General features: G+C 44.1%; 1 protein-coding gene, 1 long non-coding RNA gene and 1 other non-coding gene across 5 annotated transcripts; 1 reads left to right on the forward strand and 2 right to left on the reverse strand.

Annotated features, from left to right (window-relative positions):
- Window positions 1-1,973: 1,973 nt before the first annotated feature.
- Window positions 1,974-61,668, reverse strand: LOC106022237. 2 transcript variants are annotated; one of them, XR_005879075.1, is made up of 3 exons: window positions 61,417-61,668; window positions 2,396-2,515; window positions 1,974-2,248 (listed from the first exon to the last, which is right to left on the reverse strand). It is a non-coding gene; the product is annotated as an uncharacterized LOC106022237 (long non-coding RNA). The 2 variants fall into 2 exon arrangements; XR_001197266.3 differs by lacking the exon at window positions 61,417-61,668 and adding an exon at window positions 3,236-5,475.
- Window positions 61,669-61,911: 243 nt separating this feature from the next.
- Window positions 61,912-93,414, forward strand: Uspl1 (ubiquitin specific peptidase like 1). 2 transcript variants are annotated; one of them, XM_040751397.1, is made up of 10 exons: window positions 61,912-62,147; window positions 65,375-65,540; window positions 66,066-66,194; window positions 68,973-69,597; window positions 73,229-73,342; window positions 76,334-76,463; window positions 79,771-79,896; window positions 86,588-86,745; window positions 90,346-90,516; window positions 90,945-91,116. In XM_040751397.1, exons 2-10 carry the CDS (start codon window positions 65,445-65,447, stop codon window positions 90,965-90,967), a joined length of 1,572 nt encoding a protein of 523 aa, XP_040607331.1. In that variant the 5' UTR covers window positions 61,912-62,147; window positions 65,375-65,444; the 3' UTR covers window positions 90,968-91,116. The 2 variants fall into 2 exon arrangements, with proteins under 2 accessions (XP_040607331.1, XP_040607330.1); XM_040751396.1 differs by having other exon boundaries at window positions 61,917-62,147; window positions 90,346-93,414.
- Window positions 93,415-99,818: 6,404 nt separating this feature from the next.
- Trnan-guu lies at window positions 99,819-99,892 on the reverse strand. Its single transcript has one exon. It is a non-coding gene; the product is annotated as a tRNA-Asn (tRNA).
- Between the last annotated feature and the right edge of the window lie 29,455 nt (window positions 99,893-129,347).

Below are 129,347 nucleotides of genomic sequence, written 5' to 3' on the forward strand. Positions count from 1 at the left end.
GGCTTCCAAGCCTTTTCTCCTTTGTACTAGGAGGAAAGAACCCTGCTTCATGGGAGAGAGAAAAACAACAGCAACAACAACAAAAGCAGCAGCAACAAGAGCCCTTCACATCACTGAGCATCTCCTGGCATTCATGGGGTTTGTTCACTAGTTGTCCAACTTCATGAGTTAGTTGTTTTTCTTTTGTGGTACTAAAAATTGAGCTTGGTGCTTTGACCAAGCTAGGCTGGGGTTCTACCACCAAAATACATTTCCAACCTGAGACAGCATTTAAAAAATGTATTACTTTTAGGTCTCCTTTATGTATATGCATGTTTGCCTGCATGTGAACATGTACACCATGAGCTGCCACATCCTCAGGGGCTGGAAGAGTGCTAGATCTGCATGAACTGGAGTTACAGATGGTTGTGCGCTGCCTGTGGGTGCTGAGAACTAAAACCAGGTCCTCTGCAAAAGCAGCTGGTGCTCTTACCACCGAGCCATCTCTCCAGCCCCATTGTTATTATTATTATTACTTTAAGCCTCATTTTGTAGAAGAGCAATGAAGGCTGAGAGACACATTAGAGAAATGAGATGTGGGTTCCCTGTAGCTGCGTCATTGAACTGGTTCAGGTTCTTCATCTATAAAACAAGAATAATAACCGACCTGCTTTATGGGGCCACTGCGAGACAGTATCTGAAAAGAATGGGGCATTGTTTGGCTCATATCAAGACCCAAATACAGGAGAATCACAGGGGCTGTCACTATTCTCCTTGTTCAGAGACAACCCAGAGGCTCCTGACCTCTCCGACCCCAAGCCCACGGCCCATCACTGCACCTTGTCTTCCTCATTACCGTTATTTCCCTTGCTATTTTCAGGAATACTTGGAAAGATCTAGAAGTACCCGACACTGCTTTGTGTCAGCATCTCAGATCACAATCAGCTGAAGTCTCTGTCACCATCAGCTGCCCGTTTCTGGCCATAGTGTTTGCAATATGACCTGCCTGTGTTCTTTGATTGGGACAGAGCGCTGACCTTTCTAACCTGCAGTCTTCACTGCTGTGGCTGGATGCTCAAGGGTCCTCACTGCTTGCAGGGACCAGTGTGGATCAGCCACCTTCTTCCAGGGAGGTAGGGGAGGAAGTTGGGAAGTGAGCCAAGAAAGGAAGCCAGCCTTTGGCGAGCTAGCTGCTGGACCCAGGACTTGGATCTCTTGGTTTCCATTTTCTAGAAATGAGGCTCCATTCTAAGAGGATTATTTGTTCCTAGAGAGAGGAAGGCATGACCAGATTGGTGAGGCCATGGCCAGAGCCCGTAACCTCTCATCTTGTCTTTTAGCCAGCAAGGAAGGAATCCTTCTGTTTCCTCTAGTGGAAGGCTCTGTGTCATCCCCCCTCCCCGCACAGTGTAGCCAAAGACTCAGGGACCTGCTGGCTGCAGGGCATGGGATGAGAGTGAGCATGACTGTTTACGTACCTGACCCCTCCCCAGAATAGTGTCACCTAGCCATCTGGGCCAATCTGAACCGCAGATGGAATAAACGGCTCCGATACACTGTGACATACAAATGATGGGAGAGGAGCCAGGCTGCTAGCTTTAATTCAGCTGGGACCCTGTGCCTCACAGGGCTCTGCTTCCTTCTCCTCCCCTCCCCCACTTGAAAGCTTTGATCCTCCAGTTTGGTTGGAACTGGCTGTTAAATCCAAGTTAGTCTCAAACTTTTATCCTGACCGGGCAGGGTTTTTAGCAACCATTATGTAGATTCACAGCAAGAAAGTATGGTACCCTCTTCCTACTCTGTTAAAGAATTCAGATCCGGGAACCCGCATTCTCGAGGTCATACAGTCAGGTTTACATCAAATGTGGCTAACTTCGAAAGGCTTGACTGAGTTCTTCACCCCAGCAACGGATGCCTTCTGCAGACTCCAAAGCTGCCCACTCCCCCCCGCACCACTACACACGCCGATGACAACTGAAAAGCAAGCCAGGTGCTCATGACTTTTAGATTTTATTTAACGCTGAGAACATTCACTGACCAAGTCATCAGTGGTGGGTTCCCGAGCTCTGATCACCTTACACTGGAACAGGCAACGTTTGGCAGAGGAGCATCCTTATGTGGCCTCAAAACAGGGTTCCACGCTGGCAGCCTAGTGGGCTGCAGTGCAGGGACACGTTCTGACTCACTCCTCCATCACCGGCAATTCACTGAGTGATGGTCTTCCTGCAGATGGTTGTGAGGCGGGCGATGCTGGACCACTGACCGCCAGCTAACCAGTAAAAGCAGAGGGACAGCAGCAAGGAAAGTTCTACCACATAATTAGGAACACAGCAAGGCACTCCCATCCCACGGCTTCCCTTCTTAGGAATGTACAGAAGATAAATATTGAGGTGTGGGAGGGAGAAACCATATTTACCCTCCAAGGGACTAGTCTGTGACGTTGCCTCCTTTTTCACTGCATTGCACTTGTGAGGTTATGCTGGCTGCTGCAATCTGATCAGAACTCATTTGTGAAGTTACACATACAGTCCTCTACCTAAAAAAGGGAAACAGTGGGGCTGGTGAGAAGGCGCAGTAGTAAAAGCTCTTGCTGGGAAAGCCTGACCTAAGTTCAATCCTCAGGACCCATGTAAAGGTGGAAGGAGATAAGTGACTCGGAAAGCTGTCCCTGACCTCCACACACAACATAACACACACACACACACACACACACACACACACACACACACACACACACACACACACACGTTTTTAAAAGATTTTTTTTAAAAGTGGAAACAATGAGCTGTAAAGAATGTGCATTTGCATGACAAATTTCCCATGGGGCAAAGCTAACATGTTTAAAATTTTGTGGTAGAAGGGTGGGGTGGATGGCAAGATGGCTCAGTGGTTAAGAGTGCTGGCTTCTCTTATAGAGGACCTAGTTTCAATTCCTAGCATCACAACTGTCTATAATTCCAGTTCCAGGGGATCTGATACCCTCTTCTGGCCTCTGTGGGCACTGCACATGTGGTTCATAGACCTATGTGCAGGCAGAAACACTCAACGAAATAAAAATAAATCTTTTTAAAAATGTTGTTGATCTTAAGGCATTGTGTATGCAACATTAAATATACTCAGATTTTTGGATATATGTAAGGCCTCTGGATGGCCACAGTGATTGTCTCAAGAAAGCAGTTGTCTTAGAGTTTCTATTGCCATGATAGAAAACAACGACAAAAGCAACTTGGGGAAGAAAGGGTTGATCTTAACTTACAGTTTCACATCACATTGCATCATCAAGGGAAGTCAAGGAGCTCAAAAGGCAGGAACTGAGGCATGGAGGCGTGGAGGAGGCTGCTTGTGGTTTGCTCCCCATGGCTCTCCCCAAGCTTGCTCAGCTGCTGTGGGATATTTGTACACTGTGTGAAGATGTGTTATTGTGCCTGGTTTAATAAAGAGCTTAATGGCCGTTAGCTAGGCAGGAGATATAGGCAGGACTTCTGGGGGACGGGGGGGGGGGGGAAGTAGGAGATAAATAATCTATGCCTCAGAGAGACCCCATGGAGATGCAGAACGAATTGAACACACAGAATGGGACAGAGGTAAAGGCCACATGCTAGAATGTAGATTAATAAAAATATGGGTTAATTTAAGTTATAAGAGTTAGGAGGACAAGCCTAAGCCAAGGCAGAGCTTTAAAAATTAATAATAGGTCTTTGTGTCATTATTTGGGAGCTGGCTGGTGGGACAGAAAAAGAGTCGTTACACTCGGCCTGCTTTTTTTTTATATCACACAGGACCTGCCTAGGGATGACTCTTCCCACAGTGGACTGGACCCTCCCACATCAATTGTCAGTAAAGAAAATGCCCTATAAGCCAACCTGGTGGAGCATTTTCTCAATGAAGTTTCCCTTCCCAAATGACTCCAGCATGTGTTAGTAGACATAAAACTAGACGGCTCATTGAGGATTTTATATGTCCCATAAAAAACCAAAGTGGTTTATACTGAAAATGTATAGCTTTTATGAACTCAGGGAGATCCACTATAGCATTTCCTGCTCTGGCTGTTTTCTTATTAGTAATTATCTTTTTTGGTTTCCACTTGCTTAGGTTTCTACATACTACACATCAGCAGACCCTCTGGGAGAATCGTCACATGGGCACTGGGGCCACTCCCCAAAAGCTCCTGGTGCCCTGCTTCACCAAATACAGACCTCGGAGCCTCTTTCCACCATTTTCTGTTTTCTAGGCTCTCTGAACACCTTTTAGTTTGGTGATATATCTTTGAGAAACTTCCTCAGAAATGGTGGTCAATTTTTTACTGTCTCTTACCAAACACCCTTAATTCTACTGGTCCCTGGTAGGTGAAGTGTAACTCTCCAAGCCCCCAAAAGTTACAGGCATGTATCTCACATCCTTTAATTTCCAATATCATCTTTTCAGGTTCCAAGTCATTCACTCACTCACTCTTTCTTCTTCCCCCTTTCCTCTTTATTCTACCACGATGCTTGTATCCAGCTGCCCTATCCAGCTGCACCTAAAGCTTTTAGAGTCTCCTTTGTAACTGGCTCTAAATTTTACCATCATATGTTGAACTTTAGAAAGTGTAAGGTTTTTATTGAAAAAGCACATGTTTGCAGAAGAGAGCACAGGTTATCAACAGCAGCTTGATGGATTTTTACAAAAACAAGCAATCGGATTCTGTAATAGAATACTACCAGGAGCCCGCAGCAGCCACAACACAGCCTAGTAGTAACCACTGTCAGTCATCTCTAGCATTATGCACTTGCTGGTCTGCTTTTGAATTTTTGTAGACACAGGATCATCAATGTGCTTTTTTGTTCCTGTCTCTCATTTCCCATTAAGCCTGTCAGATTCGCCCAGGGCACAGCAATTCATCCATTCCTGATCCATTACGTGAACATGCTACAATTAATTTGCCCAGTTTTAACGTTGATGGCCTTTTGAGTGCAGTGGGCTTTAGGTGTTACAGACAGGGCTGTACAAATGTGTTTGCACCTGGTCTTTGAATAAATGTATGCACTTCTGCTGCGTGTGGGAGTTCTTTTTCTCCTCCATATTTCGGTGGAGAGTGAGAGAGCCCTTTGGTTATTTTTATATCTCATGTTGGAGATTTGACCCAAAGCCTCAAGGTCGTTAACTGGCTCCCTCACTGAATTACACTTCCAGCCCCTCAGCAGACACTTTTGTCATGACATTCTTCTTCTCTTCCTCTCCCCCTTCCTTTTCTCTCTCCCTGGGACCTTGCACATGCCTAGGGAAGCACTCTCACCAAGTTACATCCCTCAGAAGGCATTTCTAACCTAACATTTACTTTTTAAACTTCTGGAAGTGTTTCTATGATCATTCTCTCTTCTTAAAATTTGTTTAAATTTCTTTCTGGAACTCTGTTACTCTACATTGAGCACATAGTATCTAGCCATTTAAAAGATATTTATCAGGGCTGGAGAGACGGCTCAGCAGTTAAGAGCACTGGCTGTTCTTCTAGAGGACCCAAGTTCAATTTCCACAGCTCATAACTGCCTCTAACTTCTGTTCCAGGGGATACAACACTCTCACACAGACAAAACACCAATGAACATAAAATAAAAATAAATATATAATTTAAAAAATATTTAGCTGGGCAGTGGTGGTGTATGCCTTTAATCCCAGCACTTGGGAGGCAGAGGCAGGTGGATATGAGTTTGAGGCCAGCTTGGTCTACAGAATAAGTTCCAGGATCGCCAGGGCTACACAGAGAAACCCTGTCTCCAAAAACAAAAAAAGATTTATGTGCATGAATATTTTGCCTGTATGTATGCATGCTGTGCGCCATGTGCATACATGTCTGTGGAGGCCAGAAGAGGTATTCAGAACCTCTGCAACTGGAGTTACACGTGGTTGTGGGGTTTGGAACCAAACCCAGGTTCTCTGCAAGAACAGCCAGTCCTCTTGACTACTGAGACATCTCTCTATCCATCCATCATTTTTTTATGTTGTCTTTGAGAACATTTCCACTTCTTGCAATCCTTCTGTTGGCGTTTTTGTTGACCCTATTTATAATTTACAGAGAGTTCAAACACGTCTCACCTTTGACTAGCCCCCTTATATTGTCTCACAGGTGCAACGTTTTCATGCCATAATTTTTAAAGTGAGTTTCCCACGCTCTCTGCAACGCCTTGGTTTCCTTCCCTTCTTTCCTGTTTGTATTGTTCTCTGTTCTGTGTGGGCCCCTGGCCACCACATACAGAGACAGATCCTTGGCTGCCTTGTAATGGTGAGGAGTGAGGCGTTTGTCTTGGTCTGTTTTCTTTTGCTGCAGCTGAGTGTCGTAGCCCAGGTAACTTACTTAGTGTGTAGTTTTGGCACTGTGAGATCCATTATCAGAGTGAGAGCATCTGGTGAGGACCTGGCACCATAGTAAGGGGTGTGGGGGCTCACATCTGTAATCCTAGGAAAACCGAAGCAGGAGGACCACGAGCTCCAAAGAGAGGCCCTGTCTGGAAGAAAACACCAAACGAGGCCAGAGGACATCGCACGATGAGAGCGAGCAAGCACGGTCGCTCAGCCACCAATCTCGGGCTCAGCCACCAATCTCGGGCTCAGCCACTAATCTCGGCAAAGAGCTGCGTCTTCATCAAACCCTGGTCACCTTGGAGAGGCCTCATTTCCAAGTACCTTTTACACGATTTGGGAGTTCTGTTCCCAACACCTGCCTGCCTGGGGAAGTTATGGAAGTGTTCAAAGTGCTGACTGAGCACATTGGGAAATGCCATCTCTGATGGTGAGGCCAAGCACCAGCCACTCTCCTGGGACTAGATGGCTATAATAACACTTTTTCTCCTTGGAGAACCAGTCAGCACCCCCAGAAAGGAATCATCTTACCTGGGCCCTAAATGGGAGGTCATAAAAGATGAAAACTGCACTGGCCTCGTTGGCAGTCTTGAGTCATGAGTGGCCATCTGAATGAAAACTAGAAAGTTAACCCCTCAGTGCCACAGGCCACATTTCAAACGGCAGCTTGGCCACCTGGTGATGGACATTGCAGACAGAAAACATTTCTTCATCTCAAGAGGTTTCAGGGTTTGGGGGGTGGGGGTGTGGGCAGGCAGCAAACAGGAGACCTGGGGCATGGAACTCAGGCTCATGCAAGTTAGGAGGAGGCTCTGTCACCAAGCCACGCCCACAGCCCTGCTCCAGGGTTGTTTTGTTGTTTGGTTTGTGTGTGTGTGTGTGTGTGTGTGTGTGTGTGCGCGCGCGCCAGCATTTGTGTATACTCAAATTCTCACAGGTATATGTGGAGGCCAGCAGTCAATTTCCAATGCTGTTTCCCAGGAACCACCCACAGTATTTTTTGAGACAAGGTCTCTCATTGCCCTGGAACTCCCTGATTAGGCTAGACTGGCTGGCTGGTGAGACCCACAGATCCTTCTGTCCCTGCCTTCCTACTTTGGGATTCGAAGCCCAGGCCACCATGCCTAGTTTTTTTTTTTTAAATATGGATTCAGCAATCAAACTTAGGTTCTGAACCTGTGTGGTGAGCAGTTTACTGACTGAAGCGTCTCTCTAGCCCGGTTTTGAGGACGGTGACATTAACATGTATTGCTCAGCTCTGACGTCCCTTGTGTGTTTTTCTTTATGTCCTAGTAAGCCACAACTATTATATCAGATCCGTAAGCGTCCTTCCCAAAAGATAAATCATAAGCACTGTGTAAAGAAAGTGTATTGCTTCCAGAATAGTTGTTAGAGAAGCCCTTCTTTTTCCCAAATGATTCTTGCTCCCTTCTCTATTGAGTTATGATAAAATGCCAGCGAGAATCTATAGCTTTTGTGGTGAGGGACACATACATCTCTCTTCATGGAAGCAGGTGCCTACAGAGCTTTGCTGTGTATTGAATACTAACTCCTTGGTGTGTGTCCCAAGGTCAAAAAGACCACTGTCTTGAAAATGCTGACCTTAGGTAGCAAAGATCTGGAAGTCCCTGTTAACACTGTCCCAGAGCTGGGGTGTAACACAGTGGTAGAGCACTTGCCTAGCATGTGCAAAGTCATGCCCCATCCCTAGCACCACAGCAGGGAAAATGTCCTCGATCCAATAAAGGGACAGTGCAAACATTCTTCTGGGGTGTAAAATTTAATGAAATATGAAGAATCAAAAGAGAAGTTGCTATTGCTCAGTCTTGAAATGTCCTCCAAATGCCCATGTGTTAAAGCTTTCATTGCTGGCCTTGGCTTATCTGGCTGTGGAGGTTTGGATGAGAATGCCCCCCTAGGCTCCTCTGTTTGAATGTTTGATTACCAGTTGGTGGAACTGTTTAGGAAGGATGAGGAGGTGTGGCCTTGTTGAAGGACGTATACGACTGGGGGCGGGCTTTAAGGTTTCAAAGTCCATGCCAGACTTAGGCTCTCTGTCTGCCTCCCTCTTATGGATCAACTGTGAGCTCTTAATTACTGCTCCAGTGCCATGTGTGCCTACCTCCTGCCATGCTCCCCACCATGATGATCGTGGACTAATAACCCTCTGAAACTATAAGCAAGTCCCCAGTTAAACGTCTTCTTTTATAAGTTGCCTTGGTCATGCTGTCCCTTCACAGCAATAGAAAAGTGACTATGACACCAGCAGATGAAACAACCCTTAGGAGATGGGAATTAGCGGAAAAGGTGGGCTGTTTGGTGTGTTTTCTTATAAGGCATTGAGACCACAGTCCCCTCCTCTGCTTCTTGGCTGCCATGAAGTAAACAGGCCTTCTCTGCCACCACTGTGATGAACCCTGCCATCACAGAACCAAAGCAACAGGGACTGAAACCTCTCCAACTTCGGTAAGATACACATTTCTTCCATTTAAAGTTGGTTATCGCAGGTGTCCTGTCAGTGATGGAATGCTAACACAGGCACGATCACAGTAAAGTGTCATCCTTGTAGCTGGCAGATCCTGAAACATCACCTTAGTAATAAACATAACTTCAAATTCATGTGAGGTTAAATTACTTTGCATGCTAGTATTCATATCCTTGAGACTGAAATGTGTATGTTAGCGTGTGTATCTGCTATCTAAAAATCCTTGAGGGTACCAAGTGCAGTACAGGTTATAGTTCCATGTGATGAAAAACTACTCAGGTTTGGTAGCTCAGGAGGAAAAGGATAACTGACAATTAGCTGCAGATTTCAAAGTAACATGTAGAGTGGACTTTGAATGTTTCTAGCACAAAATGATAAATGTTTGAGGTAATAATTAATCCTAAACACACAATCTGATCGTTATACTTTGCATGAATATACTGAAGTATCATCGCACCCCATAAAAGCAAAGGCTATATGCAAAGTAAAAAGAAAAAATGCCATTTCACTGGGACCCAGGCTCCTAGGAGTTAGCTCTCTCCCTGTTTGGGCTGACTTCCACTAAACTCAACACTTGTCTCTTGCTTTAGTAAGTGTTCATTCACAGTCCTCTTTCTGCACATGTTTAAGATCTACCCCCCAAATTACAAAACTATTTTTAAAAATTCCATGGTTTTGTCAGGCATGGTAGCTTGTCTTTAACCCCAACACTCAGGAGGCAGATATCCGAGTCAGAGGCAGGCAGACCTCCTCAAGTTTGAGCCAGCCTGGTCTACATAACAATTTCCTGGCTAGTCAGGGCTATAGCCTTGCCTTACCCCCACCTCACCGTCTCCCCGCCATTATTTCTTTTAAAAATACTAGGCTGAAACTCTAACACAGAGAACAGGGTAGACACTGCTGTTATGATCCCGGGGTGGAGGTGGGGCTATGATCATTTCAGGAAGCTCCGTAGGTTCATCTGTGTGTATCTGAAAACAAAACAAAACAAAAAAACAAAAACAACAAAGGAGCAAGGGCCTTCTGCACAGCGCCAAATACTAGGAACACAAAGATAGGTGGCAAGGCAGACAGTTCTAAGCTATCCCAATATGATCTGTGCTATGGCCAGGACATGAGCATATCCAGTCTCCCTGGCAGGTCAAAGAAGGGCTTAGACATGGATTCTCTTTCTACAACTGCCTGTGGTTTACCTACCTTTATTTAGTTCATCGTGACCCAGCAGAGGAGATGCTCCCACTTGAGGACCCTCTGATGACACACCAGGCCACCTATCCTTTGCCTGAGTGATGGAGGAGGTCCTTATGCATGCTGTGAATATATTTTTCTTTTATTGGTTGATGAATAAAGCTGTTTCAGCCAATGGACAGGCAGGATGTAGCCAGGCAGGAAGTATAGGTGGGGCTACAGGATTAGGAGAATGTTGGAAAGAGAAATTCGGGAGTTGCTGGAGAGAGTCACCAAAGGAGTAACATGCCTGAACATTATGAGTAAGCCACAGTGCCGTTGCAATACATGGTTTAATAGAAATGGGTTAATTAATAAGGGAGAGCTACCCAATAAGAAGCCTGAGCCATAGGCCACACAGTTTATAATTAAGATAAGCCTTTGTGTGTTTGTGACCAAACAGCTGCAGGAGTAGGCAGGACATGAACGTCCATCTACACCTGAGTGTTTGCAGGGTCTGAGAGAGCCTAGTTTGGTTTCAGTACCACACTTGTTCCCCTGTTCTTGCTCCTGGGCTGGAGACTCGCTCCCAGGGGGGAATTTTTACATTTGGAAATTCATGTTGTATGAAATAGTAATACTTCCTAGTTTTCAAGCTCATTAAATTCACATTGCATGTACTAAATTTACTAAGAGGGAGAAATACTTGCTCTCCCTAAAATGAGATGATAAACTAGAAGGTGGGAGAAATATCTGGTTCTGAATCCTTCCAACAGATTTCTGAAAGCAAAGGAACTCTGAATGGCACTACCCTGGCATGTGTTCAGTTCAGACTGCCGCGTAAACCAGCCCAACAGGTGTGAGCAGACAGATGTTCACCAAGCACTCTGCCTTCAGGGAGGAGACATTAAAAAACACACAGCATGTTTCCCATGAGTATTGGCAATGGAAGAAAAAAAATTCACCATCTATTCTCGTGATTTATAAAACGCAAGTCCCAACTTGTGCTGAAAACCTACTGTAGGGCAAACTGTAAGGGCTGGAGATGAGAGATAAACACACTCTTGACACATCAGCCAGTCTCCTCGTTTATAGGCACAGCCCTTGAGAAGTCTGGTGACTCAAAACCCTGCCCAAGTCTTCCTTTTGGGCTTAAGGGACTTCTATCCCACGAATACACCCATCTTCTGTTTGCAGTGCCAGTTGACTGGTCCTGTTGATTTTTTTTTTTTTTTGGTTTTTCGACACAGGGTTTCTCTGTATTGTTTTGGAGGGTGTCCTGGAACTTGCTCTGTAGACCAGGCTGGTCTTGAACTCACAGAGATCTGCCTGCCTCTGCCTTCCGAGGGCTGGGACTAAAGGTGTGCGCCACCAAGGCCCGGCATGTTGATTCTTTTGCCCTGTGCAATTTCCATGCTGTTTTCTCCACACCCTTTGACGCTGGTTTCCCATAGGGTGACAGAGTTTCTGTCTTTCCCACCCTAACCACGTTTGAACTAATCTTCTTGCAATATTCTACTCTGTCCATCGGTGACTGCTGCTACTCTCTTTTGGAAAAGCTTAAGTAAAAGTTTGTTAAGATTAGTACAGCCAGTCTTCGGTATTCCTGGGTTGTACACCCTCAGATTCAGCCAATCTGAGCTTGAAAATGTTTAGAAAAATAATTGTATTTTATGTTGAACATGTACAGTTTTTTTAATTGTCTTGCTCTGTAAATAACAATTTAGATAGTATTTACATTGTATTTGGCATGGTAAGTTGCCCAAAAATACTTTAAAACAGATTTGTTCTATTGAAATGGCACCATTTTCTGAGGGTTCCACATCCTTGGATCTCAGGACCTGTAAGGAGTCCTGGCACTGATTGTACACCCTTGAATTATGTTGCCCGCTTGCTGACATCATGCCACATCTGTGTCCCCAACTCTTCCCCTCCCAGATGTGGGCACTTAGCTGAATCACTTGAGTGCACTGCAGACAGGGTGACTCTTTCCTCCGAGGTTTTCCAGCACCTAGCTCCTAAAAATAGTACTACTCCTACACAGCTGCAGCACAGTGATGACATTCAGGGAAATTTAACATCAAAATATTAAAATTTAATTGGAGTAGAGTCAATATTCACATTTCTTTCCAACTGGTTTTTATTTACCCTTCAAGACTAATCTCAAGGAAAACCAGGACTTTTCAGCACACACACATTGCACCTTCTATGCATCTATAAAACTGTGTCATTTCAGCATTTATTATATTAGTTTATTTCCTTTTATGGAGTATCCGAAACTTAGTGAGATTCATTTCAATTCCTCTGGCCCTTTCTATAACTCCCTGCAATAGGTGGTGACTGGACAGACAGACGGATGGATGGGTGAATGAATGGTGATGCTCAAGATTCTCATTCTATCACTGGGCGTTAGTGGCACACGCCTTTAGTCCCAGCACTCGGGCGGCAGAGGCATGTGGATCTCTGCGAGTTCGAGACCAGCCTGGTCTACAGAACAAGTTCCAGGACAGCCTCCAAAGCCACAGAGAAACTCTGTCTTGAAAAACAAAACAAAACATGGTTCTCATTCTATCCTCTGGCTCAACTGCTCAATGTTTGTCTCTGACATTCTGGGCACTGCCTCCTGAATTCTCAATATTACCACCTCCGAGTTCCAGGTCCTACATAGGTGCCTCCTCATCTGTGCAGATGTAGCCTGACAGGCACGCTGGAGTCTGTTAGCTCACTGCCAGCCTCAGGACCACTGTCACAGGATTCCCAGGGGAACCACCTGGCACTTGGCCGTGCAAGATCTGAAAGTGAGTTCCCTTGACCACTGATGGACAGGGGTTGATAGGCAGTGACATCTAGTTTTACTCCAGAGTTCCCAATTCTGAGATGTGCTTTCTGAAGTTCCTCAGGTACTCCCGAGGGACCAAGGAACCGACGTCTAATGGTTGCCAACCTAAAGAGGGCCGTTGGCTTGGCATGCTTTCTTTGCAGAGGCCATTCTTTTTTTTTTCTCATGGTCTGTTCCCTGGGATCATACTCCCACACATCTTGTCAGCACTCATGCTTACAGGAGAGCCAGGACTAGGACCAGAGGGAAACGTAAGAAGATGTCAAGCTTGGGAGCCAGATAGCCTGGAGTTGAAATCAAAAAGGGTCATTCACCAGCCATGAGCTTGTAATTCAATTTTTCTCTACTTCACTTTCCTCACAAGGTAAGGAGGGCTGTGCCTACTTTGTAGAATTGTGATGAGGACTTTCCCCAGTTCTATTTCTGTAGATACACACATAGAACATACATGAACTCCTGGAGGAATTGCTGACTGGATTTCTCCTCAGACCAGAAACTATCCTCTAGGAAGTATTTTCCCTAAAATGGGTACTTCTCTCCTAATTTTCCTGGGGGCGAGCTTAGGTGATCCTGCTTAGGCACTGCCAACTGGGCCAGCAGCAGGAATTTCCTCTTGGAAACTCAACTTGAGATCATGAATAGGCTGTTAGCTTCTCCTATGACTGGGGTTTTATGACATATATACTGGGATCAGTCTAGTTCCTGTACTCTGCCAAATGATTTCTCAGTGCAGAAATCTCTACTGAGATCAAAAAGGGGCGTGGTCTTTCACTGTAGCATTTCACTTCACAAAGCAGCGGAGAGCAAGGTCCAGGGATTTCTTGGAGTCCCAGTGGCCCACAGCTCAGGGTTCCTTTCTTTGCTGAGGACAGTGTCACGCTCCTACCTGCATCCCTTTTCTGTTGGGTAGTTTTAGTGAGTGGTTATTATTACATTTCTTTTATTTGGTCTACAGTCTCCATATGTAATTCAGGCTGACCCTGGGTTTAAGGTCCTGCTAGCTCAGTCTCTTGAATGCTGGGGTCATAGGAATGTTCCCCCACCATCAACTTTGGAATTATTTTAAAAGATAATCCTTCTTCACATAACAATGATAAACCCAAGCCGGGCGTTGGTGACACATGCCTTTAATTGGGAGTGCTGGTACTAAAGGCGTGCGCTACCACTGCCCGGCTGAGTTACTGAGTCTTTAAGACACTGAAATTAATTTACTCACATATGAATTAAAAACAAATCATTTTTATGTTAATGTCTCCAGACATGGTGACTTTTATAAAGTATTTTTTATAAAAAGGGGCAACGGTTATATGTTTTTGTACATTAATAAAGTTGTCACTGAGTTCCACATGTTTGTTCTTTTACAATTGATGGCACACGCCTTTAGTCCCAGTGCTCGCGAGGCAGAGGCAGGCGTATCTATATGAGTTCAAGACCAGCCTGGTCTACAAGAGCTAGTTCCAGGACAGTCTCCAAAGCCACAGAGAAACCCTGTCTGAAAAAAAAAAAGTGGGTGAAATTCAGGCCCAAATAGATGGGTACCTGGAATTCTGTAGGATGCCACCTGCTTCTCCTTCAGCTTGATAAAAGAGCTTAGCACTTGCAAATATGTATTAAGCCCAACTCTATTCAAATACTAATTGTGAATGGAGGAGACTGTGTATTAGTAAAAGGCTAAAAATATCTCCACTTAGGAGCTGCAGATTGTAGAAGGGGTTGTAAGTGACAATTATTAAATAGTTAAGAGTATGAGTAAGACGGATATGCATTCATTCACTAAAATCTCATATTGGAAGGTGTCAGGAAGACAGTGCATGTGACAGACATGCGTATGCATGCTTTAGATGTCAGGTGTTCCTTGACATCAAGACTAGGGGCACCTCCCTTAGGCAGGCTCTCATTGCTCGTCAGAGAAGGTAATCATCTATAGTGTTTTCTCCAATGATCTATTTCTCTTCCTGTGCAGCTCGAGGGCACAGTGTGCATCCAGCACGTCACTGTGGCCCCAGGCTTTCCAGAAAAAGGCAGAAGATAGAAGTGGCAGGAAGAAATGGTGTTGAGGACATCCAACAAGGTGTTCCGTGGTGAACACTAGGACATCACAAAGATGCAAAGTAAGAAAATGATAAAACAGAATCTTTTTTGTGTGGGAAAATGCAAACATTAGCAAGAGCCCTCTCTTGGAGGGAGTAGGGCGGATCTGCAGTGGGCAGAATCATCAAACAGGCATTTATTAAGGCACAGGGACATGCTACAGTTTTAAAAAATTAAGATAACAGCAAAATGAAATTTGGATATATTTCTCTCACTTATGAATATAATTCCTAAGAAATAAAAGAATCAGGACAGTCACTGGCAGGTACCCTTTCAAGTGGCTGAAGAATGGTGGGGTCAGTAGCTGGAAGGAAATGCAGGCACAAGATGTCAGCCCACCCAGGAATGTAAGAGAATGACATAAGAGAACGACACTGGATGAAACTGCTTTCGATAAAATGTCAAAATCAACAGAAGTTAAAACAAACATGTTGGGGGGTGGGAGGCAGGGGGAAGGGCTTGGATGAGGTAAAAGCACATTTCTTCTCCTGGACAGGCAATGAGGAAGACAGAAGCCTAGGAGGTAAATTTCTAAGTGTAAGCAGATCTGGGAAAGTAGCACGTTGGCTTCTTTTCCTTTTTCTCCCTGTGAAGGAGGTGACAAAATCAAGGGGCAGGACAGAGGGGAGTGGTAATGGTACTGAACTCTGAAGAGCATTGGACATAGGCAGTACCTAGACCAGCCAGGCTAGAGCTTGCCAAAAGAAAAAAAAAGAAAGAGCTTATACTTTATATTCTTTTGTTTTGTTTGAGACATGGTCTCACTATGTAGCTCTGGCTGTCCTAGAACTCATTATGTAGACCAGGCTGGCCTCAAATTCATAAAGCTTCCTGTCTAAGTACTGTAATTAAAGGTGTGAGCTACCACGCCCAACTCATTTTATTTTTATTTTATTTTTTTTTGGTTTTTCAAGACAGGGTTTCTCTGTATTGTTTTGTAGGCTGTCCTGGAACTCACTCTGTAGACCAAGCTGGCCTCAAACTCACAGAGATCCGCCTGCCTCTGCCTCCTGAGTGCTGGGATTAAAGGCGTGTGCCATCAACACCCAATTTATTTAAAATTTTTAACTTATTTTTTTAATGTTTCATTTTCATTTTTGAGACAAAGTCTCAAGCATGGCCCTCCTGTCTCAGCTTCTCAAGTGCTGGGATTTATACTTATTTGTATAGAAACAAACATATAATCTACCCTAATATACTTTAAGAGTATCACCAACACACAAACTTCTACATTAGAGTAATCTTGTACAGGTGTACATAGTCATAAACATATCCCAAGTAGAAGCACAAATGACCTATTTCTGGAGAGTGAGAAATAGAGACAAAAATCTGTGTCCTTGGGGAGGTAAGGACAGAGCCACCCACATTTAAAGATGGCGAGGTGTTGTGGAATAATATTTTTGTACACTGTGAATACGTGTCACTTTGATTGGTTTAATAAATGGCTGAATGGCCAATAGCTAGGCAGGATTTTTCAGGGCAGAGAGGACTCTGGGAGAAAGAAGGGACCACCAGTCAGAAGCAAAACATTCAGGAGGAGAGGTAAAAGCCACGAGCCATGTGGCACCATGTAGATGAATAGAGATGGGTTAATTTAAATTATAAGGACTAGTTAGAAACAAGCCTAAGCTATCGTCCAAGCTTTCATAATTAATAATGAGTCTCTGTGCCCTTTTTTTGTGAGCTGGCAGCCCTAAAAGAAAAGTCCGTTTACAGGGGGCGGGAGGTGTAGGTCAGAGGCTCAGGGCTGACCTGGCGTGAGTGAGGCTCAGTTTGATCACCAGTACTTGCAAACAGATAAACAAATAAAGCTGAAGTACAATATGATGTTCCAGGATGACGGATAACTTACAAGAGCAGGGCTTGGCCTCAGTCACTACTGCACCAGGGAGGGAGCAGGGTCTCCTGGGGCAGTGCCTAAGCTGGCCTGTTTCTAAAGGGCTAGAGCTTCAGAGGTTCCCAGAGAGCACAATGCTGGCCAAGTACCAGGACTGACCTCCACAGAGTAGAGATGGGCTAGATCATGTGATGAAGACAAGGCTGAACCTGAGATGCTGGTTGTACAGTTCGAGGCTAAAAAGACATCAGCAGCCGGCACCTGCACCAGCAAGGAATCCACTAGCCCAGGACTCCTAGGACAATTATGAGCAAGATTTCACCACAACAAAGACCTGCTTCATGCCCAATTCTTGTATTTATAGAGGTATCTAGAAGTTTTCTGTTTACAGAGTAGCAGAAAATCCCCCCAAATTTAATTTAATACCAATAATTTCTGTCTCATAATACATGAAGCTTTTTTTGGTCGACTATCACATTGCAGGACCTTGAAAGCTAACAGCTATTTTTTCTGTAATTCTGGATCTAGGTCCTAGGCATTATCATGTAGGACCGTCATTTTAGAGCTGCTAACGGTAGTGCTATAACAGTACTGGCTGATCAAAGGGATACTAGGGAGTCCCATGACTGAGACATGGTCTAAGGGTTTTATGAATTCAGAGTGTTTATTAACAACTTGGTTAAGCTTTATTAGCTGTTTTCCCACTTTATAACAATGTCCTTTAATTTGCAAGGTAATAAAAATTAAGAGTAACTGCAAACCTCTCTCATATTTTAAGTCTGGGTATGGTGGCTCGTAACTATAATGCTGGCACTCAGGAGGCTAATGCAGGAGTGCTGTCAGTGTGAAGCCAGCCTGCGACACCACAGTGAGCTGTAGACCAGCCTGCACTACACGGTGGGTGAAACACTATCTCAACCAAACAAAATAAATGAAGCTCCACCTAGTAACCTTCGGTGTACTGTGGCTGGAGGGTTTTAGCTGTGGAGACTGATTACGCTCCTTCTCTCTCTCTATCTCTCTCTCTGTCTCTCTCTCTCTCTTTTCCCCCCCGAGACAGGGTTTCTCTGTGGCTTTTGGAGGCTGTCATGGAACTTGCTCTTGTAGACCAGGCTGGTCTTGAACTCACAGAAATCCACTTGCCTCTGCCTCCTGTGTGCTGGGACGAAAGGCGTGCGCCACCACCGCCCAGCTAGCCAGACATTTTGATCAGGATACTGTCACCAGTGTCATTGATGATGGACTCTCACCAGTGCTGAGAGTTTGTCTAAATTGTCCTTGCATCTCTGCAACGTAGCCTCAAAGGTTATGGCCCTGGAGAGAAGTCTTGGGTTGGCCAGACCTAAATCATGTGATCATACCTCATTAGGCAAAAGGTAAGGGAGTCACGGGCAACAGGATAACATTGAAGATTTTTCAACTGTCCCTCCCACAATGATATAGTTCTCAGGAGACAAGCAGGCAATCTTTGTGAGTTTGAGGCCAGCATGGTCTATTGTGAGTTCTAGCCTGGGCTGCATGGTAAGACAACTGTCCTTTTTTTTAAAGCAGTTTCTCAGGGGTCTTCTCAGATCCACTACATCAGGATCCACAATTTTGACAAGTTCCACAGATGATCTTAGGTGCATTAAAACTGTGAGTTCAAGGCCGGGCTGGACCGACAGCCTCCAAAACAATACAGTGAAACCCTGTCTCGTAAAACCAAAAAAAAAAAAAGAAAAAGAAAAAATGTCTGGCTAGCCGGCCTGGCCCATTAAGCAGGGGAACACGGTGGAGCAACTGCTCATGTGACATGTGTCTGTACAGTGCCCAAGGCTCACAGGAGAAATGCTTAGTGACTATTCGCTACAGTGAGTCCCTACTTTCCTCGTCTACCTGGAGTGTGAGGAGACAAATTCAAGTGTCCTATAAACTGGGGATAAAAAAATCATTTTTTTTTCAAACATTGTTCCCCAACTGGGATCAAAGATGTTTTCTGGCAAGGGCCAAAGGATAAACATCTTAAGTTCTTTGGACCACAAAATGGCATCTGCTGAAACTGCTTAACTCTGCTGTGGTAGGGCAAAAGTGGCCATAGATAACACTCAAGGGAAGGAGCTACAGTCCCAATAAAGCTTTACTTATGAACCCTGAAGTTCATAAACTTCTCATGTGTTATGAAACATTCTTTTGGCTGTTTTCAACCATGTAAAATGTTAACAGCCATGTTTAGCCTGTAGGCCAGAGACTACAGGGGGCAGGCTGGGTGTGGCTCAGAGGACACTGCAGATTCCAGCTCCAGGGCAATGACTTGGTTCAGTTTGGGCCATGCTATACTTTGAATGTGGCATGTCTCTTCCAGGCTCATGTGCTTGAACAGTTAGTCCCTAGCTGGTAGTATTTTGAGAGACTGTACACCTTTTGTATACGAGGCCTCACTTGTTGATGTAGGCCTCTAGGGTAGACCTTTGAGGGTCACTGCCTGATCCTGCTTCCTGACCCCCTTTCTCCTTCCTGATCTTCCAAGAGATGAGCAGGTGGCACTGTGATGTCCCTTCACTGTGGATGGAGTTGTCCCTGTTGCATTCCTTCCTGGCTGTGACCAACTGCTAAGCCTGAAGTCTGCAGCCTGGAAAAACCCTCCTTCAGATTGTTTCTGTCAGGCATTTGTCCCAGCAACTAGTAACAAGGGCAGGGAGACAGAAGACATCTCATCAACCTGTCCCCCAGACATGGGCAAGTGTACACATCCACATCTATACCCTCAACACTCTATTATTTATTTATTTATTGGTTTTTTACGAGACAGGGTTTCTCTGTATTGTTTTGGAGGCTATCGGTCCAGCCTGGCTTCGAACTCACAGGGATCCGCCTGCTTCTGCCTCCCGAGTGCTGGGCGCCACCACCGCCCGGCTCCCTCAACACTCTAAAACAAACAAGTAATGAATTCATGTCCATAATGTTGTTTTCCTTGAATCCATGTAGTTATCTCTCATCTCTCCTAAGGAAACCAGAAATTATTATAACACTCTCCAGGCTTTTGACCATGCCCTGCTTCCTGGAATTTGAAGTAATTTTGCCTCCAATTCCTGGGTGGTTCTGGGTGTGTCTAACTTTGCTAAATGAATTTTTTTATAAATCAATGGCAGCACCTTAAAGGGTAAGAAGTGATAATATAAATACTAAATAACTGGCTGGTAAAACACTCCTTAAGTAGGAGCTGAGGAGAGAGCTCAGCGGTTACGAACACTGGTTGGTGACTCCCAGCATCCACATAATGGTTTACAACCACCATTAACTCCAGTTCCAGGGGATCTAGTGCCCTCTTCTGGTCTCTGAGAGCGCCAGGCATGCATGTGGTACAAGGACATATTGAGATAAACACTCATACATATAAAATAATACTCTTTAAGAACACCCCAAAATAGGTGCTGTTACACAAACCATGGATAAAAAAAAGTATAATTGTAAGGCTATCTTAGCCTAGAGATTTTATGAAAAAAATGAGTTTTGATTTCAAAAATCTCTATTAAGACCCACTATAACCAGGATGGCTTTCTATACAAGTTGGTAAAATTCTTACCAGAGTTGCATCTCTCCATAAAACTGGATTTTCTTTAGTTACCTACTATCCCAAATCATTTTAGGTTTCTAATCAAATCTCCTAGAAGCAAATTCCCTGTCTCAGGCAAAATGCCTTGGTAGGAACAGTTATCCTTTGTATCTAGAATGTCTTCCAAAGGAGTTAACACATGGAAGGTTTGGTCCCCAGATTGTTGTGCTATTAGGAGGTAGTGGTACAGCCTCCAAGAGAAGGGGCCTTGTGCAAGGTCTTGGGTGACTGGCCACATGCACTTTTAAAAAGGGGGTTGTGGGACCTCAGCCCCCCCCTCAGCTTCCTGTTTCATGCCTGCCAGAGGTTAGCAGTCTTATCTGTCATTCTTTGACCATCATGTGTCATGCCACCACAGGCCCAGAGCAACAAGGCCAACTGGTCATGGTCTGAAACCTCCTAATACATGCCTGGAATAAGAACCTTTCATCCTTTACACTGGCATGTCCGAGGCTCTTCTTACAGTAGCAAAAGTCTGAGTAATACAGTATTCCCAGTGTTCTTTCCTGGGCAGTATCAGTACCATCGTGAGGACTAAAACTGATGGTGTCTTTCTTCTTCAACTCTTCTGCTCATTCTAAGTGATCTGTTCAAGGAAATGCCCAGATATCTGGAAGCTCTCCAGTTTGCTCTGTTGACTCAATACACATCTCCAACACAGGACTGCTGACAACTGTGTGGTAGTGCTGAGGTCACTGAAGGCTCTAGGTGATGGCAGTACACTCGTCTGTGTTGGTTCTGTTAGAAGATTCCCTCACGGCACCTGGCCCCAGACCACGTGAAGATATGTGTAGTCTCCCTGTCATTCTTTACCCAAATACACAGTACCAGCAGACCTGGAACTGCACAGTGTCACCACGCTTGAAAAAGGTGGGGGAAAATCCCAGTGGCTCTGTTCCCACAGCTGAAGAAGACCTGCCCTTTGGGCAGAGCTTTGACTGTACCTAAATCATTATTTTCTGTAGTTTCATGACACCATGCCGGCAGCAAAGCTTTATTTCCCATTGCAGAATGTGGGTATCAAATGACCCTTACACAGCAGTTACCTAAGATCATCAGAAAACAGAGGCTTACATTATGATTCATAACAGTAGCAAAGTTACAGTTATGCAGTAGCAATGAAAATGATGTTATGGTTGGGGTCACCAGAACATGAGGGACTGTGTTAGAGTCACAGTACTAGGAAGGGTGAGAAGCACTGGCAGCCACTTCAGGTGGTTGATTCCTTTTCTAGTTTATCCTTTCTCCCTAGACTCTAGTCCTTCTATTTTATAAAGGTTGACGAAAGTTCAATGGTGGCCCTCCAAAAAGATGTCCAGGTCTTACCCCAAGAACCTTGAAAACTGACCGTGTTTGGGAAAACTGTCCAATTGTCATTGCTGATGTATTTAGGGATCTTAAGATAAGGTCTGGATTATAGTGGGTCCTCAATCCAATGACAACGATCCTTATAAAAGAAAGCCAGGAGCAAGGGCCCTGTGAAGAGGAAGACAGAAATGGAGTGATGAAGGACAAGTCATGGATATGGCCAAGGGCCAACAGCACCCAGCAACTTGGAGACATGTAAGAGATGCTTTTCTCCTCAGAATCTGGAGGAACCAACCCAGTTGGTACCCGGAGCTTGGACTTTTGACTCCCAGGATGCTAAAGAAATTGTATCTCTTGTATAAAGACGTCAGACCAGCTGGGCGTTAGTGGCGCATGCCTTTAATCCCAGCACTCAGGAGGCAGAGGCAGGCGGATCTCTGTGAGTTCAAGGCCAGCCGAGTTCCAGGACAGCCTCCAAAACAATACAGAGAAACCCTGTATCGAAAAACCAAAAAAAAAAAAAAAAAAAAAAAAAAGACGACAGACCTGTGTGTAATTCATGGCAGCATTTAGGAACCTAGTGCACGGTATGGACCACGAAAAAAAAAAAAGGTTCAGCCCAAGACATGGCCAAGTCTTAGCAAAAACAGGTTGATAAAGGTCTATAATTCTGAATTCAGCAAAACAGACATGAACTATAAGGTATGTGATTATGGGGTGCTGGCATAGACATGGTCTCTTTCTACCAACTTTGTAGTACTGCTAACTCCATAATTGGAGGTTATGTCATGACATACTGTTTAAAAGTGATTCCCCCACCTGGGGGCCGGAAGCACTAAGACATTCTTCCAAGTTGACCCTATCAGTTTTGTTTCACATTTAGCCTTTTACTGTGTACTTCTACATGGTAGGCAGTGAGCTAGCACCTTAAACAGACTAATTTGTGTGGCCTCTCCAGATCTCTGCGAGGTAGATCTTATCCTTGTATTACAAATGAGGACCCTGAGAAAACAATGACACTAAGGACATCACGGCCTGGGATGCTAGGTGGCTGAGTGGGAGAGGCTGGCCCTGAGCAGCCCTGTGCCTGCTCTTACTCATGGAGAGGCTCTCTCAGTTTAATGGATAAAAAGCAGAAAACACAGGTCACTAAGTCGGTGAAAATGGCAGGGGAGGAAGTAAGAAGGAAAACATGTCCAAGAAGGCTTTAAGATGCCCCACGTAATCGACATGCTTTCCAGTTGGAAACAGTCAGTCCTGTGTTGATGAGTCCAGCCATCGTGCATTTCGTGTCTGTGAATTTTATTTTTCTCTCTCCAGTCTACAGCTGTCCACAGTTTCTTAAACCTGCCAAGAAGTTTGCAAATGCCTGGGCCTGATTATAAGGAAGAACAGATGATTACCAAGCCAGCGCACTCCCTGCTGACGGGTCAACAGCGTCCTCTTTGTGTATGAAGGACGGAAGGCATACTGGTTCTGATGACTCACAGGCAGCAGCGAGTAGGAGGGAGAAAGTCTGAGCATTGCCTAGAAGCAACCCTTCCGCTTTAACAGGCACACCAACAATACAGCGAGGAACAAATGATCCAAACCTCCTCGGCTAAAAACGTCACCTGTGAAATCCCAGATGCAGTGGGAAATGCTTTGATGCCTAATTGGGTTACCCTTTTACTTAGTCTCGGGTGGCGTTTTCATTTGGAACTTTTGTCTGCTATGATCACGAGCTTTCTGAAAGCGATTTTTGTGAGTACTTAACCTGCACCTACATCCCCCACTTGGGACTCCACTTACATATGGCTTTCAAATGACAGGGCCACTTTTGCCTTTCTTCTTGCCACACTTTTAAATGTACATGCAAGTTCCTTCTTCACTATATTAAACATTTTGCTTCTGAAACTTTGAGGGTCAGTGAGAATGAAAGCTTTCTTCTGTTTACTTCTTCATATCAAAGGAAGTTCATCGTGGTTTCTAAATGCCTTCGTTGAACATCATCCTTTACATCACTGTGCTGGGCCTTCTCTGAAGACCCTACTAAACAGACAAGGCCCACAGAACACAGGGATGATGGTCAATTATCCTACAGTTCCTAGGGAAGCTCTACATTTCTTGTAATTCTAAATAAACAAGTGTTTGTAAAGTCTATTTGAAAAAGAATTTATTACTCTGTGTGCTCTCATTTCCAATGATTTTTCATATAATTCTCAAGAAATAATATCATAGGTTTTTGTTGGTGGTGTTTTTTTTTGTTTGTTTGGTTTGGTTTTGTGTGTGGCTTTGAAGGCTGTCCTGGAACTAGCTCTTTTAGATCAGGCTGGTCTCCAACTCACAGAGATCTGCTTACCTCTGCCTCCAGATTGCTGGGATTAAAGATGTGCCCTACTACTGTCATAAATTCTCCAGACAGCTCAGTGGGCTAAGGTATTTGTCGCTGAGCCTCACAACCTAAATTCAATTCCTAGGACCCACATGGTAGAGGGAGGGAACTAAACCCAACAAGTTGTTTCTGACCTTCAAAGAGCATCTGTGCATAAAACAACAAATTAAGTAAATGCAGTAACAAAGAATAGTCTTGTTGAAATCACACTCATGAATAAAGATATATGTTCATTTCATCTTATATTTTCTCTTAGTTGGAATTTATTTTTAATTAATTATTTTAGATTTTCAAGACAGGGTTTCTCTGTGTAGCCCTGGCTGTCCTTGAACTTGCTCTGTAGACCAGGTTGGTCTCAAACTAAAGTGCTGGGATTAAAGGTGTGTGTCACCTCCATCCAGCACTGGAATTTATCTTTAAGTTATTTTTATTTTATGTACGTGAGTGTTTGCCTGCATGTATGTAAGTGAACCATGTGTGTGCAGTACTCCTGAAGGACAGAAGAGAGTGTTGGATTCCCTGAACTAGAGTTACAGATGGTTGTGAGCAGCTGGAAACCGAAGCCTGGCTCTTCTCTGCAAGAGCAGCAGGTGCTCCTAACTACTGGACAATCTCCCCATACCCTTCTAAGTTGAAATTTAGAAGAGAGTAGTTACAAGGTTGGAAACAAATCTTAGTAGTATACATTAATTGTACACAATACTGTATCTTATTATGACATTTTCATATACATACATAATGTACTTCGACTATATCCATTCCCTTAAAAAAAACCTTATTTGACTACAAATGCATAGTTATAAGGAAATTTCTTATATATACATTATACTATTTCCCTTTGATTTTAGCAGTTAAAGGTAAAAGATGCAGGAAATCTGAAAACTTAAATGTGGAAACCACTCTCCCAGAATTATAAACAAAATAAAATCCCATGGTTCTTTTATGGACAATTAAGCCATAGAATAAGGTTTCACTCTTGGAAGCTGGCATGGTGCCTGGTGGTTCTGAAACCACAAGGAGGTTAATGAAGAATCTTCAAATCTATATAAATCTGGAGATGATTAGGACTAAGAAAAGAACAAAAACAGTTCTCAGGTAGTTAAAGTAACAAGAAAAGCACATTATTTATCCTGTTGATGTATTGCTGTCTTAGATACTCATGTATGTGTATGCGGACATACATACATATATAAGCACACACAACACACACACACACACACACACTTTAATGGATGCACATCTGTAACCCCAGCTGTATGAGTGGCAGGTGAGGCTCATCTAGGATACAGAGTGAGTTCAAGGGCAGTTTGGATACTTTAGCGAGACCCTTGTCTCAAAAAAAAATACTAAAAAATCCAGGGATATAGCTGAGTGGCATCGTACCTGTACCCTAGGAACTAGGTATAGCCCCAGTACTATAAATGTAAATAATAAATTAATGGGAGCTGTGTTTCTCCTTGCCATAAGCCTAACCCTTGTACAACCCTCTATTGACACATATACCCAAATAGTAAGTGAGGAGGTGGGTGAAATAGCTTCATGCTTGCTTTGCAGCCGAAGATAGAAGACTGGACATGATTTCCAATAATGGGCTTTCGGCCTGGCAGTGGTGGTGCATGCCTTTAATACCAGCACTTGGGAGGCAAAGGCAGTCAGATTTCAGTGAGTTCAAGGCCAGCCTGGCCTCCAGGACTGCCAGGACTGTTACACAGAGAAACCCTGTCTGGAAAAACAAAACAAAAACAAAAAGAAAAGAATGTTTTCACTTTCTCATATTTTTATTTTTGGTTTTCTGAGACAAGTTCCTACTATCTGGGCTCAAATCACCCCTGCTCCAGCCTTTGTGTGGCATGCTAGGATTACAAGCATGCAGGCAATTACAAGATAAGCTGTACTTTTTTTTTTTTTTTTTTTGGTTGAGACAAGGTTTCTCTGTGTAACAGCCCTGGCTGTCCTGGAACTCACTCTGCAGACTAGGCTGGCCTTGAACTCACAGAGATCCACTTGCCTCTGCCTCCCAGAGTTCTGGAATCAAAGGCGTGCGCCACCACTGCCTGGCCCTTTAACTCTTTATTTAATTTTTCACTCCCTACAATACTTTCTCAAACTTCAGAAAGGAAGCAGCTATCAACCAACTTCCTTTATTCTTAGGAAGCCTGGCACGGGGTCTGGAGAGGCTGAGTGGAGGACACTATCATACTTCTGGTTTCTTTATGGCCACACTGAAGAATACGCCTCCACAGAGATTTGAAGAACATACATTTGTGCCTTACAGATTTTAGCAAAACATAAAGACTTTCATCAGGACGCTTCTGCTGCAGTGCACACCCTGATCTCACCAACAGGGAGTTAACTGTCTCCTAAGGAAACAATGACATCTCCAGTTGCTGGGGGCTGGTAGTTTCACTTTCAGTTTGGGGGTGAGCTGTTGCTTAGCGGTGTGAGAACAACCTTCTGTTGGAGCACAGACCAGTTGGCTCTTACCAGACTGGAGGGTAAAGACAATTCTGAGAGCTCTCTGAATTTCAAACAAGGTAGTCTGCAAGCCAGACTCGCTAACTTCATTATTCAGGGGTACAGGTCCCTCCAAACAGCCGCCCAAATGCACTACTGTCTAGAAATCCCACAGCAGTGGTACGATGTGGGGTTCTATAGAGATAAGGGCAAAGCAAGGAAATATATCCTTACAACAGCAGCATTATTTTAAAAAAAATGCTGCCATGATTATGTAGAGACAGCTACTCTGTCTGCTGTTGCTTTTGCTCTATCACTTTCAAGCAAGAATGGGTTTCTTGTAGGGTTTCTTTGTGAAACAATGCTTCAAAATAGGGTATCTTGTGTATAATTTCACAAAATTTCAGGTCTCTGATTGGGCCTGTGGTAGCTCAGTGGTTGAGTAAATGCTCAGTGTTAGGATGTCCTGGGTTTAGTGTCCAGCACGAAAAGAAAACAGTAGACTGAGAAACTGTCTCATATAAGTTTGTGCACAAAGGTATGGATTGTTGAAAATCATGAACTATTCAAAACTTCACAGAACTACAGTGGACATCTTAACGCTGGAGAGGAAAGAGGGTGACAGACAATTTCAGAAAGGTAGGCTCTAGGGGTGGTAGGTACTGCCCACCACCATGTTTAACATTTGCAGACAGACAAGTTATAGATGAATGGGAAAATAATAACTACAGACATGTGAACTTCAGATGCCAATGCTATGGATAACCTTCAAAGCTCCACCCACATGTTGCTTCCCTTCTGGAACCCCACCAAACTCTGCTCCGTCCAACTGGAATATCTTTCCCAAGTGCACTTGACTCTCTACAGAATGTAAGCATGCTGTCTGTAGATATTTCTGTGGTTACATCTCTACCATATAGCTGTCTTCATGTTTCTCTTATGGCACTGGCACCTGTTCAGCTTTACAAATTCCCTTTCCTATTCACTTCACTCCTACCACAGCTTATCTTTAACTCTTCATTCCTCATCAGTGCTTATGGACAGATGCTGCTCAGCAAACAGCGAAGTGAATTATCTAATGATAACACAAGCCCACTAACCTTACTTCCAAATATCTTAACAGTTCAGTTAACACACACTCATTGAGCCCACAAATTCCTACCATTGCTTAGGCTAGGAATTTGGAAACAAATACAAGGTGTTTGGTTTTTTGTTGTTGTTGTTGTTGTTTTTTTTTTTGAGACAAGGTTTCTCTGTGTAACAGCTCTGGCTATCCTGGAACTCACTCTGTAGATCAGGCTGGCCTTGATCTGTTACAGAGATCCACCTGCCTCTGCCTCCTGAGTGCTGGGATTAAAGGCATGCACCATCAACGCCCAGCATCAGAAAGACAATTTTTAATGTTCTGCTGCACTGGAGGGTAACTATGGGTGACAATAACTAAACACTTCAAAATAGCTAGCAGAGGTTTCTGAATAGTCCCAGCACAGAAATAATAAATGTCTGAGGTGGCAAGTATAAAGACAAGACTGATCTGATCATTATACATTGTGTACATGTACCAAAACATCACATAAAAGTTAAAAAATACAACACTAGAAAGAACTAAGGTAGTACGTATACCTTAGTTTATCGTAATATTAAGATAAAGTGCACTTTTCTTTGGCTGTATATTTTTAAGATTTTAACATTCTGGGCTTGTAACTCTTATAATTGGAAAATAATAAAGAATACAATAAAATTAAAAACAACAATATGGTATTAGTTCATGATAGAAAAGCATAAAAAAAGCCGCATTAAGAATTAGCATTTAGGGACAGGAGAGATGGGTCAGAGGTTAAGAATTAGCATTGTGGGTGCTGGAGAGATGGCTCAGTGGTTAAGAGTACTGACTGCTCTTGCAGAGGATCTGGGTTCTATTCCCAGCACCCACATGGCAGCTCACAACTGTGTGTAACTCCAGTTCTGGGGGATCTGAAATTCTTACATCAATGCACATAAAATAAAATTAATAAAGCATTAAAAAAAGAATTAGCATTATGCAGGTGTTAGGGGAGCACACCTTTAATCCCAGCACTGGGGAGGCAGAGGCAGGTGGATCTCTGTGATTCGGAGGCCAGACTGGTCTACAGAGCGAGTTCCAGGACAACCTCCAAAGCAATACAGAGAAACCCTGTCTTGAAAAACCAAAGGGGAAAAAAAAAAAGAATTAGCATTATGAGTTGGTGCACGTCTTTAATCCCAGCACTGAAGAGACAGAGGTAGGTGAATCTCTGTTGTTTTCAAGGCCAGCCTAGTCTGTAAAGCAAGATCCAGGACAGCCAGGGCTGTTATGCAGAAAAAAATGCTGTCTGGAAAAAATAAAACAAAACAGAGCAAAACAAACCAACCAAACAAATGAACCTCTCCCTAAATCAAACAAACAAACAATTAGTATTATTGGGCTGGAGAGATGACTCAGTGGTTAAGAGCATGGGCTGCTTTTCCAGAGGACCGGGCTTCAATTCCCAGCACCCGGGCAGCTCACACCTGTCTGTAACTCCAGTTCCAGGGCTTCTGACACCTCACACAGCCATACATTTAGGCAAACACCAATGATCATAAAATTTTAAAAGATTAGCATTATTCTGGGCATGGTGGCACATGCCCTTTAGTCCCAGCACTCAGGAGGGAGGCAGAGGTTCTGTGAATTAGAGGTTGGCATGGCTTACATTGTGATTTCCAGGACAGTCAGGGCTATGTAGAGAAAGCCTGTCTTAACAACCCATACAATGTGACGGTACCCCGCCCAATGCTGCGTTTACTCTTCACGCTGTGGAGTGCATGCCTGCCTCTGTGTCTCCTCGCAGCTTTCTTTTTGTCACTAGTGAAAACCAACACTATGATTCTCTGCTGCTTCTCTCCAAACACATATAGAATTATCCTGACACTTCTTTCTCCACTTTAGAGGCTTGTTTGTTCTTAGCAAATCAGGACCAATTTTTAAATTCCAAAGTGGTCAACTTGGTTTGATATACTGCCAAAATCACTGAAGTCAAAAAGTCTTGGGGGCCCAAAGTCCAGTCCTTTGTCCACCAGGCAACAGACAAATCACAAGGTGCACAGGGCTTCTTTCTCCTCGCCTCCTGAACAAGGAGACTGTAAAACACCTCCGGGCCCTTCCAGCAATGGGAGGCTGCCATTCTGACTGCTCCTTGCCACCTAGGAATGGAAAACTGACACACAGGAGGCTCAGAGTTTGTGGCTGGCTCTCCACTCCCGGGGTCTCTCTTCCTTTGGATTCCGGGATGAAAATTTATCTTTAAAGCCCCTCATTTCTGTTCTGATTGTTTGATAAATCTCTCCCACCTTGTCAGGGCTGTCTCTCTTTTCATTTTCCATATTTCCTTCAGGGAATGGATACACCCTGTGTCTTCGGCCACCATTCCCACAAGCCAGTGCCTCTCCTCAGCACCGTCAATTATTTCCTGGAGGCTTTCCATGTACTTCCTATTTACTGTAACTCCAGCTGCTCACCCCACAAACATGTTCCTTCTACATTCTTTGTGAGAAACTTGTCATCCTAAACTCTTCCTTCTCCCTCACGCTCCAGGTCAATCACGAATTTGTCTCAATTGTTTCCCACAACTGCTGTCGTGATGGACTGGGTGTTTGTGTCCTTACTATGTTGAAGCTCTAACTACTGCATTTGGAGATGTGGCTTTTGAAGAAGTAATGATGGTTAAGTGAGGTTACAGACATGGGTCCTGATTCGATAAGGTTAGTGTCTTTGTAAGAAGAGAGACAGGGGAGGTACATGAAGGTACAACTAGAAGGTGGCCATAGTTACCATCAGACTACACACCACAAACCTATAATCCCAGAATTCTGGAGGCTGAGACAGAAGGGAGGTAAGTTGAGGCTGGGTTATACCTTGCCTAAAAAAAAAAAAAAAGCCAGAACACCTTTCAAACAAAACAAAAACACCAATCTGACAAGCAAAGAAACAAACAAATATAAACCAAGGACTTCTTCATTAGAATCCAATTTTGACAGCATTTTGGCCTTGGACATCAGCCTCCATAGCTGTGAGAGCCACATCTCTGCTGTTTAAGCCACCATGTCTGGTATTTGTCATGGCTAACCAACCAATTAACAGTCATCTTCCCTCCATCTTCTACCACTGGCCTAGAACAACCCACGGTAACTCCTCCCTCTAGGCTGGTCCCTCACTCATCTCCCCAGCGGTCTATCATGATGAATTAGAGTAAGAAAAGGGAGAATTAGGTTCTTGAGCTGCCAATGACTGTGCAAATGACTACAAACTTGAACAAGCTCTTTCACCTCTCACTGTGACAATGGTTCCCTGTCAAACATGGCCAGTAACAACAGGATTTACAATAGTGCCTCGCCCACTAGATGTACTTGATGAAGGTTAGCTATTACTATCTTTGATTTTTTTGAGATTTTATTTTTATTTTATGTGTAAGGGTGTTTTGCCTGCATATATGTCTGCTTACCATAAGCATGCAGTCCCTGGGGCCAGAAGGGGATGTCGGAAACTCTGGGACTGGAGTTACAGATGATTGTGAGCCACCATGGGAATTGAACTTGGGTCCTCTGGAAGAGCAGCCAGGACTCTTAACTGCTTGCTGAGTGAGTTATTCAGTCCAGCTTTTACTGTTACATCATCAGAATGCACCTAGACCACTAAGCTACTCATGCCATTCCCATGCTGAACACCACATGATCCCCCTACCAGCAAAGGACAAGCCCTTAGTATGACCTGGAGGCTCAGTATGTACCTGCAAACTGCTCTACTGAACTTGTGAACTCCCCACTTCCACACCAGTGTCACTCCCCATTGCTCTCACGTCCCAGACTTGCCCCCGACTTTAGTGTCCTGGCCCTCTGCTTGGGCTGGCTAACTCCTGTTCGTCCTCCTAGGTTCCACTCATGTATTCCCCTCCAAAGGGCCCTTTCTGATCCTCTCAGTTTAGGGTCAATGATCTTTTCCTGCTGTGTGCAAACTTGTATCACTCTCACCCACTACACTGCTCCTCTGCTTCCCACTAGACAAAAATGCCTCAAGATCAAGGATGCATTCTTTGTTTATTATTATCATCATCATTATTATTATTATTTTGTTGTTTTGAGACAGGGTCTCTCTCTGTGAACAGCTCTGGCTGTCCTGGACCACACTTTGTATACTAGGCTGGGCTTGAACTCACAGAGATCCATCTGCCTCTGCCTCCCAAGTGCTGGCACTAAAGGTGTGCATCACCACCACCCCTCTGTTTCTTGATTGGTCAAGATGTTAGCTCATCCATGAACAGAGCCATGCCAGCTATCTGTCTTCCCTGTCTGATGCTCAGTAATCCCCACCCTGAGTCAGTACAAACCTCTCCTCCCATGAGCTGCTGTGTGTGGTCCTTTGCCATAGTAACAAGAGAAGAGGCTACCACAACACTGGAACCTAGACCATCTTCCCACAGCCTTCACTGAGTCTCACTGCCCAAAGGAAGCAATGCAAAGAAGTCTCCTGCCTCTAAAATAACCCCTTACTCAGCTGACAGAGGAGCCCAGCCACATGGCTTAGTGGATAAAGGTATTGCTGCTAAATCTTAGGTTTCTGATCCCTGGGACCCACTTGGTGGAAGGAGAGAATCAACTCCTACAAGCTGCCTTCTGACCTGCACACACCTGTGTGTGCGTGCATGTATGTGTTTGTGTGTGCACGCATGCTCACACACACAAGAAAACACAATTTAAAAACATTAGAGAGCTAATAGATCGTCTTCCTGCAGCACAGATGTTCCACCTCAGACACTCTTTAGGCTCCCTACTACAGAAGAAAGTCTACCCTGTAACAAGGAACTGCACCATGAGCCTGATTTCTCCACATCTCTAAACTCTGGCCACATTTTCAGCTTCTTGCCTTTGTATATGTAGTTTCTTCTGCCAGGAATGTCTTCTCTCTTACCCTGAAAATTCTCATTCATTGTATATGACCCAGTTTCTGAGTCACTCTGCTACCAAGCCCTTCTAGGTCATTCTCTGGGAGAACAATTTGCTTGCTCCTCTCTGCCGGCACACACTGTTTATTCTGAAAGCACAGTGACTACTAAAAGTCATTATCTTCTGTCTTCTCCATTTGAATCCAAAAGCAAGAGCTGACTCCTAACATTAGGACTCGTGGAACCTAGAACTACATGCAGGATATAATAGGAACTCAATACTTTTGCACTTCTAAAATCAATTAACCTATAGAATGGCTAGAAAAAGTGAAAATAATCTGTGTACCACACTGCCATACTAAGAATACAAACTGAGCAGAATTAAATTGTTATATCCCCATCTATATGTCAATTCACTTTTTATTTTTAAAGAAGAACAAGAGAACAGCTGGGCAGTGGTGGTGCATGCTTTTAACCCCAGTGCCTGGAAGGAAGGGGCAGGCAGATCTCTGTGAGTTTGAGGCCAGCCTGGTCTACAAAGGGAGAGTTCCAGGACAGGCTCCAAAGCTGCACAAAGGAACCCTGTCTCGAAGAAAAGAAGAGGAAGGAGGAGGAGGAGGAGGAGGAGGAGGAGGAGGAGGAGGAGGAGGAGGAGGAGAAGAAGAAGAAGAAGAAGAGGAGAACAAGAGAAAACACCAGAGGGCATAATTTTTGTTTAAGTTGCATATATGTGTGTTTGGCTGAAATGTGAAATCCATTACTCACTGTACTGTATGGGTTGGAAAATATTGCACATGTCATTTGTAGGTTAGTACAGGTAATTATTAGGGTATTGCTGCGTAGCCAGGCTTGTATCCAACTCGCCATCTTCTTGCCTCAGCTTCCTTTCCTTCCTTCCTTCCTTCCTTCGGTTTTCTGAGACAGGGTTTCTCTGTATTGTTTGGAGGCTTTCCTGGAACTTGCTCTGTGGACCACAGAGATCCGCCTGCCTCTGCCTCCCGAGTGCTGGGATTAAAGACGTGCGCCACCAACGCCTGGCCTTGCCTCAGCTTCTTAAGTGCTGGGTTAACAGGCACATGTACCACAACACCTGTTTAAAATGGATAAATAACTACTTACAGTCATTTTAGTCTGGCACAAAAAAATAAATAAATTGATTTAAATAAAAAATGGAAGGAATCAACTGGAAAGAAGGAAAAAAACCCAAGTGAAAAACCCCAAGTAAAATTGTATATTCTGAAAGAAGGAAGGCATCACTCTAGCTATTGGTTTCTCTAACCAAGGCCTATTTTTTATGTAAAGACAGAAAAAAAAAAGCCTCTCGTTTCCCTTAGGTTTCTTTCTTTCTTTCTTTTTTAAGCTTTGCAAATAAAGAAGTACCATTTAAAAGTTTCCCATGGGAGAAGTCCTGTTACAGAGCTGCTGGACACTTAGTAGGGTTCATAAAGAAAAATTGAGTTCTGCATTATCAGCCAGCAAACATTTGCCTGGTTCTAGCCCCAAATCGGCTCTCAGTCCTTTTTTTCCTAAATAGATGAAGACATGAGAAAGGACAGTATATTTCAGTAATCTTGATAAACTCAACGGACATCACAGGTGGTTTGGATTCAGGTTGGACACCAGTCTTGGCTTGTTTTCTTTTTTTCTATCAGTTCATCTAATGATTCATGGTTAACTTCATGAGTGTAATGAGCAACCAATAGTATGAATTCACTTTAATTCAGTCACAGATATTTATTCAGCATCTTCTACATGGCAGGGAACGGGCACTCTATGGCGGTGGAATTGAATTATTTCCCTCAGACTATTTTTTTTCCTAGAATAACATGCTCGGGAGACTACTGTATGCACAGGAGACCTTTAATAAATATGAGTCAGATAAAACTAGAGATTAGAATGGCATACTGAAGACAAGGTGCAAAACTGAGTAGCCTGGAGCACTTCCAACACACTTAGTCTGACAGGTGGTCTTTATCCACTGCCCTTATTGTCCTGTATGGCTACTTCCGCAGCCATCAGAGCCAACACACCTCCTCCCTGGAGATCCCTATAGCACACCTTCAGACTCACAGCCTGGGAAGAAAACCTTCACTTCTGGGGAGAGGTGGGCTACAGCTTAGTGCGCACAGCACCTTCCTGGCATTCAAAACCCTCTAGGTTTGATGTCTTTTTTATTTTCCTGGTACTGAAGACTCAGTTCAGAGTCTTGGGCATGGGAGACAGGCTCCATTTACCATCTGAGTCATAGCCCCAGCTCTAGGTTTGATCACTATCCAAATTTTTTGTTTTTAAAGAGATAGAAGGGCATCATCAGGTAAGAGGAATCTTATTTTTTAGATTATTTATAGCAACGGATGTATAGGGAATGGCTCCTAAATGCAGCCCACAGACAAGACTTTCTATGACAGCTGAACTGAATACTATTCTGCCCCACACAAGGTACAGGAATGTGAAGCAGCCTTTGCCCTAATAGCTGCTAGTTTTGCAGCTTTTTCGGAAGGAAGCCATTCCAGGTCACTTTCTAATGTTGATGTGCCTCGCACTACACATATAGGGCCAAGCAGCTGTGTCAGAGGCCACATGACTCACACGGCTGAAAGTATTTCTCATCTGACTTTGTTTTTTAAGAGAGTATGCTATTCTTGGAGAGCAAGAACCGTACTGCTCCTAGCAGAGGTTAGATATACATATGACAGACGCAGGTCATCTGTAATGGACACTGAGGCTCCTAGCCAGAACTCTTGCTGTGACAGAGGTCATGATAATTCAATGAAGAGGGGGACACCTACAGGCAAAATCGGGTTTTTCTGCAAGAAGTCCTTGAGTCCCTGTCAGTGTCTTACCAAGTACTTAAGCATTTAAATTTCTTTTTCTTTTTTTTTGGGGGGGGGGCAGCATTGAGACAAGGCTTCACTGTGTAGCCCTGGCTGTCCTGGAACTCACTCTGTAGACCAGGCTGTCCTCAAACTCACAGAGATTCCCCCTGCCTCTGCCTCCTGAGTGTTGGAATTAAAAGTGTGTGCCACACTGCCCAGCGTACAATTAAATTTCTTAGTCACTTTCATGCCTTGTTGTCCCTGGAAAGGGCTTCTAAAAGGTGGAGGAAATTACAGTAAAAAAAAAAAAAAAGGGTCCAGGACTTGGAGAGAGTAGAAAACACAACATCAATAAAAAAGTGGGGTGCCTCAGAAGCAAGTACTTTTTTGCTGAACTGGTATGTCTCCATGTTCTAGGAGCTGGATACTTCAACAGGACACAGGGAAAACCGAGTGTTCATACTTTACTGGGAATGAGGCAACTTACCTCACTTTTCACTCTGTAGAGCTTTATAATTGTAAAATTAATGCATTTTATATTACATTAAAATAAAGATCAATTTTGACAAAACTTAAATGAAAAAAAAAAAAAGGCCACTGAGCCTGAGAGATGGCTCCGAAGTGAAGATCACTGGCTCTTGCAGAGGACCTGGGTCTGATTCCAAGCACTCACATGGTAGCTCACAATCAGCTATAACTCCAGTCCCAGGGGATCCGAAACCCTTTTCTGAACTCCATGGGTACTAGGCAAGTTGTATATATACATATATGCAGGCTAAACACCCATACACATTAAATAAGATAATAAAAACATCTGTAACATGGGGAAATGATGAAAACTTGCTATCCAAGCAGGATGGGATACAGTTGCTTAAGTCAATGTGTACATTTATTCTCTACCATGACAATGCATACAGGAGGTGCTTGATGTACGTTCCAGTTGGGTTTGATGGCCTCCTTCTTTTTACATCCCAGAGCTAACCTATCAGCATCCTACCAGCATTTATTCATATGCAGGATCTGTCTCCACCATTGTCACTGTTAAGCTCTCTAGCTACTTAACTTGTCGCTTGTATGTAGATGCTTAACCCTGAGGCATCCTTACTTTCCCACAGAGTATCCAGACCAACTTCTTTGGGTAGAAATCTAATAATGCCCCACCCTTGATTAAACCCTTCAATAAATTCTCATTTTGAAAAGACAAAACCAAAACAAATCCAATATCCTTCCCTTGATCACAGGGCTTCGGAATAATCTGCCAACATGCTTTGACCACCTCCTCCCATTCTATTCCTGGGTAACTGTTTCCACCACGCCAGCCTCTCTCCCCTGCTACCAGCCAAACAGTCCTTTGCTGGAGACTTTTGCACTTGATCCTCTCTCTAACTTGAACCCATTCCATCCAGGCTAAAGGTCACCCCCAAGGGCTTCTAACTTGATCCTGGCATTGAGTATACGGCTCATAGGACTTTTCAGTAACAAAAATGGTCTCACTGGGAGCCTGTAGCCTCCCCTTCAACTCCTACACTGAACATTCCTTGAGGCAGAGCTGTCTTCACTTCTACAACAGGCCTTAGACAGTGCTTGGTGAAGTAGGTACTCAAGGAATGCATTTACTGACTAGCTATGCCATGTTTCATGTGCCTATGTAATTAAGTATTGATGTTTTGCAGGCATTTACTATTTAAATGAAACATTTCTATTTTGGAAAGTGGTTTAGCAGCTGGATATCTTCTAAAAATGTTCTCAATGTACACAAGTTTCTCTGGCAACATGTATTGCTAAACAGAGTATCATAAACTCTTTCCCACAAAAAAAAAGCAATGTATTGTTGGAAATTTAAACCAGTAAAGGGAGTATCCAGTTGGTCCTGTAGAGAACTCTAAAGTCAAATCTCTGTGTTAGCATCTTAAGCACACATCTACAGCCCTCTACTCCTTCAGCTCATTCCCATCTAAATGGGAACATGCCATTCCACCCCAGGAGCAGAGGCAAACACTATCCTGGTGTGTCCCCCAAACCTGCCCTATTCCTCTTCCCTTCTCCAGACAGCAGAGCCTCTCCTAGCTGGTGCCTCTTCCCCATCCATTTACCTTCAGAGCCTACCCCAACCCAATGCCAGTTCTCAGCAATTTCCCACTAGCAGTGCTTTAAAGACACACAGCAGTGACATCTATGTCGCCAAATGCAGGTATTATTTCCTGTCACCTCACCCAGGTCAAAGAAGCCATCCCATGTGGTTGGTGATTTTTTCCCAGAAACATGCAACTTTTCAGACCCCTGATTCCTCTGCTTTCCTCTGGGGCCAGCTCTTCTGCTGCTCTTGTGTTGATCTCCTCAGGTAAACAGGAGCTGAGTTCAGTTCCTCCCCTATCCAGTAATACCCCAGGGCAGCTCTGCTTGTTTTAAACTAGGGGTGCCCGTTGTGACCCATTTATGATTATTTCTTTGTAAAAAAATAAGTCAAATTATTACTCTCCAGGAAACCACTGCCCTGTAACCTTGATAATATGATTAATTTATATGTTAATGATAATATAATGATTAACCTTTTTTTTATTTTTTAAGACAGGGTTTCTCTGTAGCTTTGGAGGCTGTCCTGGAAGTTGTTCTGTAGACCAGGCTGGCCTCCAACTCACAGAGATCTGCCTGCCTCTACCTCCTGAGCGCTGAGATTAAAGATGTGAGCCACCACTGCCTGGTCTATAATGATTAATATATATGTTACATTATAGTAACATTTTTATCTGGACCATGGCTGCTGAGAATGAATGTTTAGCTGTGCCACTAAGTCCTGACTAAGGACATTAAGGGGAAATACCATGTGACACCTTCACAGTACTTACCCAAGTGCATAGGATGGCATTTTCCCCAAGCCTGTCACAGTGCCTGGAATGCAAACGCCATCATCTTTAGACAGGAGTGTGAGGATAAGGACAGCACAGCAGTAAGATAGAAAGGTTTGGTTCCCTGACATTATGGGGTACAAAGCTCAGCCTTATGTGGTCTAAGGAACACATTTCCAGCTTTAGCCCCATGGAAGTTATGGTTGTCTGCCACCCAGAACTGAGTCCATGTCTAAACAGTACTATCTACCTTCCATGCTCCATTGTGACAGGTGTCCCACAGATGCCTAACAACCACGTCAAAACAGATATACTTTATTAATGGGACAAACCACTGTCCAGACAGACAGACAGACAGACAGACAGACAAGGTCAAATGGCTCCAGTGAGAGAAGAGTTACTAGCATTTAGGTTTTAAATAGTGCCCACGTCATTGCTCCCTAGCCTCAACTCTGTTATCTTTTATTTTAAGTGCTGGAATCCGAAGGCACGATCTCACAATGTGGGCACATCTGTGCTCTCCCAGGGAGCTACGTCTCCAGTCCCCTTTCAGTTTGTAATGACCAGAGAGACACACTTTGATGTGGCTAAAGCCAAGCCTCTGCATTTCCATACTTCTACTAAACACACCACACTGTCTCATACCTCAGGTAGTCCCCACTGCCTGGCATTGCCCCACCCTCCCCTCTTTCCTTGTTTTCTTTTTGTATATTTGAAATAGGATATGCTATGCTGCCCAAGTTGGCCTCCAACTCAGTATGTAATCCAAGTTTGGCCTCGAACCCACAATCTTTTAAGTTCCAGGCCAGCAAGTAGTGGATTACAGAAATGTGCCACTGTACCAGGGTCCCTACTTTTTAAATTTACACTCTGAGGTAGGATGGTTTTTTTTTTTTTTTTTTTTTTTTTTTTTGGTTGTTTGAGACAGGGTTTCTCTGTATTGTTTTGTAGGCTGTTCTGGAACTCGCTCTGTAGGCCAGGCTGGCCTCGAACTCACAGAGATCCGCCTGCCTCTGCCTCCCGAGTGCTGGGATTAAAGGCGTGCGCCACCACCGCCCGGCGGGCAGAGTGTTCTTTATGCTCCTATACAGTCCAACAAACATCTCTAGGCAGACTAAGGCAGCCATTGTTTTAGCCCCAAATGAAAATAACTTATCTTGAATTTAGAATCCTCAGATGTAAGGTCAGGAGTCAAAACTGAGAAACTTGTTCTGTCGTTTATGGCTTACCAGGTTCTCCATTTTTAGGACGCCAGTCTCAGTGTGAGGATTAAGTAAGACCATGAAGACTCAACTGCTTGGTAACAATGTTTACCTTGCACACAACAGTCTTCAGTTAGCTGCAAACTCATCACCCAAGTCATAACCACGAATTAGGAACATTGGCTTTCTAAATTTAATTATTTAGTTAACTAATTATTACTGTGTGCACGTGGATGATGTGTCATGGCATGCGTGTGTCCTGGCTTGTATGTGGAGATCAGAGCATAACTGTGTGGGTTCAGGTTTTACCCCCTGTATGTGAGTTCTGGGGATTGAACTCGGTTGCCAGAAAGTACCTTTACCCACTGAGTCATTCTGCTGATCCAGCCTTGCAATTTCTTATCTATATAAGACTTTTGGGATCCTTAAATAAATTCACACTATTCTTAGTCATTTATTAAACCAGTTGGACTTAGAGCTCTCAGAATGTTCTTTGGGATGTAGGTTTATCTTTCACAAGTCCTAATAGAGTTCATTGTAATGTTGACACTAGGAAATGATGCCTGCATGCTATAAACAGCCAAAACTTTTTAACTATTTACTCATATAGGGCTATTAAAACATCAGTTCTTACATTACTATGTCATTATGAACAAAATGAAAGGACTTCCTTTTATTCTGAAGAGTCTGGAAGAATACTAACAGAAAGATATTTCTGAGGAATAAACCAACAATGAGAGCCATCGAGAGCCCAATACAACAGCCTTCCCAGAAGCACAGGAAGTATGACTAATCTCTCAAAAAATGAGATGAGAGAATGGGAGGCTAGTCCCAAACCATGCAAAGCAAACAAAATCAGCAGAGAATATCAGTTGAGAACAAACAAAAGGTCCACGAAACTCTCCATCATCGTTATCATGCATGTCCGCCATTCTAGCCATCATAAATGTTATTTAACAAACAAATACTTGTTAAAGAGTTATCATGTGCTCAGCACTGGAATGAAAAGAGGAAACTTTGTACAATGTCTATTATTACAAAACAATATTCATACAAATTAGAAAGAGACAGATTTAAAATATACAGCAAAACAAAGTATAAGTACATATACATACTCAAGCAAAGACTACACAGCTCAGAAATTATGACAGACAGAAAAGCTAGATTCTGAAAGCTAATATAGTCATGTAATTTATTTACCATCATTGTCGTCGTCGTCGTCGTCGTCATCATCATCATCATCATCACTACTGCAACGCTGGGAATCAATCCCAGGGCCTCATACTTGCAAGATTCTACCACAGAGCTACATGCCCACACCTGGGTCAGGAAGGCAAAACATGCACAAGAAGGGAAAAAGAAGACAGGCTTGGTGGTATATGTCTGCAACTCCAGTAACGGGAGGCTGTGGCAGGGGACTATGAGACCAACCTGGGTTACATATCAAGGTACTGTCTCAAAATAAAAGAAAGGGATGCAACATAAGAACTAAGAACCATGAGGCAGGACTGAGTGAAACAGTGTGGCAGTGAAAGGATATGCCTCTAGAGCATAAAGAAAAAGACGGAAGGTGTGTGGTTAACAAAATAAACAGGGTAGAGCCAGGGTACTAGAGGTCTTTAAGTCTGGGCCGCAAGGTGTGACGGCAAAGCCTTAAAGAGGCAGAGGCTAGCTGGTCTTTGAGTCCAGTCTGCCTACATAGTGAGTTCCTGGTCATCCATGGCTACATAGTGAGACCCTGTGTGCAAAGCAACTGCAGTGACTTCAGGGCCAAGGGGAACAATGGTAACATAAGGAGACTTTTAAGAGGTAGGCATGAGAGTAATAGTATTACAGACATGTGACTGTGGCTCCATGCAGGGGAGCTGGACAGAGGAAGACGCCTGTGAGGTGTGCGTTAAGATGGAGGCAGCAGGCATCTAAACGAATGCCAAGAACATGGTTAGGTGTGTGGATGAACATGGCAGCTATGAAGTACATGTATGCTAACAATACACTCTGATCTCTTTTTCAGATCTCAAATAGGAGTCTCTTTGGTCTCTAAAGTCCAAGAGTTTCCATGAAACTCAAAAGCATTGAGGAGGTAGGCATATTAATATTAGCACAGGCCTTAATCCTGGGAAGCTGGGGAAAGGATTTGAGTTCATTTGGGCTACACAGCAAGACCTTGTCTAATATTCTGAGAAAACAAAGATGCCAAGTTTGAATCATCTTTTGTGTTCATGTCTATAATCCCAGAACTAGAGAAGCTGAGGCAGGAGGATAGAGATTACAAAGCCATCCAGAGCTACACAGCAAGACTCTGTCTCAAAAACAATAAAATAAGTTGAGAACTAATCTATTTTTGTGTATATGAGAGGTGTCTGCATGTGTGTATGTGTGTGTGCCACAGCACACATCTGAAGGCCACAGCACACATCTGAAGGCCACAGCACACATCTGAAGGCTGCAGCACACATCTGAAGGCTGCAGCACACATCTGAAGGCTGCAGCACACATCTGAAGGCTGCAGCACACATCTGAAGGCTGCAGCACACATCTGAAGGCTGCAGCACACATCTGAAGGCTGCAGCACACATCTGAAGGCTGCAGCACACATCTGAAGGCTGCAGCACACATCTGAAGGCCACAGCACACATCTGAAGGCCGCAGCACACATCTGAAGGCCACAGGGTACTTTTGGGAGTTGTTTTTTCCTTCTCCTGAGAGTTCTAAGGACTGAACTCAGGTCAATAGTCTTTTGCGGCAAGTGCTTTTACCCACTGGGCCATGTCACTGGCCCATATGAGTTCAATAAGAACTATTTAAAAACAAATCAGAAGAAAAAAATAGGTCTTATTCTTATGCACTCCCTCCCCTCCCTGCTGTACTTTGTATCTTTTGTGCCTGGCATATACATGTGGGATCGTCTACTTGTGTGCAGGGGCCAAAGGTTGAAGTCAGATGTCTTCCTCTAATGCTCTCCGCATCCCTTTTTTAGACGAGATTTCTCACAGAACAGTCAGCTCACTGAGGCCTGTGATGGCTGGCCAGTGAGCTCCCAGGCTCTTCCTGGCTCTGCTCTCGGTGCTGTGATTACAGGGTCATGCTGCCATGCCCAGCCAGCCTTCATGTGGGTGCCGGGATAGCGCCTCACATCCTCATTTCTCACAGCGAGCCGTCATTCACTGAATCTTCTCCCTAGGCCAGCACTTACAGCTCTGAAAAAATACTGTTCTTTTGTAATTACATGAATGTGGCCAGTGACACAGTAGAATCAAGACCTAACAGCACCGAAGCTGTCTGGAGTCACAGAGACTGGAAGGGGAAGGGCCAGAACTCAAAATACTCTTGGGTGCCTTTTATTTGCATCCCTCCCTCCCACCCTCCCTCCCTCCCTTCCATCCATCCATCTACCTATGGCTTTTTGAGACAGGGTTTCTCTGTAGCTTTGGAGGCTGTCCTGAAACTTGCTCTATAGACCAGGCTGGCCTTGAACTCAGAGATCCGCTTGCCTCTGCCTCCTGAGTCCTGGGATTAAAGGTGTGTGCCACCATGAGACTTTGTTTGCTTAATTTGAGGCAGAGTCTCTCTCTTATAGCGCTGACTGGCCCGGAACTTGCTACATAGACTAGGGTGGTTGTGAACTCTCAGAAAGTCACCTGCCTCTGCTTTTTAAGGAGGGTAATAAAGTTATGTGTCACCATGCCAAGTCTGTATTTTTGGATCTTAAGTTTGTCCCATTTCTATTATATTTAGAGTGAAGCAGGTGGAGTAAAGTATTAAGAAGGTGACAAAAAGTATACTGTCTCAAACTTTTACATACGCCAACCTAAATTGTCACACAGGAGCAATAATGAAAACACAAGCCACAGCATCTAACCCAGAAAGTTGGAATGAACATGGCTGTCTAGAACCAGTGCTCATATTAACTAATGCCTGATATACAAATCTCTAAGAATAAGTTAAATTAGCAGGGCAGTGGTGGCACACGTCTTTAGTCCCAGCATTTGGGAGGCAGAGACAAGTAGATCTCTGTGAGTTCCAGACCAGCCTGGTCTACAAGAACTAGTTCCAGGACAGGCTCCAAAGCCACAGAGAAGCCCTGTCTCGGGAAAAAAAAAAAAAGAATAAGTTAAATTTAAACAGGTAACAAAGGAGAGACAGACATGGTAGGAAGGCATAGAGAGGTTAACAGGACAGAAGACTCTAAGACAGTAAATACTATGTAGACTTTCTAGGATGACGGACAGATTCCCTGTCTACACTCCAAGACCTCTTCACTGCTAGTCACACCTGCTTTCTGAATACTTGAAATGTGGCTAGTGCAACCAATGGATGAATGTCAAAGTAACGCTAGGCCCTAAAGGTAGCACAGGCGTGGAGGTGGCACTCTGCATGCAGAAAGCCCTGAGTTCAGTTACTAGTACTGAACAGAAACAGGGCCTGACTGTGAAGGCCCCACTGGCCCAGAGATCATGATCCTGCTGCCTCAGCCTTCTGAGTGCTAGGATTACAGGTGTGTACTGCCATAACCACCATGCTTTCTTATTTTTTGAATGTAACTTGTAAATTTTTATTGTATTTTTATTTATGCATATGGGTGTACACGCAATACACATGGAGGTCAGGGAAGAATTTTGGAATGAAGTTCTCTTCTCCACCCATGCGTGCCCCAGGAACTGAACTCAGGACATTAGGTTTGGCAGTGAATACTTTTACCTGCTGAGCCATCTCACTGGGTGAAATTTAAACAAAGTTAACCAGGTGGTGGTAGCCCATGTAGCCCATGCCTTTAATCCCAGCACTCAGGAGGCAAAGGAAGGTGGACCTCAGTGAGTTTGAGACCAACCTGGTCTACAGAGAGAGTCCCAGGACAGTCAGGCTACACAGGGAGACCCTGTCTCAAAAAACAACAACAAAACAAAAAACAAAAACTTAAACCAAGTTAAATAAACAGGAAGGAGTAAATTATAAACAATTCAGAATTAGAGGATGAAGCTCAGATTGCTATGGTTTGTATGTTTGTGTCCCCCAAGTTCCTATGTTGAACTTCTCATCATTAATAGTACTGGGTCTCACCAGTGGCTGGAGGGAACTGGTCTGTGCTCTCTACCATAGGGTTTGGTAGCATCAGAAGCAGAGTGAGCCTTCACAAGACACCAATATGCTGCTGTTTTGATTTTCCCAGTATCCAAAATGAGTGAATTTTTTTACGTATTTATTTTTGGTTTTGGCAGGGGATGATGCACACACAGAGATATAAAGGGAGAACTTCCTGGAGTTGGTTCTCTCCTTCCACTTTTTAATTTTGCTTTGATTTTTCGGGACAGGGTTTCTCCTTGTAGCTTTGGAGCCTGTCCTGGAACTCGCTCTGCCTGAGTACTGGGATTAAAGTCGTGTGCCACCACCGCCCTGCTAACTGATAAACTTTTGTTGTTCCCTAGACATTCAGTGTTTTGTTCTAGGAGCTTAAATGAACCAGCACAAAGGTGAAGCAAGACAGCAGACTGGACAGGAAGCAGGGCCTTTTTCTTTTTTTTTAATTTTATTTTGTGCATTGTAAAGCCTGCGAGTATGTCTGTGAAGGTGTCAGATTAGCTGGAACTGGAGTCACAGACAGTTGTGAGCTGCCATGTGGGTGCTGGGAATTGAACCCAGGTCCTCTGGAAGAGCAGCCAGTGCTTTTAACTGCTGAGCAAGGCCTGTTACAGACAAGCCTGTGTAATCATACATTACTTCTGATGTTTAACCAGGTATTTTAATAGAAGATAACCATCAAAATTAGTTTGAGTGTTCTACCACAGGATTCTTTTGATTAGAATACAAGACAAGGTTCCTCTGTGTAGCCCTGACTATTCTGGAATTTGCTCTGTAGACCAGGCTGGCCTCAAACTCACAGAGATCCACCAGCCTCTGCTTCCCGAGTGCTGGAACTAAAGATGTGGGCCACCACCGCCAGGCTAAAACACATACTTTTTTAAAAAAGAAATTGTTCTCTTTGATAGGTATTTGCTAAGTGAAAAAAATATTTTTATCTAGTGACTTAACAAAACAGACATTTCCTACCTTTAAATAAATTCCTGAGCCTTTTAAAAATTCCTTTCAGGTATCATAGTGCCTTTTAAAGTCATATTTCTGAGACCACAAAGCCACAGCTTCATATAGAACCTGCCTAGCATGTGTAAAGCTCTGAAATCAATCTATAACACTGTCTTAAAAAAATCAAAACTGTTTGTTTGTGTGCTGTATTTAAATTTAGCTACAGTATTAAAAGAATAGCACACGCCTTTAACCCCAACACGTAGGGGGCAGAGGCCTATGAGTTTGAAGCCAGCCTGATCTACATAGCAAGTTTCAGGCTAGGCAGGGCTACATAGTGAGACCCTATGAATAATGGAAAAGAAAAAAAGAAAGAAAATAAAAATAAAATATACAGCATAAGTTTTTAGACAGGTAACTATTACATTTTCTTTATTCTTATATTGAGAATGCCATGAAAGTTTTCAATCTCTCCAGGTAATACAATTTAATCTGAATAATAACTAAGTAATACAACCATACTCATTTAACAATGCTATGTTTACAAAAAACACACAGTTTTTAGTGGTGTTCTTCTCAGTGTATTGCTAGTATCTTAACTTCAGGCTTACATTTTAGTATTTCATTAGCCAGTGACATTTCCCAGTGGGAATCAGACTCATGAAGTAACTGAGGATGTCTCAGCCTGGGATGAAATGAACTCGTAAGATCCTGCCACATGGAAGAGACTAGAATAAAGCCTGCATCATCACAGCATCAGTTGCTAGATAAGGGCTGGTGAGATGGCTCAGAAGTTAAAAGCAGTGGCTGCTCTTCCAGAGGTCCTGAGTTCAGTTCCCAGCACCCACATGATGGCTCACAACCATCTCTAGTGGGACCTGGTGCCCTCTTTGGACATGCAGGAGTACATGCAGAGCATTCATACACAAAAATATAAATAAAACTAAAAAAGGAAGTTGCTAGATGGCTGGAGAGATGGCTTAGAGCTTAAGAGCACTGGCTGCCCTTGCAGAGGACCCAGGTTCAGTTCCCAGCACCCACACAGTAGTTTTAACTACCTGTAACTCAGTTCTAGGAAATCTGGCACTCTTTTGGCTCTGTGGGCACAGGCTTATTTGTACTGCATGCATATATATGTGCAGGTAAAAACTCATGCACATAAAATAAACAAATCTTCAAACTGCGCTTCTTCTTAAAAGGTGGCCCAGAGCTCAGATTTAATGCTTTATAGACCAGAGAGATGGTTCAGCATCTGCAGCCAAGCCTGACTATGTGAGTTTGATCTCCAGGACCCACCTGGTGGAAGAAGTTGTCCTTTGACCTCTACACAGGCACACACAAAATAAATAAAAATGCAACTTAAAACTGCTTCCTATTTAAAACAATATCTACCCATTAATCCATGATACTGTTAGGAAAGATGAATAAATAAATATACAAACTCAAATTCAGTACTGCTATTTTTCTTTAAAAAGTGAATCCCTGAAGCAGATTCACAAAACAACAGAAAAAACTCAAAAATTCAAGAACTATCAGAAATCTGTCTTATCACACCACCTCTGAAAAGGATTGCCATGCTAAAAAGCACTCAGTGTGGTTTAATCATTTCTAATGCACCAGAACAGGAAAAATGCCAAGTCCACATTTCCTTACAGACGGATGTTCCTCTTATAGCAACCACAGGGACAGCCTTCTTTGGCTGGAAAGCCATTTAGGCCATTTCCCCAACAGCACAGCTACAGATCATCCCCAGGGGAAGCGCCTGTTCTCTGTAGCATGCTGGACACCCTAATGGTCATTTAATGCATACTATGAAAGACGGAGTCTGTTATACTCTCCTCTGTATTCCTAGTGCTCACTCCAGTGTCTGGCAGATAGTAAGAACTTAAAGATGTTTGTTAAATATGTTCAGCAAAAGTTGGAAGAAAACCTACTGTTTTCTCCGGAAGGTACCAATGGTTTCCTAGGAAGCAGAGTTCACAGTGAAGCTAAAATAAAACCATGTAAGGCCACTTAACTGTCAAGAATTTTCCTGATTTTTTTAAAATTCAGGTGATGAATCAAACATCTATAATAATTGGAAAGACTGAAAAATCATTGCAGTCTAAATTTTTTCTTGGAAGTTGAGTTGATCAATATCACATTTTTATTTCCCATCTTAACTTGTACTAATTCTCTCAACTTTGTGTGACCTGGATTTCATTTAAATTGATCTTATGGATAACATACTATTTTTACATTTTTAGAACATTTAGAAGAATTTTTAGACAATACAATTCTAATCTAATTGCAAGGAAACAAATCCAAATTCTACGTAAAGGGGATGGGGAGTATATCCTTGTTCTAAAAAGAGGACCACTGTGGAGACACAGAGACCCTGGACATAGCGTAGAGAAGTGTAGGTGAGTGACCCCAAGAAGGAGCCTGTGCTAGAAGGAAGATGACACAAGGGTCATTCTTGGATTTACTGGCAAAGTTAGATAATGAACAGTAAAGGATCAGTATTAAATACTTAAGTTGTCAACCATAACACATCTGAGTTTGGGGTATGAGGGTATAATATACTGAAATTATGCTCAAAGGACTCAGAGGGAATCATATACATGAACATGTATTTACAGGGACATAGTCATGCACTGAAGGGGCAAGCCACTGGCAAGTGGACTCATAAGCCTAAGTCATTAGGCAACTAGCACAAAATTTGGATGACAGGTAAATCTAGGCAGAAGGTATACAGGTGCTCTTTGAGTGTTTTTTTCAAACTTGAAAGTCTTAAATATCTAAGCAAAACACAAAAATAGCAAGCAAAGCTTGTTCGGTTTTTCCTGGTTCTACTTGACATCTCTGTTAAGACTCATACATTTTTGTTTCACTTGCATACATGAAATACTCAAAATTATTTTTAATGGAACTCACTAAAACTATTGAGTTTCCCGGTTCTTCCGCAGATGGGGCAAAAGGAATAAAGTTGTTCTCAGGGCTCTACACGCACGCACAGTCATACACACACCTGGACATGTCTAAGGCTGTATGAGTTACACGAAGTCTTTTTACGGATACATCCATAGTTCTTTAAAAACACAAAAGCCATTTGTGGCCCTTGGGACACATGAACACATCCGACTCTCAGCATTCCGATCCAAGGAATTAACCTGAGCATGCTCCTAAAGGCCAGTAGTTAGCTCCAAGTCTCCAAATTAGCAGCAACCTTCCCAGCTTTAGACTCTCCTTTGAGAGGCGTGTCTATGCAAATAACTCTCAGGGGCCCTAGCACCCCATGCGGCTCCAAGACCAACTCTAACAGCCACGCTTCTTTCGCGTCTTACAGGGTGATTAGCATCTAGAGATTTAAATCGTCTACCAGGTAGTGCAGCTCTAAATGGCAGGGTTAAGTACCCAGCAGAAGGGCCTTGGCCAGAGACTCAAAGTTCTAAGGCGAGGCTGCAAGCCTGAGGGGCCTGCTTTGTACAGCATCACTGTAAGGCTCACACGAAACCATCATCGACACAGAACAGTGGGATACAGCAGAACCAGCGTGTTTCAGGCAGAGATCTTGTAGCTTTTACCTTCGTTCCTGCTGCCACGTTTTAACACCCTAAGAGGGGCTGAGAATTTGGCTCAGAGGTAAGTTTGCCTGGTGCAAGAGGCCTTAGATTCAATTCTGAGTACCACAAACACAGCCGAACACAAAACCCCACTCAACCCAGGAAAGCATGAATGAAGAGAATGCCGGGGAGGGGCGGAGTGAGAAGACTGCAGATAGCCCTCACCACAACCTTAGACTCGCCTCTGGCTCCCGGGGAGAGCTGACTGAGACAGATCGAGCTGACTGAGACAGATCGTGGTGAGAACAAGTTGCCTGTCTCCCACAAGACCACGACAAAGCATGTTCTAGCCAGAATTTCGGGGCGGTTTGTTGCACTACAGATGGCTACTGCAGTTACTAGCTAAAGGCCCATTCATACACAAACCCAAATGAAGAGCAAAGAATGGGGGAAAACACTTCCTAATCCTAAAGTTTTTCTCCAAGGACCTCCAAATATGAAAACTAACTTTCCTACAGCATACAACCTGTAACAGCCATAGAACGTAGCTGAGTAGCCATAGCCAGCAGCTTCTTTTCTGGTATAATCAACAATTTAATAATCCCTAGACTAGCATAATGAAGTCCTAACGTACAGGTGACCAAGTGACTTCATGTCATGTGGTCTCTTAAATTTTATTTTTATTTTATGTGAATGAGTGTTTTGCCTACATGTATTTATATGTGTGCCTTGTGCCTATGGAAGCCAGAAAAGGGCATTGGGACCTCTGGAACTGGAGTTACATGTGGTTGTGGGTCACCATGTAGGTACTGGGAAATGAACCCAGATTGTCTGCAAGAGCAAGCAGTGATCCAAACCGCTGAGCCACCTCTCCAGCCATCTTGTGATTTCTCGCCACAGAGAAACACACCAGCAGGTTCCCATCTTAAGTTTTCCATACATTTCTTTTTTGTACCTGCTTAGCAGATGGAATCTCAGGGTTTTTCTTTCAGTTCTGACATACAGAGTCTGCTTCTTAAATGGATATTCTCAAATCTGAACTGCTGCCCATATGCCTGTCCTCTCATAGCAACCTGAAGGAGACTTTCCTCCTAGGACATGCCTGTCAAGTCACTTCCAAAGCAAATCTACCGTGTGCTCGTCTCTGCCGTTTCTCTCCTTGTACACTATCAGACTATGTCCAGGCATCCTTTCCTCTGGGAGACTCTACAGAATCTTGAAGTTGGGTGCTAAGTCTTCCTTGATATTCTCAAACTGGGTTAGGAATCATTGTAAGTCACTTAGAAACTACACGTATTACCACAACTGTACATCTCACCTTAACATCCAGTAAAACTGTTCAACATGAGAAGTGGTGAGAGATGATACAGGGAGAAAAATAAATAAAGCACAGGATTGAAGGGGATTGGCATAAAGACTGCTGTCAACTCTGTGTACATTGGTGAGGAAAGCATCTGTAGGCAGTACATACTGACCCTACCTAATGAGCTAGTAAGTCACAGAAATGTTCTAGACCTGCTTTGTTTTGTATGGCATACCCATTGTTGGGCTAAGAATAAAGGAAAGTCAAGGAAAGCACCAAGGACAACATGAAGAGAACAATATATATATACATATACATACATACATACATATATATATATATATACATATATATATATATATATCAGTGGTCTGCAACTGGGGGCACCTTTGCCTTCAAAGAACATGGCGGTTGTGTCATAACTGTAAGGGTGAGTTGCCCCTGGCGACTTAGTGGGTGGGGGCAAAGGATGCTACTCAACATACTACTACATACTGCACAAGACGGGTCCTGCCCACATTGCTGGCCCCAATGCCACCAGAGCTGAAGCTGAGAAACTCTGCTCTAATGCGTGATGGGATGGAGGAGAGACTGACAGTGGTGGGCTGGAGGACATGGCTACAGCTCAGGGGATGAGCTTGCTAGCATGAACAAGGCCCTGGGTTCATGCTTCAGCAAAGGAACAGGAGGAAAAGGAAGAGGAGGCAGTCATGGTACAGTGCAGATGTGTTTTGCTTTGGAATGGATTTTTAAAGGGCAGAGCACATTTGCTGAGGGGATGTCACAGGAGCAACAAGGGAGACAGAGGAGTCAAAGTTGGCCAGAGGTTTCTCAGTTGAGCAGTTAGGAGAATGAGGTCCACCACAAGGGAGAGTACGGGAGCACTGGGTAGGGAGCAGTGCTTTGCTTGAGGGATGGGGCTCACAGGCCTGACACTGTTCAGACGTTACTTATGAGATGCCAACTTACCATTAAGTAAGACTATCAGGTAGCTAGATAGACAAGGGAGTCAAGAATATGAGCTTGAGTCTTAGCATCTATTTTTAGAATGCTTATTTATTATTGTTTTTTCAAGACAGGGTTTCTTTTAGTAGCCCTGGCTGTCCTACAACTCATTCTGCAGTCCAGGCTGGCCTCAAACTCAGAGATCCACTCACCTTTGACTCCCAAGTGCTGGGACCAAAGGCATGCGCCACCCTGCCCACGCCAAATAATGTATTTAAAACTTTAGGGCAGAATAAGATTCTGCCAGTGTTTAAGGAGGAGGACCAGCAAAGACAGAAGGAAAGAGAAGCTGAGAAGTAGGAGAAGGGAGTACACAAGGAATGCTGCTCAAAGATCAAGGAAAATGAGGACTGGGGGGACCACCATCAGATATAGCAACAGGGAGGCCACAGTTGATGTGGAAATGGCTGTCCTGGCAAGGAGGTGGGGCTAAAAGCCTAAGTGAGCTGGATCCAAAACAGGACAGCAGGAGGGAAACAGTGACCCTAAGCTATAGCCTATTATTACCTTGAGGCCTTTTCTTGTAAAGTCACAATCTTTTTTTTTTTCATCTCCCTTATTTTTAGTGTATCCAATCATACAGAAAAACTTAAAGAACAGCATAACTCCCTTATGGATGTCCAGTGTTTAATGGTATGTCATATTTGTGGTACCTGTATGTACTTAGATACATGTATATACCACTGAAGGTAACTTTTCCTCTAAGCACACTTTGGACATCCTAAATGTAGTCCACTGTTACATAATCACCATTAGAACATCTATGAAAATTAAAAATGTATTCTGTATTATATTCTGTAACTGGGCATATTCAAGTTTTCCTAACATGTTTTGCAGGGTTGAAATCAAAGTCCCCACAGTGCATTTGTCTATCACATTTCTTTGTTTTTTCTTTTTTGTTTTTCAAGACAGGGTTTCTCTGTATTGTTTTGGAGGCTGTCCTGGAACTTGCTCTGTAGACCAGGCTGGCCTCCAACTCACAGAGATCCGCCTGCCTCTGCCTCCTGAGTGCTGGGATTTCAGGCGGGCGCCACCAATGCCCGGCTGGTCTCTTTCTTATACACTGGAATTTGACCAATTCTTTGTTACACAATTGAACTAATTCTACTCTGGAAAAGTTTTTGAAAGCAGTGAATAGATTTACTGCTTTTGGCACTTTTTTTTTTTTTTTTTGATTTTGTAAGACAGGGTTTTTCTGACAGCTCAGGCTGTCCTAGAACTTGATCTGTAGACCAGGCTGACCTTGAATTCAGAGATCCATCTGCATCTACCTCCAAGCGCTGGGATTAAAGGTGTGCGCCGCCGCCGCCGCCGCCGCCGCCGCCGCCACCACCACCACCACCACCACCACCACCACCACTCAGCTATATGCATATTCTAAAGCTATAATTTCCCAAAATTTCTGTATCAATTCACCCTTTTGTTTTCAGAAAAAACTGTTTTTAAAAGCAACCACTATCAACTAGTTCAGAAGACTACAGAGAGAAAATCCCAGAGCTTATGTGCTCTGTATTCACAAAATGTGCTACTACCTCTCAGTTACCATAAGGACTCTAAGAGATGTCATCTTAAAGCCAATCAGCACGAACCAAGCAACATGTTATTGATTAATCACAACAAATCCCACTTAGAAAGTAAAATGAATTTCCTAAAATTTCTTTCCTGATTAGCAAACTAGTTCCTCCTAAACCTTGAGGCTGAATGCTGCTGTCAGAATTGCCTACGTGCCTGGAAATTACCACACTCAAGTGGGCTAAGTCTGTGCTGTGCGTGCGTGCGCTGTGCACTCCACTGTGCGGTGAGCACTGTGTCCCAGATGAAAACACCGACCACATTAAGTATCTGAGTTTCGATTACGGCTCATTCATAGTCCTGTCCTTCAGGCCAAGCCTTGGTCTAGTGATCCTCTACCTCAGTCTGCAGAGTGCTGGGAGTACAGGCCGGCACTCAGCCTCTGAAAGCAATTAAAAATGTCACTGGAATTAGCAATGCTTTGGTTACAAGAACATCATGCCACTGTCAGTTGCTCTTAGGCTACAAAAATGGAGGGCAAATAGATGTTTCAAGTTTCCTCTCACATTATAATTAGTTTCCTTTTTTTCTTTGCTTTATTACAAAACTTAAAATTACTTAGGGTGCTGTATGAAATTAAGTTATATTCCTATCTATTTTATTTCACTTATGTGGACTTCTTTAATGGTCTGGCGTTCACATTTTAATCAAACCACTGACCCTTAGAGAGATTGCTTCCAATTCCTTTGGGCCGAAAGGACAATTTGAATTAGGTAAAGGACCTCCATCAACTAGCTACATCCACCCACCTCATTCTGATCACTACTGAAAAAAACAACAAGAATAAGACTCTTACCTGAATAAAGCAGAACACATGATTCAAACTTATAAGGAACTCTCAGGGAGACCAGAATTATTAATTTGTACTAAATATCGTAGTTATCCTCACCTTATCATCAGACTGCCTACAGTTCACCTGAACTTTCACACTTGTCTAGAAGACCATGCAAACTGAGTAGACCTTGATGGTGTATGTGTTACAGATTTTGACATACAGCTAGACTGGAAGGGTGATGTCCTGTAGACAGACACTGCCAACTTGCTTCTCACCCAGACTACTACATGTAATATATACAAAATGCAATTATTTCAGGAAATTGCCATTAATATTTTAATAACCTTATAATGAGATATTAAGCAGTATAGAATTACTTGCTCTGTCAAGTACAAAACATGCAATGTAATTGTGGCTACCAGCCCACAGTGAATCCTGCCTCCTGGTATTCATAACTTTTAGAGGTCCCTCCCACACTCTAGCAGGGGAGGGTGGTGCAATCTACAGAATATAGCAGGGGATCATGTGCCACTTCTGAAGTGAGGTGACAAAAGGAACTGTGGTTTCTGCCCGTCTCTCAGATCTCTTGCTCTCTAGAGGGAATCAAGGTGCCATGGTGAGAGGACACAAAAGTAGTCTTCTGATGGCTAGACCCACATGAAACTGAACCAGAAGCATCTAGTTAAACTTCCAGATGCCCAACTACCAGAAACTAAGTAAATTAATCAATGTCTTTGCTTTAGGCTAACTGGAAGTAATTTGCTACATAGCAGAGGTTAATATTATAATATGCTTCACTTAACTCAAGTTGTATAATTTAAAAAAATAAGTTAGATTTTATTTTATGGGTGTTTTGTCTGCATGTAGGTCTCTATGTAATCTGTGCATCATTTGCATGTAGTGCCTGCAGAGGCCTAGAAAAGGGTGTTGGATCCCTTGAAACTGAGCCCAGGTCGTCTGCAAGATCGGTCACTGACCTTAACTACCGAACCATTTCTCCAGCCAACTTTCTAAATCCCAATATATATATATATTTTAAAAATCAAAACATCCTGCTATGATACCTTTAAAAAGTCATCAGGAATAGTGAGGAGGGAGGAATGGTTTCTTATGATGTATAGGATAGGATAACTATGACTGACCACAAATGAGTATCTTAACAGCCAGCAGGAAGGATGCTCAGAAACATGTCTGAGGTAACAGTCACTCATTGCCTCGACTGATCTCTACATGTGTTAGAATGGGACACTGCACTGTGTAGACACAAGCTGCCAAGGGCAGGGAAAGCCTTTCATACTGCACATGTTAATATTCATGCTGACCTGAACCTTCTCACTAACCTTTTCCAGGGTGAACTATCTGATAGCAAGTTTAGGAGAAGGAATTCAGCAGCTCAGCTCCTCACTGTTTTTCTTGTGTCTAGAAGACTAAGGAAGTCATTTGCTGAAGGCTGCTCTCTGACACCCTAGAACTGCAGGGGATAAGCCATGTTCTTGGAGCCCTCTTGAGAAGACTGAAACGCGCCTGTTTCTGAAGGTGGGGCCAAGCAGCTCACTGCTGCTGCGAATGTCACATTTTCCAAACAACATCTCCTCCCTTGTGTATGTTTGTGTGGGGTCAACTTGCATTTCAGATTTCATCTTATCTAACACAATTGGATCCAAAGAAAGCAGGAAAGCAGTTTTACCAGCTTCTAAATAAGCATTTCCTGTCCATTGGAATTTTCAGTATTTCTGAGGTAAACTCAACACCTGAAGGGCTACACAATGAGACTCACACAACAAACAGTAAGAACACGTTTATTAACAGATATGTGGTAAAGCATGGCCATTAGCAAGCATTAGAAAATGTGGAGAAGAAGACACAGATGCTCACATCTCATCCAAACCCTGAGGTCAGGAAGACCAGGCAATTACAGTTTTAACAAGTCCTCCAATATAAAGCTAACACAGTTATGCAAGGGCATCCACATGAGCAGGAGACTGAGCAGACCTAGCAGAGGACAGCTCAATGATGGACCTAGAGCAACCCTGTAGGACGCAAAGCACTAGGAAAGACTGCTATGTGCCCCGAGGCTTGCTAACTGCTAGCCAGTACTTTACATATTGCCTTATTTAAGATAATTTTATTTCTTATATGGGAAAGTGGCTCAGAGATGTGAAATAATTTTCCCGAGGTCACAAAAATAGTTAAATGACAGAACTGGGATTAGCAGATATTTTCATTTTCTAGATGAAATTGAGCTTTGGAGAAGTTAAATATTTGGTCTGGAGTAAATGGGGCAGGTGAAATCAGGGCTGTGAACCTGTACCTGGCCCTCTCTTATACTAAGAGTGGGAGAAGGTTTACATTGCTTAGGAAAAAAGAGGTAGAACAGCTAAGAAACTGAAGTATACCACTGAAAAGCAGGCCAGATTCTTTTTTTTCTTCTTCTTCTTCTGAAACAGGTTTTCTCTGTGTACCCCAGGCTGTCCTGGAACTCACTCTGTAGACCGGGCTGGCCTAGAACTCACAGAGATTCACCTGCCTCTACCTCAGTAGGCCAGATTTAGAACTTAATTTTTTTCCCTTCTTTCCAGCCATCAAATCCCAGATTTTCACTTGTTTAGAGAATCACACAATAAAGATTATCAATGACTTAAAATTACTTTCTAACAACAACAAAAAAAACTATTTCCACCATTCCAGTTGTTTTAATTCATTTATTACTAGCCCCCAAATTACAGTAAGTTAGAATCCACTCAGAAGACTGAACTGATTTGCTACTTGTCTTATTACCAACCTAGTCAAACAGTAAGTTTTAATGTTAGTTATTCATTTACTTCTACTTAATTATTAATTATTATTATGTGATTTCCTGTTTTAAATTTCCTGGCTTAACTAAATGATGGCATGAACTCCTGGAAAGTAAGACTATTTCTAAATAGCCCTCAATTCAATCCAGTACTTCTGATTGATAAATTCATCCTGAAGTGACAACTATGTCCCAATTAGATAGTGTTTCTCTATGAGTTTAATTTCTTTTAATGTGGAGAACTCTTGATTGCTAATCAGCATGCTACATGATTACTTTCAATAAGTACTTGTAGAATGCTGTTTTCCCACTGGAAGTGTGCACAGCTCATTTCTGAACCCCAGGCTGGTCTAGTCTAGGAAGAGCAAAGCTATCTATCTACATCAAGTCTTATTAGTCCTCCTGTGACCAGAGCGACACGTTCAGTTCAGCTATGGGGGTGGACAACAGAATGAAAAAAAGCCCTGGATGGAGATGGGAAGATGTAGGCTTTAGTCTCAGTTCTGACGGTCCAATGCACAACTCAGCTCAATGGTTTCCTTCTTCTGGGCTTAGTTTTCTGTCATTAAGCAGGACTACTCAAGTGAGGTAGCTCAACGGCTAAGAGAATGTACTGCTCTGGTGGCTGACCACTGTTCAGTTCCTAGCACGCACAGAAGGAGCTGGCTTACAACCTCCTGTAACTCCAGCTCTCCCGGAGCCCACAACCTTCAAATCCTCAGACATCTGCACTCTCAGGCACCCCACCACCATCACTCACACACACACACACACTGAAAACATAGAAGAGTAAAACTTTAATAAAATGGCAATACAAAGGAGATGCATTTTAAATCCAGCTGCATGTGTGGAACAAAACTGTTAAAAGAAAAACTAAGTTTAAGTAGCTTTTGATGAGCATGGGCTCGAAAGGTGGTCTGCCACTAACTCGTGTCCATCCACCACTAGCTGCCTTACTGTCAATCTTGCTGCACTGCATGACTGCAATGTTTAAAAGTTATGTTAAGTTTGTCTGTTTGGGTCAAGGCCCCAGACCACAGTCCACCCCCTTTCTTCCTCTGGTTTCAAATGAAGAAGTCACTCAGGTGATGTGATTAATCTATTTTGTTTACTTTAGAACCAGGTAGGATGTTAGCACCACTATCCAACTCCATGACCCTGGCACAGATATGCATATGCCAAAGCAGACAGAAGTCAGCTGTGCTACTATTTAGGGTACAGATAGGTTCATGGACATGGGAGATGATGAACACATGTTAAAATTACAATGCTTTAAAATTTTTATCCCATTTTAATTTATTGAGAGAGAGATGTGTGTGTGTGTATGTGTGCACGCGTACATATGCAACAGCACATTGTGAAGGTCAGAGGACAACTTTTGAGAGACACTTGTCTCTTTCCACCATGTGTGTCCCATGGACTGAACTCAAGCCATCAGGATTAGTGGCAGGTCCTTTTATTCGATGAACCACTTTGCTGACCCTATTCAATACCATCAACTTAATGAGACTGAAAGCAGCTCTTTACCCCTTGATTGCAAGCCCAAAGTGACCTACAACTTCAAGTTCCTGCTGCAGAGCCTTTCCCACTAGATGCACTAACCTTAAAACTGTGAGCCAAAATAAACTTTCTTCCTCAAGTTGCTATTATCAGGGTGTTTTATTACATCAACAAGAAAAGCAACAAAACAAGATCTGAAAGAAACTCATCCCAGAACAGAAGAGGACTGACACAATAGAAAACTATCTCTAAAGACAAATGAAAATACAAGGTAAACAGGGGCATATTATGCAACACATGTTGGGGGGCGGGTAAAAACATATCCTAATAGTACTTACTTGCTTATTTATGCATACATCTGTTCCCTCAGCTTTTATTGATCCTTCACAGGGAACTGGGTGACTGACTCACAGATGTAGCCTGAAGATTTGTGTGAAGTCTACTACTCAATTTAAGCAATAAACTTTGACCAGCAAGGCAGCAGTGTATGGTGAGCTGGATGTCCTTAGTGTAAAACATTTTACAAAGTAGGTGGTAGTCCCAAGAGTAAATATCTGCAGGTAACTTTAGAACTGTAAGGTAGTTTCCTCAAGCTATTTTTCTGTTCCAAACTTTTCATTGCATAGATGTGTAAACTCAGGGTACCAAAATCAAACAACTTGCATAAAGTATACAGTGAAGGAGACGGAATTAGACATCAGATACCCAGTATCTACTCTGTGACTCTGTTATTTTATTTGCTCATTTGGGTAAAAGAGAACCAGGTAAGTGTGGACACATTATAAGATATCATGATCTACCTAAAAGTTTTAAAAGTACAAAACAACACCTTGGGACAACTAATACAATGTTTGACAAAAAGCTTTGCATATCCCAGAAATTGTACATGAGTAGCATGTTCCCATTCAACTCTCCTGAACTCACTGAGAATAAACAGTCTCAAATAAATTTTTTATTTTATTTATTTAATTTTGTTTTGTTTTTTGAGACTGGGTTTCACTTTGTATTCCTGGTCATCCTGGCACTCACTCCGTAGACCAGGCTAGCCTTTGTTTCCTGAGTGCTGGGATTAAAGGCGTGTGCTATCGTTGCCTAGCTCAAATTAATTTTTTAAACGAATGTATTGCATAAGAAGACTTGTCAAATATAAATACGAGCTCATAATTCTTTAACTAAAATCTATGAGTTGGGAATTTAAAAAGTTACAGTAGGTCCTGGTTTTACAGGACGACTATCTCAGTGACTCAGGAGACTGAGGCATGAGTACCACAGGTTCAAGGTCTGCTTGAACTACAGAGTGAGTTCAAGGCTAGCCAGGACAACTTTGTGAAACCCTACCTCAAAAAAAAAAAAAAAAAAAAAAAAAAAAAAAGAATCTGAAAGAAGGGGAAAGCATTAGTAAGTAGTCTGGGAATATGGCTGGGAGGTAAAGTACCTGCCCAGCACCATCTGAGGCCCCGGCTTCATTTCCCAGCAGTAGTAAAACAAGAAAAAAAAGTTATAAATACACAAACCATTATAGAAAACATCACATGTCAGTGACCAAAAACAGCACACAGAGCTCAAACCTACTAATGTTGTGATGAACACAATACAACACATAGGATAAAGCCTACACATGCCATTGGTTTGCATTCTTTTATTATTATTATTATTATTTTACTACCAAGGAACTTTTTTTTTTGGTTGTTTGAGACAGGGTTTCTCTGTATTGTTTTGTAGGCTGTTCTGGAACTGGCTCTGTAGGCCAGGCTGGCCTCGAACTCACAGAGATCTGCCCGCCTCTGCCTCCCGAGTGCTAGGATTAAAGGCGTGCGCCACCAACGCCTGGCTACTAAGGAACTTTTGGTTTTCTAGCTTTCTGAAAATAAGATTTAGAAAAGGGATTACAGACTATTATTTTTCCAAGACAGGGTTTCCCTGTGTAGCTTTGTAGACCAGGCTGGCCTTGAACTCACAGAGAGACCCGCCTGCTTCTGCCTCCCAAGTGATGGTATTAAAGGCTGGGCCACTGGCCTTCCCCCTTAGTTTTTGAGACAGAGTCTCTAACTGAATCTGGGGTTCACAGACTCAACTAGTCTGAATGGCCAGTGAGGCCCTGGGATCCACGTGTCTACCCCTTCTCAGCCTGGGATAATAGGTTCACACACCTAGGTCAGGCTTTTTATGTAAGTGCTGGGGATCCAATCCAGGCCCTAATTATTGCAAGGGAAGTAATTTACTGATGAAGTCATTTGTCCAGCCCACTAATTTTTTAATGAGACCAGAAGAAACAATCCTAGCAGGTAAGATTTTGGCTTTGAAAAGGTCTCAAATCCCTTATGGACTCATTTATATATGCCTCCAATCCAAGGTCCCCCTGCCTTCACCTCCTGAGTGCTGGGATTAGAGAGGTGTTCACTATATCTGGCTCAGAGGTAGCATTTATATCCCAGGTTCGGGCTAAGGGTTTGTTTTCAGTTAAGGAATACAACATAGAGGAGTATAAGAGCTCACAAAATGATTTAAAGGGCATAAAATCTTCCTTACTGAATTTGAGTTTCTAAGTGGAAGGAAATAAACTTTAATCTACTGGAGGTAACTACGCTCCCTTTGGGACAAGTATACATAGAAAAGGGGATTTTGAACACACTGGTAGGGTCTACTAGCCTCTGGCATAAATGAGTTTTCTTTCCTCCACTTCCCATCTCCATTTTGTTTGTCACTGTTCATTTTTTCTTTCTGGACCAAAAAAAAGTTTTTTTAAATAAAATTTTTGCTGAAGACTGCAATAATCAATTTTTTATTTTAATTGTGATTATAATCGTTTGGGGATGTTGCTTTACATCTCGAAAGTTGGGTTACATTTTAACTGAAACAATTGGATTGCTCAATTTATGAGTTAACATTCAGCAAGTGTTTATGGAGGGAGAGTATACTTCATTCTAAAAATGGAAATAACATGTTGAACAAGAAATAATCCTACTAATCTTGGCTACTATTTCAATAAGAAATACTTTCTCAAAATTTCATAATCCATATAAAAAGAAATCTAACTAGTTCGATCTTACAATACACCAGTACATTATGTAGTGCAAATGCAAATGAGAAAAAAAAAAGCAAAACCTAGCCAGTTTATTTTTGTCTTGCGGGAGAAAAAACCCCTAACAGTCTGTGTTGGACCGCTCAGCGATTTGCATTCCTAAGCACCACAAACTGAAATTCTTTTATTGAATAATTCCTTTCTCCAGCATACTAGTTCGCCCCCACCCCCATAGCACGCTAACAGCATTCCGCCAGAGCACAGTCGTTTAAGGCCACTTAGGAAACCCCACAGAACCGCAGTCCAAAATGCCAGTCATGATTCCTGCAAGAAAGGGTCAGAAACTCCAAAGCGTTGTCCCAGGCCACGGAAACGATCGACCCAAAGGACTCCCAAGGAATAGGATGTCCTCCAGAACGCATTCAGTCCCGACGTCCCATACACCACATGACCTTCCTACGAAGGCAGTTCTTAAAACTTAGCAACTCGAGAACTCCCCTCCTCTGAAGTTAAGAGGAGGCAGGGCTGCTGAGATGCGCAGGTCGGCTGCTCGGTGCCACCCCGGGTCAAGGCTAACCACGTACGGCGCTGTGCTTGTCTTTCGCTACTCCCCTTACCGTGAGCAGATCTGAGAGGGAAGCAAGGAAAAGCCCCTGGCCTCCGAGGAGGGGTTTAGGGAAGGGAGGGGCAGCTCCGTGTGTGGTGACCCTTTGTGAACACGTACGGTGGCGCCGCGGCCGGGAGAACGAACTATGGCAAGCGGCCGCCATGATGGCTGGCCAGTGAGGACCACACGCAGGTCACTGGGCCTGCGCGCACGCGGCCGACAAGCGACCACTCCTTCCTCAGCCGCGTAATCCCTCCGCTGAGGGCCGCGCACTAATTTTAATCACGCCCCGCCCCCTGGCCGCTGGCGTCACCTCCGTCACTCGGGCGCTTTCCAGCAGCTTCTAGAACCGTCCCCTCCCCCGCTCCCCTCACTCACACTTAGCAGGCTCTGCAGCTATGGGCCCCGCCCCTGCGGGCGCCGCAGTTCCGACTGCGCCTGCGCCTGCAGGGAGCACAAACCACGCCTCTGCGGAGCCTTGCCGGAAGTGCTCTCGTCTTCTCCTTCCCCGGCCTTACCCGCGTGCTTTCATGCGGGACGCTCTTCAGGAAGGTGTTACACGGGGGAGGCTCTTTGGCCGCGGACGCCCAAGCGGAAGTTGTTTTCCTAGCGGAGACGGCGGTGGGGGTGGAGTCGTCCGAGGGGAACGTGGGTTGAACGTTACGGGTAGGTGGTGTGGAGCTCAAGCTGGAACAGGAGTTCGGACCGATTCTACACGAAGAAGGGGTGTGCTTCGGGCCGGTAAGGGAGAGAGTTTCTCTGGAAGTAGAAATTGGCACGGCTGGAGTGCTCGGGGTGGTGGGTCGTTGGCACGGTGAAAGGCTGGGCTGGGAACAAGGTTGAGGTGGGAAGGATGGAGGTGCAGACTGAGATCAGGGTTCGTTTGAGCTTAAAGAGGTAAACGCTGAATAGAAACCAGAGTTTGTGTCCGCCCCACGGAAAGCGTGGAGCTGGGCAAGGGTAACGGATCGCCGCGCCTCTTGGGCTTCCCTGGTTGTCTTTGGAAGCTCACGTCGCTTGGCCCTGTCCGTCCCAAATTCGGGAAGGTGGGTTGGGTACCAAGCAGAACTGTACTCTGCAAACCGACCTTGCCTCGGATTTAAGTCTGTTGGCCTTGCCGGGAGGTAAAGCTCCGACGGGTACAAGGCCTTCTTCGAGAACCTATTATAAGTTTTCACATTACACATGCTGTAAGTTAAATTTAATAAATCATGTCCCTCTCGTGATCGCCTGCTAACTGAATCCATTCTAGGCTGAATACTCCCATTAGGGTTTCTGGAATGTCCGTGGCTTACCGACATCGAAGGGAGCTGGGTGTGAGGAAAAGTGCTGGGGATGAAGGCTGGAAAACGTGGTTGGTCTTCCCCTGGTAACACGCTCATGTTGTAACCTTTAGGTTGTCTTGAGCTGTTTGGGTGGATTAAGTAGGTGATTTGAAGCTGAACTGTCCTTTTGACAGTGATTCCAATGGAAAGAGAGGCGGGTTCAGACATTTCCAAGGCACCATCTTCTATGTGTACATGAGAAAGATGAGAGTAGCAGAGGCAAACTCTTCTAGTGTGTTTGGAAGCCCCAAAATGCCATACAAGAGAGGGGCAGCTTAGTTTTGGAGAAAAGATATTGAAGGTAGCTGCTATGGGACTAATTGAAGTGTCAGAACCACCCCAGGATTTTGTATATAAGATGGAGTTAAAGACCTGGAAAGCCCACTTCTGGTGTTTTAAACATGAATATTCTTTGGCCGAGGGGTATTGTCTTAATATTGCTTGGTGTTTCTACCCCTGTCTCTCTGGGTCTCCCTCCCTCCGTTCCTTCCTTCCTTATTTTAAGCAAGTTCTCACTATGTAGCCCTGCCTGGCCTGGGACTCACAGAGATCCATGTGCTGGAATTAAAGGCTTAGAGGCGTGTACCACCATGCTGGGATGATAGAATATGCCGAGCCTTCCTATTGAAATGGTGAATGATAGGATCAGGAGAGCAGTTTTGAAGGATTCTCATTTCTGCTTCCATGTTGAAAAAGAACCATTCCAGACAGTTTCCTAGATCCTCAGGTAGATAAAAAAGTTTCATCAACAACTTAATTGAGGAGCCTTCAGGTTTCTCTTCTGAGAGTTAATGCAGATTCACAGAAGGTGCACTGGCTGTTTCCCTCATCGTGAAGCAGCATCACATGCTAACTGTAACTTAGGTGTTAGCATGGCTTCATTTACTTCTTAGAACAAATCTAGGTACATAGCATAGGCTTTTACCACTCTGTTTTTTTTTTTTTTGGTTTTTTTGAGACAGGGTTTCTCTGTAGCTTTGGAGGCTGTCCTGGAACTCACTTTGTAGACCAGGCTGGCCTCGAACTCACAGAGATCCGCCTGCCTCTGCCTCTGCCTCCCGAGTGCTGGGATTAAAGGCGTGCGCCACCAACGCCCGGCTGGCTTTTACCACTTTGGATCATTAAGGTTGACTTTCCTATGTCCTGTAATCCTTTTTTTTTTTTTTTTTTTTTTGTGAATAGGCTATGAGTAGAACCAGCTAAAGGTTGTAAATATTGTAGAAATTGAGATTCACTAATACTGCTCACTTGCCCTCCCTCCCTCTCCCTCTCTCCCCAAGTTTTGTAGTTACAGGTGTGGGAAACAGACTTTCACACTGCATGTATGTATTTGTGTGGGTGTATGTATCTTTTTGTTTGTTTTGAGACAGAATTTCTCTGTATGGCCCTGTGGCTGTTTTAGAACTTGGCTCTGTAGACCAGGCAAAATTTAGGTTTTGGCAAGATTTATGCTTGAGGTTTCAACTCTGTGTCTAAATGTTAACCTCTCTCTCTGCCTAAAGGTCTTTTAGATCTTATTTTGTTGTATTTGAAGTTCATACTTAAACGGTTTTTTTTTTCCTTGTATTGAGCTGTGTCTAAGAATTTTACTCTCCTGAATCTTAAAGGGAGTCATCTCTGTGGTACTATACCCAGTGCATGCTTGTCACATGTAGTTTGTACTATAGAAGGACTTAGTTTTTGTTCTGATACAGATCATTTACAAAGAGCATATTATTTTGTTGGTAACTTTGTTCTATCTATCGATCTATCGGTTTTTTCGAGACAGGGTTTCTCTGTGGCTTTGGAGGCTGTCCTGGAACTAGCTCTTGTAGACCAGGCTGGTCTCAAACTCACAGAGATCCACCTGCCTCTCCCTCCCTAGTGCTGGGATTAAAGGCGTATGCCACCAATGCCCGGCTTGTTGTTATTTTTTTTTTTTTTTTTTTTTTTTTTTTTTGGTTTTTACGAGACAGGGTTTCTCTGTATTGTTTCGGAGGCTATGGGTCCAGCCCGGCCTCGAACTCACAGAGATCAGCCTGCCTCTGCCTCCCGAGTGCTGGGATTAAAGGCGTGCGCCACCACCGCCCGGCTCTGTTGTTAACTTTTTAAATGTAGTATTCTGCTAGTTATAGTTGCAGGCCTGGTCTACATATATAGCAAGTTCCAGGCCAGCCAGGGCTATTTAGTGAGACCCTGTCTTCAAACAAAAAAGTATTCCCAACTGGTGAAGAATTAGTGGTGGAAAACTAGGAAGGGATAAAATGTATGGTTCATTTGTTCTTTTCTTTCTTTGTTAGAACAGTAGACTTGGAAGGTTCAGGTTCTTTGTAATACTGGCATGGTTGCATCAAACGGCACATAGACTAAAAAGCTTAGATCCTCAGACTTAACTGTTGACTAGCTTGCTTAATCAGTTACTGCCTCTATGAAAAGTTGTAATTTTCTGTATGTTAGGAAAATCACCCTGTGATTACTCTGCCTTCTCCTCTTCCATTTGTAAATATCCAAATACATTTAGGGACTTTCAAGACCACAGTTTTAGAATGTTTATTTGAGAATTTGTAGCTCTCAAATACACAGTAATATCTTATAAAGTAGCAAAGCTCTCTTTGTAGAATAATAGGGTTTTTATTTAATTGTTTGTTGACTTTTTTTTTCCAGGATTCATTGAAAAATCCTTAGTGATATTGACATGTTCCAAGTGACATAAATTAGCCAATGACTCGGATTGATGGAGTCTCTGAAGATTGGAAATGGTTTGCCACGGGTTGGACCGGGGACTGATATAGGGATATCTTCACTCCCCAAGCTGGGGTACTTGGGAAAAGTTAGTGAACTTATTTTTGGCCTCAGTGCAAAATTGGTTTATTTTCCTCTTGTATTTGAAATTTAAATTATAAATGAAACTTAAATTTTTAAATTTCATTTTATGGATGAAGTCCTAAAAAATTATGTCTTCCACGGAAATCTTATAGCAATGGCGAAAGATTATTATAATTTGTTTACCTCTCTGTTACTGATGTGTGAAAGTAGAAATAATGCCTAGATCTTAGGCTTTCTATTTGAAAATATGGATGATATGTATTTTCCTTGGCAGTTAATGTTACCTTTTTCTTGTGAATGAGACTACTGCTATTTTTTAACTCAAAATTTAATATTTAAAACTACAAGTGTCTAATTTAGATAATAACTGTTAAGACTGTATGTGATTTCTTTTGTTTGCTGTGTTTAATCTTGCCAGAATCCTAGTGGGAAATAGTACATTTTTTCTGGTTACCTACCCTTCCATTTAACTCTTTGTAACTTAATGTAATTTAGGAAAGTCTTTTAATTTGTTTTATTTCTTTTTTAGAATTATGATTCAGCTAAAGTTACAACAGATGGGCATTGCCCTGCTTGTAGAGCAAAAGGAAAGCTAAACACCTTAAAAACTTACCAAATTAACTTCCAAGAATCTATCTTTTTGTGCGAGGATCTTCAGGTAAAGTACTAATGTTATATGGTATATAGGTTTCAGCCTTCTGCTTTTTCTTCATTGTTTAAATTTTACTCATTATTTTTTTTTAGAGTATAGACTGAATGCATAGGTAATATCAGTTTTTAAATATCTCTGACAAACAACTTTAAATAGTTTGCTATTTTCCAATTGGATTTCTAAATTATTGCTCCTTGCTGTTAACCTTGTGGGGATCCTTATTAGGTTTTTAGCATATAGTAGTTATTCCTTCCACCCAAACACACAGGGTCTCACTGTGTACCTCTGACTGTCCTTGAACTCACTTCAGAGGATCCAGGTTTTGTTCCCAGCTCTCATGGTGGGTCAGTTCCATAATTCCAGTTCCTGGGTGCATGGATATATATGCAGGCAAAACACTCATGCACATAAAATAAATAAAACCCCAAAATAAAAACAGTTAACCAATGTTAATCCCATAAAATATTTATTTTTAAGTTTATATATATGAAATATTTATATTAGGCTTTAGTCACTTAGCAACAAAACCACATATAGAGGTCAAGACCATCATTTTATGTGCTTGCAGTCCAGTTCACGGGTCCCTCTCTGAACCTAAGGACAGCAGAGGCATTAGCAGTGACTTTAGAGGACACTGAACACAGTGAAGCTACCCCAGTGTTGTATACCACACCACCTTTTCCATGGTGAGGCCCATAGTTGTAGGACGGCTTTGCTTTGATGTTGGCTTTTGGATTGTGATGCTTGGGCTTGAGGGTCCTGTGCATGAACAGTTTATACACATTTAATTCTCAAAATAATTATTTTGCAAAATAGGTGTTCTCTTTTTTAAACTAACAAAACAGATCTATAGGTTCTAGAAACAAGGTATTTCATACATCTGCAGCGGGAACTGGCAGAAGAGTCTCCTGTCTGTTATGTTAGATCATGTGCCTCTGGATTGACAGTCTAGGTAATAGGTGTGTCTCCAGTTGTCTCTGTCTCTGGTTTCTCAGTGGCTTGCTTACCTGGTTTCTTTCTTTCTTTCTTTCTTTCTTTCTTTCTTTCTTTCTTTCTTTCTTTCTTTCTTTCTTTCTTTTGGTTTTTTGAGACAGGGTTTCTCTGTGGCTTTGGAGGCTGTCCTGGAACTCACTTTGTAGACCAGGCTGGCCTCGAACTCACAGAGATCCGCCTACCTCTGCCTCCCAAGTGCTGGGATTAAAGGCATGCGCCACCTATGCCCGGCCTGGTTTCTTTATATTTTGTGATAGGTTTGGATTTGGTTGAGGCAAGCCTTATAGTCCAACTAATCTAGAATTAAAGTCTTCCCACTTTGGCCCCTGAAGTCCTAGGATTACAGGCAAGTGCTACTATTCCTGGCTCACTACTGATTTTTTTCATGATGTTATTCCCAGGTCAAGCAGGATTTAGAGACTCTCATGAGGTTTAGTGTCAGGTTAGTACTGACTTCACTGTACAGCACCGAACTGGTCTGTATGTTGAAAAAAATCGAAGTGCTCACATGGAATTCAGTGTGTGAAAGGAAATTTAGCACGTGTCATATACCTGCAGCTGTGAGATAAATTACCTGAGAAGGCCCTAGTTTCCTAGGCGATGGCTTGATTTAGTGTCCTTATTCTTTGGGTTGACCAGGCAAGGCTTATAGTAGTGTCTGCTGGAACAACCAAGTGCTAACCATAGTGCTCGATGCTGCTGAGGAGCTCGGTGCAGGCAGTCAGTTGGGATTCTTAGTTCTTCTGAGGCTCCAGTGTGATGAGACAGGACTTAGCAAGCTTCCCTATGTCTGATGAGTCCTGGTGTCCCTCCAAAGCTGGAAACAGCTCAGCACAGTCTGGAAGGTATGGCTCTTCAGTTTACTACAGGACACTAGCCTATCATGCCTGTGTTGAAGGCACAGATTGTTTATTTGTGACCTTTCAAGACAGGGTTTCCCTGTGTACGTCTACCTCCTATGGATCTGACACCCTCTTCTGACCTCTGGGTATCCGCATACACTGCATTCATTCAGACATAGATACACATAAGTAAGGACAATAAAAATAGATCTTAGAACATATAAGATACATATAAAGTACTTGGCACATTTTTTTTTTTAATGTAAAAATACGTTCCCAACTGGGCATGGTAGCACATGCCGTAATCCTAGCACTCAGGAGGCAAAGGCAGGTGGATCTTTGTGAGTTCAAGGCCAGCCTGGTCTACAAAGTGAGTTCCAGAACAGTCAGGGCTATTACACAGAGTAACCCTGTATTGAAAAAACAAACTTTCCCCAGTTTTAATGCTATAAGTTTCTTTTCTCCCTCAAAGTCACATGCATAGTCTTTCTTTACATTGTTGGAAATTTTTATTTACTTGACATATTTTTTTTATTAAAGCCAAAATAGTGTTTTCTTTTATCTTAGTCTACTGTAACTTAAAGACTTTCCCCCTCCCCCTCAGATTTCTCTATGCAACCCTGGCTGTTCTGAAACATATAGGCCAGGCTGGCCTCATACTCAAAGAGACCCCCCCCATTACTCTACTTCCCCAGTGTTGGAATTAAAGGCATATATCACTATGCCAAGCTTGCATGATTTGATGATGCAGATTAATTAGGGAAAATATTCTTTGGAGAGGGGCAAACTTTTATTAGTTACTTCTAGTTTTTTGAAATTAGGTTGTTAGAGATACTCATATAAATGCTAAAACTGTTTCATTACATAGGAATCTAAGGTAAAACTTCAACTGATTTGGGTTATCATTGAGGTTGGTTTGTTTTTTAACAATTTTATTTTTCCTTTCTAGTGCATTTATCCTTTGGGCTCTGAATCCCTTACTAATTTAATTTCTCCTGATTCGGGAGATTGTCACACTCAAAGTAAACCTCAAAAAAGAAAACGATTGGAAACCAACGCTAAGTCTTCACTTACTCCACTGCATTCTAAAAAGGCTAGAAATCACGTTGTCACTGATGGGGAACAGATTTTGAATGCTAAATACAATGGAAAAGTGTGTGGTGATACCTCATCAAACTTACCAGATAACACTGGTCACCAGAATCATGTCAGGACAGTTGCTTCCTCGGAGCAGAAGGAGACTTTGGAAGTTGATACCATGGACGTGGCTACCACAGAAGATCCTGCCACAGTTAGTGTCTCTGGAATGCTTCTCCAGAGTAAAGGATCTGACCTGGAAATGCCATCTGAGAGCAGATGTTTACCGTTTTGCCAGACTCTCTGTGTCCAGTGGAAAAACTCTCAGGCACTCTGCTGGCTAGACTGCATCCTCTCAGCCCTAGTGCACCTGGAGGTGCTGAGGAACACTGTCATGGAGGTGTGCTCCAGAGAGGAGTGTGTGTTTGGGAGGCTGTTTGAAACATACCAGCAAGCAGATAAGCTTCTGTACACCCATCACTTGCATGGTGTCAAAGGTTTGTATTGTCTTAAATTGGAAGGTGTCAGTGTCGAGTTTTGTCTTCCACTATGTGGAAAAGTCATTGTTCTATGTAGAGACCTGGGCAGGGTACCTAGGGATAGTGCCAATTACAGCACATGACTGGCCCCAAAGCTGCCTCTGAAGAAGAAAGGGGCAGTGGTATGTCTTAGCCCATCAAGGTAATAGTGATCATCATAGAATCTGTCAGTCAGATCTGAAGTCTATAGAGTGAAACAACCAGAATGATGTAGTAAATGACAGTCACCTGTAACCTCCACCATTGCCTTGACAGCCAGGGACATGCAGCTGACTGGAGCATCCTGTGTATGTATATATATTTACATATACATACATTTATTAATACAGATGGTGTGTTTTGTTTTGTTTTTGAGACAGTGTCTTTCTGTGTTGCCCAAGCCAGCCTGACTATTGCATTCCTCCTCCCTTAGCCTCTGGCATGCTCAATTACAAGCTTGCACTATTGTACCCTATTTTAATTTCTCTAAAATCGGATGCCATGAGCCTTAACTTCCAACCCAAAAAGCATTAAAGCACTCAAGCCTGTGAGAGGGCTCTGTGGGTGAAAGCGCTTCCACCAAGCTTGATGATCTGGTATCAGTTTCCAGAACCCGTGCGGTGGAAGAAGACAGACCCCTGGTGAAAGCATCCAGGCACACAAAAATGAGTGAATGAATGAATAGTAGAAACACATCAGTACAGTCTTCCCTTGGTATCTATGGAAGCTTAGCTTTAGGAAATCCTGCAGATACCATGGTCCTCTGTAAGAACTGGCATAATGCTTGTATAATGGGAGTGCATGTTGTCCCATGTACTTTGCATTTTAATGAACTTAGGGTTGATCTACTTAGGTCTGTTACCTATGTTGAAATCATGTTCAATGTTATTTTACTTTGTGATGCTGAAGTCAGTCTCAGGAGCTTGTACATGCTAAGACAGCTGTACGTACCTAAACCCATTCTAGATTACTTATTCTTAATGCTATGTAAATACTATGCAAATACTGATTATAGTGTGTAGGTAATATGATAAAGAGGTCTGCTTGTTTAGTACAGATGCTGTTTTTCCTCTCCCAAGTATTTTCAGTCAGTGGTTGGTTAGAATGGGATGCTGGGACCTGCTGGAGTAGTGGGCAGTGTCATTACTACTCCAGCAATGTATAAGATACCTTACCAGTTCATGTATTCTCTAGGATGTTTTCACATGGAGAGTTTTGCTAACTAGAAGAGATCTATCTGTTGCCCCTTTGTGTATGTATTGTTTTCATTCCCTCCTTCTGTGTTGATTGTCATTTTCTTATTTGGATGCATTTTCTTATATCTTTGCTGCCATTTTATGTCAGGTATATGTTGCTGATTCCTCTTCTAGTTTACAGCTTGTATTTTACTTAAAAAGTATTTTATGTCAGGCAGTGGTGGTGCAGTCCTTTAATCCCAGCACTGGGGAGGCAGAGGCTGGTGGTTCTCTGTGTGTTGGGCCAGCCTGGTCCACAGAGCAAGTTCCAGGACAGCTAGGACTACACAGAAAAACCCTGTCTCAAAAAACCAACAAAAGAATTGTTACACTTCTTTCTTTCCTTTAGAAGTCATAGTTTACTTTATAACATTGAAATTCTTTTACACAATTTTATTATGTGGCGGGGGGGTATGAAGTCTCTTGTTAATCTGATTTTGCTCCCACATAGGTTTTTTTGGTTTTGTTTTTGTAAATGATTTCTTTATTTTTATTTCATGTGAATTCATGTTTTGTCTATGTGAAGTTGTTGGGTCCCCTGAAGCTGGAATTACGGGTAGTTCTGAGCCACCATGTGGGTGCTGGGCATTGAACCTGGGTCCTCTGGAAGAGCAGCCAGTCCTCTTAACCGCTGAGCCGTCTCTCCAGCCCGGTTTTGTTTTTTATTCTTTGACAGATTTGCTATTGTGGTGGATTTGGAGGACATTTTGTGTGCGTGCTATGCATTGCTTCCCTGTTGTGTTTGCTATTATGAGTTCACATCTTGCAGATTATCCTAGAAGGGCATTGAATGTGCATATTAAAGGTTTTGCTGAGTGACTTTCCAAAAGAATTAATTGCGATAGCTTCTCAGGGCTGGAGAGATAGATACACAACAGGTAAAAGTACTGGCTGCTTTTTCAGGGTTAGTTCCCAACACTCACATGGTAGCTCTCATTTGCCTGTAATTCTAGTTCCGGGGAATCTAACACCCTCTTCTGATCTCCACAGTTACCTGCACACATGTGATATATATATATATATATATATATATATATATATATATCAATACACATATAAATAAAGCTTTAAGAAAGATTTAAAAATATGCTGCTCTTTTTTTCATAGAAAGTAAGTTTTATTGAGGAGGGGGAGTCGTCCCTGTCTGTCCCTTCAGAGGAACAGGGGGAAAGAGAGCTGCTGCTCTTTTTATTACATGGAAAAATATATCTCAGATTCCTTAACTACCTTTGGGCATAAATATTTAAAAGTTACGATTTGGTTAAGTAAGACCTTTTTGTTTGTTTTGTTTGTTTTTTCAAGACAGGGTTTCTCTGAGGCTTTGGAGCCTGTCCTGGAACTAGCTCTTGTAGATCAGGCTGGTCTCCAACTCACAGAGATCCGCCTGCCTCTGCCTCCCGAGTGCTGGGATTAAAGGCGTGCGCCACCAACGTTTTAACTTGAATTTGAGACTGAATTTTTTTTCATGTGACAGTCATTTGTGGGTTTTACAGTTTTTCACAAGCATTACTGCTTCTAGGTTGCCTCTTTTATATATAATTTCAGAACTTAGGTGCTGAGTAGATGACAGTTCCCTGATTTGAGAAGAGCAAAATTTGATGCTGAAATTTTAATTCTTTTCCTTTTAGTTTATATTAGCCACATACTGAATAATTAGAGTTTTCCTAATCTTGTTAACTGTGTGTGGCCTTTGTTATTCTGTATTGTAAATTTTCCTCCCTTCTCTCCCTCACTTCCTTCCCTCTCTCCCTTCTCTCCCTTTTACTTTCCAGGAACAAACGGCACAAGTTTTGTCTAATGTTCATTTCATTGAGGATGTAAGCTTTCTCTAGTGTGATGAAGCTGTAGAAATGATTTCCAAAGTTAAACTGGAATGCCAAGCGCTCATTGTTCTAACATGTGTCTATTACTGCATCTGTTGGTGGTTTGTGTGTGTGTGTGTGTGTGTGTGTGTGTGTGTGTGTGTGTGTGTGTGTGTGTGTGTGTGTTTCGAGACGGTTTCTCTGTATTGTTTTGGAGCCTGTCCTGGCACTCACTCTGTACACCAAGCTGGCCTTGAACTCAGAGATCCACCTGTCTCTGCCTCCCGAGTGCTGGGATTAAAGGCATGTACCACCAACACCTGGCTGCATCTGTTGTTTTTGAGAAAGGCTTTCCTTGGGGTTTCATCCAGGTAGTAAGGGCAAATGGTACTCTGCTGATGACAGGTGTCAATGGACTATATTATACCACAGGGGAGGCATGCTAAGACATGTTTTGCTTTTTGTTGCTGTAAAATGTACTGATAAACTTTCATTCTTATTACTATCTCAGTTTTTTTTTTCTGGAAAGATGCATTAATGAGATGTTTTGTTCTGGCTTTTTTTTTTTTAAAGGTGAAGATTGTAAAAAACTGAGATCAGAAATACTTGCAGAAATAGAGACCTCTCTGAATGGAGTTAGAGATGAAATTTTTATTAAACTTCAGCCTAAGCTTAGATGCACATTAGGTAAGTAGTTGTGGAGCTTGACTGATCCACTGTATAAATATGTACAGATAAGGAAATGCATTATTTTAGTACTTGGTGTACAATTCTTTTGGGGAGAATCTAGGTAGTGGTAGTTTAACTTAGCAGTCTCCCACTGGTTTACTTCACTGTTGTCTACCCCTGTTCTGTGCAAGTGTGCAGGCTAGTGTTCACCTCTTGCGTTCTCAAAGCCAGCCCAACACTTTGGGCTAACACTCCTGTTTACTTTCCTCTGGTAGCCTAATCCAGGCTCCTGTAAAAGTGTAAAGAGTTGGTATACAGTTGGCTCTTCAGCACTTTGAAACCAAATCTTCAGCTGCACAACACAAGACTAATTTATACGTTTTGGTCAGGAATATGTTAGTATATCATGCACATGTAACCAGAATTGTTAGGGTCTAAGTCTGGGTCCTGGGAACTCCAACAAGCTAGGCTCAGGCACCAGTGTTCAGTAGTCTATTGGACAGGAAATAGTGAAAAGTCAAGAAAAGAGGTTTGTTCACTCTGGCCCACTTCCAGGAGAGGAACAAGTGAAGCAGGGTAGTGACCTTCAGGGTCCCAACATCATTTTTAGGTGAGGGCAGGAGGTACATAACTAAGCAGTCCTGTCCATCAGTGATCCATCCTTGTGTGCACTTGGGTTTTTCCTGCAGGGTGGGCTAGCAAGTCGCCAGGTGGTGTGAACTCTCTTCATGGAAGACAAGCTCCTGTCTGTCAGGCACCAGAGCCTCAGCCTTTCCCTCCCCCCAGCACAAGATTCCTGAGGGAATTCCAGCTCTCTGATAGCAGGAAGGGGAGGTACAGTGACTCTTTAGGATGGCTTCATTCTGCCATATCCTCTCACCAGTAAAGAAGCAAGGGTGAACCTGCTCTGTCCACTATGAATATGGGAGTAGAGAGAGGCAAGAGTAACGTCTTAACTAACATCTCTGGCCAGGCCTATCCACGGTTCGTAGTGTTATGAAAAGGAAAACATGTGTTTTTTAATCTTGGTTTGGTTTTGTTTATCGAGGTGGGGTCTTACTAATTGCCCAAGCTTTCTTTGAACTCATGAATTTTTTTTAAAATTATTTATTATGTGTTCAGTGTTCTGCCTGCATGTCTGCTTACAGACAGATCTCATTGTAGATGGTTGTGAGCCACCATGTGGTTGCTGGGAATTGAACTCAAAACATCTGGAAGAGCAACCAGTGCTCTTAACCTCTGAGCCATCTCTCCAGCCCCTGAACCCATGAATCTTTAGCCTGAACCACTTGTAGTCAGACTTACAAGTGTGCACTACTATACATTATCTGTTAGTTTTCTGAGAGAAATCTGTTTATTTATTTGTCTGCTTGCCTACCTATCTGTCTGTCTGTCTATCTATCTATCTATCTATCTATCTATCTATCTATTGTTTTTTGAAGCAGTTTCTCTGTAACAGCTCTGGCTGTCCTAGAACTAAATTGTACACTAGGAGATCCACATAAGTTCAGATCAGCCAGAATGACACAGTGAGATGCTACCTCAAAATAATATGTTAGACGTGAAGATTTAGTGCTGTTGTTGTAAATTGTAAATTGTTTGCTTTCTTTGTTAATATTTATAGTAGAATTAAGATTTAAAGTATGGTGACTCAATCACAATTGTATACTAAATATCCACAACTCATGCAGTTGTCATTTCTAGGAGGCTGGTTTCTTTATAAGAAATGCATTATTTTGGGGTCTGAAGAGATGATTCAGAGGTTAAGAGCACTGGCTGCTTTTCCAGAGATCCTAAGTTCAATTCCCAGCAACCACATGATAGCCCACAACCATCTGTAATGAGATTTGGTGCCCTCTTCTGGCCTGCAGGGAGGCATGCAGACAGAACACTGTATACATAATAAATAAATAAATTATTTTGACTTACATTTTTACATAAAAATAGCAAGGACCAGGCATGATAGTGTACACCCTTAATCCCAGCACTTGGGAGGCAGAGGCAGGCAGATCTCTGAGTTCAAGGCCAGCCTGGTTTACATATGAGTTCTAGGACGTCCAGGGCTACATACTGAGACCCTGTCTCAAAAAAAGAAGAAAAAGCAATGGGGTTATATCACAAAGATGACTATTAAAATAGCCTTTGTAGTTGCAGATGTTTACAGCACATGCTTGGGTAATGAAACCTGTTGTCTACCTTCTGGTCCTTCTATTCTTCCATCAGTTGCTGTTCATGTTTTAGGCAGCTATAGTTCCAGGCTAGGGAAGAACAGGACCCTGAGAACAGGTTTGGTCTATGGAGGAGATGGGAAGCAGTCTGCGGTCTGTCTCCTGGGCCTTATAAGCCCTTAGGATGAGAAGGAAAGAAACCAGCTGGAATAGGGCTGTAAGAATGGGATTGCCTATTAAACAGCCTTCTTGATATCAAAGCTAACACAGTTCCATTTTTAAGACAGCAGAATCCCCACCGTCTCTAGTCTTGAAGTGGCAGTTTAATTGTGCAAGGATTGGACTAAAGGTTGAGATAAGTGGGGAGATTCAAAGCTGATCCTTTACCCTTGTCTATCAAATCTGCTGCGCTGTAGAGTTGGTGGGTCCAAATAGAAGCATTGTTTTAATGGTTAGGACAAATTCTGATGTAATTCTCTAATGTTTTCACTAACTTTCAGTATTTGTAGTAAACCATGTTCATGGTTCTTGTTTTAAAGTACAGGGATATAGTTCTGAGGACTTTTCCCTTCTGAGAGGAAGGCAGTAGGAGTCTCATGTGGTCTTCTCTTATGTTTTCATGACATTTAAAAAAGAGACTAGCATGGGAGCTGACTTTATGCTGGCTGTGCTTAAAGAGCTGCTCAGCCTTCCTCCAGATCCACTTTGATTGACTTACTCTGCCAGGCTGTGCTCACACTTAGGTGTTGTAAACTTGCAGAAGGACACTGTTGATCATTTGCGTTTCCTTTTATAAGTTGCCAGTTCCAACTTCTGATCTTTCTCTTTCTCTTCTTTACAGGTGAGATGGAAAGTCCTGTGTTTGCATTTCCTGCACTGTTAAAACTAGAACCTCATGTTGAAAAGCTTTTTACATATTCTTTTTCTTGGAACTTTGAATGTTCCCATTGTGGACACCAGTATCAAAACAGGTCAGTTTTGGGTTTTTTAATGTATTCTTTCTGCTGAGATGGTTTGTAACAGTGTTATTTAAGTAACACATTTTTCACCTATAGTATACTTTGTCTTGGCACATCTACCCTCAGTACACCCTCTCACCCCCACCCAGACAAGGTTACAGTATAGCCTGGGCAAACTTGCTGTGTAGGCCAGGTTGGTCAAGACTTGAGGTTTTCTTCCTTGTAATCCAGAATGGTAGAGGTAGAAGCATCTATCACCATGTCTTGTATCCCAACACATTTTTTTCCTTTTTCTAAGGTCTTGCTAATTAGCTGAGGCTGACCTCAAATTTGCCACTCTCTTGCCCTACCCTTCTGGGTTCTGAAAATGGAGGCATGGACACAATAGACCCAGCTGACTTCCACATCTTAAACTCTGTCCCCACTAAAGTTAAAAGAACAGTTTGTAATACAAGAAACTGTAAGTTGACTTACTGCTATAAATTAGTTCCAAAAAAAAAAAAAAAAATCCATGGCTTGAACAATGGCTAAAGGCTTTTTCTGTACTTTTTCTGTATTTCCTTAGTGCAAAGTTAGAAGCAAATGAGAATAGCACCCTTCATGCTCTGGAAGGTTCTTAGCTGAGCTTCTACTCACAAGTCCCTGGATCTGTTTTGTTTACCTTGTGTTAGAGACAAAGCTTTTGTTTGCTTTAGGCCTCTGTCATGGAGCTGCTCCTCATCTGTGGTAGCACCCAGCAGAGGTTACCTCTGTTTTCTGGTTCAGGAGAGCAGTTAGAGGGTAGGTAAGAACTTACATGCCATGCCCTCTCCTTAGCTGACCAGGGAAGATGCTAGCTGCCTATTAAAAAATGACCTGCCAGCTGGGCAGGGTGGCACTTACCTTTAAACCCAGCACCCAGGAGGCAGAGACAGGGGGAGCTCTGTGAGTTTAAGACCAACCTGGTCTACAGAGCGAGTTCCAGGAGAGCCAGGACTGTTATACAGAGAAACTCTGTCTCAACACTACTTACTCCCCCCCCCCCCCCCAAAAAAGACAACTTGCCTTCCTAGTCATTCTTCAGCTTATTACAGTAGAGATTAGTCCTTTCTGTCACAACTCACCTATGAGCAAACTTCAGCAGTTAGAAGGTAAAATGATGTGAGGAAATTGTTACACAGATGGCCATGACCTCACATGGATGTTCTGGACAGTATGAAACAGTCAAAAGAGAGAGCGAGTCTGGGAGAATGCTGTAGGGAATGAAGGCAGCAAAGTTTGCTTCTTAATCAGTTGCTCTAAACTGCTAGGAAACATTAAGAATTCACACTATGACTGGAATATTTGGGTAAGCAAGTGAGTATCCCATTTCTAGGTTTCCATTGATTTGTACAAGTAGTCTGATTTTTTTTCCTCATGGTGACTCAGTGAGGAACTCAAGTCAGAGGCAGAATCAGGAGACCTCTATCGTTGTTTTTTGCCTCCGTGGCTCAATGTGTTAACCTCCCTAATCACTACCTGTGTTTTTAATAATATAAACAGAGCTGATGATCAAAATCAACTTAATTACAGCTTTTCTAGAATTCACAGCCTAGCGCTTTGACAGCTTTTCATTGAGTGTGTGCCGTGTACCAGGAGCTCACCTAGCCATTGGGAGTGATTTCTATTGTGGCTAATTCAGATGACTAGTTGCTTAGGAAAGTAGTTATGAACTCACTGGAGAGGGCAGTTCAGTGTAAGCTTTTGGTGCTCTGTATCTTTGTACATAAGATGGTAAGTGGACTTGAGCAGTGTTTGCATGGAGCTCAGAGAGAACTTCAAGGGAAGCCACCAACCACTTTGGTTTGCACCTTGTTTTATTTCTTTAAAGGTAATTGTTAGCAGCTAGTGGTGTTGCACACCTTTAATCCCAGCACTCGGGAGGCAGAGGCAGGCAGTCTCTTGAGTTGGAGGCCAACCTGGTCTACAGAGCTAGTTCTAGGACAGCCAGGGCTATTAACACAGAGAAACCCTGTCTCAAAAAACCCACACACATACAATAAGTAATTATTAAAGTTTCTTTAGAGTAATCTTTCATTCTAGAAACAAAAGCAATTACAGAGTCAAAGCTAAGATGTGGTGGCATTTGATCAATGTCCATGGAGGTAACAAATACTTCTACTTGCTCTGACAGATGCTATCGAGCTAGTCCTTTTATTTTAGTGCCTCCTGGTTTTGTGCTAGTGTATGTCAGGCTTTTATCTGATTCAGTATTATTTGTGGGGAGGATAAAAAACATGGTCTATAGAGGCCTGTGGTCTTGATTCAGACCCCAGTTTGTCTGCCACTCATTGTCTATACTGAGGCTGGAACACTTGTCCCTTGAGAGTTGTTTGGCAGGGCAGTGCCAAGTTCTGTGCCTAATGATACACACACTGAGTGTTCAGAAATAAATGTCAGTCGTCATATGGAATGTAACATTGAGACAAGATCTTTATTATCTAAAAACTAGGAGTCTTAACTTAATAGTATCTTAAAGAATGATGCACGTGGAATACAGTCTGGACATGCAGAGCAACATGTCTGTTGCTTTGCATTTAAAAGGTTAGTTTTTCTGCAAACTGGTCAATTGTTAACTGTAAGTGCTTTCTTTGTTCACCTACCATATGCCAATATTATTTGTTTTTTAGAGGAAAAAAGCTTGTGTTTCTTTGGCAATATAATACTTGTTTTAATTAAAATATTTTGTTAAAGTTGATGCAACTGAGATTTAGTGTAGACTATTGAAGATCATCTTGACTATGCTGGCAAACTAAAGTGAATGCAGTACTTGAATAACCTGTGTAAAAGCAGAAGTGTTTTACAAGGGATTTTCTTCTAGTAGATACTAAAATTAAGTTGTATGTACTTGAAAATATCATCCTCTTTGTCAGTGATGGTTAGACAGTTTGCACTATGTACACTGAGCTTTAAATTGAACAGCCTTAGAGAAGTGACACTCACATGAGCCTCTGGTACTTCCTCTTTGGGTGTCTGGTGGTGTCTAGAGACACTGGTTGCTACTGCTGGGCACTGATCCTGGAATGTGATAAGTAGAGATTAGGAGTGACCCTACATGTCTAGTGTGCACAGTGTGGCCTTACGATAGTTCTCTGGAGTCAGTAGCATTAGTGCTGGGAAGCTACCGGTTACCCCATTGTACTTCTCATAGCTGAAAACCCAGTCAATGTGGAGTCTCCAGTCTCCAGCTTGACTGGAGAGGGTATCACTATACTAACACGTGAGTGGGAAATGAGGTACAAGCAAGCCATTGGATGTGTTAAATTAATACAAAGGTTCAAGTTGTGCCTGTCTTTTGTAGGTGTTTGAAGAATCTGGTCACCTTTACAAATGTTGTTCCTGAGTGGCATCCACTCAATGCTGCCCATTTTGGTCCATGTAACAGTTGCAACAGTAAATCACAAATAAGGAAAATGGTATTGGAAAGGTGAGTTTAAATTACGTACATACAATTTTTAATACAGTGAAGATGGGTTCACATTGTTTTATGTGTTGGAAAGGGAAATAGTGACTACAACTTACCTCTCAGAAATTAGAGTGAACGCATCCTTATGAACCACCAAACACTATCATTTTAAAGAACTGACTGGTAGGCAAGCTGTTCCAGGGGAAGTGCCACAGTTAGGCTGCTGTGAGATTGGCTCCTCTCTCGTAGTGTCCATCCCCATCCCCCACTTTGGGTGTCTTAAATTTTTTCCTGTCAAATGCCTGGTCATAGAGTTCTAGATTTTCTTGAATTTCAAGAACTAAGATTCAGAGTCATGTTAGTGCTGTGTGTGTGTGTGTGTGTAAACTTTACATTTATTTTATATACATTGGTGTTTTGCCTGTATGTCTGTGTGACGGTGTCAGAAACCCTGGAATTGGAGTTATAGACAGGTGTGAGCTGCCGTGTAGATGCTGGGAATTAAATCTGGACCCTCTGCAAGAGCAGCCAGTGCTTTCAACTGCTGAACCATCTCTCCAGCCCCGCCTTGTGTGTCTTAATGTCTGTTTTTTTTTTGTTTGTTTGTTTTGTTTTTTGTTTTGTTTTTTACGAGACAGGGTTTCTCTGTATTGTTTTGAAGGCTATTGGTCCAGCCCGGCCTCGAACTTACAGAGGTCCACCTGCCTCTGCCTCCCGAGTGCTGGGATTAAAGGCGTGCACCACCATCGCCCGGCCTTACTGTTTGTCTTCCAGATATCAGCCTGCTGATTCTTCATCATCTATCTCATAAGCTTTTTGCTGCTGTTGAGCAAGTGTTTTCATTGTATTTGTGAGCTGTTGCTTTGTTCTAAGTGGTTGCTGCCTCTGGTGGGTAGAGACTGGGGAGGTGTTAGACATGGGCTCTTCACAGTGAACAACCCTGTCCACTCAGGTGTCCTTCCAGCTCAGGCTGACTGCACTAAAGGGATGAGCTCTAGCGTGATGTAAGAAGCAGCCAGTGATATTAACCTCTGCTGCCTCAACTCTGCAGAAGTTCCTCAGAATATTCCTAAAGGGTTGTTCTCATTAAATTACTAGATTCCCTTTTAATAGTGCTGGAGCCTTGCATTGAAATCAGGCATCTGCCTGTCTCATCCTCCTTCTAGGCTTCCAACTCAGACCTTCAGATCTAGATGCTGCACTCCCCACCCCAGTCTGTTTTGCTTATGGGCCTTTTTGTTTTGCTTTTAGACAATCTTGCTATTGGCCTAGGGTAGGCTCAGAGTTACCATTCCTCTGCCTCCCTTGGCAAGTGCTGGAATTACAATCAGCTGGTTCTGCTCTCTGTAGTGCTGTAGGACTGGGGCTCCTGTGTCTGATGTGACTCCATGTTTGCTCAGGTGTTTTCATAGCCTTCCATGTGAGTACTTACATGGTCTAAACCAGGACTGTGTTTGCATTGTTGATGTACACATGCCATTCCCTGTCTGGTCACACAGTGTGCATAGTAGCAGGTTTTGCTCTTTTCATTTGCTTTGTTTCTTCACTGAATTTCTTAAATGCTTCAAGTCTGTGGGTCCACACCATACTGGCCCTTTTTTACTGGAAACTTTGTTACCTTCAGTCCTTCTCTCCAGTTTCCCTTCTCTGGCTTTTCTCTGAGCCTGCTACACAGGAGTGCTCTCCAGACACAGTCTCATCCCCTGCTGTAGCCTCACCCCTACACTGCACAGCATCGGTTGCATGTAAATATTGAATGTCGGAGACTGTGGACAATGAGCTGTCCTTGTCACTCTACCTGCTGTGTGGCATTCGTGTCACTGTTTCTTCCATTCTTCTTTGCTAGGTAATGTTTCTCTACCCTGTCTCATTGTCCTGTCCCATCCCCCTTGAGACAGCTTCAGATTTGCTCCTATCTTTGTCCTTTTTGACTACTTCACTGCTTCCTGACTCAGTAGCATCGGAGTGAGGCAGAGTGGGAAAGAGGAGCAGCTGCCTTACCCAGAAGTCTGTGTGGCCTGGCCACTTGGGAACCAAGAAAGTAAAAGGCAGCAATGCATAGTGGTGTTCTGCTCGTTCCCATGGGATTGCCTGAGCATCTTGGTGTTTGTAAAGGCACCTGATGATTGTATCTTTCTGTTTTCTCTCTGACTAGGAGGTTGAGGATATACTCCTTTTTATTATGTTGTTTGATCTGTTAATTGGCTGCATTGGAACATATACTTTTAAATTATATAAATATGTTGCTTTTACTTATATAAAAGATTTATGCTCTGATCAGCAAATGTTTCCATTAGATACAGTCATGTTTAAACTTAAAATGTTTTAAATTCCAGTGGACCAGTTAATAAGCCAAATTTATAATTTGGACATTTCCTATTTTCTTCAAAGATAAATTAAATTTATGTAAAATTATACTTAAATTTTAAATGACAAGACATTTGTATAAGACTATTTTCTCTAAAATTAGTACAGCTTAACTTGCCGGTATTTAGTAGAACTTACAAACAAATTTTGCACAGATTTTAGGACTAATGAAGAGGAAATTCATCAGCTGGATGTGGTGGCTGGTGCCTTTTATCCCAGCACCCAGGAGGCAGAGGCAGGCATGAGACCCTAAACAAACCGTAATTCAGCCAGTGCCTGGTCTTAGATCACCCACATAATACATACCCATTGGTAAAATCCAGTGGTAAATCATGCCTGCTGGGTCCAACTCCACCTCTTCTCTATAAGTGAGTTGTTTGGAATTCTATTGAGTAAGATGGCATGGATACTGACTGCCTGGGCTTAGACTTGACTTCCTGAGTTATTTATTGAAATGAGCCTGTAGCTCTTGCCACAATCTTGCCACAGACTCAAGATCCATCCACCTTGCCTCAAATTCTGGAATTACTGGCACAGCGACCATGGCCTAAGATTATGTTTGGAGGCTGTCCTGAAACTCCTTCTGTAAACCAGGCTGGCCTCGAACTCACAGAGATCCGCCTGCCTCTGCCTCTGCCTCTGCCTCTGCCTCTGCCTCTGCCTCTGCCTCTGCCTCTGCCTCTGCCTCTGCCTCTGCCTCTGCCTCTGCCTCTGCCTCTGCCTCTGCCTCTGCCTCTGCCTCTGCCTCTGCCTCTGCCTCTGCCTCTGCCTCTGCCTCTGCCTCTGCCTCTGCCTCTGCCTCTGCCTCTGCCTCTGCCTCTGCCTCTGCCTCTGCCTCTGCCTCTGCCTCTGCCTCTGCCTCTGCCTCTGCCTCTGCCTCTGCCTCTGCCTCTGCCTCTGCCTCTGCCTCTGCCTCTGCCTCTGCCTCTGCCTCTGCCTCTGCCTCTGCCTCTGCCTCTGCCTCTGCCTCTGCCTCTGCCTCTGCCTCTGCCTCTGCCTCTGCCTCTGCCTCTGCCTCTGCCTCTGCCTCTGCCTCTGCCTCTGCCTCTGCCTCTGCCTCTGCCTCTGCCTCTGCCTCTGCCTCTGCCTCTGCCTCTGCCTCTGCCTCTGCCTCTGCCTCTGCCTCTGCCTCTGCCTCTGCCTCTGCCTCTGCCTCTGCCTCTGCCTCTGCCTCTGCCTCTGCCTCTGCCTCTGCCTCCCGAGTGCTGGGATTAAAGGTGTGCAACACCAACGCCCGGCTAAGATTGTTTCTTAATTGAAATCTTTATTGCTTGGCAGAAAATGTTTAAAAAGCTCCTGAACTATCCAGAGAACAGTTGTGTCCCTTTGTGGGGCAGTTGGGTTTCTGAAGATTTGTTTCTTTATTGTTCCTTATGATTGTGTTCTGATTATTTGAATTGCAGCTGATTTGACTCAGGTGTTTTCTTATTGTCTGAAAGATTGGAAATGATTCAAAGTGGACTATGGTTTAAAAAATAAGGTTTGCAGACCTTTCTTTTTGTTTGAAACTGACATTGCTGTAGTACAGATTCGGAATTGTTAAATGTGTATGTCTAAGACTTGAGTCATTAGAGAAGTTTTGATGAAACTGACTTTGTGATCCAACTCTTAGTATAAGATATGGCTGTCCCTGGTAGGTAGGGATTGGTACTCATGCTGTCTTTAGATGGCCCAGGGAATATATTCTCCATGCTTTTCCTGAGGTTTATCCTTCCAAAAGAGGTGCACCTCTGTGACTCAGTGCCAATGACTCTTAGCTCCAAGTCTTCTGTTAACTCTAGTTCTAGGTCTGGTGGTTCATTCTGTTTCCTATGGTTGAGACACAGCCTAAACTGGTTCTCACATCTGAGCATCTTCCTTGGCTGACACACCTACATACAGTCAGGGGTAGGAAGAAGCTTGAAAACAAAGTGGGCTCATGAGTTTCTGAGCGGCTGGATGAGACAAGCTGAGGGTATAGAGACTCAGAAGCAGCAAGTAGTGGAGGACACACATTATGTTACTGTTTGTAACTTGTGCCCTTTGTAAAACAGAAACGCTGCCTGGTGACTGCCAGCTGTGGAGGCCGTGACCTTGGGTGTGTTAAAGCACAGGGAATTGGTAGTTGTCATTTAGAACGTCCCTAAGTATGGAAGAAAGACCAAGTCAGGGGTATACTCGATGCTATATTTGTTCAGCACCTGAGGCCCAGGTAAAGGGCTTTGTGAGGTTCCCTTGTGTGGCTGAAACAGAAGGGACCCTATAGAGAACTGAGGTGTACCATCAGCCTCTCTGCAAAGGGCTTGCATAAGCAGCTGCCTGAGAGTTTGTGAATCTGGTCATTCTTTCCCCAGTAATAACGTTTCTGTCCTGTCATGATTTCAAAGCAGCTTCTGCGGCATCTGCTTACATTCAGTTAAAATGTGGTTGTCACTGCAGCCCAGGCTGCAGGTGGAGTTAATTTTGCCTCTTTATTTGGACTCCTTTACCAGCTACTGCCTCAGAAGCCTTAGAAAAAACATGCAATCTGGCAGGTGCTCTTACACGTATTGTATAATTTACTGTTGTTCATATATATATTCATCCTAAAATGTTCATGTGCAGACTCACTGACATTTCTAGATAGACGCATGAGGTTTTAGATAAGTGGCCTCTAGAGATACTTGGAATGGTACCTGTCATATGTGTGAGACCCAGGGAGCTAAATACAAGACTTTAATGGAGAGTCCAAGTCTAAGGCCTGCTTATCCAGCTGTGAGAATCTGTGATCTCTGCGGATCACTGAAAGACATATACTTCATGTCCTAACAGTTGATAGTGTGTGTACTTTATTGGCACATTTTATGGTCAGCGACATCTAGTTGGTAAATTAAGTCAGATATTTAAAATCAGGACAAACCATCTGGTGGTGATGTACACCTTTGCTCCCAGTACTTGGGAGGCAGAAGCAGGTAGATCTCTCTAAATTCGAGGCCAGCCTAGTCTACAGAGAGCCAGGCTATACAAAGAAACCGACTCAGCCTGGTGTTGGTGGTACACGCCTTTAATCCCAGCACTCGGGAGGCAGAGAAAACCCTGTCTCGAACCCCCCCCAAAAAAAACCCCCAAAAAATCCTGACTCAAAAACAACAACAACAAACAAAACAAAGCACCAGGACAAAAATTGTGGTAATATAGGCAGTTTACAGAACTTTCAGGCTTTATACTCTTGGTCACACCTGGTCCAGGCTGCCATTTGAAGATTATTATATTTTAACTTTACTTTTATTGTTCTGCTTATTTGTTTTGCTTTCCTGTTGTCTGTTTCTTTGTTGTGTTTCAAGATAGTTGCATTGTGTAGTCTAGGCTAGACTTGGAACTTGATGAGTTCTCTTGAGTCTTGAGATAATAAGTGAGTGCCAGCATATCAGGCCCTTGCTGGTTGTTGGTTTTGTTTTGTTTTGTTGTTTGTTTGTTTGTTTGTTTTGGAGACAGGGTCTCTTGGCTGGTGAAACAGGGTTTTACTTTGTAGCTCAGGCTGGCCTCAGACTCAGGTTTTTCAGTTTCAAGGATGTACTTACACTCTCACAAGATAATTGATGGGGTAATTTACATATCATTCATTGTCAGTCTGGATAATCTACAGTTTGGACATTGATTCAAATCCATTTTCAGCTGAATAAATTTTGATAAGTTAAGGAAGTTTTGACATCTGTTTAAATATTAAGATTAAATATTAGGGGTACCCACCACTTCTTAAACCCCAGGAGTTTTGTTACCTTTAATTATTTGAGACCCATTTATAGGTTTGTTCCTAGTTTGATGTTGCTATAATAGTAAAATGTATTTTTGAAATGATGAGCATCTTGTAGTTTATAATAAATCTCTTAGTGTGTTTCATTTTTTTCCTCTACTTACATACAAATTAAGTTTTTCATAAGTGTAAATTTGAATTTAGTGGATCTCCTTACTTCCTGAGTTAAGGGAGAAATTGGCCAGCTCAATGTCTGAATATCTTAGGTATAAGATTTTCACTTACTACTTTTTCTACTTCACAGAAGTGATTGATTTGGTCACCTGATACCAGAGAAAACCTAAAGGAGCTGGACTTCGCAGCATAGTGCTTTGAGCTGCTGGTAGAGCAAGTTTTGTTTAGGGTCTTTGTCAGTCTTCCAGCATACTGGCTCCCAGCTGCTGGTGGTACCATTCCAAAGGGTTTAGTGTCACGTGCTTCTTAGAGCCACTTCTCCCTTTCTAAGTAGGCACACATCTGGAGGAGCTAGAGCAGAGTTAGCAAAGCACAGCTAGCCCTGTGTGTGACTGGATGGTCTTCTGAATGGCAGACACATGGCATGAAATTGGTTTGACTTGTGCCTCTTTTCCACAGAGCATCGCCCATATTCATGCTGCACTTCGTGGAAGGCTTACCTCGGAAGGATTTGCAGCACTATGCATTTCATTTCGAAGGTAGTCTTTATCAAGTCACATGTGTAATACAGTACCAAGCAAATAACCATTTTATAACATGGATTATAGATGCTGATGGTAAGTGCTGAAAGGTTTTATGATACTGATTGTGGGAAATAGAGCCTCATGAGTTTGTTTTGTTGTAAAAACAGACTTCACCTGGACTTCTTTTTTTCTATCTTCTTTGTCTTTAATTCCTCTGCCCCTCTTCCTCTTAAAAAAATGCCATGTTTTGGAGTATCCTTGGTAATTTTGTGCCATGTATCTCTAGGTTTACCTATTTACTCTTTGTTGTATTTCTTTTCTTTTTTTTTTTTTTTAAGATTTATGTGTTTTCCCTGCATGTATGTCTATGTGAGGATACTGGATTCCATGGAACTGGAGTTACAGACAGTTTTGAGCTGCCATGCTGGTCCTGGGGGCTGAATCCAGGTCCTCTGGAAGAGCAGTCAGTGCTTAACCACTGAGCCACCTCTCCAGCCCCCTCCTTGTTGTATTTCTCACTTCATGTGTTGTTTTTGTAGACAGTTCCTCAGTATGTTTCCCAACCTGGTCTTTTTCTAACTTACCCATCAACAGAACACTTGTACCCCTGGTGTGTGGAGTATGGTTCGTCCATTGAGTTTTTTGTGTTAGCCATTGTTCTTTTCTTACTGTGTACCTCCCGTGCCAGACTGGAGCATTTGTTAATTCAGCACACCTATACAAGTACACTGTTGCCCAAAGGCTCCTGATCCACACTTGGTGCGTACCATCTGTATGCGTTAGTTAAGTGTGTGACTGCCAATAAGTACCTGCCATTGTAGCACCATACAGAGTAGTTTCTCTACCTCCAGACAAATACACTGTCCTCTACCTCCGCCCTTCCTCAGTTCCAATGCTTTCATCTCAAGTGCTGCAGTACAGCAGTAGGACTCTTTCTACAACGTTAAATGGCTTCAATTTTATACATGGCAGCCTTTTCAAGTGCACTGGTTCTGCCTAGTAATGTGGACTTCGTGTTCTTCCAAGTCTTTTCAAAACTTAACACTGCAGCTCTCAAGCGACATCCCATTGTATCTGAATACTGAAGCTTAGGTACATTCACCACCTAAGAAGACATCTTGGGAGCCAGGGAAATGGCTCATTTAGCAAATTGCTTGCCATGCTACAGGAGTACCTAAGTTTTAGTCCCAAAACCCACATACAAAAGCTGGGTGTGGCGATACACACTTGGAAACCCAGAGCTGGAGAGGCAGATCCCTGCAGCTTGCTGGCTGGCTGGCTAACCTAGCTTCTTAGCAAATGAGAGACCCTTTCTTCAAAATAAAGGTGGACCGTGCCTAAGGAATGTCATCTGAGGTTGTCTTCTGGTCTGTACCCTCCTAAGTACATACAATAATAGTAATAATAATCATAATAATAAAAACCATCTTGATTGTGTTTGCACAAATATGAGTAACTGCTTAAACATCTACAATTACATACAAACTGTGCAGTCTGTTTGTGTAAATACCAAGGAGTTTGGTTGTTAGATCAAATGGCAGTTCTGTTTTGTGAGAAACTTAGGTGCTGTCTTTTACATTCACAACAAGCAGTGAGGAGAATTCCTGTTGTCCCTAGCATTGCTGGCGCTTGGCAGTGGTGAAGACTTTGGCCATTCCAGTAAATGTGTGTCTCCTTATATGTGCATGCATTGTGCCCACATTATACTAATTATGCACAACAGTGGGTTTCTTTGTGACATTTTTGCCTGTATTCAGTGTGCTGGTAGTATTTTAATCTTGTTTTTAATTTTTCTCTTTAAGGGATTTGGAGAAAAAAGTCTATTGGGTCTTAGACCTCTATTTGTTCTTAGTCACTAATTTGATACCTTAGAAATTGTCATCTAAATTAGTCTGAAGCACTGCTGCAGAAAAGACTTTTCTCCTTTTATATCCTCCCTGTTCCCTGTTTCTCAAATTTAGTGGGTTTTTTTTGTTTTTTTTGTTTTTTTTGGTTTTTTGTGGTTTTTCAAGACAAGGTTTCTCTGTGTAGCCATGCTGTTCTGGAACTCAGAGATCCCAAATGCTGGGATTATTTAAGGTGTGTGCCACCACGCCTGGCCCTTCTTGATAGAACCTTTCAGCTGTGTGAAAGTGAGTTTTTTGTGTGGGCTCTTTTGAAGATGTCTCTAAGCATTCTGTCATACTGTAAAAGAGTGCTGTGGGTTGTAACATCTCCACTGCTGCAACTGTGATGTCTAGAGTGACTTCACTACTGTGATCCAAGGGACAGGAAATGTGTTAGCATGCACATGTTATTTCACTACACCATGCTCTCTTAGTTCACCGCATTTGATACCATAGATAGAGTAAGCTGTGTGTTTGCTTTGTCACAATTCCCTTAGTAGTTATCGAGTAGCCATGGCTCATCTAGACTTGTAGTTGTTAGGTTTTCTCAAATTATCATGTGGCATAACTTAAATGTAAGTAAATATGAATGACTCCACCTCCCTTTAACACCCCCCTCACCCTACCCCTGATATCGTTCATCCATTTTCTTTTCTTTCCAGCCATGGTTTCTGTTTGCTTAATTTTTTTATTGTAGCAAAATGGATATAATATAAAAATTTTCCATTTCAATATTTTAAGCTTATAAAGTTCATTGGGGTTAACATATACAGTCCTATAAGTCCATCACCAGCATCCAGGGCAGCAACTCTCATAACTAAAACATGCTGTGTTCACTAGATACCAGCTCACTGTTCTATGTTCCCTGGCTGTTGTAGCCACTGTTCTACCTTGGGTCTCTAAATGTCACTGCTCTGGGCTCCTCGTGCAGGTGGAACCAGAGGATTTGCCTTTTGTTTCTGGCTTATTTCACATTTTCAAGGTTTCTTCATGGTACAGTGTGCCAAGTTTCCTTCCTTCCTCACCCTGAGTAGTGACCCCATTAATGTGTTCGTGAGCACTGATGGGCTGACTCTTAAAGCCTCTGGTGTCACTTCTCTGGGGTGTCTACTCAGAGTGTGTTCCCCAAATGACTAGATTATTTCTGTGCCACTTTATAATCCTACCAGCATCACACAGGGTTCCAGTTTTTCCACAGCCCTGCCAGCATTCATTACTTCCTGTAAAACAAAAACAAAAATGGCTATCTTTCTAAAGTGTCCCCTTTTATCTTCTCCTTTAAGGAGTAGTTTAAACTAATTGCTTCCTTATCTCCTATTCTGTGTGCTAGTGTACTTCATATGTCCTTTTCCCTACCACACCTACCATATCCCTGAAATTGTGCAAATGGAAAGGACTGCCATTGACCAAGCTGCCATATGATGACCTCTGAGCCCATTCCCTGTGGAGCTGCAGGGTTTGATCTGCAGCCTTTTCAGTCCTTAAACTTGTCCTTTGCCATGAACATGGGACACTTTGCTCTTTTCTGTTGGGTATATTAGGCAGTTCTGAAGTTAAAGTGATTCCATTGTGATGTATATTTAATAAAGAATGGAACGTATCCAGCAGATCTCCCTGTATTTTCAGATTTCTGCATTTTATAGCCTGTAACTTCTGTGATCAAATGAAAACTAGCTTCTGACAGAGTAGAGACAAGGAGAAAGAAGGCTTCACGGTGCTCCTTTGGTGGGTGCCGAGTGACAGCAGTAAGGAAGGGAGAATGGTGTTGGGGAAGGTCTCACCTGTGACTTTGTTTCTTATTTCCCAGGCAGTTGGCTGGAGTGTGATGACTTAAAGGGTTCCTGTGCTAAAAGGCACATGACATTCGAAGTGCCAGCATCAGAGATACATATTGTTGTTTGGGAAAGAAAGTCCCAAGTACCAACTGAAGAAGCTGCCTGCCTTCCATGCACAAAGTCGAGTGCACAGCCTGAGTCAGGTGAGGAGCAGCCAGCTTCGCCAACACTGTGTTCTGTGGGTGGGGCTGCCACCTCAGAACCCTCAGTCGCCAGCCCCACATATACGCCAGTCGCTCCTCAGACTCTTCCAGAAGTCCAAGCTGTAGCTCATGGAGATAGTGTACTTTCAGGAGCAAAAGGCTTCGTTGAAGCTGCCTCTGTTTTTCAGGTTGACTTCAAAGATTGCCTATTGGAAGATAAACCTGTGGCAGAAAGTGCGGAACTTGTCAGAGCACTTTCTTTGCGACCAAAAGACTCACTGATGACTTCCTTACTGTCTAACCCATATGAAGGAAAGCTAGTCGCCCCACCAGTTGTGAGCACAGACCCGGAGGCAGTACCGTCACAGGCAGGAGACACTGTAGTTCCTAACCCTGTGACTGATGCCCCTGTTCCTGTTCCTGTTCAGGAGTTGAAGTCCATGGTAGCTGAGAAGGACACTCAGATACAGTTGCTGTCACAACCTGCCAAATCTCAGGCATCTAATTTGAGAAAAAGAGAAACTGCAGCGTCTTCTAAAACGGTAACAACCAGCTCATTACAGACTCAGCCTCGGAAAGACGATCAGAAGAAAGCTTTCGTGGGAAGTTGGGTGAAAGGGCTGTTAAGCAGGGGTGGTGCATTTATGCCACCCTGTGTTTTGGCTCAGAATAGAGCGGTAACTGACCTGCAGCCCTCCGTTAAAGGAGCCAATAATTTTGATGGCTTTAAAACGAAGAATACAAACAGGAAGGCCAAGAGGATGTCTAGGAAGGCTTCTAAGCATGTGGATGAGCTGCCTGCAGGCAGCAGCTCTCCACCTTCAGGCAGCACAGCTGCTCTGCCCCATTCTGGTGGGAACGCCCCTTTAGCCTTGTTGAAGGGGCAAGAAAGCTCACGTGCAGCTCCCCTCAGCAGCAATTCCCATAGCAGTGAAAGTGCTGTCTCTCCAGCAAGCTGTGGAGATGCAGCTGAAGATCAGGTTCATAAGCTTCGGCTTAAGCTTCTTAAAAAACTAAAAGCAAAAAAGAAGAAACTAGCTGCTCTCATGTCTTCCCCGAACCGTGGCACCTCCGTAAGTGACCATTCAGAGCCTGTGTCCAGTTGTGGATCTCCAAATGACTCTGAGTCCATAGAAGATCTGTTGAATGAGCTACAGTATCAAATTGATCTTGCAGACAACAAATCAGGGTGCACCACTGCTCCTGGTGGCACCTCATGTAACAGCCAGAGTCACGAAGAGATTTTAGCAGAATTGCTTTCGCCTCCAGCTCTGTCAGAGCCCTCAGCAAGTGTGGAGTCTGAGTTGAGGTACTTGGAGGTGGGGGACAGCACACCAGCACCTACTGATTTCAGTGCTGTTTCCCAGAACAGCTCTCTGGGACAGGACCATAACTATTGCGGCCCCAAGAAAAACCAGTGTGAAGCTGAGCTACAGTCAGTCACGGACAGTGCCTGCATAAGAGCCTTGAACTTGGGGAGCCCCATGAAGACTGATATTTTTGATGATTTTTTTCCTACTTCAGCACTGAATTCTTTAACAAATGACACATTAGATATACCTCATTTTGATGAATATCTGTTTGAGAATTGCTGAGTATTGTTAACGTTTTAGTTTAACACTGATCACTGCTGCAAGAGAATGTGACTTGTGGGTAGCGCCGGCTGAAATGCACACCCTTGTGTTCTAGCCATGAGGAAGCTGTAAGCTACTGAGGTCTCCTCTGGGTCTACCTGTGAAGCATGGGACCTACTGTAAATTAAAACCCTCAGCCTTGTTTTTGTCACTGTCACTTTGTGATTATAGGGTAGTAGGTTGTATACTTGGCTCCATTAAATTTCCTGATTTTAAGATTTATGTTGGGGCCTGGGGAGATGCCTCAGGTGATAAAGTACTTGCTCTGTAGGCATGACGGCCCAGGTTCAGTTCTAGAACCACTGTGAAAGGCCAGACATGGCAATCAATGCACAACTGGAGTCCCAGGTCCCAGGACCCAGGAGCTTGCTGGCCAGCCAGTTAAGCCAAATTGATGAGCTCCAGTTGCAGTGGAGACCCCATCTCTAGGAATGAGATGGGCACTGACATTGACCTCTGGCCTCTAAACCATGCACGCGTATCCACACAAACATTTACCACAAATAAAGTACCTTTTGAAAACTGTTTAGTTCAGGAAAGCCCTAGTTTATACAAACGATTTGTGGAATGCAGCATGTGAATGCCTTGGCTTCTGATCAACCCAAGCCTGATGCTTCTGTCCTCTCTTCACTAAGGATGATAAGAAGCCCCATCATTAGAACTTGGAGTAATGTGAAGTGAGCAGTGTGTGATGGGTTACAGGAAGTGGTAGTCTATGATGCGCTTAATGTTTATGTTGTCTTAAATACCGTCTTTCTTCCCAACACAGTTTCTACACATACTAGGGTACCTGCTAATCTTGCTGCTTTTAAGAGTAGTCATGCTTACAAGCCAAATTCTATTATATGTGAAGTGATAATTTAAAATTCAGCCAGCCCATGAGTGAGGTGACGGTCAGTGTTTACAGATAAGCAGAATGTGGCTGGTAAATTAGATGGATGAGTTAGAAGTATTGAACTAGTCATCCCCTGGCTCCAGAGTAAGTTGGTTGTTCAAAAGCTACTCTAGCTGGATGGTGATGGCACACACAGCACTTGGAAGGCAGAGGCAGGTGTTCGATGCCAGCCTAGTCTATACAGAGAAACCCTGTTTCAAGAAAACAAAAAGCAAAAGCATCTCTAGTGATTTGAGTTATACTTGAGTTTTGGGTGGCTGGTGATTGGTGGTAAAAACTTGACCAAGGGACTTTGTATTTATTAATTTGTCTCTCATATGTATTCCTAAGTCTTTTTTTCTCTGATTGTATAAATAATGCATGTTCTAAGGAAAGTGTTCTATGTTTTTTTGTTTTGTGTTAAAGCAAGTGTACACCTGTAGGGTCACCCTGTGTGTGGGTCCCCAGCTGACTTTTGACTCTTGCTGTATCACTCTCCCCTTTCTTCAGAGGCAAGGTCTCTCACTGAGCCTGCTACTACTTCCCGGTTCTGATTGACTGACTGTGTGTGTGCGTGTGTGTGTGTGTGCGTGCGTGTGTGTGTGTGTGTGTGTGTGCGCGCGTGCGTGCGTGCGTGCGTGCGTGCGTGTGTGTGTGTGTGTGTGAGCACACGCTCCCCAGAACTTGTTTGCTTTTTGAAATAGCATCTCATATAGCCCAGGTTGTCCTTGTAGCCAAAACTGACCTGGAACTACTATTCCTCTGACCCTTCTACATTCTAAGTTCAGGGTTATCTACTGGGGCCACCATGGCTGGCTCAGTAACTTGAATAACTGCCTAATTACATTGTGTTCCTAACTATTGTACTAATCAGAATAGTCTTGATTTTTGTACTTTTGCTCCAGTTAATAATGCTGCCACAGTTATCCTTGGCAGATGTTGTAGAAATCCAAGTATTATTTGAGGGGAACTGTAAGAAGGTTGGTGTTTTGTGGTCAAAGGGTACACATGTTGAAAGGTATGCTGATAGCTAGCACCATCAGCTTCTCATTCTTGCCAGCACTAGGTAGTCTTGGGGTCATCAGAGGGAGCCCCCTTGGTTTTGTTTACCTTTCTATGATTGCTACGGGATTGAGCATTTGCTCTGTCATGTGGTCAGTTGAGTTTCTGTGTAGGGTTGCTTGCTCAGCCCTGGCTTGTTTGTTCCCACTCACAGCTTTTACCGGTAAGTACCAAGCACTTGCATGATATGAGGTGGTGAAATGAAAGCCTTGGGCTTCACGAGGAACTTCCACACAAGGTCAGTGGTCAGTGGTGTGGGAAATACGTTCCGTTGATTAGTGATAGTTTCGGTAGTCAAGATCCGTCAACTCATTACAAAGATAACTTATTCATCACTGCTTTAGAGCAAGTTCACAACTGTGTTCTTGCGCCTTATTCATTCTCAGTATTGATTCTGTGTTTGCTAACATGGCCAGCCGGCCTGGTATTGGTGGCGCGCACTCCTTTAATCCCAGCATTCGGGAGGCAGAGGCAGGCGAATCTCTGTGAGTTCGAGGCCAGCCTGGTCTACAGGGTGAGTTCCAGGACAGCCTCCAAAACAATACAGAGAAACCCTGTCTTGGGGAAAAAAAACCAAAACAAAACATGGCCAGCAGTACTCCAACTTAGTCTGGAACAAAACTTCTGGGACACCAGTTTTTGTTTTTTTTGTTGTTGTTGTTTTGTTTTGTTTGTTTTGTTTTGTCTGTTTCTTTGTGTAACAGCCCTCCCTATCCTGGAACTAGCTCTGTAGACCAGGCTGGCCTGGAACTCAGAGAGAGCCACTTGTCTCTTGCCTCGAGTGCTGGGATCAAAGGCATGCGCCACCATTGTCAGGTGGGACACTTTATTTTTTTATGTAAGGCACCTTATATTGGCCTTTGCTTAGCTCAGCTCTGTGCTTGGCCAAAACACCAAATGTTGCCATGATAGAAACAAAACCCTTGGTTACAGTGTGAAGTTGAAGTGGGCTTCCGGAGACTTGATTTCTGACCTCCACAGGGAATGTGGATCTGGGGCACATGACCATGAAAAGCAAGTAATGATTTCTAAGGCTACCCTTCCGGGCTCATGCTTCCCAGCACTTGGTCCCCAGCTGATGGTAGCATCAGGGAAGTTATGAGACTTCAGGAGGTAAAAGCCTTGGGCTTTTTAAAGCCCAACAACCTTCCAGCCCACTCTGCTTCCTAACGATCAGTGTGACCACCTCCTCATGCCCCTGCTCCCATGCTTGCTGCTGAGTTAGGCTGTATACCCTCCCACTGGGAGCCAAATCTGTCTTTAATTGCTCTTTGTCAGGTGTTTGTGGCCATGTGCACACAGTTACCTCTAACTCCAGCTTCGAGGGAGCCAATATCCTCTCCTGGCCTCCGTGTGCACTACACTCACTTGTACATACCCATCTGTCCACCCGTAGGAGGCATGGAGGTCCTTGTGCTCACAGATAAGCACTAGGGAAACCAGGATTGTTAAACATGTCTCCTCAAAGGGAAAGATGTATAACCTGTTTTTCCACTGCTGTCTATGGCCAGGCCACACCTGGCTTCCCCCAGACCCTTGTCTTCACCCTGCTTGTCTAGCCAAACTACAGCACTGTTCTTTCCAGACCCTTCTCACAGCATTGTGGACCTTGGGTCTGCTTCCTTAATCTGTAGACCTATCTTTATGGAGGACATCACTTGTACTCTACAAGAGTTTGATGTTGTCATGTCTTAAGCTTTGTTGTGCACATGGGATTGAGTTCACTATCACTAGGAAACGTTTCCCAAATTGTGCTGTGCGTAAATACGCCTAAAGTAAGCTACCCAACGTCAGGCCAATACTGGCTACTGTTGGAGCGGATTTCCTTCGTGCCTCCCCTGGACCAACACTGTGGGGTTTGCGGAGATCCCCAACACCTACCCCACACCAAAAGAGCAGGACAAACAAACCCTAACCAAACAGTGGAAACTGACTCAATTCCAATGAGGGATGTCATTGAAGGAAGCCAGAAAGCAAGGAATGCAAATCAGTATCTGCTGATGTAAATCTCCACAGAAGTCACTCTGAAAGGGTCGCTGTTAAAGCCCTTCTGATCCAGTCACTCCATAGTGTAACAAGGACACATTGTGTTAAACCCTCAAGAGAGCTCTTATTGTCTCAAGTCTTTTATTAACAGCTTTAGTTTAAAAAAAAAAACCAAACTGGCTTTTTATTCAGATTTTTGTTACCTTAGGAACCTTCATATTATTTTCCAAACCTAAAGGAAAATCCAGGACACTGAGTCCCCCTGGGGAGGGAGATGCCCCTCCCCCAGGACCTCCTTACCTTCCTGCTGAGAGTCAGGGAAATTGCAAAGCAGCTGATAAAACTTTTCCCAGATATCTCAGAGTGTTAAGGACCACACTGACTTCGAGCTTTGGACTGGAATGTTTACAGCCTTGGCTTCACTATGGTGCCTGCTCTCCTCTCAGTCCTGAGTCTAGTAATACACCCCATAAAACTGCTTTGCAGTCTCTTTTTTAATCTTAATCGTGACACATTGCTATAAATACACAATCTGAGTTATGTAGCAGCCACAGGATCATACACAGCCGTAAAGTGATGTTGGATTTTAGGGCAGCTTTCTGGAGTCCATCCCACGTCTTAAGGGGCATGAGCTACCCTGTCTTGACTGTCTAAATCCGTAATAAACTCATCCGACGTTCTTTTCTGCTGTGTAGTCAGGGATTCAGTTTTCCATGAATGAGAGCCCTCTTGGGTGAAGCTGTAGCCATGGAGGCATTGAACACTTGAATTTGACATGCCTATGGCCTTTGTTAGAACCCTGAATACAAACTAAATAAAAGCCAAGACTCAAGCTTTGGAGGCTAAAAAGTATGTTTGGGAAGGTTGTGGTTCTCTTGGATGGTAGAACAAAATTCCGTCACAAATGTGTTTGGGGAAAGTCCTTAGCTTCCCATTTGGAATTTTCTCAGAGCTCCACAAAGCTTGACTTTAATAAAGCTTAACTTTTTTTTTTTTTTAAGATGGGGTTTCTCTGTGTAACTTTGGAGCCATCCTGGCACTTGCTCTGTAGACCAAGCTGACCTGGAACTCTCAAAGATCTGCCTGCCTCAGCCTCCCGAGTGCTGGGATTAAAGGCGTGCACCATCACTGCCTAGCAGTTAAATTTAAGAGGAAAATTAATTTTAAAAGGGAGCAGGACCGGGACGTATAGCTCAGTTGGTAGAATGGTTGCCTGGTGTGCATAAAGTCCCGGCTTCAATCCTAGCTGGACATGGCTTGGGCAACAGGAGACACTCTTAGAAGAACAAACAATAAAGCGAGACTTTGAGAAACCCACACGAGTGCTCTCAGTGTTTTTTTTTCCCAGCTGTCTCTTACTCTCAGCCCTTGTGTTTAAAATGTCTTTCAAAAAAGACGTCCTGGAAGTAGGTTTTGAGTTCTAGTAGAACTTCATGACAAACTTAGTGGTACACATTTGTAACCTCAGCACTCAGGAAGTAGAGGCAGAAGGCTCAAGATCATTAATTACATAGTGAGTTCAAATTTAGCCTAGCCTTTTAAATTTCTCTGTGTAGTCCTAGCTGTCCTGGAACTTGCTCTGTAGACCAAGCTGGCCTCAAACTCACAGAGACCCACCTGCCTCTGCTCCCCGAGTGCTGGGATTAAAGGTGTGTACCAAAATGCTCCTGTTTGATCTTGGAGATTTGTTTTACATGCATCAGGAAGACACAGCTCCTGTCATGTTGACTGCCTCAACAGCCTGAATTGTGGGCCTCATGCACACCACCAATCACATGCAGTTTTGTCTCTCTCCATTACTTCTGTACTGATCGTGTGCCATGCATGTCCTCAGTGACTTCATATTCTAGGGCTAGCCAGCTTGCTGGTTTCCTGGTGGTACTGCCATTCATTCAAGATGGCTCAGCTGTTCAAGTGAGGCAAATAGGGTCAAGGTGGGAAGGTCACATCAGGGAAAGGATCCTGGGGACTGGGAGGCAGCAGGACCCTGGAACCTATAGTCAGTGCATGTAACAAGCAAATTGTGTGGAGGAACACAGGCTAAAGCTGTGTGCTCCCCTCAGGTGTTGGAACGGAGCCAATGAGATCATCACAATGAAAGGTAGGCCCCACACTATGGGGCTTGGAGCCTCTGGTAACCATGTTCAGTTTCAAGATGGAAACTCTGCCTTCTCAGCCCTCCTAATGCTAGGAATAACAGATATGGTGTGAGAGAAGATTTACAGTGAAAGCTGGGCTGTGGTGGCTCATGGCTATGATCCAGGCAGAACTCTGTGAGTTCGAGACCAGAGCAAGTTCCAAGACAGCCTGGGCTACACAGAGAAACCCTGTCTCCGAAAAACCAAAAAGCAAAGAAACAAAAAGATTTATAGTGTAAACATGATCATTTGATCCAACTCACTTTAATTCTGTTGCTTTTACTATAAAGCATATGGTAGTGGGTACTATGGAATCTTCATACCTTGTAGCTTGGGGACGTCAAAAAGTCTTCAACCTAAGAGCATTTTGGGAAATTCTGTTACTCTGCATAGCAGCCTAACCGCCTTTAGTATTTTTTTCCCCAAGACAGGGTTTCTCTGTGTAGTCTTGGCAGCCCTGGAACTCCCAGAGATCTACCGGTCTCTTGCCTCCAGAGAGCTGGGATTAAAGGCATGTGCCTCTACTGCCCAGGTCCTTTAGGGTTTTTAAGTCAACAGTTATTTGGTGGAAGCATCTGCTAAGAGACACCTCAGGGACTCAGGTAACTGTTCCTTTTAGACCAGTGCTTCTCATCCTTCTCAATGCTGAGACTCTTTAATACAGTTCCTCATGCTGTGGTGACCCCTAACCAGAAAAGCATTTCGCTGCTGTTTCATAACTTTAATTTTGCTACTGTTATGATTTGTAATATAAACATATGGCATACAACTTCTAGAGGGGCAGGGACCTATAGGTTGAGAACCATGGCTCTAGACACTAGATCTCTTAAATCTGTGAAAATGTACACGCCAGAGACAAAGCCCTTACTTCCCTACCTCAGTCTTGAAAGAAGAGTGTTAGTATAGTAGCTAATTTCTTGTCTTTATGGAAAGTCTTCAGTGAAAAACCACAAAGTTTTCTCTGTGAAACAAACAGTGAAAACGTGCCATTGGGAACAGCCCTGGATGTCCTGGAACTTGCTCTCGAACACGCAGAGATCCGTCTGCCTCTGCCTCCCGAGTGTTGGGATTAAAGGTGTGTGCCACCACGACTGTCTCTGTTTTAAAACTTTTTAACACTTAGCCTATACAGTTTCTGTTAAAGTTAAATTTGAGGGAATAATTCTGCCAGTAGTCCAAGGTTAAACATAATGTATTTTCCTGTATTCAAATTCATTGTCCAAAAGTTGGCTGCTGCTTGGCCAAATTCGGCATGACTTGCTCTCCCAGACTTTGCACACAAAGTAATTTCTTGCTCCTCCGTTTGAAAATAGATGCGACTCTACAGAGAAAACTGCATTTGCTATTTATTTATTTTTCTGAGCCACATGGGGTGGTACTACATGTTCACTATTGCAGGGTGGTCTGAAACGCTGGTTTCCAGGGCAAACGCAGCAGTTTGTGAGCAGATGTGGACCAAGCTCCAGAATCACACTTGCATACTCTTTTGAAAAAGGGTGGAAACAGGACTGCAGCGGCATGAGCCTTACGCAGGTAGTAGAAGAGCAGTTGCCTTTATTATGCCAGAACAGTGAAATCATTTCTAAAAATGTTTTAGAAAAGAGCTGCCGTCCCTGGGTGGGCTCGAACCACCAACCTTTCGGTTAACAGCCGAACGCGCTAACCGATTGCGCCACAGAGACACAGCTGCTTAAGAGGCCGTGTGCTGTGTACACATTTCCGTGGCCGGCCTGGGCGTAGCCGCCCTGGACTCCCGGGAGGCGCCGGGCCTGCAGAGCCCTGCGGGCTGAGGCTGCGCGAAGGCGGGGAGAGGCGGAGCCGCGGTGCAAAGCCTCCTGAGAGCAGGGCGGCTCCGGCTTAGGCTTCCAGCCTGCGCCAGGGCTGCGAACTCTATAGCCCTGTCCTTGTTCAAGGTTGTCATTGCCCCTGCCTTTTGAGTGTTCTCATCACATCACCTCCACTTTCAAAACAAACAAACAAACAAACAAACAAACAAACATTTAACGAGGCTGATAAATTGGATCTGTGTGCAGGCCATAGGTATTTTTCACTTTATACCTTTAAAAAGTAAGTTTTTGTTGATTTTATGTTTTTGTCACCTACTGAGAAAAAATTCTCAATCCTTTAGGGGACTAGAGCCTCCTTTGAGGCTTGTGTGGCTTAGGGATCAGCAGAAACAGATTTATGGCAATTAAAATGCTGCGTTAAATAACCACTGATGACTAGGCCTTCCCCTGGCTTCTGAATTTAACCCAGGACATCGACTGCCTTGGGAGGGTTAGGGTAGGAAATGTAATAATTCTCCGGATAGGCCCGCCACAGCCCTTGTCAGATCTCTTTCTCACCCATCACCCCACAGACGGGACACACTGCTTGGCACTTTCCACTTACCTACGGCTCTTCTTTTCGTATCATTTGAACTATATTTTACAGATTTATTTTAATTATGTATCTGGGTGATGTGTACGCGAGTACGAGAGAATGAAGAGGGCATCAGATTCCCCTGGAACTGTAGTTACTGGCGTTGGGAACCGGTCAACGTGGGTGATGGGAACTGAACTCCTGTTCCCTGCAAGAGTAGAGTCCTTAGCCATTTTAAAGCATGCATTGCAATGGCATTAAATACTCACTTCCATTAAATACTCACATCCGTTCCCCTTTCTTTTTCCAGTAAGTCTCGTTCTGTCTCCTGTCTTTATTACTTGAACTATTCTTAAGTGCCTCACCTAGATGGAATTATCCAGTCTTTGCGCGTTTTTGACCGGCTAGTCTCAGTGTGGTGTCCTCACGACTTAACCACGCAGGGGCACTAACTGCGATTTCCTCTCCTCGCCTGAATGCTGTCCCCTGTACGTCTGCACCACACTTGGTTGATCGTGCAGCTCTCCATGCTGGCTTCTAGGAGCTCGGTTGTACTAACATCTGTTTGAGTCCCTGCTTTTGGTTTTGGGGGACATACCCAGAAGTGGAATCCCTGGGTTTTACCAAGAACTCACAAGCATCCAATTTCTCCGCGTTTTAAAAACTGGTTAACTATCCTAATGGATGTATTTTACGTGCCCCTACTATTAGCAACATGTCTTTTCTGGACGCTTCTTTTATGTGCTTCCATTCAGTGAGAGACAGCTCTGCTTCGGCGAGGAGGTAACTGGACTACTGGGGCTTAGCACATGATATAAAGAGGAGAGCAGGAGTGGAGAGATGGCTCAGTGGTTAGGAACACTGGTTACTCTTCCAGAAGACTGGGGTGCAGTTCCCAGCACCTACACAGCAACTCACTACCACCTGTTAACTCCAGTTTCAGGGGATCTGATGCCCTCTTCTGGCGTCTGTGAGCACTGCATACACCCGGTGCACAGTCATACATAAACTAAAAAAAGTGGGGAGGGGAGGACTTTGCCAGACTGGGCCTGTGCGTACAAAGGGGAGATGAGATGTCTCAGTCTTTGCCAAAATAGCCAGGTTTATGTGTGTTGGGTGATGTTTGGAGCCAATTGTCTGTATTTAGATGCTTCTGAAATATGCATGTAGGTGGAACTTGTGATTGGTGCGTGCGTGTGTGTGTGTGTGTGTGTGTGTGTGTGTGTGTGTGTGTAATAGAACCAATAGTCTCTACCTTGGAAATATTGAAATAGTGTTTTCCTACGTGTAGATTTTAAAGTTACCTTAAAATTATGCCAATTTAATGAAAATTTTGTCTATCCCTTCTCCTAATCCCCCTTCTTTCCATCCCTGGTCCAAGGTTGAGCTAGAAAAATGGGGAAGCTAAGAAGTAAACAAAAGGCAGAATTCCTAATGTAGATTGCACTTGTATTTCTAATGTTTAAAAGGGAGGCTGTCTGCTGCTGTTTCAAAAGGGGCTGGCAAGAGAGCTCCATCTGTAAAATGCTTGCCCGAGTACACCTGAGGACCTGGGTTTGATCCCCAGAACCCAGATAGTAAATAAGTTATAGATAAATGAGTATCCAAGCATGGTGGCATGTGCTTGTGATCCTAGTGTTTCTAGACGGGTGGGTCTCTGGGGCTCCCTAGGCAGCCAGCCTCACCCATTCATGAAGATGGTGTAAGTATCACATTCCCCTCACAGTGTAAGGGAGTTTTCTCATGTGAGATACAGATCAGTGGTCAGTTTGCCGTTGGCCTTATCCTGTACCTGGTGGGTAATAAGATAAGGGGACAAAGACAGACACGTTTTATAGATTTTTGACAGGGGAAGGGAGAAGCTTTTGGTGGATTGCACGAGATATAGATAAAGGGCAGGAAAGCCTCTACCTCTTATTCCCACAAGGGTCTCTATTTTAGCATTGGTTTCCTCCCACCATGCTGTGTAAGCAGACTGCTTCTCCCAGAACCACTCCAACATGGCATTTTATCATTTTTATTGATTTTTCTTAATTTAATACACCCATAAGTGTATCTTCCATTTGAAACAAAAAAGACAATTGCATTTCTTTAATTGCTTTGGGGGCAGTGTTACTGCTGATTTACTCTCTCAATAAACATACAGTCCTACAGTGAACGCATTTTACGTGTATAATCAACCAACGTTTTTTAACAAAAGGAACCACTGCGGGCTGGAAAGATGGCTGGAGTTCTGACTGCTGGTGACTTCAAAACAAGGTCTTGGGATGAGGAGCAGAGGTTTAGGGGACACTGTGGCTGGGGTCAGGGGCAGAGCCACTGTTCAGCCCTGGGTCATTAAGGCAGAGCTGTCTGCTCTTTTTTTATCTTAATTATTTGTTTACTTTTATTGTATGTGTATGGGTGTTTTGCCTGTATGTGTGTCTGTGTACCACAAGGCCATAAGGCCATTAGGAGTCACCAGGGGCATGAACTGAACCCGGGTACTCTGCAAGAGCAACGGATGCTCTTGACTGTGGAACAGCTCTTCAGGGGGTATCTTCTAAAGGTCTGGTTTGACAGGCGTTGCAGCTCGATAGTAGAACAGCTCTTGCATAGCATAGGCAAGCTGATAGGTTTGATTTCCAGCACCACAAACAAACAATAGAGGTCCGTTTCTCGGGCAGTGGTTCTACAGAAACCCCAAGAACATGCTTCCCTGTAGGATCATTTATTCTCTTTCCCAAATGCAGCTTGTAGACATGCACACAGGAGCCTGCAGGGGTCAGAAGAGGGCATTGGCTCCCCTGGAACTGGAGTTACATATGTGAGCAGCCATGTGGGTGCTGGGAATTGAACTTGGGTCTTGTGCAAGAGCAGAATACCCCTGTGGCTTGCTTTTTACTTTTTAAACTGCATGTGGGGTAGGATTAGTGTCTGTAGGATCTTGCTCCTTGTTTTTCAAGACCTCTCAGGGCTACCTTGCAGGGTAGATGTCTGCTACATCTGTATGCGAACATTCTGGAGAAGGCAATATTAGCCTGGGTGGACACCTAACATTTCAGAGGCACAGGGTCAGTGACCTGGCTGAGGCACCACCCTTAGGAGGACAGGGTCACCAGAGATGGGTGGGATAATTATTCCTTTAGTGGGTAATAGGTTTCTCTGCTGACGCAATAAGCCAGATCAAGCCAAATAAAAAAGGTATATTTGGGCAAAGCACTCCCAGGTGACCTTCCAGCCCCCAGGGATGAAGTGGGGGAAGAGGGCGGGGGAGAAATCACATGACTGGTCTACAGGAGAGGGCTTCAGCACCCTGTAGGCATGGAGCAACGATGCATCCTCCACTAGCTGGGTTGGGGCCCAATTTTAAGCTTTGAGTGGGGACTTGAGGAGCTGGCGCCTCAGAGAAGGAGCTGCCTCAGGACTCGACTCTTGGCCATCTTTCTGAGAGGGTGGGGTTTAGAGAGGGAGGAGTGGGGCTGAGCTGGACATTCCAGCTGAACACTGGGATGCTGTACTTTTCCTGTCCCTAACACACACACACACACACACACACACACACACACACACACACACACACACACGCACGCACGCACGCACGCACGCACGCGCGCACTGCCTTCCTTATGAGTGGGACCCACCCTGAGGTTTAGCTGGGTCTGCCCATCTTGAGTCAGAAAGGTGGAACCTCGTCTCTTTCCTCTTGTGTCTCTTGGAGATGTTGGGCAGGAACTAAGTACCCTTTTCCGGTACTTTGTGCTGCTTCACTCTTTCTCTAAAGGCCCCGCCCCACCCATTGAGACTTTCTTTTCTGTTTGTTAGATGATGCCAACAGTACCTAACTCACTAGAAAGACCCTGAAGATAATATATGCAAAATACTTGCAACAGGGTTGGCACGTCATAAATACCTAGAGAATACTAGGAACTTATTACTAATAATCTGATATATATTTCTCAAGCAGGAGGTAAACACATGGGTGTCCTTTTGATTAGGTTTTCAAAGGCACATAGATCTTACACATCCTTTTTATGCATGTGTTGTATATTACCGTGCATGAAAATACATTAAAAATAAATGAGTATGCATGAGGATATTTCAGGAATCTGAAACAGAAATAAAGTAAACACCCCATCCTATTATTGAACCCCTGGGGCAGACAATGGGACTGCATCCGTGTCTTGAGTCGTGGCTCAAAATTAATATTATTAATATTAATATTAATAGGCTAGTGTTGATGGCATGTGGACTATAGAGCATGTTTTCGTGTCTCTTCTTCCTGGTGCTGGGGGCTGAACACAGGGCCTGGGATATGCTAAGCAAATGCTGTACAGTTAAGGTATGTCCCTGTCCTGTAGTTGGTTGTTCTTTTGTTTCTTTCTCTTTACTCTTTGGCTCTCTTTACTCTTTGTTCTCTCCTTGGGTAACTTCTGTATACCTTACTTTCTCTCTTACCCCTTGGCTAGCTGGCTGGCTGGGTGGCTGGCCTCTGACGTCATCCTCTTCTTGGTCTCTTGCTCCTTCTCCCTCTTCTCCCAGATTTCTCCTTCTATTTATCCTCTCTGCCTGCCAGTCCCGCCTATCCTTGCTCCTGCCTCACTATTGGCCGTTCAGTTCTTTGTTAGACCATCAGGTGTTTTAGACAGACAAAGAATCACAGCTTCACAGGGTTAAACAAATGCAGCACAAACAAAAGCAACATATCTTTACCTCGCTAAACAAATGTTCCATAGAATAAACACATTTAACATACCTGAAAATAATAGTCTGCAGCACAGTCCTGTCCTGCAATGTTCCTGAGGCTGACCTGGAAGTTTCTGTGTAGCTCGGGTTACCCTCAAACTCATAATCTTCCCGCTCCTGCCCCAGGGTGCTAGAATCACAGGACTATGCTATCACCCCTGGTTTTCCATTCTTCTTAGGTCCTCAGGTTGTAGATTCAATAGAGTCACAAGGACTGACCCACCCGAGTGCCTGTGCTCTGTAGATGAGCGCCCAGCCCAGGAGGAAGGTCAGCGATGGGGCACTTTCAGAGGGAACCGATTCATTTTTGCGTCAACTCATATGCCACGGACCCCTCCCCTAGCAAATGCTGAAGCACTGTCCTTTTTAGTTCCCTTATTGTATTCTTTTAATTTCCCTACATGGAAAGAGGGTGATGTGGGTAAAGCTGTTTAATTTCGGGGGTCAGGAGATAGTGCCCAAATCTTGTTGGGCAGGATGAATGAACCTTAGCGCACTTCTCTAGTGTCCTTTGCGGTGTTACTGCTGCCGTCGCGCACTGTTGCAGCGGAGGGAAGGACCAGAAGAAGCCGCCTTCACGTCATTGCTGGAGTCTGTGCCGTTATCCTGGCTCTCTCCACAAGCCGCTGCCACCCAGAATGCATTTGAGAACCTGTTCATGGCCTTCATCTCGCTGCAAGTGCTTGTTCATCTTCAAATCCCTGGTGACTGACTGACTGCGGAGGAAAGGATGCCCTTGCACTTCTAGGATCAGGTCATAGAAGATGTAGCCACTTCCTTCCTGTCCTTGCGGGGAGCCAGCTGCCTTGTCATGAGGATGCAGAAGGTCTCTGGAGAAACTCACACGGAGGAGGAAGTAAAGTCTCCCCCCAACTGCCAGCTGCAACTTGCTCTGCACATGAGTGAGCCATCTTAGCTGTGATTCTTTTAGAACAAATCAAGGTTTTAGAAAGCTATGGCCACAGCCAACATCTTGACCAAACCCCACAGAGACCCTGACTGAGCCAGAAAGTTCAGCTAAGGATATTCCTGGAATTCTGACCACAAGAATAGTGCCATAATGTTTGTTGTTTGTTTTCTTTTTTTTCATATTATCTATCTATCTATCTATCTATCTATCTATCTATCTATCTTGGTCTTCTGAGACAGGGTTTCTCTGTATGTAACTCTGGCTGTCCTTGAACTCACAGAGACCCTCCTGCACCACTACCATCTCTGCTTTTGTTGCTGTTTGTTTTTAATCTTTACTTATTTCTTTGTATGTGTGTGAATAGTGGCCTGCATTTGGGTATGTGCACCACATGTGTGTCTGGTGCCCACAGATGCAGCAGAGAGTTGTGAGCTACCTTTGGGTGCTGGGAACCAAATCCAGGTCCTCTGCAAGATCAAAAGGTGCTCTTAACTGCTGAGCCGTTTCTCTGTTTATTGTTATAGTAAGTCACTAACTTTGGGGGAGGAGGTAATTTGTTACAGACAGAGGTGCTGTGCTCTGTTTTGTGGATAATGTGGCAATGTTTTTCAAAAGATGCAAAAGTCAAGGGCTCCTGTGAATTCTGTGCATGTCTGGGTTGTAAGGAGGAAGGGTTAGCTGCAGGGACATCTAATAGTACAGACAAAGACCATGGAAAGCCTGGTTAGTGAAAACTGTAGGAGATACCTCAGGGATGAGGTCGAGGGCAGAGGAACAGTGAAAGGTGCCTGTTAGGTTTCTGAAGGCAGGGAGCTATAATGAGTTCACCAGACCCAAGATAAATGATAAATAGGTGTTTTATTGGGGATGAACGTGCACAGGCAACAGTAAGTAACCATCACAAAGTTCCTGCTCAAAGGATGCAGACCCCGCCTCTCTAATGCTCTCCTTGACCCAAAAAGCGGCTTCTGTAATGCCTGCACCTGAAACCATGCCCAAAGGGCGTGGCCACTGTTACAGGTTTACAGGAAAGATGCCGCTACAGGTTTCAAGTCCAAGAAAAGTAATTTTAGCTGAGTTTTGTTGGCCTTGTGTTGATAAAACTCTAACCATGTATGTCTGTAGGCATGGAGAGTTAGGTTGCTATGGGTTCAAAGCCAAAGCTAAGATATCCTTGGGCTATTTCAGCCCTTTTAAAAGTCAATCTATTCCTATCCAACAACATTCTTGTCCCAGAGGTCAACACCTGACTATTTACTCCCAGAGGCCCCTGCCTAGCCATGCAACACCCCACAGTCAGCTTAGAAGAAACTAGACTTGAGATGACATCCGTTATCCTTCATCTGTTCCTCTACCTCCCTTTTCTAAAATAGTTATTCCTGTTTCACTTTTGCATAGATCAAAAGGCTGCATATGTAAGAAGCCCAGACCTGAAGCTGATCAGGTTGCATCCATCTACAGCCCTCCACCCCCAGAGATGACTCTGGTATTCCTACTGCCACAGAGAGAGACACCTACCAAGAGTCTGTATACGAATGTTTAAACAGACCACCCTGAGGACATCAAAAGGCTACCGATGGTGACATGCCACCATCTACACAATGGGTACACCTCAACTAGATGGGTCCCTCTCGTTATTTCCCTCAAGTCCTCTGAAATTCCTTCTCTGGAATTTCCTCTTCTCTCCCTACCACCTGAGAATCAGAGACAGCCTAGGCTACAGGCTAGGGCTGAGACAGCCTCCTCAGATACCTGTAGGCCATGAGGCAGCCTTCCTCTGGTACCTGTAAGAAGATGGCCTCGGAGATGGCTCAGCAGCTAAGAGTGTGTATGGTACCAAGTTTTGTTCCCAGCACCCATGTTGTCGGATGGCTATCGGATGGCCTATACCTCCAGCTCTGGTGGATCCGACACTGTCTTCTAGATTTTATGAGGACCTGCTAAATCTGAGCATCTCGAGAGAAAAACCAGTTCCACAATTCTGAGCCAAATTTGAAGCAAGCTTTAATTAAATACTGGCCAGGATGATGGACTCTAGCCAGGTCCATTTGGATTTCCCAGAAATGGTGACAAGTCATGTTGTGCAGAGGCCTAAACAGGCAAAACCTCAAGGCCACCGTATTTTCCATCAGGTCCAACCTTGGATAAGGATACATCCTGACGTTATTTCCTGCTTACATACCCTCCTGCCCACATGCAATCAAGCACATCCGGGGCAAACATCTTGTTTAGGGGAGTGAAAATATGTGGCTTGTTATTTCCCAACAACCACAGCATTCTAGGAAGTTATTTGTCCTTGGGTAGTTGGGGCTTACAGGTTGAGTTTGGCTCTTACACACACACACACACTCTCTCTCTCTCTCTCTCTCTCTCACAGATAATTAAAAATAAATAGTTCATTAAAAGAAAAGAAAAGAAAGCCCTTGTGGGCCAGAATTCTCCTCAGAACCCTGACATGCCACTATCTGTATACCTATGATGCTAATGATTCTTTTAGTAAGCTTATTTCTTAGAGGTTTATTATCTTAAATTGTGTGTGTGTGTGTGTGTGTGTGTGTGTTTAAGAAGGTGCTCTCAGAGGTCAGAGGAGTTAGAGTCCCATGGAGCTGGAGTTGTATGCAAAGCTGTACTGGAGTGAGCTGCCTAATGTGGGTGGTGGTGGACATCAGACTCTGGTCCTCCTGCCCAGCAGCACGTCATCTTAATTGCTGAGCCATTTCTCCAGCCTGCAATAACCTTCTTCCAAAAAGGATAATCTGCCCGTTTATCCCTTTTGAGTCCTACGCTTGGGATCTTTCACCTTCCTGTCACCAAAAGGCTACCTGAGACAGAGCCATTTGTTTATTTTGGTCGATGGTTCTGGAGCCTGGGAAATTGCAGCCGTATCTGGTTGTTGAAGGTTGCATGCTGCTTCATCTCATGGGGGGGTGGAGGAAGCCGCTGGTGTTTGCAGAAGAGGCAAAAGAGAGGAGACTGTCTCTTTCTCACAACTTGATGGTCCAGTAGCTAGTTCAGCTCCATGGGAGTGAGAATTCATTCCCATGAAAACTACCTCAGACACACAAGAAGACATTAACCCTTCCCACATGACCCAAACACGACCCCCCACCCCATGAGGCCCGGGTTCTCCTTGCTTCCCCACTGAGGAATCTCAGTTTCAAAACGCTGATGGGGGAGCAAGGGGGAGCGGGGGGCGTACTCAACCCACAACTATGTGACGTTAAGATCTCATTTATCCTAGACGTTATCTACTAGGCATGAGTGCTAGCTTGGAAAGCAGAGGGTGTGAGGCATGAAGAGGGATCCCTGTCTCCCACCGGTGAGAAGCCCTTGTTCTCAGAGCTCATGCAGGGCGGGGCACTGCGTTTGTTTACCCTGGACAGTGGCGAGATCTTTCCCTGAAGGACAGGCTCCACCTCCCAGCACAGTTTCCTCACTGCCAAGTGCTCTTCGGGTGTCAGTCTCTGCCATCAATATTTTTAGCATATGGCCTTTTGGAGCCCGAGGAACAACATCCACCTCCCAGAAGCAATCCTCCCGCTGACAGCTGCTACTGCACCAAAGAGGGCACTTCAGGTGGGTCTGACAGGCGGGAGTCAGCGCGCTGCCAATCTGTTGAGGGAGATGCAGTCAGGCTGCCAGTTTTATAGAAAGCCTGTCTCTTGCCTCTCCCTTTGGCAGCAGCGGCCTAACGACTCGGTGTGCAAATCAGATGCTAACAGCAACCCCTCCGCACAGAAATCCCAAGTGGAAGGAAGCCTCTCGTGAAATCGCTTTCCGTGACAGTTACAGACAGCCTGAGGGGAATACCTGTCCAGGTGACACGGGAAAAGAAAAGCACCAGGATGTAAACATCGCTGTTACAGATCTCAGACCGGGCCCCAAGCCAAACCCTTCGGGATTCGTATCATGCTTTGTTGCACCAGATGAAGTCTGGTTTGGGACAGAGCCAGAGAACAGGGAAGGAAGATGAGAAAGGAGTGAAGAGCTTCTAAATCAGGTTCTGCTATGGCTGGGAAAACAGACCGGGCCGCTTGGCCGAGGCCAATGCAAGAATTTTTAAATGGTGTTTTCGTTTTAATGATGATCACACATTAAAATAAGTGCATCCTCTACTCTCGGGACTATCATCCCATCTAACAGGAACTCGCTTGCTAACTTGATTGACAGCCTGACGTTCCAATGGGAACCTGTAGGAGGTGGGGCTTAGGAAGTTAGGGATATTGGGACCATACCCTCCCTCCTTTGCTCCCTGGCTGCTGTGACTTCATTTTACAAGCAGCACTGGGCTCTACTTTAATCATAAGTCTAGAGGTAGGTTGACTCTGTTTCGTTGCCACGTAGACAACATTACCTGTTTCTTACCAGTCAGGAAGCGCAGGCTTACATATAACTAATTCCTCTAAGTAGACTGTCCTGTGTCCAGGCTAGTAGGGATGAAGGCAGTCAGAAGAGATGCTTGCTGCCACTCACTTTGATTTTCAGACCATTGAAACAATGGATCCCCAAAGAAGCTGGAATGCCCTCAGGAACCCGGTGCTGGGAAAACAGAAAGCCTAAAGCCTAGGTCAATCAGAGGAGAATTTTTTTCCCCTGAAGAAGTTTACAGATGTTTAGATCACCCAGCAGAAGGGACAGTGATGGATCAGTGACTGGCAGGACCACACCTTGACCAGGACCTTCGCCCTCTATTTAAATGTCACAAAGATGGACTTGGGGATCACTGGATCTCTGTGTCAACCTTCTAAGTGTGGTCACACGGACTAAATCTCCCTTTTCTGCCTTTCACTATGAATTTGGCTCTTTTAATTGGCTTATTAGTTAAGTCTGGCTTTGGGGAATACAGGTTATAAGAATTGTAACAGTGCTATCTATAAGCTTACCTAAATATATTTGATCATATGACTACATGGGCATATTAAAATCATGTCATAAAAATTAGGCTGGAGAACTTAACCCACCAGACAGTCATAGGATGCAACACCATAGAGAGGAGGGCATCTAACACTGTGACAGTGATGGCCCTATTGGCATGACTTCTGACCACACAGTGTGCCATCAAGGGACACACTGATAGAGAATGCTCAGCTGTCCCTAGGACTTTGGCTGAGCTCAGTTACTACTGCATTAGTCGAAAGACTTTCCACCCATCCACCCACCTATCCACCCATCAACCCACCTACCCATCCATCCATCTACCATGTATCCCTCCATCCATCCACCCACCCACCCACCACCTACCCATCCACCCACCCATCTCATCCACCCATCCATCCATCCATCCATCCATCCATCCACCCATCCATCCATCCATCCACCCATCCATCCAAACATCCATCCACTCACCCACCCATCTATCCATTCATCCTCCCATCTACACACCCTGCCATCCATCCATCCATTCACTCATCCATCCATCCATCCATCCATCCATCTATTCATCCATCCATCCATCTATCCATCCATCTGGACCCAGTATTTCTCCTTACCTCTAGCTCTACTCAATCTGGAAGTCTGTCCCAACCCCAGTTACTTCCAGCCTGGCTCTAGGTCTCACTACATAGCCCCAGCTGTCCTTTGAAGACCAGGCTGACCAGGAATTCATAGACATCCACAAGTCTCTTCCTTCTGAGTGTTGGGATTAAGGCAGTGTAACACCAGGCCAGACCTGGATTTGCTAATATCTTATCTGAGCATCTTCTCTAATGACTCTCCCTGTAAGTGTATGTAACATTAGCATCCAGCTGTGCCTCTGCCTCCAGGGAGACCTCTTTAAAGTCCTTGGCAACTGCTGCTTGTGACCTCTTTAACCGTTTTGCAGACACTCCACCTATATCTATATATGTGGCCATATATAGTGATACTTACTGTGTGGTGTGTAATGTGAGATCTGAGAGTTAATATTGGAGATTGGTATAAAAGAACTCCTGCTTGCCAACAGCCAGCTATCAAGGGAAATGGGAACTACTTGGTAAATTGTAACCTTGTGACCTTATTGTTATTCAATACATTGCAACATCAGGGGAAAATGCAAGCATGTTTTTCCGTTTTTGCATAGCAGGCTTACAACAGGATTGGTATATTCTGTAGGGCCAATGTATTCTGGAAGTTTCCACTGCAATCTCCTGCTTCATGATGACAGACTGTCATCCCCTTCCTGGAGAAAATGCTTCATCAGAAAAAAGGACATAGTGGCAGGCAGTTCAAACAGGAATGCCAGAGGTCATCAATGGCCCCTTTGTGGTTTGTGGGGAACTAAAGTTCAGCATACATAGTAGTATTCATCACTCTGGACCGATATGGTTACCTGGAACTTTGGGGTTTTGAAGCTTTGCATGCTGTTTTACATCTTGCCACCTGGATGAGAAGGCTGGTGAGACAAATGGCCAAGAACAAGCTGGCTTGACCACGGGGCTGAGAAAGGCTGAGCTACACATGGTCAGTATAGTTTTTTGTTTTTGTTTTTTGTTTTTTCGAGACAGGGTTTCTCTGTGGCTTTGGATGCTGTCCTGGAACTAGCTGTTGTAGATCAGACTGGTCTTGAACTCACAGAGATCCGCCTGCCTCTGCCTCCTAAGTGCTGGGATTAAAGGTGTGTGCCACCACTGCTGGCTGGTCATTATTGTTTTTCTCCCACAGTTTCAGGTTGGGCGAGTTGAGTCATCTTCCAAAGGTTGGGGAGTGGGGAAAAAACTGGAGTCTCCACTGTTCCCTTCTGTTGGAGAAGGAGGATTTCTCTCCTGTTAACTGGGAGAGCCCAAGTTAAGAGTGTAAGAATGTGATGTTAGTTAGCATCCAGCTGCTGCACAGGCCCTGGAACCTGCAGCAGCCCTTCTCCGCTCATAGGAACCAACTGGCACCTGCTGGGACATGATTGTGAATCGCTAGATAACAGACGGCCAGGTGCCAGGGAGGTCACATCAAAGCAGTATTGGTGGCCACAAACCCAGCTCTCCCGCTCACACCAGCTCTCCCAGCTCACACCAGCTCTCCCGCTCACACCAGCTCTCCCGCTCACACCAGCTCTCCCGCTTCACACCAGCTCTCCCGCTCACACCAGCTCTCCCAGCTCACACCAGCTCTCCCGCTCACACCAGCTCCCCCGTTCACACCAGCTCCCCCGCTCACACCAGCTCCCCTGCTCACACCAGCTCCCCCCGCTCACACCAGCTCTCCTGCTTCACACCAGCTCTCCTGCTCACACCAGCTCTCCCCGCTTCACACCAGCTCTCCCCGCTTCACACCAGCTCTCCCACTCACACCAGCTCTTCCTCTCCACACCAGCTCTCCCTCTCCACACCAGCTCTCCTGTTCACACCAGCTCTCCCCCGCTTCACACCAGCTCTCCCCCGCTTCACACCAGCTCTCCCCCGCTTCACACCAGCTCTCCCCCGCTTCACACCAGCTCTCCTGCTCACACCAGCTCTCCCCCGCTTCACACCAGCTCTCCTGCTCACACCAGCTCTCCTGCTCCACACCAGCTCTCCCACTTCGCACCAGCTCTCCTGCTCACACCAGCTCTCCTGCTCACACCAGCTCTCCTGCTCACACCAGCTCTCCCCCGCTTCACACCAGCTCTCCCCCGCTTCACACCAGCTCTCCTGCTTCACACCAGCTCTCCTGCTCACACCAGCTCCCCCACTTTCTGCCTGGGAATCAGCGAGCTTATGCTGTGAAGCCACTCACATCTTCGGAAAAGTAGAAGAGATTCCCACTTCGGCCCTGTAATCCCTGAGCTCCTCTCTTCAGAGCCCCTGCCACACTGTTGTTTATCCGTCTGTGGCATTAATAATGCTTCCAATAAACTCACTACCCTCTGTGTTAATTATTATTCTGTTGCTGTGCTAAAACACGATGAGTGAAGCAATTTGGAGAAGAAAGAGATTATTTTGGTTTATAGTTCCAGAGGGTTAGAGCTCACCATGTCAGGGAGGGAGGCAAGCATGGCAGCAGGAACTGGAAATGACATTTTAAACTACAAGCATGAAGGAGTAGGTGAGGATTCAACTCCTCAAAGTCCACCCCCAGTGACAAACTTCCTCTAGCAAGGCTGCACCTTCTAAATGTCCCCAAACAGTGCCACCAACTGGGGGGAAATGCTCAGACATCTGAGACTATATGGAGATTTTATTTAAACAACCACACCCACAGCAATCCATTTATCTTGAAAAGTCCCAGATGCAAGTTCAAGAACTTGGGATTTGTACTTGACACCTGACATGAGCATCCCTGGGAAGGCACGAAGTTTAGCTAGCCAACTTCAGGCTTCTGGTCCTGGGATCTGCACTGGGGCTGAGTGTGGAGTATTATAAGGAGCTTGTGGATTACTCCTCATATGAATCCCAGTATGGCTCTTTCCTCCTAGGCAAGTGGCATGTTTGGTGTCAGCAATAACTAAGTAAAAAGGGAGGCAACAAAAGGCCAATTTATAAAACATTATAAAGAAAAATCTGCAAGCTGCTTGCAACTCATTTTTAAGGGCCAGTCTTCCATTGCTATGTTAAAAATAAGCCAGCACCAGCCTTTCCAAAAGTGATAAAGATCCACAGGAAGCTTGTAACTAATTGTGGCATTCAAGAGTACCACTCAAAGCTAACACAACTTAAAGGAAAGTGAAGCATTTATCTAATTATTCTTTATCAATAAAAACTTGGGAGTCAGATATCAGGGTAAGAACCTGAATGATCAGAGAAGTGGTGGAGAAGCTACCAACCACATCTGTTTTCCCTGGATCTAAAAAGGGCCAAAGCCCTCTCCAAGCCCCACCCTGCTACTTCCTGTGTCTCTCTTTCTGTCCTCAGACCTCCAAAACCTCTATGGTCAAATTTGGCCAGCAAGTAACTAGTTCTGCCCTGTGTTTCAAAGCAAACTTTATTAATTGGCGGTTTTGGGACCATCAGAATGTGATCAAGATATCATCCAACAGGTAAACTGACAGCAATGGCTGCTCTTTCTCATTCCTTCCAGGCCCAAAGATAACCGAGCTCAGTGGCAAACATATGTCAATTAAGGCAGCCAGCAGTAACTCTGCCTTCCTGTTGTAGACCTGTCCTGAGTTTGATGCTACTCTGAACAACTGTTAGCTGACTACCAGGCTAGCCTGTACACTATTATGGTTAAGTATATCCTCCTTCATTGATCTGAAAGGAAAGAGTATTGTTTTTGTGCCCAAGATTCTCATCACCCAGAGAAGAAGGCAATGTTATACCCCTTCCCCACACACCGAAGGAACAGGAGTTCCCAGCCTGCCCTCCACAGAGTGTCCTTTAGTTGTCTTCTATGAGGAGTTCAGCCTTCTCTCTCCCCTCTTTTCATTTCCTTCCTCTCAGCAGCTGTTGGCATCTCCACGTTGCTTGGCCTGTTGCCCTTTAGCTTGCCAGCCCCAGTAAATTGTCCATGTTCCCTTCTGAGTCCGTTTTGAAGTTTCTCTTACCAGCAAGGCCAGACACCAGCAGAGCAGACTCTGTGGATCATGTATTTGGGTAGAATGATGGACAGAGGGAGGGATCTTTCACGGAGGGTCCTATGTGGCTGCTAAGCTAACACCACTCCAGATCACACCGGAAAGTTCACGGGAAAGGGCAAGGACGGACACACCCACCAGCTGGTGGTGGGAACCAAAGCATCAGGTGTAATCCCCCCCCCCCATCTAACTCAGATGTCATTTTAGGCCCTTCTCTGTGTTGAAAACTTAGGTATCTCTGGCTCACACACCTGATTTCATGACTTTGAGTTTCTTTCTTTTTTATATTTTTTGAGACAGGGTTTCTCTGTGTAATAGCCCTGGCTGTCTTGGAACTCACTCTGTAAACTAGGCTGACCTCAAACTCACAGAGATCTGCCTGCCTCTTGAGCACTGGGATTAAAGGTGTGCGCCACCACCGGCTATTGTTGTGAGCTTCTAAAGCTTTTCCAAGTTGCCTGCAAATGCCTGATGGTTTAACTCTCCTGATCACTCAGCCTCCTGTGGAATAAGCATGTGTGATTTCATTTCTACCCAACAGGCCTTGCTTCCCCACCCAGAAGACTGAAGAATGTGATTGATGCAATCAATCCAGCTCCTTGGCTGGGATGAGAGGCATACTGGATTTCATGATGCTTTTGTTTCACTGCCTTTATCCTTATGTTTTAATTAGCCAGGGCTTTTCCGTCAGCCACTTTCACATAAACCCAACTCTCCAAGCTTAAGCAAATAGGGCAATTATTTTTAGAGATGTTGTTTGCATGATGTAAATTGTGCGCATTTTAAATGCACAGTTCAGTGAATTTGGACGAGTGTGATGTGGCTATTTAAAACCATTCCAGGGACTGGAAAGATGGCTCAGTGGTTAAAGAATACTGACTGCTCTTGTAGAGGACCCCAGTCCAGTTCTCATCACCCACATGGCAACTCACAACTTCCTGTAACTCCAGTTTCAGGGGATCTGATGCCCTCTTCTGGTCTTTGTGGTCACTGCATGTACATGGTGCAGAGATGTATACGTTCAGGCATATGTATAGAATATATATATATATTGAAGACATGAGGGGCCAGGTGGTGGTGGCACATGCCTTTAACCCCAGCACTTGAGAGGTGGTGGTGAGTTCGAGGCTAGCCTGGTCTACAGAGTGAGTTCCAGGACAGGCTCCAAAAAAACCAGAAAAAAGAAAAAAAAAGACATGAAGGTAGGAGTTGGATTTTCTGGGAAGAAGAAAGGGTTCAGAGGGAGGGAAGGGAATATGTGATGGCTTTGATATATTGTGTGCATATAAGAAACTGTCAAAGGGTCAACAAAAGATATTAAAACCCCTCACACACAAAAGCTCATGTAGTACCTGAGACACTCCTATACAAGAACACTATTGGTTCTCCAAAATTCAAATTTAATTGGGTGTTCTATATTTTACTGAACAACTCTATTTACAAATTTAAAAGCAATTTCTTCCTCAGAATGCTGATAATATTTGAAAAAAATTCATTCCCTGAACAGTACCTGTCTCTTTAATACCTCCAATAAATCAATGTCAAAGCCGGAGGGGACATGGTGACAGATATTGGGTCCTACTGATGCCTATGAGCACAGCACATGGTTCTGAGTCTGGCTTTTTATTGCTTAATGACAGAGTACTGTGCAAGTTGACTAGTATGGGAATCTTACTGTGTCTTCCAGCAAGCGTTTGCTCAAGTTTCTAGTCGGGAGTTATGTCATTTTTTGCTTGCAGTATTTGTCAACCCATGTACACGGCTTGCTGTTGTCATTTGTCTTTCTTCACTGATAACCCATCTTTGTTTCTGGAAGAGATTGTGATATATGACAGTAACCAGGCTTCAACCGAAGACAATTTTCCGTTTTTCAGTGGGATGGATTGAAGCACTGGTGTCTTCCGCTGGGAAGGGTGGGGACCACAGGGGCTCATTCCGAGCTGTCACCACTCATGTGGATTCTTACCTGAGTTTTTAGAGTCCTTACAGTTTTGTAGAACAAACTGGAAAGACTCACACAGAGACTGGAGTCCAATGTCGCGGTGTAGGCAGGGCTGTGCTCTCTGAGAGCTCTGAGGGGAATGTGCTCCCTTGCTCTTTCCTCAGCTTCTGGTGCCGCCAGCAGCCCCCACCATTCCTGAACTTGGAGACACATGTCTTTGACTCCATCAATATGTGCCACCCCCACCCAACACCGTAGATTCATTTTTTATAGTGGATAAAGAGCCACTGTATTCTAGTATGACTTACTTGCTTTTTATGTATACGTGTTTCATCTGTATATATGCCTGTGTACCATGTGTGAGCATGGTGCCCACAGAGGTCAGAGAGGCACTAGACCCCACAGAACTGGAGTTATGGATGGTTGTATGTTACCATGTGGGTGCTGGGAACCAGACTCAGGTCCTCTACAAGAGCAGCCGGAGTTCTTATCAACTGAGCAGTCTCGGTGGTTACATAAGTCATCTCATCAGCCCTAGTATGATGAATCATATCAGCACTGACTTTGATTACAAGTAAGACCGTATTCTCAGGTTCTGTGTCTAAGTTTTGGGGGTACAATTACACTGATAACAGCCCATAGGACATGCGTTAGGTTTGTAAGGAGCCATGACCAAGAAACCAGGATTATTTTGAAAGGTCTTTAAGTATGTTATAAGTATTCTTGTCATGCTAGACTGAAGGCTTCCCTAGCCAATAACCAAGGATGCCCATGGTGACTCTCAACTGGAGAGTCTCTCTGGCACAAAATATCCACTACCCGCATCAAGCTTGCACCAAGCCCAGCTCCAGATGGAGGGAAAGTCTACTCACAGAGATCTAAAGCTTTGGGCAGAGGCATTTGGGACCTGGCCCTGGGATGTCCACCACCAGTTTCCCTCCAGCTGTGGTTGCATCAGCCCACGGAACTTCCTCTCATTCCGCTTCTTCAGTGAATGTTGGGTACCAGGAGGCTGTGTTTGCCTTTAAGCAGAGCCTGAGAGGATTTCTCAAGATGCAGAAAGGGACATATTCTGAGGATGGGGTGCTAATGGTGGTGAGGGGGTTTATTTCCTAAAGAGAGGGAAAGGACTAGGGTCATAGGCCCCAGGGACTTGAAGGAGGGGATTGTGATAGGAGACAGGCTGGAGAGTGGCATAGGCATTGGGAAAGAGGAAGTGTCCACACAAGACACTGTTCTACAGACCTGACAACAGGGCTTCCTCCTGCATGGTACACGGAAGTGAGGCAACTCCTGGTCCTCCCCCCTGCACTGCCCAGGATTCTGTAGGTAGAAAGCTGTATCCACCCCTACGAGTGGAGGTCTAGTGAGACACAGCGTACTCAGGAATGGGCAGGCACTGTTGTTGTCATCTGGGCATAGAAGAAACAGGCGGTACAGTCCCCGCACAGATGATGCTGTGGGAACAAGGGTTCCAGATGTGGAGTAGTTCTGTAGCCCCCCTTTCACCCTCAGCTTCTACCCCAGAGCCCTGTAGAAGGGGACAGTGCTGTCCTACATGAATAACCCTGTGAACCAGGGCGTTGTACACCTCCAGGTCAACAGAGACAGAAACACTCCCGTTTAACTGCAATGTCCCTTGGCACACACAGCTTGAGAATCCACCTCTACCGCCACCTCCTTCGCTCTCCCTACTACCTCAGCACCACAATCACCGCCCCTGCCATCATCGCCATCACCACCACCATCTTAACTCATTGCTGTGTTTTTCTTCCTCTTCCTCCTCCTCCTCTCCCTTTTCCTCTTCTCTCTGTTCCTCTCCATCCTCCTCATCTTCTTTCAGTTAGTTCTTTGAGAATTCCATTTGACACATTTTGCTCGGGTCCATCCCTCCCCCACCTCTCTCCAGACCCACTCCCTTCCCTTCTCACTGCACTTTGTGCCCCTCCCCTCCCTCCATCAAGAGCAGTTTGTACTGACCACTGGAGCATGGTTGGCCATCCCAGGCTACGGCTCCTCTTTCTTTCTTTCTTGTTTTTTTTTTAGACAGAGTCTTGCTATTGTCCAGGCTTCCAACTCACGATTCTCCTGCCTGGCCTTCAGTGTGCTGGAATTATAAGCACGTGCCACCAAGACCAACTGGAAACTTCTAACTGGTGAAATCTTGATTATTCACTGAGGAGCCCAGAGGATGCGCAAGTCATCAGTGTTGGGATGAGTGTGTATGTAGGTGTGTGTAGATGTTGCCTGTGTGTGTGTGTCTGTTTTGTGTGCAGGAATTTTATGTGCTGTGAATATACATGGATGCACATATTCCATCATGCTTCCTACATGACCCAGCTTTAAGGACTCATACAATGGCTCTAAGGGGAGACTCCGAACAGCAGTTTTTGACAGCTGGAATGGTAACAGATCCGTTTCCTACTCTATCTACGCCTGAGTCATGTGTCTGAATTATGGGGTCAGACCCCTAATAAACAGGGGAAGGAGTCCTTCCTATCTTGAGTGAGCCACTGACCTCCCCAAAAGATCTCCTGTGGTGAAAACCCCGTGCCCCGCCTCTGCAGAGCATACAGGCTAAGTAACCTTGAGAGGAAGTGATGGCTGTGCTAACCTGCAGGGAAAAGCCCTTTGGCAGGGGGTTCAGAATCGTGGCACGTTTAGGACATCTCTTTGTAAGTGTAGAGGGAGGAGCCAGGCAACGCTTTCTGCTCTCTCCTGGAAAAGACACCCAGGCCGGGAAGAGCATCTCTCTCTCTGTCTCCACACAGGCTGGGAAGAGCATCTCTCTCCCTGTCTCCACACAGGCCGGGAAGAGCATCTCTCTGTCTCCACACAGGCTGGGAAGAGCATCTCTCTGTCTCCACACAGGCCGGGAAGAGCATCTCTCTCTCTGTCTCCACACAGGCCGGGAAGAGCATCTCTGTCTCCTTGCAGTGGGGTTTTTCTAGTGCAAGCTGAGTGTGTGGAGACCTGGAAGGGTATGTGCAGGGCGGCATCTACTTGTCCTTGGCAGACAGTCTGCTTTTTGAGGCATTGCTCACTCTTTGCTTGTCTCCCTACTTGCCTCTGGTTCCTGCTCAAGAGGTGACCATCTGACTGGAGCTGCTGCCAGAGTTCCGGGTACCCACCAGCCTAAGGAGCATTCATGGGGCCAGGTGTTGGTTTTCATCTCCCCGATGGCTCTCACGATGCTTCAGGTGGGAGAGGGTTCCGGACTCAAAGATGTTGACAAGTGTTTCTTGTCTTTTTAAAAAAATATTTATTTTTTATTTGCATTGGTGTTTTGCCTGCATGTATATCTGTGTGTGGGTGTCAGATCCTGGAGTTACAGACAGTTGTGAGCTGTCATGTGGGTACTGGGAGTTGAACCTGGGTCCTCTGAAAGAGCAGCCAGTGCTCTAACCACTGAGTCATTTCTCCAGTCTCCAGCCTGTCTTCTTCTTCTTCTTCTTCTTCTTCTTCTTCTTCTTCTTCTTCTTCTTCTTCTTCTTCTTCTTCTTCTTCTTCTTCTTCTTCTTCTTCTTCTTCTTCTTCCCCTTCCCTTCCTCCTCCTCCCCCCTCCTCCCCCCCTCCTTCCCCCTCCTCCTCCCCCTTCTTTTTGACTGCTTATTGTTTCTGTACTTGACATCATGCCCTGGGATTTTGGTGCAATGTTTCCCAGAAGCTTATGGTCCCTGGTTCATGTTGGGAGACTCACAGCTTATCATGCTACTCATTTAACTTTGTGGGGGACCCCGTTAGTGGCAATTTGTTTATCACTTATTGAATTTTTGTGCTTTTATCTAATTTGAACTCATGTCCAGGTCAAAAGGGATCATCCTTTGCTGGGGGTGGTGGTGGGTGGGACAATGCTTGCCAGACTCTCTTGTGATTGGCTCTGGTGTGTGGCTGTGGTATGGAGGAGGGCTCCTTGGTTTTCCATGTTGGTCTTTCTCCAGGTTGATATGTGACATTGGATCAGTTGCTTGAGTCTCACCTGCACTAAAGTCTGACAGATCTGATATTGAGAACCGTGCTGTTTAAAACTGATTGTGACTGTTCCCAAGTCACAGCCTCACTTTCCTTATCTGTGGAAAGATACTGTCTTAGTTGCGGTTTCTATTGCTGTGAAGAGACACCATGACCACGGCAACTCTTATAAAGGAAAAACATTTAATTGGGGTGGCTTACGTTTTCAGAGGTTCAGTCTATCATCATCAAGTTGGGGAGCGTGGCAGCATGCAGGCAGGTGATGCTGGAGAAGTAGCCAAGTGTCCTACATATTGACTTGCGGGCAACAAGAAGTGGTCCGAGATACTGGGTGCAGTTTGAGCATATATGAGACCTCAAAGCCTGCCTCCAAAGTGACGCATTTCCTTCAACAAGGCCACACCTGCTCCAACAAAGTCATATCTCCTAATAGTGCCATTCCCTTTGGGGCCAGTTTCTCTCAAACCACTTCAGAGGGTTAGTAACAGAGCCTGTCTTACTGGGGCTTTCTTCATATCATGTGAGACACTGGATATAAAGTACTAGGTATAGTACCTGACAGATTTACCATGCTTGGTCGTTGTTAATTTTATTATTATTCAAATAGACATTCTAGGACTCTGAGAGCATAATTCGGTCACATTGCATGATCAGAGTGAAGGTGAAGACAGTGGGCATCTTCAGGGGCTTTGGAAGTCAAGAATATCTCGTTCTCATTCTTGTTCTTGAGCACAGATGACTCTCTGTAAGTACCACTCAGTGCGGGAAGGAAGCAGAGGCCTGAGACCTGTGTGTGGGCTGAAGAGTGTGGGTGTGGCCTAGGGTGCTCGCTGTGGTTCTGGCCCGTGGTTCCATTAATGTGCAGGCCATTGTGTGAAGGTGAGGAAGGGTCCTCCCATGACGATGTGTTCAGATGTCTAGAACCTTCCAGAAAGCCCTCCATTTAATTTCCTTTCATAATCCTCTCGAGACCTCAGGGTGTTCTTCAAGGGTTTGCATTCAAGCAAGTGTCCCTGTGAAGCCCAGAGTGATCCCTCCTGGCCACCAAATCCAGTTTTCAAAGTGAAAAGAAAGGAAATATATTCACAGTCAAGTGAGAACTTCTGTCCTTGAGTGTCAGCTAAGACATTACCACAGTGCTGAGTTTGGGGTGACACCTGGCTACTCCTCCCACTAGGCAAATCAGATGAATTGATTTGTTTCTCCTGACTTTTCAATCTTTTTAGACAAGCTTGAACCTGTCAAGCCAACCCGTTGCTTGCTTGGATTTTTAATCAAGAACATGGATTTAGGTTGGTCAATGCATTCCCATTAAGGCCACTGTCCAAACCCAGGCTTTGGTTTACTAAATCCGTTAAAGGAACACTTAGCCCCATGACACTAATGCCAAACCTGTCTTCTTGGATCTGCTAGGTTCCCGTGTCCATAGACAGTATTTTTCAACATTGTCTACACATCAGAATTTCCTGAGCAATATTAAACAATGAGGATGCCCGACTCACACCTTTACATATTCTCATTTGTAACATATGACATGCAACTTGTCATGAAGGTTTTTTTTTAAGCCCTCTGGGTGACCTTAATGTCTCTGGACATGTGAGAACCAACTCTGTGAGAACCGTTCCCAACACACAAGCCCGGCAGAGCAATGACATCAACTTCCAGAAACGCAGGACAGGGCCTCATTCAGACCTCTGGAGTGAGAACCTTCTTTCTGTAGGATCCCATGTTGTATGCCTGCAGAATGAAGCCTGAGCACCACCATACCTCCACTGCTACCACCCACCTCAGGTAGTTTCTGTTCAAAATATCACCAGTGCATCTGGGTACAGAGTAGAAAAGGCTATACCAAGCTAAACTGACTTTGGGTGCATTGCCAGTAAGGTAAAATTGTGTCTTCAAGGGACTTTCAAGGAGACTTTCCTATCTACCACCTCATGCCTATTCATAAGTGGGCATGCGTATGATTAAAGCCACGGGTGTTATGGGAAGGGACATGAGTGACAGAAAAGGGACTACATGACCTAACCTAACAACGGAAACAAGAGCCACCCCCTCTCTGTCCCTTCGTTGCCACCTCCTCCTTCTCTTCTTGCATCTCACAGTAGGAAGCCCGAACAGCGGCTGGGACTCCTGAGTACCGGTCTGTGGCCCGTTGCCCTCTGCCAGGGTGTTCTGCTCATTCCTACTGCTTTGTTTTGAATACAGTTTCCTTGTCATGTTTGCAAATCTGGGAGGGTTTTTATTGTGTTCTTGAGTAAAATGCAAAGAACCTAGAAACACCCAATCCTGGCCCCCACCTCCTGCAGCAATTTCTCAACATCCTTGTTTCTGCTTCTAGTTGTGTTCACCTCCGCCCGCCCCATCTGCTGTGCAGGGCAGGCTTGTGGACTTATGATCTGCAGCAAACAGGATGCAAGCTCTGCCTCTGCAGTTAGTTACCGGAAGGTCCCTATGCTTTCCCAGCCCCGGTGTACTCATCTGTGGGGTGGCGACAGCAATGGAGCTTGGCTCGAAGACTTTTATAAACATTAAGGGTTGAAACAGGTATAAACTGCTCAGTGTGTGTGTGGTACACGCAGAAAATAGTCCACGGGTGTTAGTGATAGCTGCAACCGCAATGATGTCCCTCCAGGTTGTCAACTTTCTGCTCTATGTGTGGCCTCTATTGATCTCAGCATCTTTGTCTATAAAGTAGGGCCAATAATAGCCCCACGTGGTGGTGTTGTCCATAGTAAGGCAGCATGTGTGAGATCGACTGCATTTAGTTGCATTTCATGTATGTTCCCATATGCTTACGTCTTAAGCTTTCTATTTTGCTTTGCTTAAATCTTTAGAGTCAACACTCTTCACTCATGCTTTATTTTAATGTAAATACCTTAGCATTGCAGTCCATTTACATTTTAATTTACTTATGTATACACATGTGTGTTATGTGCACATGAGTGCTGGTACACATGGAGGCTAGAGGCGTCTGATGGTCCTGGATCTAGGTGGTTGTGACACACTCGATGTGCGTGCTGGAAACTGAGCTCAGGGCCTCAGCAAGAGCAATACGTGGCTCCTAACTGCCCAGCCATCTCTCCAGCCCCGCCCCTTATGCTTGTTCTTAGTTCTCCTAGCTTTTTGCTTATCCTCTGCTACAGGTACGGAACTCCAGTTTACTTCAGTCTTTATACAATGATGAGGTTCTTCAGGGAAGTATCAAGAGCCAAATGCCGGGCGTTGGTGGAGCACGCCTTTAATCCCAGCTCTCGGGAGGCAGAGGCAGGTGGATCTCTGTGAGTTCGAGGTCAGCCTGGTCTCTAAAGAGAGTTCTGGGACATCTCCCAAAGCTACGGGAAAATCATGTCTTGTAAAATTAAAAAAGGAAGAAAAAAAAGAGCCAAATACTGTTTCTTGAATACTATCTTTCAAATAGATTTTGAAAGCTCAGGGTTCAATTCCCAGCACCTAAATGTTGGTTCACAACCATCCTTAACTCTCATTCCAGAAGATCTGATACTCTTCTTCTGACCTTGCAATCATCAAGCATGAAGGTGGCACATAGACATACGTGCAAGCAAAACACTCACACACACTCACACACAAAATAAAATGAATAAATATAATTAAAGCAAGCAAGCAGTGGTTCTCAACCTGTGGGTCATGACCCCTTTGGGGGTTAAACGACCCTTTCACAGGGGTCATATATCAGCTATCCTGCAGATCAGATATTTACATTATGATTCATAACAGTAACAAAATAATCGTTATAACGTAGCAATGGAAATGATTTTATGGTTGGGATCACCACAGCAGAGGAGCTGTTGCAGCGTCAGGAAGGCTGAGAGCCACTGCTCCAGAGCAAAGGTGGGATGTAGAAGTTTAGGCAGCTGAGACAACTGCTAAGGATCCCTGGTAAAGACGGGAGGGTCTTGGTTCAAAGATCTGGCTGGTGTTCATGATGTAGGACAGACTGGCCTCAAACCTGCAGCAATCCTTCTGCCTTTGCCTCCCCAGGGCTGTAATTACAGACATACACACCACTCCTGGTGTTTGAAAATACTTTTAGTGTATGTGCTTGCATTTGGAATTGTTCCTGGCATTTTCTTTCAATTCTACGATGTTATGAATTTCTGGGTGCTGTACTTCACTCATACCCTGCCCTCCTGGATACCTAGCATATCTCTAAGCAGTTCTTAACAAGCTTCAGGTACAATAAAAAATGTATCATCTCTCAAGAGATGTGAGAACATCTGCTTTTTTTTCTTCTAATACAGTGAACATATAAGGGTCTCATGAGATATGCTTTAAATAGACTTAATTCAACATCTAGGAATAATCAACAAAATATGATCACAGACCTAAAGGAATGTGAATGTTTCATATTAAAACACAGACAACTCCTTTAATCCCAGCACTCCGGAGGCAGAGGCAGGCAGATACCTGTGAGTTCCAGACCAGCTTGGTCTACAAGAACTAGTTCCAGGACAGCCTCCAAAGCCACAGAGAAACCCTGTCTTGAAAAACGAAACAAATTTTTTTTGACAATTAAGCATGTAGGAACCAGGAAGTTCAAATAAATGATTTCAGTGCTATGAATTTAGCCACATCCTGAATTAGTTATGAAATCCATTTAACACCACAAGCAGTGATGTCTTCAGCTAGTTTATTCAGGAAGAAAATAGGAACAAGAAATGCTTGAATGAAGCTGGGCGTTGGTGGCGAACGCCTTTAATCCCAGCACTCGAGAGGCAGGTGGATCTCTGTGAGTTCGAGGCCAGCCTGGTCTACAGAGAGAGTTCCAGGATAGCCTCCAAAACAATACAGAGAAACCCTGTCTTGTAAAACAAACAAAAAAGAATGTTATATGTATTCTATACATATGGTCAGGTTTTTTTAAAGATGAATTTATTTTTATTTTCAGTGTCTAAGCATTTTACATGCATATATGTATGTATACTGTGTGTGCAGTACCCAAGGAAGCCAGAAGAGGGCGTAATATCCCCCACAACAGAAGTTACAGTGTTGTGAGCTGCCATGTGGTGCTGGGGATTAAGACCTGGGTCCTCTGAAAGAATAGCCAGTGCTCTTAACTGCTGAACCATCTTTGCAGCCTGATCCAGTTAACTGAACATTTAAATGCCTAGCTGTTTGATCGAAGAATTCTCTCTCCTTGAACAATGTGCCAGCCTGTTAATGAAAGAAAATCTAACTACAAAGGGAGCAGTCTTTATAGTCTTTGGTCTTATCCAAAGACCCCATCCTGGTATAGTCTGTCCACTGGAAACATTGTTCTGAAGGCTTAAGCACATTGCTAGCATCTCTCCTCACTTTCTAAGGGCACACAGCTCCTTGGTCATAGGAGTTGTAGCTTGGTCTCAAGATGAGTCAAGCATGCTGTATCTTTAATTCATGGCTGGGAGCCCTGCCATGAATTAAAGGCACAGGACTCACCAGCTCCTTAATTCCAGCCCCTGCATCTTTTTTTTTTCCTGGCTGCCAGCAGCCCTCCCCTCTCTTCAGTCTCTCTTGGGAGGCCTAGGAGAGAGATCTTGTGCTTTTCGAGATGAGGCCTCTCTATGTAGGGCAGGACAGTCCCCCCTCACTGTGGTCCAGCTTGGTCTCAACCTTGCCACCCTCCTGCCTGAGCTTCTGAGTGCTGGGATTACAGTTCTGAACACCCCCGTTGAGCAGACATGCATTTTTAAATATACATCTACTTACTGGCTCAGTTCTCTAAGCCTAGCTACTCAGTAACCTGGGGCAGCGGGATCACAAGTTCAAGGTGAATCAGGACAACTTAGTGAGGCAGTATCTTAAACTTGAAGGTAAAAGGAGGCCTAGGGATAGTTCAGTGGCACAGTGTTTGTCTAACATGTGCCAGGTTTTGGGTTCAATCCCTGGTACTGTCACTGGAAACTGAGGGTCCCTTTTGGGGTCCTTACTCTCATTACTAGAAGAGTTTATAAACAGTTTCAAAAGGAGGTCCATTTTATTAGAGGTTAAGAGAAAACCACAGAACAGGTCAAGTGAAAATTCCTGTAGCTGCTGGGAAGAGTCAGACAGGAAGCTATGCCTTTTAAGTTAGGCACGGACCAGAAACAGAGTGTTTAGAATGGACAAAGCGAGCCGGGGATTGGTGGCGCACGCCTTTAATCCCAGCACTGGGGAGGCAGAGGCAGGGGGATCTCTGTGAGTTCAAATCCAGCCTGGTCTACAGAGCGAGTTCTAGGACAGAGAAACCCTGTCTTGAAAAACAAACAAACAACAACAACAAAACAAAAGACAAAGCACTCCCCAAAGTGGAAACGGGCTAGCGAGCTGAGAAAGGAGCCCCCAAAGTAGCAAGACATGTGTGGTTTTCACTTGTTCCATGCAGGCTCTTTTCCTCAGAGGACGCTAGCTTAAGGAAGGGCTTTCGGGCCTCCTCAGCAATAGGCTTTTTCCCCACGTTAGTCTGAATGTGACTGTCCTAGTTCCTACTCTTGGTCCCAGCACCACAACCAATTTCTTCATGTCACAGTGGTACCATGGAATGGAGTTTTGGGGGCTATGGTGCTTATCAAACGTTCAAGCACAGCTGGAGTCAGTCAAACACTGGGAACTTCATTTATACATGCAAAGGTCCCCTGACGAAGTACTGTAGAAGGTGAGGCTTGAAAAGTGACCTCTCAGGTGATGGCTCTTATGTCCAGCAGCAGCCGCCACTCTGGGATTTCAGCTAGACACGACCAGCTGTACAGCCCAAGTTCTCGTCCTGAAACCTGTGCTCAGGTGATGTGGAAAACTAGATATCTGCTTCAGAGAAGAGTTTCATACCGAGTCCCTGTGAAGCAAAGGCGGAGCTCATTTAGAAAAGGATTCTGACCAGTCTGGCCTTGGACTCACGGGGATCTCCTTGCCTCTGCTTTCCAGGTGCCAGGATTAAAGATGTGCATCACCCACCCAGGCCTGCCAGAACAGGCTTTTGTAATCGACGGTGCAGTGAGAGCATTGCACTGGTCCACTCCAGAGGTAGAAAGAGAGGTTTTGGGGATCGAATCGCCAAGGCTATCATGGGGTGGGGCAGCGAGAAGGAAAGAGATGCTTGAGCAAGCAGATTTTATACAAGAGAGAGAGAGAGAGAGAGAGAGAGAGAGAGAGAGAGAGAGAGAGAGAGAGTGTGTGTGTATGTGTGGCTTTGAGCTGACTAGGGCTGTTCAGATTGATTTTGCCTGAGGTAGGTGACTTTTGGAGCAGATCAAGGGAGGTCCTAGGTGTGCAGAAACCCACCTCACAAGGTTCCTGAGGAAGGCTGAATTTAGGCGTCTGTTTAATAGGTCAAATGACATTTTTACCAGTACTGGCATTTGTGGGGGCCTTGAACCTAGTAGTTTTAATACAGATTAAGTGTAATAGGATGCTAGGATTAGAGTGGGTGTGGGCTTCCAAAGAGAACGGGCTGTTTTCCAGTGTTAAGCAGCAGTCACAGATCCGATTTTCAAGTGATCCAAAGCTGATCATGGCGGCCTGCGTTTTAGGGTGGGAGTCCATCCTCAGCGACTGCCAAGGCTCCCGATGCCTGTCCAGACACCTAACAATTCTCCCTTATTCCCCACCCCTCAGTAAGCTCTGCAGGTTCTGTTAGCAAATAGTCCTCAAATCCATGGACATCTCCCCGTGCCTCGCCAAGCCATAGTCCATGGAATCGCTCTGGTCACTGAACTCTCCCGTCAGCTGCCCACCCAGCCTCCGTGCTATACCCATCGATACCCATCAACACTGCGGTCAGAGCCATAG

Source organism: Mesocricetus auratus, unplaced genomic scaffold, assembly GCF_017639785.1.
Source record: "Mesocricetus auratus isolate SY011 unplaced genomic scaffold, BCM_Maur_2.0 Super-Scaffold_100008, whole genome shotgun sequence".
NCBI lineage: Eukaryota > Metazoa > Chordata > Mammalia > Rodentia > Cricetidae > Mesocricetus > Mesocricetus auratus.

Coding starts and splice junctions, on each gene's coding strand:
- Uspl1 (XM_040751396.1), top strand. CDS start 65,445: ATGGAGTCTCTGAAGATTGGAAATGGTTTGCCACGGGTTGGACCGGGG. Junction 65,541..66,065: donor AGCTGGGGTACTTGGGAAAA/GTTAGTGAACTT, acceptor TTTCTTTTTTAG/AATTATGATTCAGCTAAAGT. Junction 73,343..76,333: donor TAAGCTTAGATGCACATTAG/GTAAGTAGTTGT, acceptor TCTTCTTTACAG/GTGAGATGGAAAGTCCTGTG.